At 43.5% G+C, this 128,219-nt stretch overlaps 2 protein-coding genes across 3 annotated transcripts; one reads left to right on the plus strand and one right to left on the minus strand.

The window, feature by feature from the left end:
* Positions 1–5,809: 5,809 nt before the first annotated feature.
* On the minus strand, positions 5,810–26,307 carry LOC141229249 (uncharacterized). 2 transcript variants are annotated; one of them, XM_073667437.1, is made up of 7 exons: positions 26,246–26,307; positions 11,963–12,102; positions 11,729–11,833; positions 11,522–11,645; positions 11,341–11,438; positions 11,052–11,142; positions 5,810–7,672 (listed from the first exon to the last, which is right to left on the minus strand). In XM_073667437.1, exons 2-7 carry the CDS (start codon positions 12,032–12,034, stop codon positions 5,898–5,900), a joined length of 2,265 nt encoding a protein of 754 aa, XP_073523538.1. In that variant the 5' UTR covers positions 12,035–12,102; positions 26,246–26,307; the 3' UTR covers positions 5,810–5,897. The 2 variants fall into 2 exon arrangements, with proteins under 2 accessions (XP_073523538.1, XP_073523539.1); XM_073667438.1 differs by lacking the exon at positions 26,246–26,307 and adding an exon at positions 24,990–25,207.
* Positions 26,308–38,932: 12,625 nt separating this feature from the next.
* Positions 38,933–96,542, plus strand: LOC141229255 (uncharacterized). The gene is given in 10 exon segments (XM_073667444.1): positions 38,933–39,014; positions 45,692–45,788; positions 45,884–45,954; positions 46,560–46,709; positions 46,839–46,943; positions 47,027–47,150; positions 47,234–47,331; positions 47,530–47,620; positions 51,413–52,416; positions 93,605–96,542. Coding segments are annotated over 7 exon segments (2,643 nt in total). The 5' UTR covers positions 38,933–39,014; positions 45,692–45,788; positions 45,884–45,954; positions 46,560–46,631; the 3' UTR covers positions 94,748–96,542.
* The last annotated feature ends 31,677 nt before the right edge of the window (positions 96,543–128,219 follow it).

Below are 128,219 nucleotides of genomic sequence, written 5' to 3' on the forward strand. Positions count from 1 at the left end.
TGTCTAGACTCCATTACACCCCTTAGTATTGCCTATAGTGGGTGACGTGTGTTTTATGTGGGAATTGTTATTTATTAACTATTTTGTGTGACATAAATCTCTGATTTAAGGGCCTGAAAATTCAAATTTCGCCAAATTTCTGATTTTTTCACAAAGTAATGCAAGTCACATCGAAATTTTACCACTATCATGAAGTACAATATGTCACAAAAAATAATCTCAGAATCAGGGGGATCCATTGAAGCGTTCCAAAGTTATTACATCATAAAGTGACAGTGGTCAGAATTGTAAAAATTGGCCTGGTCATTAACGAGCAAACCACGTTCGGGGGTAAAGGGGTTAACACATTAAAAACAAAAATTGAACGAAGCAAATAATATATATCAAACCAAAGGAAAGTATCTACGTATCAGACAATTGTCTAGTACCAATAAGATGGTGACCTATCTATGCTAGGATATGAATGGCAGACCATTTGGGAATAATCAGAAACCCAAAGCAGAAACACCAATCATGAGGTCAGTCAAAAACCTTTATTTCAGCAGCAATTGGTTACATGGTGGCACTGCAGAAGCGGGGGCCCACACTACGTAAAATACAGTGATTGTATAATACACAAACAGTTATACATGTACAGTAGGTGATATCCAGAAGACTATTGATCCTATTCTGAATATTATTGGAGAGTTTGGTGAATGGTCAGGCCTGTCCATTAATTGGGATAAGTCGGTTATTCTACCATTTGATGATATCCCTAATTCCAGCATATTAGAACATACACGAATACAAATGGTGGAGAAATTCTAATACCGAGTATAAGTATAACAAAAAGATCTCCGGATTACATTGCACTGAATCTATATCTTCTTCTGGAAAAGATTAAAAAGAAAATCGATGCGTGGTGGAGATTACCATTATCAGCTGTAGGAAGAGGGAACTTATTAAAAATTATATTGATGCCCCAACTCTTATACATTCTGCATAATGCCCCTATTTGGATCCATAATTCCCATTTTCAGAAAATTCATAGCAAGTTTCGTTCTCTTATATGAAAAAGAAATCGTCTAGGATAAAATGTGAATATCTACAAAGTGACAAGGAATCTGGTGTTTTGGCGATTCCTAATGCACTAATATACAGTGGGGAAAAAAAGTATTTAGTCAGCCATCAATTGTGCAAGTTCTCCCACTTAAAAAGATGAGAGAGGCCTGTAATTGACATCATAGGTAGACCTCAACTATGAGACAAAATGAGAAAACAAATCCTGAAAATCACATTGTCTGATTTGGAAAGAATTTTTTTTTTTAATTTTGGTGGAAAATAAGTATTTGGTCAATTACAAACAAGCAAGATTTCTGGCTCTCACATACCTGTAACTTCTTATGTAAGAGGCTCCTCTGTCCTCCACTCATTACCTGTAGTACTGGCACATGTTTGAACTTGCTATCAGTATAAAAGACACCTGTCCGCAACCTCAAACAGTCACATTCCAAACTCCACTATGGTGAAGACCAAAGAGCTGTCGAAGGACACCAGAAACAAAATTGTAGCCCTGCACCAGGCTGGGAAGACAGAATATGCACTAGGCAAGCAGCTTGGTGTGAAAAAAATCAACTGTGCGAGCAATAATTAGAAAATGGAAGACATACAAAACCACTGATAATCTCCCTCAATCTGGGGCTCCACACGAGATCTCACCCCGTGGGGTCAAATGATCTCAAGAACAGTGAGTAAAAATCCCAGAACAACACAGGGGGACCTAGTGAATGACCTGCAGAGAGCTGGGACCAACGTTACACAGGCTACCATCAGTAACACACTAAGCCGCCAGGGACTCAGATGCTGCAGTGCCAGACGTGTCCCCCTGCTTAAGCCATTACATGTCTGGGCCTGTCTGAAGTTTGCCAAAGAGCATTTGGATGATCCAGAAGAGTATTGGGAGAATGTCATATGGTCAGATGAAACCAAAGTAGAACTGTTTGGTAGAAACACAACTCGTCGTGTTTGGAGGAGAAAGAATGCTGAGTTGCATCCAAAGAACACCATACCTACTGTGAAGCATGGGGGTGGCAACATCATGCTTTGGGGCTGTTTCTCTGCCAAGGGACCAGGACGACTGATCCGTGTACATGAAAGAATGAATGGGCTCATGTATCGTGAGATTTTGAGAGCAAACTTCCTTACATCAGCAAGGGCATTGAAGGTGAAACGTGGCTGGGTCTTTCAGCATGACAATGATCCCAAGCACACTGCCAGGGCAACAAAGGAGTGGCTTCGTAAGAAGCATTTCAAGGTCCTGGAGTGGCCTAGCCAGTCTCCAGATCAAAACCCTTTAGAAAACCTTTGGAGGGAGTTGAAAGTCTGTGTTGCCCAGCGACAGCCCCAAAACATCACTGCTCTAGAGATCTGCATGGGGGAATGGGCCAACATACAAGCAACAGTGTGTGCCAACCTTGTGAAGACTTACAGAAAACGTTTGACCTCTGTCATCGCCAACAAAGGATATATAACAAAGTATTGAGATGAACTTTTGTAATTGACCAAATACTTATTTTCCACCAAAATTTGAAAAAAAATTCTTTCCAAATCAGACAATGTGATTTTCAGGATTTGTTTTCTCATTTTGTCTCTTATAGTTGAGGTCGACCTATGATGTCAATTACAGGCCTCTCTCATCTTTTTAAGTGGGAGAACTTGCACAATTGGTGGCTGACTAAATACTTTCTTGCCCCACTGTATTATATGGCAGCGCAATTGTAACATTTGGGTGGGTGTCATAGCGCTGCAAACCCAAATAGTATTAAGCGGTTAATTACTTCAGGAACATCTTGGAATATTCCTATTCATATAGTGGAACTGAATGACCTCGCACACAAGAAATCAATATACCCTACACTTGCTCTACTCTACGAGGTCTGGGATAGGGGTAAAGATATAATGGAAATAGGAGACAGCAATGAATCTACATCTATATGCTTTAATTATAAATATGAAGAGTTCTATAAATTAGAGGGATTCCGAAGTTGGGTGGATAAAGAAATTTATACAATATAAAACATATATAACATACAGTACAGACCAAAAGTTTGGACACACCTTCTCATTTAAAGATTTTTCTGTATTTTCAGGACTATGAAAATTATACATTCACACTGAAGGCATCAAAACTATGAATTAACACATGTGGAATTATATACTTAACAAAAAAGTGTGAAACAACTGAAAATATGTCTTATATTCTAGGTTCTTCAAAGTAGCCACCTTTTGCTTTGATGACTGCTTTGCACACTCTTGGCATTCTCTTGATGAGCTTCAAGAGGTAGTCACCGGAAATGGTTTTCACTTCACAGGTGTGCCCTGACAGGTTTAATAAGTGGGATTTCTTGCCTTATAAATGGGGTTGGGACCATCAGTTGTTTTGTGCAGAAGTCTGGTGGATACACAGCTGATAGTCCTACCGAATAGACTGTTAGAATTTGTATTATGGCAAGAAAAAAGCAGCTAAGTAAAGAAAAACGAGTGGCCATCATTACTTTAAGAAATGAAGGTCAGTCAGTCGGAAAAATTGGGCAAACTTTGAAAGTGTCCCCAAGTGCAGCTGCAAAAACCATCAAGCGCTACAAAGAAACTGGCTCACATGAGGACCGTCCCAGGAAAGGAAGACCAAGACTCACCTCTGCTTCTGAGGATAAGTTTATCTAAATCACCAGCCTCAGAAATCACAGGTTAACAGCAGCTCAGATTAGAGATCAGGTCAATGCCACACAGAGTTCTAGCAGCAGACACATCTCTACAACAACTGTTAAGAGGAGACTTTGTGCAGCAGGCATTCATGGTAAAATAGCTGCTAGGAAACCACTGCTAAGGACAGGCAACAAGCAGAAGAGACTTGTTTGGGCTAAAGAACACAAGGAATGGACATCAGACCAGTGGAAAACTGTGCTTTGGTCTGATGAGTCCAAATTTGAGATCTTTGGTTCCAACCACGGTGTCTTTGTGCGATGCAGAAAAGGTGAACGGATGGAATCTACATGCCTGGTTCCCACCGTGAAGCATGGAGGAGGAGGTGTGATGGTGCTTTGCTGGTGACACTGTTGGGGATTTATTCAAAATTGAAGGCATACTGAACCAGCATGGCTACCACAGCATCTTACAGCGGCATGCTATTCCATCCGTTTTGCGTTTAGTTGGACCATCATTAATTTTTCAACAGGACAATGACCCCAAACACACCTCCAGGCTGTGTAAGGGCTATTTGACCAAGAAGGAGAGTGATGGGGGGCTACGCCAGATGACCTGGTCTCCACAGTCACCAGACCTGAACCAAATCAAGATGGTTTGGGGTGAGCTGGACCGCAGAGTGAAGGCAAAAGGGCCAACAAGTGCTAAGCATCTCTGGGAACTCCTTCAAGATTGTTGGAAGACCATTTCCGGTGACTACCTCTTGAAGCTCATCAAGAGAATGCCAAGAGTGTGCAAAGCTGTCACCAAAGCAAAAGGTGGCTACTTTGAAGAACCTAGAATATAAGACATATTTTCAGTTGTTTCACACTCTTTTGTTAAGTATCTAATTCCACATGTGGTAATTCATAGTTTTGATGCCTTCAGTGTGAATGTACAATTGTCATAGTTATGAAAAAACAGAAAAATCTTTTAATGAGAAGGTGTGTCCAAACTTTTGGTCTGTACTGTATATACGATATAAAACATTGTCTGAAGGGATACTTAAGTCCTTTGATCAATTAAAGGGGGAGTTTGGGTTGACAAATAAACAATTGTATAAATATCTACAGTTTCGGCATTCATTTAATGCACAATCAAGATGGACTCCCTTTTGGGTAGAAAATAATACTTTTGTTAAGCTGGTATTAGAGAAGGGAAATACTAAGGGTCGTATTTCTGATATTTACTGAGTCCTTCTTGATAATTATTTAAAAATATTTCCTTCTCCAGCTAGACAAAAATGGATGGAAGATATAGGTCCAATTTCTGAGGATCAATGGAGAGCGGTATTAGAACTGGTACCCCAATTATCTTTACATGAGGGGCAGAGATTTTCCCAGATCATATTAATACACAGGAAATATAAGACGCCTAGATTCCTATGTAACATAGGATACCGGACTGATGCTGAATGTCCAAGATGTAACATGGATGCTGCGGGCCTATTACATACGCTATGGGAATGCCGGGAGATAGGTAAATACTGGAAAGGAGTTCTGTCTATTATAAAGAGGGTATATAAAATAGATATTCAACCAGACCCAAAAAATGCCTATTAGGTATATTAGAGGATGATATGGAATTTGACCCAATTTCAATAGGGATTTCACGTATTTTATTTAAAACTAGGAAACATATTGCATCCAAATGGATTAACCCCTCACCTCCAGAAATTAGTGAATGCAAAAATAAGGTAAATAATATTATCAGATTACAAAAAGGGGTATATAAAAAACAAAACTGAATGAATAAATTAGAGAAAATATGGGGCTTATGGTTGGATACACCTGGAATGCCATCAAGGGGGTTATTGTTGGAGAGACATTGACTTATGGGAGAAGGGGGGTATTGGTGAGGTCTAATGTTTCATTGTAATGTTAAGGAATTCCAATATACATGTGGTATGGGTAATATAGCACACCTATATGTGTATAGGATTATAATGTTTATTACAATATTAAGGTTATATAAAAGATATCAAGAATGTGGAATGTTAATTGTAAGAAATAGTAACTGAAAGTTATCAGACGGTAATGGGCAAGCTGAAAGGATATATAGGAGAGATGCATGTATGTGATCCCTATGGTATGTTATTTTATTATTTCTATGTACTGATTTCTTGTTTTGTAAAAAAAAAAAAACTAATGAAAAAATCTCAATAAAAATTTCTTGCATTAAAAAAAAGAAGAATAGGAAAAAGGCTTCTCCCCTGTGTGAGTTCTCTGGTGCTTAATCAAAGCTGATTTCTGGTTAAAACATTTCCCACATTCTGAACATGAAAAAGGCTTCTCCCCTGTGTGAGTTCTTTGATGTGTAACAAGAGATGATTTGTCTGTAAAATACTTTCTACATTCTGAACATGAAAAAGGCTTCTCCCCTGTGTGGGTTCTCTGGTGTTTAGTAAGATGTGATTTATGGTTAAAACATTTCCCACATTCTGAACATGAAAAAGGCTTCTCCCCTGTGTGAGTTCTCTGATGTGTAACAAGAGATGATTTGTCTGTAAAACACTTTCTACATTCTGAACATGAAAAAGGCTTCTCCCCTGTGTGGGTTCTCTGGTGTTTATTAAGATGTGATTTATGATTAAAACATTTCCCACATTCTGAACATAAAAAAGGCTTCTCCCCTGTGTGGGTTCTCTGGTGCGCAACCAAAACTGATTTTTGGTTAAAACATTTCCCACATTCTGAACAGGAAAAGGGCTTCTCCCCTGTGTGGGTTCTCTTGTGACTATCAAGAATCATTTTACGATTAAAACATTTCCCACATTCTGAACAGGAAAAGGGCTTCTCCCCTGTGTGGGTTCTCTGGTGCTTAATCAAACCTGATTTCCTTGTAAAACATTTCCCACATTTTGAACAGGAAAAGGGCTTCTCCCCTGTGTGGGTTCTCTTGTGACTTTCAAGAATCATTCTATGATTAAAACATTTCCCACATTCTGAACAAGAAAAAGGCCTCTCCCCTGTGTGAGTTCTCTTGTGTCTATCAAGAATCATTTTACGATTAAAACATTTCCCACATTCTGAACAGGAAAAGGGCTTTTCCCCTGTGTGGGTTCTCTGGTGGCTATCAAGATGCGCTTTCCGGTTAAAACATTTCCCACATTCTGAACATGAAAAAGGCTTCTCCCCTATGTGGGTTCTCTGGTGGTTTTTAAGATACGCTTTCTGGTTAAAACATTTCTCACATTCTGAACATGAAAAAGGCTTCTTCCCTGTGTGGGTTCTGTGGTGCTTAACTAAAGCTGATTTCTGGTAAAAACATTTCCCACATTCTGAACAGGAAAAGGGCTTCTCCCCTGTGTGGGTTCTCTGGTGGCTATCAAGATGCGCTTTCTGGTTAAAACATTTCTCACATTCTGAACATGAAAAAGGCTTCTTCCCTATGTGGGTTCTCTGGTGGTTAACCAAAGCTGATTTCTGGTTAAAACATTTCCCACATTCTGAACAGGAAAAGGGCTTTTCCCCTGTGTGAATTCTCTGGTGGTTATCAAGATGCGCTTTCCGTTTAAAACATTTCCCACATTCTGAACATGAAAAAGGCTTCCCTCCTGTGTGGGTTCTCTGGTGATCAACAAAAACTGATTTCTGGTTAAAACATTTTCCACATTTGGAACAAAACAATCTATTGTCCGCTGTGTGTATTTTTTGATGTTTAAGAATAGACTTTTCAAGGGTAAAACTATTTCCATTTTCTGAACGTGAAAAAGATTTCTTTGCTTTAGGAGCAGTTCGTTTATTAATGCTTATTTTATTTTGATTTTCCTTAGTAGTCGGTAATGAATCAGAAGATAGGACCTGTTTCATAGGATCAGATGATTGATGTTTGCTGTGAAGGGATGATGGTATATCTGGAGTAATGGCATTCACTTCAATTGTATCTTGTGGGATCTCAAGATCGTCAGATTTAAAAATCTCCTGTTCATCTGATCTCCTGGTACAGTCATCTACCAAGAAAAAAAACACAATTATTAATTTTGAATAAAATGTCCCTGAAATTTATATTTTTGAAGATTTCTACTTAAAATGTCTAAACAAACACATCCCTGGGCTACATGCTAATCCAGGGAAATGAAGAGATATATGCTCAAGTTTAAAAATCTATTTTATTAGACACAAATCTAAAAAATAGAGGAATATTTAAAATATTTTCAATATTCCTCTATTTTTTCGATTTGTGTCTAATAAAATTGATTTTTAAACTTGAGCATATATATCTTCATTTTCCTGGAATAGCATGTAGCCCAGAGATGTGTTTGTTTAGATTGATTTAGAAGTGGTATGCAATCTTTATTTATTTTTCTATGGGATTCTTGTGATAATTGTACTTAAAATGCCTGTAGGAATGGCAAGTTATTGACAGAATGACAGTTCACAGTCTAATAGAAAACCTCATAGGATGAACCAGTAGAGCGTGGTGTCCAACTGTTTGTTCATTCTGCCTCCAAAATATGGAATAAGAGGCCATCAAAAAATGTTATGTAGGCAAAAATGACACCAATAAAAACTTCTACTCATCTCACAAAAAACAAGTCCCCACTCAAGTCCATCATCTGTCAATGGATAAACAGAGGTTTCCACATTATTAGTGGCTCAAAGGCTCTTGAGAATCAACATGGCTTCCATAAACCAATCCAGCAATATCCGCTCTCCCAAAGTCAGATCTCCCCCTCGCTTCTGAGCCTTGCAGTGCGCCCAAACCACATTTAGCATCCATGTATTTGGCATTACTATAGTGAGAAGAACCCACTTAATTGATGGTGTGTGTCTCCTGGAGCACAATCTGGACACTATGTGTTGGGTAATAAAATGGCATATTTGCAATTTTCACTCTCCATCCTCCACCGTGTGCTAATTTTTGGAAAGTGACTGTGAAGTCATAATAGTCACTTCTCCTATAGATTAATTCACTGAGGGTTATAATTTCCAAAATGGAGTCACTTTATGGGGATTTCTACTGCTCTGGTTTTCTGCCATTTTGTTATATTAGGGCTTCTGCAAAAGGTGTGTACCATCTCCTCTGGGACATCTACTTCTCCTCCTGCTTCGACTTGTGTGACGTCTCCTTCTGTCACCAGGAGAAGCCTTATTCATTCCGCAGGCGGCACTTGTGATGGAAGAGACGTTAGAACCAGAAGCTCTGGGTGGTGCAGGCTCTGCACTGCCACTAAGATTAGGGAGCCTGGGACCAGTAGTACCATCCAGTCTGGCAGTATGGGTGTGTGTGCTGTCCAGCTGAAGTAATCTGCTCCCTGCTTCAGCCATTTGGAAAGCACCGCACCCTACTAAAGCTCGGAGCATATTGCCGGGAGCTGCCAGATACAGCCTTGTTCTCCTCTGGTTCAGTCCTCTGTGCACAGCTCCCGGCTTGTGTATTTGTTTCCTGTTGTGACCTCGGCCCGTTTACTGACTACTCTTGTGTCTTCTGATTTAGTATTTTCTCTGTCCTCCTGGTTCTGACCCGGCTATCTGACTATTCTTCTTCCTATCTCTCTCCACAGAACAGCAGGTAACACCGTGGCCCAAGCCTAGGGATCTCTGTGTTAGTCCAGATCCATGTAGAGGGGTTAAAGGGTGATGAGCAAAGTAATTTTTGAAATCTATAAATGGGTTAGATAAGGCAAGCCTGTTCGTGGTGGCCATCTTTCGAGCTTCCAGGTGACCATAAACAGTGCCCCCAATACATTGTGTCTGGGAACTATTCCAGCAAAATCTGCATTTCTAATAGCTAAATGTCGCTCCTTCCCTTCTTAACCTGCCATGTGCCCAGACAGTAGTGTACAACCATATATAGGGTATTGTCACATTCAAAAGAAGTTGAAAAATAATTTGTAAGGTCCATTTGTTTCCTATTATCCTTTGTGAAGAATTTCAAAGTTATCACCACGTAAAGTGACAAACGTCAGATTTGAAAAATGGCCCTGATTAGGAACAGAAAACTGGGTGCCTGAAGAGGTTAAATCAGAGGATTACTGAAGTCAAAAACTGTGACTATACACAATAAAACATCGACTGAAATGATCAAACTCAACAGTCTTCATCAGTAATAAATGAGTAACTAGTGGTGAAACCTCTCTGGGGTAATTAGAGTATGGGGCTCTGTGGCTCTTGGCAATCTAAACTATCGTAAGGGACAATATTTTCTGTCAGATGAGTGTCAAGAAGAAATATTAGACGTTCAAAGAGAACTTTTTATAATACTGCAGAGCTGAGGTGTCTTAAATTTAGATCTCGAGCATTTGGAAGAGGCAATGGAGACCTTCTTTTTGAAAGACTACCAGGGAGTTACAGCGTCACATAAGTGAGGAAGGCCGATCCAACCACAATGAAACTGTCATACAGAATGAACTTGTAAAAAAAGAAAGAATATAAAAACATGTAACATCCCCAACTACTACATATGCATGAAGGGAGAAATCCAACACTAAACTGGAGTCACACTCATTTATGTTGGACCTTTGGAGCTACTATGAGTCCTGAGCAGAAGAGTAGAGAAAGTATTATCGCCCCCATTTCAGGAGAGATTGTGCAGTAATCTGAATTTCTTAGGATCGAAAACATAATGGAATTTATGACGTGGAGTGACTCCATGAAACCAGGGCTGGAGCCAACACATCTCCTGCAGGCGTGAATAAATGTATATTACAGCCATCAGCCACCCACAGCTTAGAGATATATCATGGCACAGGTGTAATGTTTTTTATGTAGTTTATCACAATCCTGTTTGAAGTTAGTTGGTTTTAAAAGATATTGAAAAATCAGGATAAAGGGAAACTCTGTTGTTATTGTACAGAAATTCACACTTGGCCTCACTGCACATTTAATGTTGTCGATCAAAAAAGTCTGGAAAGACTGGACCTGGTCTTGTAGGGACCATATGAGAACATTCAGCAGCACAGAAGGGAGAGAAGGTAGATTCATCCAATAAGATATCAGGGATCTAGGAAGCCAACACCATCATTACCCTCCGCTTTCTCTTACAGGCCAATCAAAATATTTTTCTTCAAGTGATTTTCTCACTTGTCAGCACATTCTACGTACACTGTCATTTGGCTTTGTAGTTTACAGACCTGGGCAGGTAACGGTCAGCGTCTCCTAATCCCAGGGGGTAGGTGGATCCTCCAGGTTGTAAGTTCTATAGAAAAGGGCTTTCACAATTTCCCAAAGTAAATTGAACATTTTCGGACGGAGGAGAATGTTGTGGTCTAGTGGCAAAATGGTGATCGCACGATTGCTATACGGCCAGACTACACCACCGATAAAGCAGCCACAGCCGGTGACAGAGAAGAATCTGTGACTTCTCTGCATTTAGTGGTTACTACTCACCTGGGTAGTCATATGTAGGAATCTCCTCCTTACACCACTCATCACCCCTCACATATGTCTCTGTAGTATTAATATGGGTCAGATCTTCACCCTGAAACAAATTTTGTAAAAGTCACAGACAGATGGAGAAGTCCCATCTATGATCAGCTCTAATCCTGCCATCTCCACCGTTCTCATTACACAAGTATAAAACATATAATACTGGTGGATAAAACAAGACTGAGCACAAGACCTTCACAGCCGTCTACACATCATAGGGGAGATCTCATGACACCTTCTCTCCATCTACCTGATGATCCTGAGGAACATTGGGATCTTCTTGTTTACAGTCCTGTGGAAGAAGAGGATGGGGACATCTCTCTGGTGTTGTCCTCTTACTGGATATATCTGGAGGAAACACATACAGGGGCTGAATTCATTCTTTACATACAGATAATTATAGGTTGTGTGTATTTAGTCCTGTCTATTACCTGGTGATGTGAGGGGCTTGGGAACCTCCATCATGAAGTCCCTGTACAGATCTTTGTGTCCTTCTAAATACTCCCACTCCTCCATGGAGAAATAGACGGCAACATCCTGACATCTTATAGGAACCTGACACATACAATGATACCGTCATCCCCCCGATCCCTCCATAGCGTTACTGTATAATGTCCCAGAATTCCCAGCAGTGTCACCTCTCCAGTCAGAAGCTCAATCATCTTGTAGGCAAGTTCTAGGATCTTCTGGTCATTGATGTCCTCATGTATCAGGAGGTAAGGTGGAGGCCCCGTGATTAATCGCTGGTTATGGAGAGAAACATTAATAAATCTCACTACAGACATTTCCAGAGTCCTCACCTCTCCAGTTCTGTCCGTCTGTTATTCCTATAGATAAGATTGATGTAATGTGACGTCATCAGAATCTCTCACCTCTCCAGTAATCCGGAAGAGGATCTCTAGGGTGAGGTGGAATATCCTCTCCGCCATCTTTTCCCTGTCCATATCAGGTAAATCAGGAAAATTTTGTTATATAGAAGATCTGAACTGAGAGGATCCGGTATTGTAGAGACCTGAATGAGAAGATAAGCCGATGGAACATCATAAAAATCCTGTGCTATTGGAGATAACGAGGGGAAACATATAAGGAGATTTATTATTTGACAGTATTTCGTTTTTTCTTTACATCTAGTAATAAAACCTATATATTTAAGGCCACAGACAACAAGCAGTTTCTTCCTCGGAGTCTGCAGCTGAATACGTTTCTCATAGACTCACCGTCAGGGAAATATTGAGAAAATATTAACAATTTCTCCCAAACCCCTCTTCTCTCTCACCTCTTCCTTATCCACCATTTGGACCAAACCAACTGTTTCCATGCAATTTAACACACACAGCAGAAGTCACTTGTAGACAAATGCAGCACAAAAGGTGCTACTGACCCACTTAACATAGGAATGCATCTCCCCATAGCACAGACCTGGGATAGGTTGACACCTTCCAGCAGGGGCAGAGATTGAAGGAAAACTAATTTAGGCTTCAAAGGGGTTTAACACAAACTTCAGGATGTCCGGAGCTGATACGAAATATGAAATACTGTAAGTTCTATAACTCCGCTAATAATGGGACCCATGTTTTTAGTGGCAGGGTCAGCCAAGGAACAATATGCTTATTTTATCGTAGCTGTGAGTCCCTCCAGGTAGCTGGGGTGCAAAAGTAACAAAATAACAGACAACTATGTCATGTGTGGTCTCTAAAGGAAGGTAAATTCATAACGGAAAAAATGGTAGAGCCAGCCCCCTTAATGTCATCCCAGGTGCTGTGTGGGCAGGTCTCCCCTTAGACATAAAAGAATCCAAGGAGGATGGATGAGTATTCATTGCCAGGGGGGTATAGAGACTATAATAAACGGATCTTGTTCGATAACAGTCAAATCAATAAGTGGGGCGCCCCCCTCCAGCTAAACGGAATTGTCTCTGCGATCTATTACGTAAGTCTTCTTTAATCCTGTTTATATTGTGTAACTGTATATTCTGTACTGTATTGTCCCCTTTGTAAAATCCTTGTATATTTTTCATAACACTGCCTTCCTTTTGGATTAAATATAAAATGTAATAGTCCTGTTTCTTTTGCTCTGTAATCGTTCCCTCCCCCGAAGCCATATACCCTACCAGAACGCAGGCGTCCGACCAGGCCTGTATTATATTTCAAATCTGGACGGTGGTGGCAGCGAACAATAATAATTGGGTTATCGTGAAGCTGACAGTGACCGTACGGGGGCATATACACATATCCCCACAGAGTGACGACAACGGTGAGAGATTATGTAATCTCCCCGGTGTCATCTCTTTGTGAGTTCATGACACCTTCCATAACGCTAATTCTCGTCCCATTTTCCGACAATGGAATTGGAATTAGCAATACTGCAGGAGATATTCATTACAAGTGACATGAGAAATAACTACGTCATGATGAGGCAACATCTTCTACTACGGATCTAAAACCATATTTGGCCAGAGTCCGTCACTGACTACTGCACCACTGGCCATCTATATGAATGTTTCCCGTCTTCCCCGGACTGTAATCTTCTATCAAGTTAGATCTCATGTCTGATTCACACACAGAAGTGTGAGGCTTTTATAAAAGCTGTTTTGTTTGCACAAACACCGTGGACAGAAATGATTTGATACTAAAGTCTACATGTACAGTGTATTATGGGGTTTACTTCTGGCCTTAGGCTTTCCTATATTACAAGAAAAAAAAAACAGAAAAAAGCAGATATTAAAAAGTTTCAAAAGAAAACTGTCACCAACAATTCTTGTAGAAAAAAAAACATGCAAAAAGCAGAAGACACATTGTCATTTTTTAACATGTTAAACATTTGTGTTTGTTCTTATATGAATTCTTTTGAGCACCAGAACATAGATGTACACCACAGGGATGGCATGGGTGCGGCTGCAATAAAATCCCTGGCAGTTTAACCACTTGCTCCTGCAAAAAGCAAACATGGCATCTAAGAAGGTTTGACAGAGTTCGGCTGAATGACCTTCCTCCCCCAAGTACTCAATAGTATGGGGCTGCCTAGTTACTATGATACTTAAATGCCTAATAATGGTGTTTGGGCCTGCAATGTACGAAAGTCTATTAGGCCGGGCCAGAGGCAGCATTCAATAAGTTACCTTTTAACGCCCCCAGACACATTAGACTAAAGCTGCATGAAAGCACTGATTTCGGGGGGTTTGGTTGACTATATAATGTATTTGGGGGCCTCCCAACAGATAATGTCAGGGCAGAGAAGGATCTGTGATCCTGAATTTCAGAGGCTAAAATGTTTGTTCTTCCTGTAGATAATCCTCCGCTAGAGGAGTCTGGAGGCGACTCTCTCATACAGACCACAGAAAAGCTGGAATATTTGTGTGTATGGGGGAGTCGGGAGAGATAACCGTCTGCCAAATGACCGATCAGCCAACACTTATCTCATGTGTATGGGGACGTTACTATTGCACAGGTAGTGATAATACACGGCACTACAGTAGTACAGTGCATCACCGGAGCGATCAGAGGCTTCTGTGTTGTATGATCGCACTAAGGAGAGCTGTTTAAAAAAAGTTTATAAAAAAGGTTTAAAAAAAGTTTTAAAGTGAAAATATCACAGTTTTAGCAAAAATAAATATTCATCACTATAGGGAAAACATGCATATAATGGTAAAATGGAGAGGGAGGTCAGCTCACTGTTTATTCAATGCACTTTGTCTGAAGATCACCGCATGGAGCCGCCCTGGTCAGGGACATTTCAAGGTTCAAGTAGAGCAAGGAGGAGAGATGGATTCTCCAGCATTGTCTATATTGTTAAAACCTCACATTAAGGCTGTGTGCCCACGATGCGTTTTTCAAGCGTTTATGCTGCGGAATTTCCGCAGCGTAAACGCTTGGGAAACACTTGGTAAACCTTCCCCCATGGTCTCCAATGCAAATCCGCACTTTCAATGCCCATGCTGCGTATTTTTCCGCAGCGTTTATGCTGCGCTCAAAAATACGCAGCATGTCCATTAATTTTGCGGACACGCAGCGTAATCGCCGCCATTGACTTGCATTAGAACGCGCCAATACCGCAAGACTGCATCTGTACTTGCGTAATTGACGCGTTCTAATGTGCGGATGGTACCCAGGCCTGGAGGATAGAAGACTCTCCTCCAGACTCAGGTACCATAGAATCTGTAAATAAAAGAATTTAATACAAAAAATAAAGATTATACTCACCTTCCGATGTCATCCCGGTGTTTTGTCCACGCCGTCCGGTCTCTTGCAATGCTTGCGCTGTTGTGAAGGACCTGCCATGACGTCACTGAGTCATGTGACCCATCACATGACTCAATGATGTCACCGCAGGTCCTTCACAACAGCGCAAGCATTGCAAGAGACCGGACGCAGCAGAGATGACACCAGGAAGACATCGGAAGGTGAGTATAATCTTTTTTTTTTATTTTTTACCATTCTTATTCTTTTTTTTTAACTATTACTTGGTCACAATATATAAATCCATGTCGGTTGCAGGGATTTATATAGTGTGACCAACTTGTCAAGCACTTTCCAAGAGATGCTCAAAATCGCTTGGAAAACTGCTTGAAAAAACGCATGCGAAAACGCTGAAAAAATGCTTCTCTCTGGCAGAAAAAAAGCATGTAAATCTGCATGCGTTTTTTTCTGCCAGAGAGAGGCAAAAACGCTCTGGATCAAATCTGCTACGTGGGCACATAGCCTTATTGTGAGTTCATAAAACTGTTGTGATGGCATACCACCAAGTGCCCGCATAGGAAACCAATGCTTATTCCTGATTTGTAACATGCGAGTCTCTGTGATACTTTTATATCCTTCCCTTTCCTGGGTGTCCATTGATTACTGAGCACTTCTCAGACAATTTAACCCTGTATTGTATGGAAGTAAAAGAGAATACACAAATACAACTCACGCATGAGACATTCAATAAAATCACTGGAAATCAAAAACAAATACAATTAATTGCACTGTAATATTAATCCGGTCTGATGTCCATTCCCTGTGGGGCTCTAGTTTGTAATCTAAATATCCAATATGACTTTCTATTTAAGATTTTTCTTTTCATATCTCCACCTCTTAATGGTTTATAAACCTTTTCTATTCCTAATATCTGAAGGATCTGATATCCCCTTTATGTTTTTGTGAAAAGTGTCTTGAAACCACAGACAGGTTTAATGTTGTGGGATTGATTGCGTCAGATAAATGTCTTCTAATACATGTTTATAGCGGATCTGACGTCCATCCCACATATTGTAGTTAACTCTCTATACACTCTATTTAGTAGATGACCCCTATAGTGTTACAACTGATGAAATTGTGTATTGCAAATTGTAGTCCTGTTAGGTTTTCTTCAAATGTGTTGGTTTTATTAACCACTTCGCACCAGAGCCTGTTTTTGCCTTCGTGACCAGGCCAATTTTTTCAATTCTGACCACTGTCAATTTATGAAGTAATTACTCTGGAACGCTTCAACGGATCCCCCTGATTCTGAGATTGTTTTTTCGTGACATATTGTACTTCAGCATAGTGGTAAAATTTCTTCGATATCACTTGCGTTTATTTGTGAAAAAATCAGAAATTTGGTGAAAATTTTGAACATTTTGCAATTTTCAAACTTTGAATTTTCATGCCCTTAAATCAGAGAGATATGTCACACAAAATAGTTAATAAATAACATTTCCCACATGTTTACTTTACATCAGCACAATTTTGGAACCAAAATTTTTTTTGTTACGGAGCTATAAGGGTTAAAAGTTGACCAGCGATTTCTCATTTTTCCAACAAAATTTACAAAAACATTTTTTTAGGGACCACATCATATTTGAAGTCACTTTGAGGGGTCTTTATGACTGAAAATACCCAAAAGTGACATCATTCTAAAAACTGCACCCCTCAAGGTGCTCAAAACCACATTCAATAACTTTATTAAACCCTTCAGGTGCTTCACAGGAATTTTTGGAATGTGGAAGAAAAAAATTAACATTTAACTTTTTTCACAAAAATGTTACTTTAGACCCAATTTTTTTTATTTTCACAGGGGTAACAGGAAAAAATGGACCCCAAAATTTTTTGTGCAATTTCTCTTGAGCGGGATGATACCCCATATGTGAGGGAAAACCACTGTTTGGGCGCACGGCAGGGTTCGGAAGGGAAGGAGCGCCATTTGAATGTAAAATTTGTTTGAATAATTAGAGGACGCCATGTTGCATTTGGGGAGCCCCTGATGTTCCTAAACAGTGGAAACCCCCCACAAGTGACACCATTTTGGAAACTAGACCCCTTAGGGAACTTATCTAGATGTGTGGTGAGCACCTTGAACCCCAAGGTGCTTCACAGAAGTTTATAATATTGAGCTGTAAAAATAAAATTTTCACATTTTTCCCACAAAAACGTTTTTCATCCGTTAATTTTGCATTATCATAAGGGTAATAGTATAAATTGCACCATGAAGTTTGTTGTGCAATTTCTCCTGAACACGCTGATACCCCATATGTGGAGGCAAACCACTGTTTGGGCGCACGGCAGGGTTCGAAAGGGAAGGAGCGCCATTTGACTTTTTGAATGTAAAATTTGTTTGAATAATTAGCGGACGCCATGTTGCATTTGGGGGGCCCCTAATGTGCCTAAACAGTGGAAACCCCCCACAAGTGACATCATTTTGGAAACTAGACCCCTTAGGGAACTTATCTAGATGTGTGGTGAGCACCTTGCACCCCCAGGTGCTTCACAGAAGTTTATAATATTGAGCCATAAAAATAAAATTTTCACATTTTTCCCACAAAAAATGTTTTTCATTCCCTAATTTTGTATTATCATAAGGGTAACAGGATAAATTGCACAATGAAATTTGTTGTGCAATTTCTCCTGAGTACGCAGATACCCCATATGTGGGGGAAAACCACTGCTTTGGTGTACGGCAGGGTTCGGAAGAGAAAGGAGCGCTATGTTGGCTGGGATAGGTTGCAGACACCATGTCACATTTGGAGAGTCGCTGACATGCTGAAACTGCAGGAACCCCCACAAGTGACCCCATTTTGTAAACTACACCTCTCAAGGAATTCATCTAGGGAAGTAGTGAGTATTTTTTAATTTTTAAATTTATACCATTGGGCAGTGAAAAAAGCATAATTATATTTTTACCACAAAAAAATGTTTTACCCTCAGATTTTACATTTTCACACAGGGCAATGGGTAAAAATGGTGCCGAAATGAGTCACACAATTTCTTCTAAAAGTGGCAATACCCCATATGTGGCTGTATCGTACCGCTCAAGCATACGGCGAGATCTGGGGGGGACGGAGTGCTATTTGACATTTGGAGAACAAATTATTGTAGAATAGGCATTTGGATTTGGGAGCACAAAATTTTCTGAATTTCTTTTGGGGGGGCAAGGGCCATTTCGCTTTTCCAGAGCCTTTCTGCTACCAGTAACTTGGAAGTCCCTTATATTTTTAACAGATGACGGACCTGAGTGGGGACTAGCTTTTTTTGAGGACTGAGTTGAAGCTTTTATTGGGAACATTTTACGTAACATCCGGCGCTCTAGGCTGAGCACTTACATCGGGGTTTCCATCTAAATTTCCAAGTGATGTAATTCAGATGAAACCCCTGCAGGATCCATTCACTGTAATGAGGCAGCAGAGTTGCTCTGGACTCCGTCTGGCCTCTGTTTAGCGGTGTCCTTTTTTTCAGAAGTGCACAAAACTGTGGCCAACCGCACTTTTATGCACGCCTAAAACAAATGACACCGTGGGATCACAGGCCAGACGGCATTCACAGTGGCCTATATCTGCCTCATTACAGGGAATCTTCCGTCATGGGTTCCGTCTGAATCACGTATTTCAGAGATTTACACGGAAACTCTGGCGTAAGTGCTCAGCGCAGAGCGCAGGATAAATGTGAGCAGAGCCTTACTGCGATCTTTGGGAGACATAATAAACAAATCAGTAGCAGGTGAAGAATTGGTTTTATTTTTTTTTTTACGCCGTTCCTCGTGTGATATAACTGATTAGATTACTTTATTCTTCGGGTCGGTGCGATTACAGAGATACCAGATTTATATCGGGTTTTTATGACTGACAGCTGTCACACACTAAGAGACGCTTTTTTTTTTGCAAAATCTAGTTTTTGCATCACCATATTTTGAGAGCTATAATTTTTCCATATTTCGGCCGACAGAGTCATGTGACGACTTGTTTTTTGCGGGACGAGTTGACATTTTTATTGGTACCATTTTTGGGTACGTGACATTTTTTGATCGCTTTCTATTCCGTTTTTTGGGAGGTAAAATTAACAAAAACCAACAATTCAGGAATTGTTTTTTGAGGGTTTTTTTGTATGCCGTTCTGCATGTGGTGAAAGTGATCAGGCAGCGTTATTCTTCGGGTCGGTACGTTTACAGCGATATTACATTTACTGTATATTTTTTTTATGTTTTGGCGCTTTTACACAATAAAACAATTTTATAGATAAGCTGATAAGCCGCCATACCGCTCTTTTTTTTGCGGAACAAGATGACGTTTTCAACGGTACCATTTTTATTTCCATTTTGCTTTTTGATCGCATTTTTTTCCACTTTTTGTTTGGCGATATGAGGAAAAAGCATAGTTTTTTCCTCCATTTTTTATTTATTTTTATTACGGTGTGCACAGAAGGAGTTAATTAGTGTGACAGTTTTATAGCTCGGGTTGTTTCGGACGCGGCGATACCAAATATGTATACTTTTTTTATTTTTGCATAAATATACGGATTTATCGGTTTAATATTTTATTTATTTTAATTTATTTTGTATTTTTTTTTAACAGTTTCAAAACATTTTTTTTAAACTTTTTTTTACAGTTTTACTTAGTCCCTGTATGGGACATTAATTTTTATTTTTCTGATCGCTGATCTCATGTAATGTAATAGACATATATTACATTACATGAGATCTTCACACAGTCAGTGTGTCCTGCCAGGCTTCAGCTGCAGGCTGACACTGGCAGGACACCATATATGGTAGAGCTGGAGGCTGTCATGTGACCTCCAGCTGCCATAGCAACCCAAGGTCCTGAAAGGTATCAGGGGTCTTCGGAGAGGTAAGTATACCACCCCCTCTCCTCCTGCTGTCTTCTATATGCCGCGATCACGATAGATCGCGGCATATAGAAGGCAGCAAAGGGTTAACATCACTGGGACCTGATCCAATCAGGTCCCGATGATGTTCCCTGTCAGAGCTAACGCTCTGCACCGCTCTCGCAGCGCTTGCAGGACCCTGGGGGTCCTGAGCGCTGCGAGACCACCCACCGTTTTTAAACGTCCGCGCTGCACAGAGCCCAGGCAGCGCGGACGTTTATGTACAGTGGGCTGTCGGGAAGTGGTTAACATAGTTGCATGCTTTACAGGGTGTATGTCCACATTATATTATATATATATATATATATATATATATATTCTTTATTTTTATATAGCGCCAACATATTCCGCAGAGCTTTACATACATTATCATCGCTGTCCCCATTGGGGCTCACAATCTAAATAAAAAAAAAAACCTAACCAAGGATAACCAAGTCACATAGCGTTTGATATTTGTTTCTTGAAAATAACTAGTTGAAAGTTTTCCGCCAAGTGTAGAAGCCTTTTTGGATACAAAAATCAAACAAAATATGCAAAAGAATTTACAAAGTCTGGAGGATGGATCTCAGACATCAAAAAAACTAAGTTTGAAAGAGATATCAAAGACTACGAGTCAAATTCAATTTACACATGGAAGTGAAACAAACCAAGAGCTACTGTTCTGAAATAAAGGTCACACAATAAATTCAAAGGAAATAGAGGAGAGCGGAGGTCAGCTTCACAAATCCAAATGTGTCCATGGGTTCCTCTAATTATAATTCTCTGAGGACTTATCTGATGGATTAATTAAAGACAGATGGAACAAAAATAAATTCTCAAGTATTCCCCAAAATCCAGCACAAAACAACGGAGACAGGCGGGCAGAAAGCACAAACGTGCCGGGACATGTGCGTTCCACGCCGGAGTGCATCACGGTCTCCTATCTGCGATTGTGCATGTCCAGAAGCATGCGTTCCACACCGGAGCGCATAATGGTTTTGGATTGCATTACACCAACATAAGATTTTTCTATCTCTGAGATCAGCGTCATGGGAGACTAAAAACAAGTATTGCACATCCTCCCATCATGCAATAGGCAAGTAGATCTACTTTATCACTTCATAAGATATGGGATGATGGCCCACAGTATATTCCTAAATGGTCAAATTTGACCTCTATTGCACAATTAGAGATACACAAGGATCACCACACTTGTTAATTAATAAATAGTATATGTGGAATAATTGCTAAGTAATAATTCTGATATAGAAGCTCAGATATCTCGATGAAGTACAATAATATGTGAATCCCATTCACAGGGAACTGAGTAGCAATGGGTAGAGTATACAATCTAAAAATATAATCCAGGATGGGTCTGTATTCACACAAAACAGGCATAAGAAATTTGCTCATTGAGTCCCTTAGGGGCTTGTGAATCCAGTCTAACAACCCACTTACTTTCTTTTTTGAGGATACATCTATTGTGATCACCACCTCTCACATTGGGTTTAACCATCTCAATGATACAAAAGGAGATGTCTCCAGTTTGATCTCAATGTACACTGTTCATATGTCTCGCTAATGGGGTGTCCCAACCATGGCGTATACTGCCCAAATGCCCCCCCACAATCCTCCCAGACTCCCTCTTGATCTTGCCTACATAATCTAGGGGCAGGTGTGATCATATATACTAGTCCTGAGGATTTACAGTTGGAATAATCCCACTAGAAAAAGATTTTAAGCATGGAGGAACTCAAGAAAGATTTACATGGTCTCATCCAATTAAATGGACAATGTTCTGCAAATCTAAAGAAATCGTAGATTCCTCTATCTAGCCAAGTCCCCTTGGGTGCAGGTTTTTTATAGAAATTGTCAGGGTTCCACAGTGACGACACCGGGGAGATCACACAATATCTCACCGCTGCCGTTACTCTGTCTGGATTTCGTCAGGGAGTGGCGAGCACACGATCCCGACTACCCACTACGTAGGTATTGGCAAGCGACCAGTGAGCGTATAGCATCACACCTCCAGATTCCAACGCATGGAATGTGTGTCTACGCCCCCGTACGATCACTGTCAGCTTCACGATAGCCCAATTAACCCTGGGATTTTCCGTTTTTGCATTTTCGCTTTTAGCTTCCCTTGTTCCCAGAGCCATAGCGTTTTTATTTTTAATATGGTCATGTGAGGGCTTATTTTTTGCGGGATGAGTTGTACTTTTGAACGACATTACTGGTTTTACCATATCGTGTACGGGAAAACAGGAAAAAAATCCAAATGCAATGAAATTGCAAAAAAAGTGCAATACCACAGATGTTTTTGTTTTTTTTTTACCACGTTCACTGAATGCTAAAACTGACCTGCCCTTCTTATTCTCCAGGTCATTACAAGTTCGTAGACACCAAACATGTATAGGTTCTTTTTTTTTTAAGTGGTGAAAAAAAATCCAAAGTTTGCTAAAAAAAAAAAAAAGGCACCATTTTCCAAGACTTGTAGTGTCTCCATTTTTCGGGATCTGGTGCCGGGTGAGGGTTTATTTTTTGCGCACCGAGCTGACGTTTTTATTAGTACCATTTTGGAGTAGCTCTGATGTTTTCATCGCCCGTTATTGCATTTTATTGCAATGTTGCGGCGACCAAAAAAAGTAATTCTGGCGTTTAGAATTTTTTTCTCGTTACGCCGTTTACCGTTCGGATCAATTCTTTTTTTATATTGATAGATCGGGCGATTCTGAACACGGCAATACCAAATATGTGTATGTGGGTTGTTTTTTTTTATTATTTTATTTTGATTGGGGCGAAAGGGAGGTGATTTAAACTTTTATGTTTTTTTAATATTTTTAAAAACTTTTTTTTTACACTTTTTGCTTGCGTCTATAGTCTCCATAGGAGACTAGAAGCAGCAACTGTCCGATCGCCTTTGCTACATAGAGGTGATGAGCAGATCACCTCTATGTAGCAGAAATGCTCCTGTGCTATGAGCGCCGACCACTAGGTGGCTCTCATAGTGATAATTACATGACAACCACTGGGGTCACCGATGGGCTTTAAGAATCAGCTGACATGTGCTCGGTTGAATGCAGGCTCACAGCCGGAGCCCTAACTGGACCGGGGGTGATGGCCTGGGGCGTTCTAATACGCCTCAGGCTTTCAAGGGGTTAATATAAATTGTTGCCACCGCCGTCCAGATTTGAAATATAATACAGGCCTGGGCGGACGCCTGCGTTCTGATAGCGTATGGCTTCGGGGGAGGGAACAATTACAGCAAAAAAGAAAAAGAATTATTACATTTTATATTTAATCCAAAAGGGAGGCAGTATTATGAAAAATATACAAGATTTTACAAAAGTGGACAATACAATACATAAGTAGTTACACAAAATAAACAGGATTAAAGAAGACTTACTATAATGATCGCTGAGACAATTCAATATAGGTGAAGGGGAGACACTAAGCTTGATTTGACTGTTATCGAGCAAGATCCGTTGCTATAATAAATATATACTCCCGCAATGAATACTACTCCAACCTCAGCAGATTCTTTTATGCTGAAGTGAAAGACCGGCCCACACACCCCCTGGGATGACATTACGGGGGCTGGTCTCCAGCCTTCATATCTTTATTAGATATCTGTTTTTTGAGATAACTTATTGTGGGTTGATCGTAGAGGCCCGAAAGTGATACATTTTTTTCCGTTATGATTTTACCATTCTCAAGAGACCTCACACGGTATAGCTGCAATCTGTTAATTTGGGACTTTTGCGCCACAGCCCCCCAGAGGGACCTACAGAGACAGGAAAATATCCATATCATTCCCAAGCTGACCCTGTCACTAAAAATATGGGTCCCTTCATTTTGAGAATTATGAAACTTTAGTTATTTCGAAGATTCTGCAGTCTTTGTTAAACCCCTTTTGAGCCTAAACGAGTCATTTCCTCTTTCCTTCCATCTCTGCCCCTATGCTGGAAGGTGTCAATCTATCCCAGGTCTGTGCTAAGAGGAGATGCATTTGTATGTTAAGTAGAATAGGCTACTGAACTTCTTGTACTGTTTTTTGCATACCAACAGCTGTAGTTTCAGCTCTCCTCTGGTGACAAATGGTGGATAAGGGAGGGATGAAGAGGGGTTTCAGGGACAGAGAGAAATTGTTAATACTTTCTCAATATTTCCCTGACAGTAACTATGCACTAAATGGTCCCTAATTGTCTGACCGTTTCTGAAAGTTATTGTGGGAGTAGATCCCACAGGACCCTCAGGTCCGGATCAGCCACAAGTATATCCCAGTGTTTTCTGAGGATATGAAAGATACAGTCACTCTGATTGTCGTAAGTTTTTCTTACTCGTGTTGTCCAATCTTTTTCTTGGTCTCTAGGTTAGGGATGGAGGAGTGTCTGTCTCTCCCATTTTTCTGCAAACGATGATGTGGAATCCAAAATGTACCATGAGTACCCTTTTTCCCTGAATCTGATGTTCAGGTCTATAGCCTGTATATTAAAATCTGTGACATTAGAGCAGTACCCAACCGTAAAAACTGGCCCTTGGGTATTCTTCTTTTTATGAGGATGGGGTGGTGGCTATCCCACTTCAATAGTTTATTAGTGCTTGAAGGTTTATGATAGATGAGTGTTCCTAGGGTCCCATTGCAATCCTTCTTGATTAGTACATCCAGGAAAGGCAGCTGGTAATAATTAAACTCTGATATAAATCTAAGGCCCACTCTATGGATATTGAGCTCTCTGACAAATTCAAAAGATTGCTCACTCGTCTCTGACCAGATGATAAAAATGTAGTCAATATATCTATATCATACCCCAATATATGGATGCCACCACTTATGATCATCCCTGAATATTGTAGTTTCCTCCTACCAGCTCAGGAATACTTTAGCATGTGAGGGTGCACAGTGGCTCCCCATCGCAGTACCCCTGAGATGGTGGAAGTACTTCCTGTCAAAAAGAAAGAAGTTATGAGTAATAGCGAATTTTAGAAGATCCTCCATGAAGTCATTATGTCTGCTACACTCTATTGATCTCGATTTCAAGAAATGTCTTACTCCTCTGATACCATCCTCATGCGGTATATTACTGTACAAAGCCTCGATATCTAGTAAGGCCTGCTCCCCTAAATGCATGTATACATGCTCGAGGGTCTACATGTAGGGGAGCAGGCAAAGGGAAAACCAACTCCAGAGGGATTATTCCAACTACAGGACCTCAGGCGCTACTGGGGGAACATTATACTGTGTTGGGGCTTCATACATACTGCATAAGGAGCATAATGGGGGCATTACACTGTGTGGGGGCATCATACATCCTGCATAAGGGGCATAATGGGGGCATTACACTGTGTGGGGGCATCATACATCCTGCATAAGGAGCATAATTGGGGCATTACACTGTGTGGGGGCATCATACATCCTGCATAAGGGGCATAATGGGGGCATTACACTGTGTGGTGGGCATCATACATCCTGCATAAGGGGCATAATGGGAGCATTACACTGTGTGGGGGCATCATACATACTGCATAAGGGGCATAATGGGGCATTACACTGTGGGGGGCATCATACATCCTGCATAAGGGGCATAATGGGGTCATTACACTGTGTGGGGGCATCATACATCCTGCATAAGGGGCATAATGGGGGCATTACACTGTGTGGGGGCATCATACATCCTGCATAAGGGGCATAATGGGGGCATTACACTGTGTGGGGCATCATACATCCTGCATAAGGGGCATAATGGGGGCATTACACTGTGTGGGGGGCATCATACATCCTGCATAAGGGGCATAATGGGGGCATTACGCTGTGGGGGGCATCATACATCCTGCATAAGGGGCATAATGGGGGCATTACACTGTGGGGCCAGTAAAGGGGTCCTGTACTATGAGAACAATACGTTTCCTCCCTTCCTGTCTCCATAGTTGGGTCGTATGTATCTATTACAGGAAACAGAACAAAAACCTTATGATTCTTATAAAGGGGCAACACAAGACCCCAAAAGAGTCTCCGTGCTGAAGGGGTTAATGCCCCCTGCGCCCAGTAATGGGGTCTCCACATACCTCCACCTGCAGAGCCGCCACCACATATATGGCTGCTCTGTGCGCACAGGAGCTGTGATGAGGTCACAGGAGGGGAGGAGTCAGGGGTCACATGATCAGGGGCCTCAGTGGATGCAGGACTCTGCTGTGCTGGTTGTCATGGTGCTGGATGAGCTGAAGTTTATGTGTGGGGTCAGGAGGGGTTTACAGTGTGGATGTAGCAGAGCCGCGTGTGTACGAGGTGTACGGAGCAGAGCCGCGTGTGTACGAGGCGTACGGAGCAGAGCCGTGTGTGTACGAGGTGTACGGAGCAGAGCCGCGTGTGTACGAGGTGTACGGAGCAGAGCCGCGTGTGTACGAGGTGTACGGAGCAGAGCCGCGCGTGTACGAGGTGTACGGAGCGGAGCCGCGTGTGTACGAGGTGTACGGAGCAGAGCCGCGTGTGTACGAGGTGTACGGAGCAGAGCCGTGTGTGTACGAGGTGTACGGAGCGGAGCCGCGTATGTACGAGGTGTACGGAGCAGAGCCGCGTGTGTACAAGGTGTACGGAGCGGAGCCGTGTGTACGGAGCGGAGCCGTGTGTGTACGAGGTGTACGGAGCGGAGCCGTGTGTGTACGAGGTGTACGGAACGGAGCCGCGCGTGTACGAGGTGTACGGAGCGGAGCCGTGTGTGTATGAGGCGTACGGAGCGGAGCCGCGTGTGTACGAGGTGTACGGAGCGGAGATGAGGGGCTTATTACAATTTGATTTGCACCATGACAGGTGATAGTGGGAATCGGCGTCTTTAACGTCTGAGGTTTTATTCCATAATCTCGTCCTCCCATTTGGATTCTCCAATGCACCAACAGGATTTCACAACTCTCTGAATGATATTTCTCTGATTACTTTGGGAGATTTCTTGTGATTTATCTTGATGATATAGAATTTTCTCTCCTGATTTGGATTCTCACCAGGAACATATCCGTGTAATATTTCAAAGATTGAGGGAGAATTCTTTCTTTGTTTGATGAAATTGAGAAATGTTTTTTTTCTGTTCAGGAAGTTTCATTCCCGGGTCATTTTATCGGCTGATGGGTTTGTGATGGATCCTGGGAAGGTGAAAGCCATAATAGATTGGTTCCAACCTAGTGACCTGAACGCATTGTAAGGTTTTATAGGATTCACCAACTATTATAGGAAATTCATTAGGGGTTTTTCTCAGATTGCTGGACCTCTTACTGACCTCACATGTAAGGGGGCGGATCTCAAGGTTTGGCCACCGGATGCTTTGAGGGCTTTTGAAAAATTGAAGGAGTGTTTTATGTCTGATCCTGTTCTAATCCAACCCCATCTCCAAGAACCATTCATTGTGGAGGTGGATGTTTCATGGGTCGGGGTAGAGGCCATTTTCTCTCAGGGTTCCAAAGCTCTGACCAATTTGCAGCCATGTACATTACTCTCAAGAAAATTTTCGTCTGCTGAAATAAATTATGCTGTTAAGAATTATGAGTAACTCGTTGTTAAATCAGCCTTTAACCCCTTTACCACTGAAGATAGTTTGCACATTAATGATCAGGCCAATTTTTACAATTCTGACCACTGTCACTTTATGAGGTAATACCTCTGGAACGCTTCAACTTATCCCACTGATTCTAAGATTGTTTTTTTCGTGATATATTGTACTCCATGATAGTGGTAAACTTTATTTGATATGGCTGGTGTTTAATAAATAACATTTCCCACATGTCTACTTTACATCAGCACAAATTTGGAACCAAAATTTTTATTTATTAGGAAGTTATAAGGGTTAAAAGTTAACTAGTGATTTCTAATTTTTCCAACAAAATTTACAAAACTATTTTTTTATGGACCACATCACATTTGAAGTGACTTTGAGGGGCCTTTATGACAGAAAATACCCAAAAGTGACACCATTCTAAAAACTGCACCTCTCATGGTGGTGAAAACCACATCGCAAGGGTAACAGGAAAAAAATTGAACACAAAATTGTTGTGCAATTTCTCCTGAGCATGCCGATACCCCATATGTGGAGGAAACCACTGTTTGGGCGTACGGCAGGGTTCAGAAGGGAAGGAGCGCCATTTGACTTTTTGAATGTAAAATTTGCTTGAATAATTAGCGGACGTCATGTCTCGTTTGGGAACTCCTGATGTGCCTAAACAGTGGAAACCCCTCACAAGTGATGCCATTTTGGAAACTAGATCCCTCACGGAATAGGGGGGGCAGCATCGTGTTGTGCGGTTGTTTTCCTGCAGGAGGGACTGGTGCACTTCACAAAATAAATGGCATCATGAGAAAAGAAGATTATGTGGCAATACTGAAGCAACATCTCAAGACATCAGCCAGGGAGTTAAAGCTTGGGCAGAAATGGGTCTTCCAAATTGACAATGACTCGAAGCATACTGCCAAAATGGTAACAAAGTGGCTTAAAGATAACAAAGTCAATGTTTTGGAGTGGCCATCACAAAGCCCTGATCTCAATCCTATTGAAAATTTATGGGCAAAGCTGAAAAGGCCGGTGCGAGCAAGGTGACCTACAAACCTGGATCAGTTACATAAGTTTTGTCAGGAGGAATGGGCCAGAATTCCGACCAACTATTGTGAGAAGCTTGTGGAAGGATATCCCAAATGTTTGACCCAAGTCATTCAATTTAAGGGCAATGGTACCAAATACTAATGAAATGTACTGTATGTAAACTTTTGACTGCAGTAAGTAATAAAAATGCCTTAAAACATTCTCTCTCTCTCATTATTCTGGCATTTGGCAAATATTAAAAATTATGGTAATCCTAATTGACCTAAAACGGGAAAGGTTTATTCTGATTTCATGTCAGATATTGAGAAAAACATGCATATGTGTCTTTTTATATAGTGTATGTAAACTTCTGGTTTCAACAAACTGTGTGTATGATATACATATATATATATATATATATATATATATATATTTAATATAGATAATTATATATTTTGTAATATTTTTATAACCTTTTTTTTTTACTTAGTCCCACTATGGATGGGACTTCCACTTTCTGCAGTCTGATCACAGTTATAATGTATAGCTGTTATGTACTGCAACTTAGAACTAAGGAATAGGAGGGAATAGCATTCCCTGCACTGAGACTCAGCTTTACCTTACACTGGAGTGGGTGCCCTATTCCTTATGAATAGCCCCACCGAAACTCCTGCACTGAACTTAAACGAAGACCTGTAGGAAAGGGAAAGGGGTCCCTAAAAGATCTAAGGACTGGGAGCAAAAGCAGGAGACCTCCTAACAGAAAAGTTAGTTGCAGAAACAAAAATTAAAGGAAACAAAACTGGTGGAACAAGAAGTCCCAGGATAACAATAGTCCAAAGCAAGAAGAACTAAACCAGGCTACTTAGCCAGAGCACGAGCGTTACAACACTGATGTCCAGCAGGGAATGGGTGCCAGGTGCTGGGTAATAAAGAGTGCAGAGATCACGTGACCAAGAAACCCAGCACCAGAGGAAAAGACTAGAAGCCAGCAAACCAAAACAAGATGGCAGATAGTAAAACAACATAAATTGTAACAATAGCAGTGCAGGATCACTGCTATACAACAGACACAAGTTATTTTGAACATGTACTGCGCATGATCAAAGTAACTTGCTGGGGCCTGGTGACCCAGATGTCGTCATGACTAGTGTTGAGCGAATTTGTTCGGCATTTCAAATTCGGGTTCGTGTTTGGGGTTCTGGCTTGATTGCGCAAAAAAAAATCGGCTCCGCCCACGAACATCCCTGATTTGCAATGCTGTCACACAGATGTTTCTGCGTGACAGCGTTGCAAATCAAGGATGTTCGTGGGAGGAGACGATTTTTTGGCGCGAACTCCGAACCCGAATTTGAAATGTCGAACAAATTCGCTCAATGCTAGTCATGACAACATCGGGTCACCATGGCAATGATCGGGACCCTGCACTGACAGCACAGGATCTGTGATACAAGAATAGCGGGGCATCTGTCCCCCTGCTCACTTGCTAAATGCTGCAGCAATTGCAGCATTTAGGGGGTTAAAGTGCGGGGAGCGGTGCGGTCAACACTCCTGACACTGCGTGGCGGGTGTCAGCGGCAGCCTCTGTGTGGACACGATCACACAGTCGTAATAGTACGTACCTGGTCCATAGGGCACAGGGACGTACCATTACTGACAATGTCAGAATGGGGTTAAGGAATGTAGACATTTTCTGGAGGGGGCAGTTCATCAAGTCACTTACCATAAGAATTTAGTGTGTATTGAACCACCTAAATGGCTAACTCCTAGATAGGCCTGAGGGTCCTTATTTTTCTCTAGATTTAATTTCTCTATCACGTTCAGGCCGGGGTTCAAGAATATGAAGGCTGACGCGCTATTACAGAGTTTAACTTCAGTTTCTGTTCCAGAACCTCCATTCTCCCTAAGGCCATTGTGGTTTCTTTGGTATCCTCAGAGTTGAAAGCTGAGATCCGTAAAAAGGTATATTGTTGGCTCTTTCCGCCACTCCTAGGTTCAAATTATTAGTAGTTGTGTACCTAAGATTGCGTTTGTTGCAGGAGTTTCATGATTCCACCTTGAGTGGTCATCCTGGGGTCAAAGATTTGTGGAAACTAATTACTAGGCTTTTTTAGCGGCCGCCTATGAATAACGATACTAAAGATTTTGTATCCTCTTGTGAAGTTTGTGCACGAGATAAAGCCTGTGATAATCTCCCAGCCGGAGTATTTGCTCCATTGCCAATTGCAGAAAATTAGTGGACTCATCTGTCCATGGATTTCATCACGGATTTGCCTCTGTCTGGTAGTAAGACTATTATTTGGGTGGTTGTTGACAATTTAGTAAGCAGGCTCATTTTGTTCCTTTGTCAGGGTTACCTAATGCTGAGACACATTGTTTATTTGTCATTGAGATTGCATGGAATTCCTCTTAACATTTTGTCTGCTAAGGGAGTAAAATTTGTCTCCAAATTCTGGAGAGCTTTTTGTAAAAAACTGGGGATTAACTTGACATTTTCCTGTGCCTACCACCCTGAAACCAAAGGTCAGAAAGTAAAAGCCAGTCAATCTTTAGAACACATTTTAAGGTGTCTTTTTGCGGCTCAGAAGGAGGACTGGTCTTCATTCTTACTTCCTGCTGAGTTCACCTTTAACATTCGGATCAATCAGTCCACTGGACTCTTGCCGTTTTTTTTTTTAAATTATGGTTTTCATCCTCATTTTGGTGAATTTTCTCACATAGGTCCTAAATATCCTGGTGTGGAGGTCGCCATACAGAAACATGGGGATGTTTCAAACTTACATAGGATGAAAATAGACCTAGGTCCATCAGGTTCAACCTTTCTCCTTCAATTCTACATTTGTTGTCACTAAATTATCTATAACACACAATGTTATGTGTACTGAGGAAATCATCCAGTCCTTTTTTAAAAGTTGTTATAGTGTCTGCCATTACTACCGTTTGTGGTAGGGCAATCCACAGTCTGACTGACTAAAGAACCCTTTCCTGTTTGCTGGAATGGCCATTCTTCCACCTTTATTGAGTGCCCCCTAGTGCTTAGTATGGTCTTTAGAAGGAATAAATCAACTAGAAATATTTGCCTTTGTGCTCTCCATAGACTCCCGAGCATCCCCTAGGAATAAAAATAAATTATCTGTATACAATGCCACTTTCTCTTCCTTGGTCCCATATTTAAATCCATTTATCTCAGACGTTTTATTAATTACTGCCGCAAAAGGTTCAATTGCTATTGCAAATAATAAGGTAGACAGGGGGAACCCTTGTCTTCTACCTCTGTGCAAGAAAAATTGATTAGACATAGAGTCATTCGCTCTTATTTTTGCAAATGTGGCCGAATAAAGCAATTGCACCCATTTTATAAATTAGTCACCAAAGCCCATCTGCCGCAACGTAGTCCACAAATATTATCATTCTGGTAGTGGACATGGGATTTCTAGAGATCCCATCCACTATACTGTAACATCTGGACGCTGTGGGTTTGATGCTATATAAACACGCAGCGCCAAACCTGCAGCGGCTCCTGACAGTAGCCACATACCCAAACTCAGCGCAGCATGCCAATTTCTGTAGTTGGACACGCCAGTCTCCGCTGCAGATTTTAACCGATTGAAGTGTCATTATATGCGGTGGATTCACATGCACCGACAACAAAAGTGCGGCATTAGAACACCGCATTTTGGACGCAACAACAACATGTTGCATCCAAAGCACTGCTGAGTGCTGATCGGAGGGACATAGCGGCTAACGAACCAGCTGTGAGATGTTAATTATGGCCAAGGACCATGTCTGCCTAATGGCACCTTCCCAGGCTAAAATTAGCAGCTCACAGCAACCTCATAAATTACATGAATAGAAATGCTAATGAAGATTGGGTGAATGGGACTAGCTGACACCTAGCTCTTTAGTTTGGTCGTGTCAAGGTGTCAATCAGACCTTTTCATGACCAAACTTAATTAAATTAAAGTAAAGAGTTAAAAAAACACACAGACACAGTATAAAACTTTATTTGAAATACAACAGACCCATTCTTTAATAATTTAAATGAACCAATATACTCACCCCAGTTCTTATGGTAATCCAAGGGTTTAAGCAATGTCCCACCAAATAACTTTATTTAGCTCCAAAAAGCATTCATTGATGTACAAAAACGCTTCAAAAAACGCATGTAAAAACGCATCAAAAACGCATGTAAAATCTGCATGCGTTTTTTCTGCCAGGGAGAGGCAAAAACGCTCAGGAAATTTCTGCTTCAAATCCGCATCATGCGCACATAGCCTATTTGAGGCCCCTGAGACACTGATGAGAGTAATGGAATGATTGCTGATTGCTTACACTGATGAGAGTAATGGAATGATTTATCTTTACCTATCTCCTGTCTGGCCTTATATACCCATAAGATCCAGCCCGCACGTGTTCCTCTGCTTACTGTAACTGAAAGGAAAAATAAATTCTTGAGGTTGAACACATTACAGGAGAGATTTGTGCACCTTTAACTGATGAGTAGTGATGAGCGATACCGTGGATGTTCGGGTTCGGCGGGTCCTGCTGAACATCTAAAAAAACCTTTGGTTTGGTGGTTTGGGTACCTGAACGGTATCTGAACCTGAACCTCATTCATATAAATGGGGAGGCCCGAACATCTGTGGTTTCCCACGCTGTCATCTGCCTGACTGTGTGGGAAACATGGGCTCTGATCGGAGGTAAAATCATTACCACGGGTCAGAGAACTGCGGGCTCTGATAGCTTAGGCCCACAGCTGTGACCGTCGATAAAAAGCTCACCGCTGGTCACAGGCGTCGGCTGATTAGAGTTTACTACTCCCATCAGCCTATGCCTGTTGTAGGCAAGGTGTCTCGCTACAGCGAGAGCAGGGGCCGCTGATGGGAATAGACTTCAGCCGGCACCTGTGCTCCAAGTACAGAAAGAAAAAATTTAAATAAATATTGAAAGAAAAAACACAGTTAGGGTATGTGCACACGATGCAGAAATGAAGCAGAAAATTTCTGCATCATTTCTGCATCTCCCTGGCAGAAAAAACGCATGCAGATTGTGCATGCGTTTTTCCTGCGGAATACATGCGGATTCACATGCGTTTCCGCATGTGGATTGACAAGCGCTTTCCAGGTGATTTTAGCATCACCTGGAAAGTGCTTGACAACTAGGTCACACTATATAAATCCATGCAAACAGCATGGATTTATATAGTGTGACCCGAGAGAATGGTAAAAATAAAAAATACATGTATACTTTACCCTCTGATGGCCCGCGCTGTCCTGCTCAAACCGTTCTCCCGGCTGCCGGCAACTTTGAATTGAAAGACCTGCCGACGTCAGCGTCACGTGACCCGTCACATGACTCTGACGTCAGCGCAGGTCCTTCAACTCACTGCAAGTGCCGGGAACCAAGCAGGAGCGCTGCGCGGGCCGACAGATGGTAAGTATATATATATATATATTATTTTATTCTTTTTTTACAGCTTTTTTAATGGTACCTGGGTGTGGATGAGACTCTCCTCTCCTCTACACCCGGGTACCATCCGCACATTAGAACGCGCCAATAATGCAAGTACAGATGCCGTCTTGCGGAATTGGCGCGTTCTAATGCAAGTCAATGGTGGCGAAAACGCCGCGTTTACGCAAAATTAATTGACATGCTGCGGATTTTTGAGCGCAGCGTTTACGCTGCGGAAAAATCCGCATCATGGGCACAGCACATGCGGATTTCAATTGGGGAACATTGCTTCCCTTCTACCATGCGTTTTTCATGCGTTTCCGCGGCATTTACGCAACTGCAAAAACGCCGCGGAAACACATTAAATACGCATCGTGTGAACTCAGCCTTATACTCACCTAATACTTAATCCCCGATGTCCTTGTCCCCTGGAAAAGAGAAAAAAAAGACCATTCATCTGTCTCCTCCCTACCATTCATCTGTTTCCACACCCTCCATGCACACGATAACTGCACTCGATACTTGATTATTGCACTTAAACATACAGGCTGATGACCGGATCATGCAGTTTTATACGAAAATCCCTATTTATTATAATTGCCAGACCTGAAATAACAAGCACTTTCCACCTATTGTGTCCCTCCTATTCCCTTGTAGAATGTAAGCTTGCGAGCAGGGACCTCACTCCTGATGTAACTGTTTAAACTGTCTTAGCTTGGATTGAATTTATTGTCTGTACATGTCCCCGCTTAATTGTAAAGTGCTGCGGAATATGTTGGTGCTATATAAATAAAAATGATTATTATTACTAGTATTCTAAAAAAAAAAGCATTATAATATTCACCTTTAACGCCTAATCTTCGATGCACTGTCCCCTGTAAAAGAGAAAAAATGACAAACTGCCATAATACTCACATGTCTGGCGTAATCCACATCAGCAGTCACATCGGTGACTGCTCTACAAGACAGCTGGTTACACCGCAGTGGCGGTGTCATAACTGAGATCACCGGGGTTCATCAGCTGATCAACTCCGGTGAACTTTCTCAGGGCACTTCTATTTCCATTTCAATTAGAAGCCTTCATTAGTAACCCAATAGAAAAAGTTTGGAAATAAACACACAGCCTGAATACATTCCTTTATTTGAAATAAAAGTCCACACCATTTTACACATTTATTTAAAAATAAAAAACAGAGTTAGGCAAGTATAACACCTAATCATGCCCTTGTCCCCTGTAAACAAGAACAAATAAAAAAAATATAATAATCACCTGTCGGGCGTACATGACAGCCGGCTACACAGACACACGCAGTCTCAGTGTGTAAATAAATAAATGACAGGTAGTGTGAAGCCGGCTGTTGTGTAGAGCAGTCACATCAGTGAATGGTGGATTACGCCCGACAGGCGAGTATTATGGTGGTTTATAATTTTTTCTCCTTTACAGGTGACATGAGCATCGGAGAATAGGCAATAAGGTATTATACAACTTGTACACACGCGGCTCCGCTCCGTACACCTCGTACACACACAGCTCCGCTCCATACGCCTCGTACACACACGACTCCGCTCCGTATGCCTCGTACGCGCGTGGCTCCGCTCCGTACACCTCGCACACACGCGGCTCCGCTCCGTACACCTCGCACATGCGCGGCTCCGCTCCGTACACCTCGCAGACGCGCGGCTCCGCTCCGTACGCGCGCGGCTCCGCTCCGTACGCGCGTGGCTCCGCTCCTTACGCCTCGTACACACACGGCTCCGCTCCGTACACCTCGTAAACACGCGGCTCCGCTCTGTACACCTCGTACACATGCGGCTCTGCTCCGTACGCCTCGTACACACGCGGCTCCGCTCCGTACACTTCGTACACACGCGGCTCTGCTCCGTGCAACTCGTACACGCGTGGCTCCGCTCCGTACACCTCGTACACACGCGGCTCCGCTCCGTACACCTCGTACACACGCGGCTCCGCTCCGTACACTTCGTACACACGCGGCTCTGCTCCGTGCAACTCGTACACGCGTGGCTCCGCTCCGTACACCTCGTACACACGACTCTGCTCCGTGCACACGACTGCTCCGTACACCTCGTACATGCACGGCTCTGCTCCGTACACCTCGTACACGCGCGGCTCCGCTCCATACACCTCGTGCACACGCGGCTCCGCTCCGTACACCTCGTACACGCGCGGCTCCGCTCCGTACACCTCGTACATGCGCGGCTCCGCTCCGTACACCTCGTACACGCGCGGCTCCGCTCCGTACACCTCGTACACGCGCTGCTCCACTCCGTACACCTCGTACACGCGTGGCTCCGCTCCGTACACCTCGTACACGCGCGTCTCCGCTCCGTACACCTCGTACACGCGCGGCTCCGCTCCGTACACCTCGTACACGCGCGGCTCCGTTGCGTACACCTCGTACACACGCGGCTCCGCTCTGTACACCTCGTACACACGGCTCCACTCCGTACGCCTCGTACACATGCGGCTCTGCTCCGTACTTCTCGTACACACGTGGCTCCGCTCCGTACACTTTGTACACACGCGGCTCTGCTCCGTACACCTCGTACACACGCGGCTCTGCTCTGTACACCTCGTGCACACGCAGCTCTGCTCTGTACACCTCGTACACACGCGGCTCCGCTCCGTACATCTCGTACACACGTGGCTCTGCTCCGTACACCTCGTACACACGCGGCTCTGCTCCGTACACCACGTACACACGCGGCTCTGCTCCGTACACCTCGTACACACGCAGCTCCGCTCCGTACACACGCGGCTCCGCTCCGTACACCTCGTACACGCGCGGCTCCGCTCCGTACACCTCGTACACACTCGGCTCCGCTCCGTACACCTCGTACACACGCGGCTCCGCTCCGTACACCTCGCACACACGACTCTGCTCCGTACACCTCATACACGCACGGCTCTGCTCCGTACACCTCGTACACGCGCGGCTCCGCTCCATACACCTCGTACACACACGGCTCCGCTCCGTACACCTCGTACACGCTCGGCTCTGCTCCATACACCTCGTACACGCGCTGCTCCGCACACCTCGTACACGCACGGCTCCGCAACGTACACCTCGTACAAGCGCGGCTCCGCTCCGTACACCTCGTACACACGCGGATCCGCTCCGTACGCCTCGCACGCGCGCGGCTCCGCTCCGTACGCCTCGCACGCGCGCGGCTCCGCTCCGTACGCCTCGCACGCGCGCGGCTCCGCTCCGTACGCCTCGCACGCGCGCGGCTCCGCTCCGTACGCCTCGTACGCGCGCGGCTCCGCTCCGTACGCCTCGAACGCGCGCGGCTCCGCTCCGTACGCCTCGCACGCGCGCGGCTCCACTCCGTATGCCTCGTACGCACGCGGCTCCGCTCCGTACGCCTCGTACGCACGCGGCTCCGCTCCGTACGCCTCGTACGCACGCGGCTCCACTCCGTACGCACGCGGCTCCGCTCCGTACGCCTCGTACGCACGCGGCTCCGCTCCGTACGCCTCGTAGGCACGCGGCTCCACTCCGTACGCCTCGTATGCACGCGACTCTGCTCCGTACAACTCATACACGCACGGCTCTGCTCCGTACACCTCGTACACGCGCGGCTCCGCTCCATACACCTCGTACACGCGCGGCTCCGCTCCGTACACCTCGTACACGCTCGGCTCCGCTCTGTACACCTCGTACACGCGCGGCTCCGCTCCGTACACCTCGTACACGCGCTGCTCCGCTCCGTACACCTCGTACACGCACGGCTCCGCAACGTACACCTCGTACAAGCGCGGCTCCGCTCCGTACACCTCGTACACACGCGGCTCCGCTCCGTACGCCTCGTACACACGGCTCCGCTCCGAACACCTCGTACACACGCGGCTCCGCTCCATACACCTCGTACACACGACTCTGCTCCGTACACATCATACACGCACGGCTCTGCTCCGTACACCTCGTACACGCGCGGCTCTGCTCCGTACGCCTCGTACGCACGCGGCTCCGCTCCGTACACCTCGTACACACAATGCTCTGCTCCGTACGCCTCGTACACGCGCGGCTCCCCTCCGTACACCTCGTACACACACGGCTCTGCTCCGTACACCTCGTACACACACGGCTCTGCTCCGTACACCTCGTACACACGCGGCTCTGCTCCGTACACCTCGTACACACAATGCTCTGCTCCGTACGCCTCGTACACGCGCGGCTCTGCTCCGTACACCTCGTACACACAATGCTCTGCTCCGTACGCCTCGTACACACGCAGCTCTGCTCCGTACACCTCGTACACACGCGGGCTCTGCTCCGTACACCTCGTACACACGCGGCTCTGCTCCGTACACCTCGTACACACACGGCTCTGCTCCGTACACCTCGTACACACGCGGCTCTGCTCCGTACACCTCGTACACACACGGCTCTGCTCCGTACACCTCGTACACACGCGGCTCTGCTCCGTACACCTCGTACACACACGGCTCTGCTCCGTACACCTCGTACACACGCGGCTCTGCTCCGTACACCTCGTACACACACGGCTCTGCTCCGTACGCCTCGTACACACGCGGCTCTGCTCCGTACACCTCGTACACACACGGCTCTGCTCCGTACACCTCGTACACACACGGCTCTGCTACATCCACACTGTAAACCCCTCCTGACCCCACACATAAACTTCAGCTCATCCAGCACCATGACAACCAGCACAGCAGAGTCCTGCATCCACTGAGGCCCCTGATCATGTGACCCCTGACTCCTCCCCTCCTGTGACCTCATCACAGCTCCTGTGCGCACAGAGCAGCCATATATGTGGTGGCGGCTCTGCAGGTGGAGGTATGTGGAGCCCCATTACTGGGCACAGGGGGCATTAACCCCTTCAGCACGGAGACTCTTTTGGGGTCTTGTGTTGCCCCTTTATAAGAATCATAAGGTTTTTGTTCTGTTTCCTGTAATAGATACATACGACCCAACTATGGAGACAGGAAGGGAGGAAACGTATTGTTCTCATAGTACAGGACCCCTTTACTGGCCCCACAGTGTAATGCCCCCATTATGCCCCTTATGCAGGATGTATGATCCCCCCACACAGTGTAATGCCCCCATTATGCCCCTTATGCAGGATGTATGATCCCCCCACACAGTGTAATGCCCCCATTATGCCCCTTATGCAGGATGTATGATGCCCCCCACACAGTGTAATGCCCCCATTATGCCCCTTATGCAGGATGTATGATGCCCCCCCACAGTGTAATGCCCCCATTATGCCCCTTATGCAGGATGTATGATGCCCCCACACAGTGTAATGCCCCCATTATGCCCCTTATGCAGGATGTATGATGCCCCACACAGTGTAATGCCCCCATTATGCCCCTTATGCAGTATGTATGATGCCCCCACACAGTGTAATGCCCCCATTATGCCCCTTATGCAGGATGTATGATGCCCCCACACAGTGTAATGCCCCTTATGCAGGATATATGATGCCCCCACACAGTGTAATGCCCCCATTATACCCCTAATGCAGGATGTATGATGCCCCCACACAGTATAATGCCCCCATTATGCCCCTTATGCAGGATGTATGATGCCCCCCACACAGTGTAATGCCCCCATTATACCCCTTATGCAGTATGTATGATGCCCCCACACAGTGTAATGCCCCCATTATGCCCCTTATGCAGGATGTATGATGCCCCACACAGTGTAATGCCCCCATTATGCCCCTTATGCAGCATGTATGATGCCCCCCCCTCAGTGTAATGCCCACATTATGCCCCTTATGCAGGATGTATGATGACCCCCACAATATAATGTTCCCCCAGTAGCGCCTGAGGTCCTGTAGTTGGAATAATCCCTCTGGAGTTGGTTTTCCCTTTGGCTGCTCCCCTACATGTAGACCCTCGAGCATGTATACATGCATGTAGGGGAGCAGGCCTTACTAGATATTGAGGCTTTGTACAGTAATATACCGCATGAGGATGGTATCAGAGGAGTAAGACATTTTTTTAAATTGAGGCCAATAGAGTGTAGCAGACATAATGACTTCATGGAGGATCTTCTACAATTCACTCTTGTCTTTTTCATAACTTCTTTCTTTTTGACAGGAAGTACTTCCACCAGCTCAGGGGTACTACGATGGGGAGCCCCTGGGCTCTCTCATATGCTAACCTATTCCTGGGCTGGTGGGAGGAAACCACAATATTCAGGGATGATCATAAGTGGTGGCATCCATATATTGAGGTGTGGTATAGATATATTGACTACATTTTAATCATCTGGTCAGGAACGAATGAACAATCTTTTGAATTTGTCAGGGAACTCATCAATAGAGTGGGCCTGAGATTTACATCTGAGTTTAATTATCACCAGTTGCCTTTCCTGGATGTACTAATCAAGAAAGATCAGGCTGGGATCCTAGGGACACTCATCTACCATAAACCTTCAAGCACTAATAAACTATTGAAGTGGGATAGCCAACACCTCATCCCCATAAAAAGAGGAATACCCAAGAGCTAATTTTTATGGTTGAAAAGGTACTGCCATAATGTCACAGATTTTAATATACAGGCAATAGACCTGAACACCAGATTCAGGCAAAAAGGGTACTCCTGGTACATTTTGGATTCCGCATCATTGTTTGCAGAAAAATGGGAGAGACAGACACTCCTCCATACCTAACCAAGAGACCAAGAAAAAAGATGGGATAACACAAGTAAGAAAAACTTACGACAATCAGAGTGACCGTATCTTTAATATCCTCAGAAAACACTGGGATATACTTGTGGCTGACGCGGACCTGAGGGTGCTGTGTGATCTACTCCCACAATAACTTTCAGAAAGGTTCGGTCAATTAGGGACCATTTAGTGCATAGTTTCTACAAAAAACCTGCACCCAAGGGGACTTGGCTAGATAGAAGAGTCTGTGGTTTCTTTAGATCTGGAGAAAGTTGTACATGTAATTGGATGAGACCATGTAAATCTTTCTCAAGTTCCTCCATGAGTGAAAACTTTTTTCCGAGGGATTATTCCAACTGTAAAACCTCAGAACTTGTATATATGGCCACATGCATCTGCCCCCTAGTTTTTGTAGGCAAGACCAAGAGGGAGTTTGTGAGGAGGGAGGGGGAGCATTTGGGTGATATATGTCATGGTCGGGACACCCCATTAGTGAGACACATGAACACTCGTACATCGAGGTGAAACCAGAGACATCTTTTGTATCATTGAGGTGGTTAAACCCAATGTGAGAGGAGGTGATCGCAATAGATGTTTCCTCAAAAAGGAGAGTGAGTGGATTTCCAGATTGGATCCACAAGCCCCTAAGGGACTGAATGAGCAAATTTCCTATGCCTGTTTTGTATGAATGCAGCCCCATTCTGGATTACATTTTTGGATTTTATACTCTACCCATTGCTACTCAGTTCCCTGTGAATGAGGTTCACATATTGTTGTACTTCATCAAGAGATCTGAGCTTCTATATCAGAATTATTTCTTATCAGTTATATCCCACATCTACTATTTAGTAACTAACAAGTGTGGTGATCCTTGTGTATCTCTATGCAATAAGGGTCAAATTTGACCATTTAGGAATATACTGTGGGCCATCATCCCATATTTTATGTAGTGATAAAGTAGATCTACACGCCTATTGTGTGATGGGAGGATGTGCAATACTTGTTTTTAGTCTCCCATGACGCTGATCTCAGAGATAGGATTTTTCTATGTTGGTGGTATGCAATCCAATATCATATGCGTGGAACGCATGCTTCCGGACATGCGCATTCACAGATAGGAGACCGTGATGCACTCCGGCATGGAACGCACATGTCCGGGCACGTTTGAGCTTTCTGCCCGCCCGTTGTTTTGTGCTGAATTGTGGGGAATACTTGAGAATTTATTTTTGCTTCATCTGTCTTTAGTTGATCCCACTGATACATCAGATTAGTCCTCGGAGAATTATAATTAGAGGAACCCATGGACACATTAGGATTTGTGAAGCTGACCTCCGCTCTCCTCTATTTGCTTAGAATTTATTGTGTGACCTGTATTTCAGAACAGTAGCTCTTGGTTTGTTTCATTTCCATGTGTAAATTGAATTTGACTCGTAGTCTTTGATATCTCTTTCAAACTTAGTTTTTTGATGTCTGAGATCCATCCTCCAGACTTTGTAAATTCTTTTGCATATTTTGTTTGAGTTTTGTATCCAAAAAGACTTCTACACTTGGCGGAAAACTTTCACCTAGTTTTTTTTCAATAAAAAAATATCAAACGCAATGTGACTTGATTATCCTTTTACAAATTTATCTTTATTAAGTTTTGAAAAGGAAATACAAATGCAAACACCGGGTACTAGTTGTGTAACAAGTAGTAGGTCAAACATGACCACATAACCATAACAATAACCAGTATTTCCAAAACATTTGAAAATGAAATAAGTAAACACAATCCAAAGTAGAGTCGCTGGTAGAACATTGGTTCAATGTGTTTTAGGATATATCAGCGTGGTGACTCAGACTTAAACATTAAGTCATTACATATTCATTTGGATTAACAAATAAGGGTTCTAAAAGAAAGAAAGAGTAGTTAAAACTAAAAACACAAATACACACAAAGACAAAGGGAAGTGGGGGAATGGATGTATGGGTAAGAGGGTTAGGGTAACGTCAAATAGGCTCCTGAAGTATAGACTTAGCTTTCCCCTATTAGGTCAAGGTAATCAGCGGAAGATTTAAACTCTAGTAGAACCATGTTTTATAAAATTTATTATGGGAGTTATTGATCATGGAGGGGAGTTCGTCCGTTAGCATAATCTCATTTATTTTGGAGAACCATAGTGTTACTTTTCCATAGCAAGGGAATACATGCTCTAGCACAGGGTTCCCCAACTCCAGTCCTCAAGGCCCACCAACAGGTCATGTTTTCAGGATTTCCTTAGTATTACACAGGTGATAATTGCATCACCTGCACAGGCAATAATTCCATCACCTGCACAGGCAATAATTCCATCACCTGTGCAATACTAAGGAAATCCTGAAAACATGACCTGTTGGTGGGCCTTGAGGACTGGAGTTGGGGAACCCTGCTCTAGCAGACGTGATCAAGTGTCTCAGTATCGAGTTTTTATATGTTTTTAAAGGGATGTTGCTGTGATGGAGAAGGACGAAAGCTGGGTCAAGGTCTGAAATAAGATCAGTGAATTTACTAATCACTAGTAGAACTTTTCCCCAGAAAGGAGAAAGGTGTTATGATCTGCTACAAGCACTAAGGAAAGACAGGAGATCTGTCCCTACAATAGAACTACGCTAGATCCCTACAATGTAACGGGGAACCTGATCCTGCGATCAGACCCGCTAAAGTCCTCAGCTAGTCTGAACGAAGACCTATAGATGTGAGGGAGGGATCCCTACAAGAACTAGGGACTGGGAGAAAGATGGACACCTCCTAGCAGAAATTGTAGCAGTAAAAAGACAAACAAACAACATAGAACATAGAGGTCAAAAGACCTAGCTAAACTGACTGAGAAAGGTAACAAAGCACCTGGCTAGCTTAAGAGTAGAAATCACAATGAAGTCCAGCAAGGCCAGAAGGGCGGAGCAGGATTAAATAGGCAAAAACGGTCATGTGACCAGCATAATAGAAAAAACCTAACAGGAGAGTTCTAACAAAAGGAGTTTACAGGTCCAGAAAATATGTAGTAGGTCACCCTCCTCCTCCTCCTCACATCTCCAACACATGGGACTAGCATCTGGGAATATAGAGTGTAGGCGAGTTGGGACCCTGTACCACCGAGAAAGCAGTTTATAGCTGGCCTCCTGAAATCGCGAGCTGATTGATGATGTGTGTCAAGGTGAAGATTCACTTCCACTGATCTCTCGTTAAGGTGCAACCCAGATCTCTCTCCCATTGAGATTGGAAGTGTGTTTTAGGCTAGTCCAGGGATTCAATCAGTAGGGAATACAAGAGTGACAAAGTATGTCTTAATGGGCCGGTATTTGGTGACTTGGTTATCCTATAAGGGCTTTTTTTTTACATGTGGACATACACCCTGTAAAGCGTGCAACTATGTTAATAAAACCTACACATTTGAAGAAAACCTAACGGGACAACAATTTGCAATACACAATTTCATCAGTTGTAACACTATAGGGGTCATCTATTTAATAGAGTGTATAGAGAGTAAACTACAATACGTGGGATGGACGTCAGGTCCACTAAAAACATGTATTAGAAGACATTTATCTGACGCAATCAATCCCACAGCATTAAACCTGTCTGTGGTTTCAAGACGCTTTTCACAAAAACATAAAGGGGATATCAGATCCTTCAGATATTAGGAATAGAAAAGGCTTATAAACCATTAAGAGGTGGAGATATGAAAAGAAAAATCTTAAATAGAAAGTCATATTGGATATTAAAATTACAAACTTGAGCCCCACAGGGAATGAACATCAGACCGGATTAATATTACAGTGCAATTAATTGTATTTGTCTTTGATTTCCAGTGATTTTATTGAATGTCTCATGCATGAGTTGTATTTGTGTATTCTCTTTTACTTCCATACAATACAGGGTTAAATTGTCTGAGAAGTACTCAGTAATTAATGGACACCCAGGAAAGGGAAGGATATAAAAGTATCACAGAGACTCGCATGTTGTAAATCAGGAATAAGCATTGGTTTGGTCGGCACTTGGTGGTATGCCATCACAACAGTTTTTATGAACTCACAATAAATGTGAGGTTTTAACAATATAGACAATGCTGGAGAATCCATCTCTCCTCCTTGCTCTACTTGAACCTTGAAATGTCCCTGACCAGGGCGGCTCCATGCGGTGATCTTCAGACAAGGTGCATTGAATAAACAGTGAGCTGACCTCCCTCTCCATTTTCCCATTATATCCATGTTTTCCCTATAGTGATGGATATTTATTTTTGCTAAAACTGTGATATTTTCACTTTAAAACTTTTTTTAAACCTTTTTTTATAAACTTTTTTAAACCACTCTCATTAGTGCGATCACACAACATACAAGCCTCTGATTGCTCAGTGATGCACTGTACTACTGTAGTGTCGTGTATTATCACTGCCTGTCAGTGCAATAGTAACGGCCCCATACACATGAGATAAGTGTTGACTGATCGGTCATTTGGTAGACGGCTATCTCTCCAGACTCCTCCATACACACAAATATTCCAGCTTTCCTGTGGTTTGTATGACTGACTGGTACTGTCGGGAGGCCCCCAAATACATTATATAGTCAACCAAAACCCCTAAAATCAGTGCTTCCATGCAACTTTAGTCTAATGTTTATGGGGCGTTAAAAGGTAACTTATTGGACGCTGCCTCTGGCCCGGCCTAATAGACTTTCGTACATTGCAGGCCCAGACACCATTATTAGGCATTTCAGTATTGTAGGAACTAGGCAGCCCCATACAATCGAGTACTTGGGGAGGAAGGGCATTCAGCCGAACTCTGTCACACCTTCTTAGATGCCATGTTTGCTTTTTGCAGGACAACGCGCACAGCACCAGGAACTAGCGGTGGACACCGCGATCCTCTAAGCCACTACGTGCAGCACCACCTTATAACCAGGAACTCTGGGTCACAGGTATGCTACGTCCAGCTCTAATCGGTCTATCTCTGCCTCCACAGTCCCTCTCAGCTGATAACTCTGAGTCTGCCACTCTCTGCTCTTTTCTGCAGACCCAAGCAGCCAGTGTCACCATATCTCCACACTTTTGAATCCCTACCTTTGAACACCATCCAGCAATCTAGTAGGTGTCGCCTCTCATCAATTTGTATATATACTTGCTCTATACTATGATGTATCTGCATTAATGGGGTTTGATGAAATATTATGCACTATTTGACAGCATGTTTATTGTTCAGGTTAAACAAGAGATATTATCATGTTATTGCGCTATGATCCATTTGCATATGCTTTTTTATTTTATTACTTATTATTATTCTTTTATTTATTGTTTTGTTCTTTGTGCAATTTCCAATAGTTCTTGATTAAGGTCAGATCGACCGAAACGTTTACTTTTGTTTTTGGACTGCATTAAAAAAAAATTTTTCTATAAGAACCATTGAGTGCCGAGGTTATTCTCAATGTCAATTCCAGTGTCAGAAAATTAGACGAGAATTAGCTTTATAGAAGATGAGTCTATGAGAAACGTATTCAGCTGCAGACTCCGGGGAAGAAACTGCTTGTTGTCTGTGGCCTAAAATATATAGGTTTTATTAATAGATGTAAAGAAAAAACTAAATACTGTAAAATAATAAATCTCCTTATATGTTTCCCCTCATTATCTCCAATAGCTGTATTATTACACAGGATTTTTATGATGTTACATCGGCTCATCTTCTTCTCATTCAGGTCCCTACAATATTAGATCCTCTCAGTGAAGATCTTCTACATAAGAAAATTTTCCTGATTTATCCATCAAAGATGGATATGGACAGAGACAAGATGGCGGAGAGGATATTACACCTCACCCTGGAGATCCTTTTCCGGCTTACTGGAGAGGTGAGAGATTCTGATGACGTCACATTACATCATTCTTATCTATGGGAATAACAGATGGACAGAACTGGAGAGGTGAGGACCCTGGAAATGTCTGGAGGGAGATTTATTAATGTGTCTCTCCATAACCAGAGATTAATCACGGGGCCTCCACCTCACCCCCTGATACATGAGGACATCAATGACCAGAAGATCCTAGAACTCACCTACAAGATGATTGAGTTGCTGACTGGAGAGGTGACACTGCTGGGAATGCTGGGACATTATACAGTAACGCTATGAAGGGATCGGGGGGATGACGGTATCATTGTATTTGTCAGGTTCCTATAAGGTGTCAGGATTTCGTCGTCTATTTCTCCATGGAGGAGTGGGAGTATTTAGAAGGACACAAAGATCTGTACAAGGACATCATGATGGAGCTTACCCAGCCCCTCACATCACCAGGTAATAGAGAGGACTAAATACACACGGCCTATAATTATCTGTATGGAAAGAATGAATTCAGTCCCTGTATGTGTTTCCTCCAGATCTATTCAGTAAGAGGACAACACCAGACAGATGTCCCCGTCCTCTTCTTCCACAGAACTGTAAACAAGAAGATCCCAATGTTCCTCAGGATCATCAGGTAGATGGAGAGAAGGTGTCATGAGATCTCCCCTATGATGTGTAGACTGCTGTGAAGGTCTTGTGCTCAGTTCTGTTTTATCCACCAGTATTATATGTTTTATATTTGTGTAATGAGAACGGTGGAGATGGCAGGATTAGAGCTGATCATAGATGTGACTTCTCCATCTGTCTGTGACTTTTACAATATTTGTTTCAGGGTGAAGATCTGACCCATATTAATACTACAGAGACATATGTGAGGGATGATGAGCGGTGTAAAGAGGAGATTCCTACATATGACTACCCAGGTGAGTAGTAACCACTAAATACAGAGAAGTCACAGATTCTTCTCAGTCACCGACTGTGGCTGCTTTATCGGTGATGTAGTCCGGCCGTATCACAATCGTGTGATCACCATTTTGCCACTAGACCAAAACATTCTCTTCCGTCCGAAAATGTTCAAATTACTTTGGGAAATTGTGAAAGCCCTTTTCTATAGAACTTACAACCTGGAGGATCCACCTACACCCTGTGATTTAGGAGACGTTACCTGCCCAGATCTGTAAACCACAAAGCCAGAAAATTACTTGAAGAAAAATATTATGATGGGCCTGTAAGAGAAAGTGGAGGGTAATGATGGTGTTGGCTTCCTAGATCCCTGATATCTTATTGGATGAATCTACCTTCTCTCCCTTCTGTGCGGCTGAATGTGCTCATATGGTCCCTACAAGACCAGGTCCAGTCTTTCTGGCCAAGCTTCACTTTTATGATCGACATTAAATGTGCAGTGAGGGACAAGTGTGAATTTCTGTACAATAACAGCAGAGTTTCCCTTTATCCTGACTTCAATTTCTTTTAAAACCGACTAACTTCAAACAGGATTGTGATAAACTACACAAAAAACATTACACCTGTGCCATGATATATCTCTAAGCTGTGCGTGGCTGATGGCTGTAATATACATTTATTCACGCCTGCAGGAGATGTGTTGGCTCCAGCCCTGGTTTCATGGATTCACTCCACGTCATAAATTACATTATGTTTTCATCCTAAGGAATTCAGATTACTGCACAATCTCTCCTGAAATGGGGGTGCTAATACTTTCTCTACTCTTCTGGTCAGGACTCATAGTAGCTTCAATAGTCCACCATAAATGAGTGTAACTCCAGGTTAGTGTTGGATTTCTCCCTTCATACGTACATTGTTGTTGGGGATGTTACATGTTTTCATATTCTTTCTTTTTTTTTTTACAAGTTCATTCTGTATGATACGAGGGTCAGTCAATAAGTAATGCCTCCTATTTTTTTTCTCCTTTTAATTGGCAAGAAATTCAAATGCAATTACATAGGTTGAAAACCACAACATTAACAATTAATTTGTCATTTTTCAATATAATCTCCATCCATTTCCACAGTCTTGGTCCACCGTTTAACAAGGGCATGTATTCCAGCATGGTAAAAAGCATTCTTGGGACCCACCGTGCACAAACTTTTCTGTATCCCAGTTGTCCAATAATTTTCATCACACTGCCTTTACTGAGGCAGATAATGGCACACAATTCATCTGCAGTCACCCGGCGGTCACCACGAATGATGTCATCGACTCGCTGAATGCTGCTTGGATTCACTGCGGTTACTGGCCTGCCACTCCGCATTTTGTCAGCCAACGGTGATGGCCCTTCAGCTGTGTTACAGCGACGAACCCATCGTCTACCAGTACTGACATCCACTGTTGCATCACCGTACACATTTTTCAGTCTCTCATGAATTCAAATGGGCGTTTCACCTTCTGCATGCAAGAATTCAATCACAGAACGTTGTCTAATACGAACATCGATGTCAGCCATTTTGCAAACGGATACAGTCCTGCCACCTGTTGGTGCAGGAAGTTGCAATTGCTGTGGATTGGAGAAGAAGGTTTGAGGAATTGTGCCAAATTCAAATATTTAACATAACTACCTTATTTAAGGAGAAAAAAAATAGGAGGCATTACTTATTGACTGACCCTCGTAGTTTCATTGTGGTGGGATCGGCCGGCCTCACTTATGTGAGTCTGTAACTCCCTGGTCGTCTTTCAGAAAGATCTCCATTTCCTCTTCCAAATGCCCGAGATCTAAATTTAAGACACCTCAGCTCTGCAGTATTGTAAAAAAGTTCACTTTAAATGTCTAATATTTCTTCTTGACACTCATCTGACAGAAAATATTGTTCCTTACGATAGTTTAGATTGCCAAGAGCCACCGTGCCCCATACTCCAATTACCCCAGAGAGGTTTCACCACTAGTTACTCATTTTTCTCTGATGGAGACTGTTGAGTTTGATCATTTCAGTTGATGTTTTATTGTCTATAGTCACAGTTTTTGACTTCAGTAATCCTCTGCTTTAACCCCTTCCTGCAGTCAGTTTTCTGTTCCTAATCAGGGCCATTTTTCAAATCTGACGTGTGTCACTTTATGTGGTGATAACTTTGGAATTCTTCACAAAGGATAAGAAAACAAATGGACCTTACAAATTATTTTCCAACTTCTTTTGAATCTGACAATACCCTGTATACGGTTGTACACTACTGTCTGGGCACATGGCAGGTTAAGAAGGGAAGGAGCGCCATTTAGCTATTAGGAATGCAGATTTTGCTGGAATAGTTCCCAGAGACAATGTATTGGGGGCACTGTTTATGGTCATTTGGAAGCTCAAAAGATGGCTACCACGATTAGGCTTGGCACTATCTACCCCATTTACAGATTTCACAAATTACTTTGCCCATCACCATTTATCCCTTCTACATGGATCTGGACTTACACAGAGACCCCTAGGCTTGGGCCACGGTGTTACCTGCTGTTCTGTGGAGTGAGATGGGAAGAAGAATAGTCAGGTAGCCGGGTCAGAACCAGGAGGGCAGAGAAAATACAAAATCAGGAGACACAAGAGTAGTCAGTAAACGGGCCGAGGTCACAACAGAAACAAATACACAAGCCGGGAGCTGAGCACAGAGGACTGAACCAGAGGAGAACAAGGCTGTATCTGGCAGCTTCCGGCGATATGCTTCCAGCTTTAGTAGGGTGCGGTGCTCTCCAGTTGGCTGAAGCCGGGAGCAGATTACTCCAGCTGGACAGCACACACACCCATACTGCCAGACTGGATGGTACTACAGGTACCAGCAACCCTAATCTTAGTGGCTGGACAGAGCCTGCGCCGCCCAGAGCTTCTGGTTCTGACGTCTCTTCCATCACCAGCGCCACCTGCAGAATGAATAAGGCTTCTCCTGGTGACAGAAGCAGACGTCACACAAGTCGAAGCAGGAGGAGAAGTAGACGTCCCAGACGAGATGGGACACACCTTTTGCAGAAGCCCTAATATAACAAAATGGTAGAAGACCAGATCAGTAGAAATCCCCATAAAGTGACTCCATTTTGGAAATTATAACCCTCAGTGAATTAATCTATAGGAGTAGTGACTATTTTGACTCCACAGTCACTTTCCAGAAATTAGCACGCAGTGGATGTTGGAGAGTGAAAATTGCAAATATGCTATTTTATTACCCAACACATAGTGCCCAGATTGTGCTCCAGGAGACACACACCGTAAATTAAGTGGGTTCTTCTCACTATAGTAATGCCAAATACATGGATGCTGAATGTGGTTTGGGCGCACTGCAAGGCTCAGAAGTGAGGGGGAGATCTGACTTTGGGAGAGCGGATATTGCTGGATTGGTTTATGGAAGCCATGTTGCTTTTCAAGAGCCTTTGAGCCACTAATAATGTGGAAACCTCTGTTATTCCATTGACAGATGATGGACCTGAGTGGGGGCTTGTTTTTTGTGAGATAAGTAGAAGTTTTTATTGGTATTATTTCACCTACATAACATCATTTGGTGTCTTTTTATTCCATATTTGGGAGGCAGAATGAACAAACAATTGAACACCACGCTCTACTGCTCCTTTCTATGAGGTTTTCTATCAGACAGTCATTGTCCTGGTGAATAAGTGATTTTTTTTTTATATAACTTGCCTTTTTTATGGACAGTTTAAGTAGAAATGTTCAAAAATATAAAATTCAAGGATTTTTTTATTAAAAAATAATATTCGGTTTTATTCTGGGTAGATGTCTGTACCAGGAGATCAGAGGGACAGCTGACATCTTCAATTTTCAAATCAGATAATTTTCTGATCCAACAGGATACAATTGAAATGAATGACATTTCTCCAGATTTACCATCATCCCTTCACTGCAATGATCTGTCATCTGATCCTTTGAAACAGGTCCTGTCTTCTGATTCATTACCGACTACTAAGGAAAATCAAAGTCACAAAACAAGCATTAAAAAACGAACTGCTCCTCATGCTAAGAAGCTATTTTCACATTCAGAATATAGAAATAGTTTTCCTCCCAAACAGTCTTTTCTTAAACCTCAAAAAATTCACACAGCGAAGAATAGATTTTCTTGTTCAAAGTGTGGGAGGTGTTTTAATCAGAAATCAGATCTTGTTAGGCACCAGAGAACTCACACAGGAGAGAAGCCATTTTCCTGTTCAGAATGTGGGAAACGTTTTACAGAGAAATCATATCTTATCGCACATGAGAGAACTCACACAGGAGAGAAGCCTTTTTCCTGTTCAGAATGTGGGAAATGTTTTACAGTGAAATCAACTCTTAGCAAACATCAGAGAACTCACACAGGGGAGAAGCCATTTTCCTGTTCAGAATGTGGGAAATGTTTTACAGAGAAATCAAATCTTATCAGACATCATAGAACTCACACAGGGGAGAAGCCATTTTCATGTTCAGAATGTGGGAAATCTTTTGCAAAGAAATCAAATGTTATCAAACATCAGAGAACTCACACAGGGGAGAAGCCTTTTTCATGCTCAGATTGTGGAAAATGTTTTGGACACAAATCATATCTTTATAAACATCAGAGAACTCACACAGGGGAGAAGCCTTTTTCATGCTCAGATTGTGGAAAATGTTTTGGAAACAAATCATATCTTTATAAACATCAGAGAACTCACACAGGGGAGAAGCCTTTTTCATGTCCAGAATGTGGGAAATGTTTTAACCAGAAAGCGCATCTTGATAACCACCGGAGAATCCACACAGGGGAGAATGCCGCAACTACACCCAACTAGTCTCTGTACAGACTAGAACAGCCCTAGCTGCACAACTAAAAACTCCACCACACACCCAACTAACTAATAAGCCGTTGAGGAGTTTCTCATACCTCCTGAGGAACCAGAGGGGAGGCGGCAACACACTGTCAACCAGGGGAAAGGAAAGTATGAAGGAAAATACGAAAACTCTGAGTGAGAAACAAAAACACATTCATATAGGGCAAAGAAGGCAAGCTAAGGAGAACCAAAAATAAAGGGAACAAGTATAATCTCCCAGAAACCTAACATTGTTGGAATAAAAAGGTACTGGGAGGGAAAGCAAACTGACCGGGAGGATACAAGGTCAAGGGGGCCAAGGTCGGACCCCACTTAAACAGGGTCCCCAGGCAGGACCCAGCTCACCCTGCTTCTTCCTTCTCAGGACATTGGCCATGTTCGAATCTGACACAGCGGTTGAATATGACTAATACACTGTGAAGTCTACAGGCCCCACAGACAGGATCAACGAAAAAAAAGTGGGCCAATCACATCCGGCAGAAGGTACGTGATCACGCCCCTGATCACCAAACTGTATGCACAACTCTATACTAAAAGAATCATCTTACTCCCATTATATTTTCTCTCACCCCCCCCCCCCCTCCCTAGCTAAATCCAAAAAGAAGCAAAAAACCCCACTACGCTGAGGTACGATCACCACGTCTGACCAGGTCTTCGCACCAATACCTCCATCAAGGAAAACCGGGATCATATGCCAGTACTGACCCATTTCCATTGAACTACCTACTGGCCTATTCAACTGATATTCATGTATTGAAATCTATGAACTCTATTTTATTTTATTTTATTTATTGAAAATTTACTGTACACACCCGGACCTAGTGTACTTCTTACGGACTATCTTATATCCTATTCTATTCCAATTTTAATAATTGTAACCCAATAAAGGAATTTTAACTAATTACCCCGTCTCCCTAATCCATTCCACTATCGCTGGCGCAATTTTAAAAAAACTCTAAATCTACAATACATACATCCATACGGACAGGCATCGGTTCCCTGTCTACAAATTCGCAGCCACCATAGCGCCTTCTTCCTCCCAATCTACATGACCGGGAGGATAGTTTCATCTTTGTGGTGAAACTTATAAAATTCATTCTCACCAACTGTAAATGTAAAACCCGTCCATTTATAATGACCACGGACAAGATAAAGTTTCCCAACTCACATCAGGACCACAAGATCCCAGGTACTTTCAGCTGAATCACAACTAATGTAGTGTACTTAATTATATGTACCAAATGTCCAACTGGGACATGTATGTAGGGGAGACAGGGCAAAAACTTAGAACAAGGATGAATTCTCATCACCACACAATAAAAAAATAAAGAATAGATCTACTTGTGGCCAAACCTTTTTACGGCCACAACTGCTTCTCCCTCTCCCATGATGATAGTTCTGCTTCACGTCACTTGTCTTATCTATTGCATTATTCCTGTGCCCTGTTGTGTATTAATATGTGACTATTCAGATTTTGTGTTATACTATACAAAACCTACAAAAGACAAAAAATATATCACATACCCTACCATCATTATACATAAATGTAATGCAAAGTTGCATATGAAATATAGTGTACTTAGTGAACTATTTTTGATCAAAAAAAGTATACAAGCCGTCCCACCAGCGACAAGATGACCCTAATTGGGACGGTCCTACACTGTCTATATTAAAAACCTTACTGTATATCAAAGTTGAAGTGATGCATATTAAAGGGTAGACAAATAGAACCGGGTCCCAATATCAGACCACCTAAGCCCGTGGTAAGCTACATATATACTGACCAGCTCAACAAGGCGGATGCCACACCCCTAATTTGCACAGAATGCAAACAAGACAAAAAAACAAGTAATGTTCACATTGCTTGTTTTTTTGTTTTGTGTTATACTATGTCTGATAAAGAGACCTGAGTAGTCTCGAAAGCTTGCTGACTAATGGCTAACTGAAAAGATTGTATCAACCACTGAGGACTTTCAGATTTTTATATTTTTCTCCAAACAGCAATTTTAAGATCTCTCCACAGGTGTTCAATGGGATTTAGGTCCGGATTCATTGCTGGTCAGAACTGTCCAGGACTTTGTTTCCATCCATTTTCTGGGTGCTTCTTGAAATATGTTTGGGGTCATTGTCATGCTGGAAGATCCATGACCTAGCAAGCAAACCCAGCTTTCTGACACTAGGCACTCTATTGTGCTCCAAAATCCTTTGCTAATCTTCAGATTTCATGATGCCTTGCACACAGTTAAGGTACCTGACCAGAGGCAGCAAAACAACCCCAAAACATTTTTGAAGTTCCACCATATTTGACTGTATGTGTTGTAAATTTATTGATTATGTTGCGCACCTTGGACAGAAGAACATCCGGATCTCTAAAGATGGACTTATAGCCTTGAAATTATTGATATTTTTCAACAATTTTGGTTTTCAAGTCCTCAGACTCATGCAAAGATTGAATCAACTTCTCCCTTTATCTGGTTTTAGTTGTGATTTTCATATTGCCCACACCTGTTACTTGCCACAATTGCATTTGAACAAGCTTCACTTGCTTGAAACAAAGTTGTTTACTCACAATTTTGGCATGGTGTCAACTATTTTGTCCGACCTATTTTGTGTGAAATTATGTTCAATTTGCCTTTTTTTCTCTGTTTTCTTGTGTTGTTCCAATGCATGCAAAGGAAATAAACGTGTATAACAAAACGTGTAATGGCAATAATTTTCTGGGAGAATTACTTAATTTTCTGGAACAATTTCAAGGGAGCCAACACTTTTGACCATGACTTGTTTTTGTTGCCTTTTTAATTTGTTGCAGCATATCATCCTCTTCATGTTCAGCTATATTAGGAGGCTTGTAGCAAAGTCCAATTAGCAGCTTTCCATTATTGCCATTTCCATGTACATTACCCATACAGATTGTACATCAGGGATGTAAAGCTCAAAACATGCAAAGGGCCAAAATGAAAAACCTGGACAAAGTCATGGACCAACCAGTATACAGTATAATGGGCCCCACATAGTCCTCCATACAGTATAATGGGCCCCACATAGTCCTCCATACAGTATGATTGGCCCCGCATAACTTTCCATCCAGTATAATGGGCCCCACATAGCTTTCCATCCAGTATAATGGGCCCCACATAGCTTTCCATCCAGTATAATGGGCCCCACAAAGTCCTCCATGCAGAATAATGGCCTCACATAAGTGTGGTGGTTCTGGTGTCGTGGGTCAAATATAATCAAAAGTTGGACATGTGTGCAGTACATTGTCGAACCTGCCCCCATGTCGTCATTGAGCTTGAGGTCTTAAATTGTTTTTTACGAAACTTCCCACCCCTTTACCTATTTTTCTTTCCTATCCGTTTCAATGTAGTGTAACCCTCTGTGTTTGTCACCCAGTCATGGCTTTCATCCATCCAGGTTTCTGTAATGCCCACCACATCATAATCTGTGGCTGACTTAAGAGTCTCTGATTCATTCATTTTGTTTTCAAGACTTCTTGCATTTGCCTGCAGACATTTAATACTATTAGCACATTTATTACGGCTACTCGCCTCCTTACTTTCCTTGAATGTCTCACTCTCTCTGTCTACTCTACCCTCCCTCTCCCCAGATCCTAGTTTGAAAGCTCCTCCATCCATCTGACCATTTTTTCCCCCAGCACATCTGCATTCTCCCCATTGAGGTGCAGCCTGTCCCTATCGTAAAGCCTGTAGCCGACAGAGAAGTCAGCGCAGTTCTCCATGAACCTAAACCCTTTCTTCCTGACAATTATCTCCTTAAGTTACTGCTGACTTTCTAGTGACGTAGTGGAATCAGCAGTATTTCTGAAGACACCACCTGTACTTCAGCTTCTCTCCTAATTCCCTGTAATCATTTTTAAAGACCTTTCACCTCTCTCTAACTTTGTCATTGGTACCAACGTGTACCATGACTGCTGGGTTTTCCCCAGCCGCACCCAATAATCTGTCTATCTGATCGCATGAAGATCCCCCTGTTAGGGGCACACAAAATGTGTGTGTTCTCGTCTTAGTTGTCTGCCACCAAATTGTATATAGGATCTATACGGTCAGAGAAATCACAAATTAACACTGAGTAGTGTCTCAAATAGGCTTTTTGTAGGAAAAATCAGGAACCTTTCCACACATTACCTCATTGCCTTATCTCAGAATTATGGCTGACATCTGTCGCTAATGAGTCATTATTTTAATATGTAAACAATTAAGTCAAGCTGACTCTCAGTTAAGTCCGTCTTGCACGTAAGGTTCAAAGGCCAATCAGTATAATCACTTATCTTTTATTATTCTGTAATTTCCCTAAAAGTAATAGAGATCATTAGCAAGCTCTTATTATCAGATTAATATGTTAGTCAATAATCATTAGGGAATTTCCATAATTCCATGTTATAGATTCATAGAATGGTAGAGTTGGAAGGGACCTCCTGGGTCATATGGTCCAATCCCCTGCTCAAAGCAGGATTCACTAAATCATCTCAGACAGACATCTGTCCAGCCTCTGTTTGAAGACGTCCATTGAAGGGGAACTCACCACCTCTCGTGGCAGCCTGTTCCACTCATTGATCACCCTAACTGTCAAAAAGTTTTTTCTAATATCTAATTTGTGTCTCCTCCCATTCAGTTTCATCCCATTGCTTCTAGTCTTTCCTTGTGCAAATGAGAATAAAGATGATCCTTCTACAATGTGACAGCCCTTGAGGTATTTGTAGAGAGCTATTAAGTCTCCTCTCAGTCTTCTTTTTTGCAAGCTAAACATTCCCAAATCCTGTAACCGTTCCTCATAGGACATGGTTTGCAGACCGATCACCATTCCGGTCGCTCTTCTCTGAACTTGCTCCAGTTTGTCGATGTCTTTTTTAAAATGTGGTGCCCAAAACTGGACACAGTATTCCAAATGAGGTCTGACCAAAGAGGAGTAAAGTGCGATAATGACTTCACGTGATCTAGACTGTATGCTTCTGTTAATACATCCCAGAATTGTATTTGCCTTTTTTGCTGCTGCATCACACTGTTGACTAGTCTATGATCTATTAGTATACCTAAGTCTTTTTCACATGTACTGTTGCTTAGCTCTATTCCTCCCATTTTATATATGCTTTTTTCATTTTTATTGCCCAGATGTAGTACTTTGCATTTTTCCCTGTTAAAAACCATTCTGTTAGTTGCTGCCCACTGCTCCAGTTTATTTAGGTCTTTTTGAATCCTCTCTCTCTTCTCTAGTATTAGCTATCCCTCCTAGCTTTGTGTCATCAGCAAATTTAATCAGTTTACCCTCAATTCCTTCATCTAAATCATTGATAAAGATGTTAGACAATACAGGTCCCAGGACAGAGCCCTGTGGTACCCCACTTGAGACATTCATCCAGCTGGATGTGAAGCCATTTACGACCACTCTTTGAGTCTGATCACTAAGCCAGTTATGAACCCACCTAACAGTTGCCTTGTCCATTCCATACTTGGTCATTTTTTCAATAAGGATGGTGTGAGATACTTTGTCAAATGCTTTGCTGAAGTCAAGATATACTATATCTACAGCATTTCCCTGATCCACCCAGTCAGTAATTCTGTCATACTATGTTCCACGTAGTATGTGGATCTTTGATCAATATGAGGTTATTGGTACAATGTGGTTCGGGCAGGAGGAGGGAATTTTGTATTGTCTACAATTCTTAATACATACTATTTTCATATAACTTCCATAATCATACATATGTAGGAGTCCTGAGGAGATAATTTGCATATTCCCACTGCATTTTGGGGTAAGTGAAGAGTCTCCGCGAGCTCAAAGAACACTGGATTTTGGCTGTTGGAGCTGAAAAGAGGACATCGGTAAACCGCGCGCCTACCGGCGCGCGCATTTTGAAGCTTTTTTCTTAAGCTTTTTTCACTGTTTTCAGAACATTAACAATAAGAACATGGAAGAGTCCAGGAGCCATTTGGTGAGCTGCATATCCTGCTACATGTTCACAGACTTGCCAGTGGAAAAGCCAAACTTCACATGCCAGAAATGCAAGCTTGTGTCCCTGTTGGAGGAAAAGTTGCGAAATCTAGAAGAGAGGTTAACTACCTTGAAAATCATTAAGGAAGGTGAAGAGTTCTTAGACAGAGCAGAATTATCTCTTCATGATTCAGAAAGAGAAGAAATTCGAACTGCACCTGACGAAGCAGAGGAATGGAAGCATGTGACCCACAGAAGCAGGAAGATCGAGAGGCAGTCAGCACCCATACTGCTCAGGAACCAGTACCAGGCTCTCACGCAGGAGAACCATGAAGAAATACAGCAAAATAAGACTTTGCCAGCAATGAATAACCTTGTAAGCCCTCAGAATCCTCCTGGATGGAGAAAGAAGAATGTTGTGAAGAAAAAACGGAGAGTGGTGGTCATGGGGGATTCCCTGTTAAGAGGAACAGAGGCCGCTATCTGCAGACCAGACATAACCTCAAGAGAAATGTGCTGTCTTCCAGGAGCAAAAATTAAAGATGTGTCTGACAGGATATCAAGACTCTTCAGACCTACAGATCACTACCCATTCCTGCTAATACATGTGGGGACAAATGACACCGCAAGAAAGGACCTGGAAACCATCTGCAGTGACTTTGAAGACTTAGGCAAGAAAGTGAAAGAATTGGGAGCGCAGGTGGTCTTCTCATCCATCCTCCCAGTGGATGGCCATGGAACAATGAGGTGGAATAAGATTCTACAGGTGAACAACTGGCTACGTCGATGGTGCCGTCAACAAGGATTTGGATTTCTGGATCACGGAATGAATTACCTATACGATAGACTACTTGCTAGAGATGGGGTGCACCTTACGAAGACTGGAAAACATGTATTTGGAAGTCGCCTTGCTACACTCATCAGAAGAGCTTTAAATTAGAACAATGTGGGAAGGGAAGCAAAAGGCCAGAAAAAGCCATACAGCTGACAAATACTATTGAGATCTCTGCTACTGGAAGTGGAAAGGAAGAACAAAGACAAACAATTTAAATAATAAAAATATGGGAGGAAGAGAAACCAATCACAAACTAAAATGTTTTTATACAAATGCACAAAGCATGGGCAACAAACAAGGAGAATTGGAACTACTAATGCAGGAAAAGGAATATGATGTCATTGGAATCACCGAAACTTGGTGGGACGATACACATGATTGGAATAAAAGGCTAAAAGGATACAACTTATTTGCAAGAAACAGACTTGATAAACGAGGAGGAGGTGTTGCATTGTATGTTAGAAAAGCGTATATCTGCACAGTGATTGAAGCTTCAGAGACTGGGAGTTCTGTGGAAACTGTTTGGGTAAGAATACAAGGAGAGAACAACGGAAAGGACACCATTGTAGGCATTTACTACAGGCCACCTGGGCAAGCTGAAGATATGGATGAACTCTTTATGTATCAAATGACCAAGTTCTCCAAAAAATATGACGTAGTGGTCATGGGAGATTTCAACTATCCAGACATTTGTTGGGAATCTCTCTCAAGTAAAACTGACAGGTCAAGCAAATTCTTATCCTCTCTTGCTGACAACTTTATCTTCCAAAAGGTAGGGGAGAAAACAAGGGGATCTGCTACTTTGGATCTAATCCTTATAAACAGGGAGGAAATGGTTGAGGAGGTAAAGGTGGCTGGGACCCTAGGAGGCAGCGATCATGCTATTATAGAATTTTGGATAACTAGAGGAGGAAGACATGTGAAGACTCAGACTTCAAGGTTAGATTTTAGAAAGGCAGATTTTAAGAGACTCAGAAAGAGAATAGGAGGGATCCAATGGCTGGATGTCCTTAAGGACAAAAATGTCCAGGAAGGATGGGAAATTTTTAAAAATGAGATTCTCAAAGCACAATCGTTAACAATCCCGAAAAGTAGGAAGAATGGGAAGCATTTAAGGAAACCAGGATGGATGAACACAGAACTTAAACACATGCTAAAAAGAAAGAAAGAAATGTTTATTAAATGGAAAGAGGGAGGCATATCTAAAGAAGATTATAATGCAGTCTGCAGATCCTGCAGGGCACGTATCAGGTTAGCTAAAGCTGACAATGAATTAAGGCTTGCAAGAGATGTCAAAAGCAATAAAAAAGGATTTTGGGGGTATGTCAAAAGTAAAAGAAAAGTCAAAGATGCTATAGGATTTTTACAGGATGAAAATGGAGAAATGGTAAGAGAGGATGTTGAGAAGGCCGAACTTTTTAATTCCTATTTTGCATCTGTTTTCTCTCAGAAAGAAAATGTAACATCAACTGATCTTCACTGTCCTTTTAAAGGAATAGAGGAATCCAGGTTATCTGTAAACAGAAAGATTGTGAGGGAATATTTAGCTAACATAAATGAGTTCAAGTCTCCAGGTCCAGATGAATTACACCCCAGAGTACTGAAGGAGATCGTAGAAGAAATTTTAGAACCACTCTCCATAATCTTTGAAAATTCTTGGAGAACAGGAGAAGTCCCAGAAGACTGGAGAAGAGCAAATGTTGTTCCTATCTTCAAAAAGGGGAAGAAGGTGGACCCAGGGAACTATAGGCCGGTGAGTCTGACTTCTATACCAGGAAAGATCTTTGAACAAATTATTAAACATGTATGTAAGTACATGGATAAGAATGAAGTGATTAACCAGAGTCAGCATGGGTTTGTAACTAACAAGTCATGTCAGACTAACTTAATTTCCTTCTATGACAGAATCACTGACTGGGTGGATCAGGGAAATGCTGTAGATATAGTATATCTTGACTTCAGCAAAGCATTTGACAAAGTATCTCACACCATCCTTATTGAAAAAATGACCAAGTATGCAATGGACCAGGCAACTGTTAGGTGGATTCATAACTGGCTTAGTGATCGGACTCAAAGGGTGGTTGTAAATGGCTTCACATCCAGCTGGATGAATGTCTCAAGTGGGGTACCACAGGGCTCCGTCCTGGGACCTGTATTGTTCAACATATTTATCAATGATTTAGATGAAGGAATTGAGGGTAAACTGATTAAATTTGCTGATGACACAAAGCTAGGAGGGATAGCTAATACTAGAGAAGAGAGAGAGAGGATTCAAAAAGACCTAAATAAACTGGAGCAGTGGGCAGCAACCAACAGAATGGTTTTTAACAGGGAAAAATGCAAAGTACTACATCTGGGCAATAAAAATGAAAAAAGCATATACAGAATGGGAGGAATAGAGCTAAGCAACAGTACATGTGAAAAAGACTTAGGTATACTAATAGATCATAGACTGAACATGAGTCAACAGTGTGATGCAGCAGCAAAAAAGGCAAATACAATTCTGGGATGTATTAACAGAAGCATACAGTCTAGATCACGTGAAGTCATTATCGGTCTTTACTCCTCTTTGGTCAGACCTCATCTGGAATACTGTGTACAGTTTTGGGCACCACATTTTAAAAAAGACATAGACAAACTGGAGCAAGTTCAGAGAAGAGCGACCAGAATGGTGACTGGTCTGCAAACCATGTCCTATGAGGAACGGTTGCAGGATTTGGGAATGTTTAGCTTGCAAAAAAGAAGACTGAGAGGAGACTTAATAGCTGTCTACAAATATGTCAAGGGCTGTCACATTGTAGAAGGATCATCTTTATTCTCATTTGCACAAGGAAAGACTAGAAGCAATGGGATGAAACTAAATGGGAGGAGACACAGATTAGATATTAGAAAAAACTTTTTGACAGTTAGGGTGATTAATGAGTGGAACAGGCTGCCACGAGAGGTGGTGAGTTCCCCTTCAATGGACGTCTTCAAACAGAGGCTGGACAGACATCTGTCTGAGATGATCTAGTGAATCCTGCTTTGAGCAGGGGGTTGGACCAGATGACCCAGGAGGTCCCTTCCAACTCTACCATTCTATGATTCTATATATTTATCCATAACACCCTAAACTATATTAGGAATTATCTTAAGGACCATAATCTTTCCACTTGATGAGATAATGCAAACAGTACCTGACCCACCTGGAACCAAGAATTCGCCTTACTTCATACACCCGATACCCTTCCAAATCCACCTTAATTATGTCTTGAGGTCCCCTCAAATTTTTTTAAAAGAGAAGAATGGAAATGATTATTGATTTTCCAGGCAATAGGAAGTTGCAACTAAACTGTCACAGGATTTAAAATTTTAATAATTTTATAAGGACCTACAAATTTAGGTGCAAACTTTCTAGATGTGATCTTTAAGCACAGATTTTTTTAGGACAACCACACAAAATCCCCCACCCTAAAGACAGGAGCCTTCCTAAGTCTGCGGTTAGCAACTCTTTTCGCCCAGTCATTATCTACCAAAAGATACATTTCGACCTCCCTCCAGGCCTTAAAGAGGTTGTCCACTACTATTAACAATGCCCCCATGGATTTAAATTGTGCCAACAAGTATTTTTGTAAATACCTTGCTTGTTCTTTATTGCCTGTGAGCGGCGCTATTGCTGGCCGCTCACCAGGCATCACGTGACCCCGGCTGCAGCCGACTCCGACATCCACTGATGTCACGTCAAGTTCCGGCTGCAGTCGGACGCGAGCAAGTGACGCCCTCCCGCTTGATTGATGGGCTGTGGTCGGGGTTTCATCACACATCACAGCCCAGCATCCACCACGCGCTTTCCCTCTCTGCTTTAGTTGAGGAAGAGCAATAAAAAACTGAATTTCACTCGGACCAATGTTAATGAATGAGTGACATCTCATTTGCGATTTTTTTTTTTTCTCAGCTGAAATCGGGCTGAGAAAAAATTCACAGCATGCTGCGATTTGCCACGTATCTCGGACGAGACTCGCCAGTGCAAGTCAACGGGTAGGTGAAAAAAATCGCACGCACATCACTTGGACCATGCGAGTGGCGTCCGATTTTCACTCACCCGTCTCTTTAAAAGCCAGCAATTCATCAGCCGCATACAGTTACAATACATCGGTGCCCAACAATTTAGAATAGAAAGAATAGCTATACACATAGAATAGATAGATAGAAAGGTGTCAGTCATGTATATAATTAGTACAGTGACTGTTGGTTACTGTAGTTATCATTTATTGTTAAATTAAATGATTTCTTAAAAATTGGTGTGGGGTCCCCCGTAATTTTATAGTCTAGCAGAGGTTAAGCAGACAGCTGGGGCAGATGTTTGAAGCCTGGGAAGGGGGTAATACCCACAGAGCTTCCCAGGCTACTAATATCAGCCCCCCAGCTGAATACTTAGCCTTTACAGGCTATTAAAATGGGGCACCCCCCAAATAATGACGTTCGGTCCTCCTCTTTTAACAGCTAGCAAAGGCTATGTAGACAGTTGGGGACTGATATTAATAGCCTAGAAAAGGGCCATAAATAATGGCCCCCTCCGAGGCTAGAAACAGCAGCCCTCAGCCGCCCCAGAAGTGGCACATCCATAGGATGCACCAATTCTGGCACTAAGCCTCCGCTCTGCCCACTGCCCTGTAGCGGTGGCAGTGGGGTAATAGGGTTGGGGTTGATGTCAGCTTATAAGGCCAGCTGACATCAAGCCCAGGTTAGCAATGGAGAGGCGTCTATAAGACGCCCCCATTACTAACCCCATAGTGAAAGTGAAATGTGAAATAACTACAACAACACCATGAATAAAATATTTTATTTGAAATAAACACAGAGACCTTTTATTGTTCTAAATTAAACCCTACTTACCATAATGCCCATTCCAGCTGAAGCCAATGTCCCTGCAATGAAAGTTAAATAATAAAGCAACACTAGCGATCTTAGGCCACGGTCACACTATCAGTATTTGGTCAGTATTCGGTCAGTATTTTTTCTCAGGAGTGGGAGCCAAAACCAGGTGAGGAACAATCAGAGAAAAGGTATAATAGAAACAAGTGCACCAATTCTGCATTTATCCCCCATTCCTGATAAAAAATACTGCCTGAATACTGATAGTGGGACCGGGGCCTTAGAATAAAAAACTGCATTGTATTGACATCAGGGGTATAGATTTGAGTAACTAACTCAAAACCAATGAGGAATAAAAGTGCAGATTTTTGGGGGCACATGATACAATATATACAGTTGAAATCAGAAGTTTACATACACTATATAAAAAGACACATATGCATGTTTTTCTCAATATCTGACATGAAATCAGAATAAACCTTTCCCGTTTTAGGTCAATTAGGATTATTTTTTATATTTGCCAAATGCCAGAATAATGAGAGAGAGAGAATGTTTAAGGCATTTTTATAACTTACTGCAAAGTCAAAAGTTTACATACATTTCATTAGTATTTGGTACCACAGACCTTAAACTGAATGACTTGGGTCAAAGGTTTGGGATATCCTTCCACAAGCTTCTCACAATAGTTGGTTGGAATTTGGGCCCATTCCTCCGGACAAAACTGATGTAACTGATCCAGGTTTGTATGTCGCCTTGCTCGCACCTGCCTTTTCAGCTTTGCCCATAAATTTTCAATAGGATTGATGACCACTCCAAAACATCGACTTTGTTATCCTTAAGCCACTTTGTTACCATTTTGGCAGTATGCTTCGGGTCATTGTCTATTTGGAAGACCCATTTCCACCCAAGCTTTAACTTCTTGGCTGATGTTTTGAGATGTTGCTTCAGTATTGCCACATAATCTTGTTTGCTAATGAAGCCATCTATTTTGTGAAATGCACCAGTCCCTCCTGCAGCAAAACAACCCCACAACATGATGCTGCCCCCCTATGTTTCACAGTTGGGATGGTGTTCTTAGGCTTCTAAGCTTCTCCCTTTTTCCTCCCAACGTAACAATAGTCATTATGCCCAAAAAGATGAATTTTAGTTTCATCAGACCACAGGTATTCTCCAAAAATTAAGGTCTTTGTTCCTGTGTGCATTTGCAAACCTTAATCTGGCTTTTTTATGTTTCTTTTGTAGCAATGGCCTCTTCCTGACAGAGTGGCCTTTCAGCCCATGTTGATATAGTACTCGTTTCACTGTGGATATTGACACAATCTTACCAGCTTCCGCCATCATCTTCACAAGGTCTTTGGCTTTGGTCCTTGGGTTGATATGTACATGTCGGACCAAAGCACGTTCATCTCTGGGACACAGAACCCATCTCCTTTCTGAGCGGTATGATGGCTGGACATTCCCATCTTGTTTGTACTTGCGTATAATTGTTTGTACAGATGAACGAGGCACCTTCAGGTATCTTGAAATTGTACCCAAGGATGAGCCAGACAAGTGCAAGTCCACAATTCTCTTTCTGGTATCTTGGCTGATTTCTGTAGACTTTCCCATGATGCTGAACAAAGAAGCAGTGTGTTTCAGGTGTGCATTAAAATACATCCACAGGCGTGTCTGAGAAGCTTCCAAACACATGACATTATTATGGATCCGGGTGGTGGAACCTCTGTGCTGGGATGCAAGGAGGGACCAGAGGGGCGTAACTAAGTGCCTACTCGGACCGACCCTGGTCGCACGGCGGCTTAGTCGACTCCGTGAACCAAGGAGGGACCGGGCAGGTGGACCAGGTGCCACACTGGGACCGACCTTGTGTGAGAGCAGGCGACTACCATGGGTCATAGGCTGAAGCTGACAGGTACAGCGGGAGAGCACGGCAGGTAACCTGACGGATGATCCGGGTTGGCAAGCAGGCTGGCACGGCAGGTAGCCAGATGGGTGTTCCGGGGTGGCAAGCAGGCGGACACAGCAGTTGGCCTGACAGGTGATCTGGGTAGACAGGCTGGCGGGCACTGCTGACAGACAGGCTGGCGGGCACGGCTGACAGGCTGGCAGGCACTGGAACCTGAGGGCTGAGGAGAGTGTTAGCACACAAACAACAACCTTGCACAGGCACCTCCATTTTGGAGGAGGTGCTTTATATAGGAGTGGTCCTCCGGCCAAGGGACTCTTTAGGACGGCGCGAGCGGCCTAAGCACAGTGCATGGGAAGCTGCGCGCGGTGCACGCAACAGCAGGTGCAGGGGAGCTGGAGGACGCCGGACCGGGACAGTAGCGGTGAGGGAAACGGCGTCTCCGCTCCGTACACTTTGTACACATATGGCTCCGTACACCTCGTACACACGCGGCTCCGCTCCGTACACACGCGGCTCCGCTCCGTACACCTCGTACACACGCGGCTCCGCTCCGTACACCTCGTACACACGCGGCTCCGCTCCGTACACCTCGTACACACGCGGCTCCGCTCCGTACACCTCGTACACACGCGGCTCCGCTCCGTACACCTCGTACATACGCGGCTCCGCTCCGTACACCTCGTACACACGCGGCTCCGCTCCGTACACCTCGTACACACGCGGCTCCGCTCCGTACACCTCGTACACACGCGGCTCTGCTCCGTACACCTCGTACACACGCGGCTCCGCTCCGTACACCTCGTACACACGCGGCTCTGCTCTGTACACCTCGTACACACGCGGCTCTGCTCCGTACACCTCGTACACACGCGGCTCCGCTCCGTACACCTCGTACACACGCGGCTCCGCTCCGTACACCTCGTACACACGCGGCTCCGCTCCGTACACCTCGTACACGCGCGGCTCTGCTACATCCACACTGTAAACCCCTCCTGACCCCACACATAAACTTCAGCTCATCCAGCACCATGACAACCAGCGCAGCAGAGTCCTGCATCCACTGAGGCCCCTGATCATGTGACCCCTGACTCCTCCCCTCCTGTGACCTCTTCACAGCTCCTGTGCGCACAGAGCAGCCATATATGTGGTGGCGGCTCTGCAGGTGGAGGTATGTGGAGACCCCCCATTACTGGGTGCAGGGGGCATTAACCCCTTCAGCACAGAGACTCTTTGTGTTGCCCCTTTATAAGAATCATAAGGTTTTTGTTCTGTTTCCTGTAATAGATACATACAACCCAACTATGGAGACAGGAAGGGAGGAAACGTATTGTTCTCATAGTACAGGACACCTTTACTGGCCCCACAGTGTAATGCCCCCATTATGCCCCTTATGCAGTATGTATGATGGCCCCCACAGTGTAATGCCCCCATTATGCCCCTTATGCAGGATGTATGATGCCCCGACACAGTGTAATGCCCCCATTATGCCCCTTATGCAGTATGTATAATACCCCACACAGTGTAATGCCCGCACACAGTGTAATGCCCCCATTATGCCCCTTATGCAGTATGATGCCCCCACACAGTGTAATGCTCCCATTATGCCCATTATGCAGGATGTATGATGCCCCCACAGTGTAATGCCCCCATTATGCCCCTTATGCAGTATGTATGATGCCCCCACACAGTGTAATGCCCTCATTATGCCCCTTATGTACTATGTATTATGCCCCACACAGTGTAATGCCCCCATTATGCCCCTTATGCAGCATATATGATGTTTCCACACAGTATAATGTTCCCCCAGTACTGCCTGACTTCCTGAAGTTGGAATAATCCCTCTGCCTGCTCCTCTACATGTATAACCCTCGAGCATGTATACAGGCATGTAGGGGAGCAGTCATTACCAGAAATCGAGGCTTTGTACAGTAATATACCACATGAGGATGGTATCAGAGGAGTAAGACATTTCTTGAAATCAAGATCAATAGAGTGTAGCAGACATAATGACTTCATGGAGGATCTTCTAAAATTCACTCTTACTCATAACTACTTTCTTTTGACAGGAAGTACTTCCACCAGCTCAGGGGTACGGCGATGGGGAACCCCTGTGCCCCCTCATATTCTAACCTATTCCTGGGCTGGTGGGAGGAATCCACAATATTCAGGGATGATCATAAGTGGTGGCATCCATATATTGGGGTATGGTATAGATATATTGACAACATTGTTATCATCTGGTCAGAGACGAGTGAACAATTTCTTGAATTTGTCAGAGAACTCAATATCAGTAGCGATGGCCTTCGACTTTCATCGGAGTTTGGTTATAACCAGTTGCCTTTCCTGGATGTACTAATCAAGAAAGAACTGGATGGGCAAGAAAGAACTGGATGGGACCCTAGGAACACTCATCTACCATAAACCTACAAGCACTAATAAACTATTGAAGTGGAATAGCCACCATCCCATCCCCCTAAACAAAGGAATACCCAAGGGCCAATTTTTAAGGTCGAGAAAGAACTGTTCTAATGTCACAGATTTTAATATATAGGCAATAGGCATGAACACCAGATTCAGGGAAAAAGGTACCACAGTACATTTTGGATTCCGCATGATTGTTTGCAGAAAAATGGGAGAGACAGACACTCCTCCATACCTAACCAAGAGACCAAGAAAAAGATGGGATAACACAAGTAATAGGAACTGACGACAATCAGAGTGACCTTATCTTTAATATCCTCAGAAAACACTAGGATGTACTTGTGGCTGACCCGGACCTGAGGGTGCTTTGTGATCTACGCCAACAATAACTTTCAGAAAGGGTCGGTCAATTAGGGACCGTTTAGTGCATAGTTTCTATAAAAACCTGCACTCAAGGGGACATGGCTAGATAGAAGAATCTGTGGTTTCTTTAGATGTGGAGAATGTTGTACACATAATTGGATGAAACCATGTAAATCTTCCTCGAGTTCCTCTGTAGGTAAAACCTTTTTCCAGAGGGATTATTCCAACTGTAACACCTCGGGACTTGTATATATGGCACATGCACCTGTCCCCTAGATTAGGTATGCACGACCAAGAGGCAGTCTAGGATGAAGGTGGGGGGGGCATTTGGGCGATATACACCATGGTCGGGACACCCCATTAGCGAGGCACATGAACAGTGTACATTGAAGTGAAACCGGAGACCTCTCCTTTTGTATCATTGAGGAATTTAAACCTAATGTGAGAGGAGGTGATCACAATAGATTTCCAGACTGGATTCACGAGCCCCTAGGGACTCAATGAGCAAATATGCTATCTAGTACTAAGAAGTGTGGTGATCCTTGTGTATCTCTAATTATGCAATAGGGGTCAAATTTGGCCATTTAGGAATATACTGTGGGCCATCATCCCATATTTTATGTAGTGATAAAGTAGATCTACATGCCTATTGCATGATGGGAGGATGTGCATTACTTGTTTTTAGTCTCCCATGATGATGATCTCAGAGAGAGGATTTTTCTGATGATGGAATGCACTCCAATACCATATGCGCTCCGGCGTGGAGCGCAGACATTCGAGCATGCGCAATCGCAGACAATGTTCCAGTGTGGAATGCATAACTATGGGAATGCGCAGTCACGGGTACCAGTGGGGCGGTGGCAATTAGTTTATCTGAACATGCACACTAGAGGATGGACATTATTGGATCTCTAGCGCATGAGAAGTAGCACAGGCGCAGTACATTATTGTAGAAAGACTCCATTCTTTATATCCTATGACAATTCATAAACAAAAAAAACAAAATAATAATAATAAAAAAATAAAAATATATTGTACCCATAAATAAATATATATTATGATATATTATGAAAAAAACTAACAAAAACAATAAAAGTACACATATGGAGCGAGACATGATGTCCCAGATGTGCTCAATCGGATTCAGGTCTGGGGAACGGGAGAGCCAGTCCATACCTTCAATGCCTTCATCTTGCAGGAACTGCTGATACACTCCAGCCACATGAGGTCTGGCATTGTCCTGCATTAGGAGGAACCCAGGGCCAACCGCACCAACATATGGTCTCACAAGGGGTCTGAGGATCTCATCTCGGTACCTAATGGCAGTCAGACTACCTCTGGCGAGCACATGGAGGGCTGTGCGGCCCTCCAAAGAAATGCCACCCCACACCTTTACTGACCCACTGCCAAGCCGGTCATGCTGAAGGATGTTGCAGGCAGCGTCTCCAGACTCTTTCACGTCTGTCACATGTGCTCAGTGTGAACCTGCTTTCATCTGTGAAGAGCACAGGGCGCCAGTGGTGACTTTGCCAATCCTGTTGTTCTGTGGCAAATGTCAAGCGTCCTACATGGTGTTGGACTGTGAGCACAACCCCCATCTGTGGACGTCGGGCCCTCATACCACCCTCATGGAGTCGGTTTCTAACCGTTTGTGCAGACACATGCACATTTGTGGCCTGCTGGAGGTCATTTTGTAGGGCTCTGTCAGTGCTCCTCCTGTTCCTCCTTGCACAAAGGCGGAGGTAGTGGTCCTGCTGCTGGGTTGTTGCCCTCCTACAGCCCCCTCCTCGTCTCCTGGTGTACTGGCCTGTCTCCTGGTAGAGCCTCCAGCCTTTGGACACTACGCTGACAGACACAGCAAACCTTTTGCCACAGTTCGCATTGATGTGCCATGATGGATGAGCTGCACTACCTGAGCAACTTCTGTGGGTTGTAGAGTCCGTCTCATGCTACCACGAGTGTGAAAGCACAACCAACATTCAAAAGTGACCAAAACATCAGCCAGAAAGCATTGGTACTGAGATGTGGTCTGGGGTCCCCACCTTTATTGAGGGTGTCTTGATAATTGCCAATAATTTCCATCTATTGTCTATTCCATTTGCACAACAGCATGTAAAATTGATTGTCAATCAGTGTTGCTTCCTAAGTGGACAGTTTGATTTCACAGAAGTTTGATTCACTTGGAGTTGTATTCTGTTGTTTAAGTGTTCCCTTTGTTTTTTGAGCAGTGTACTACCCATATATGTGTACATGTAATAAGTTCAATATTTTCTTTGGGTGTTTTCTTTGCTAAGTTCCCTGAGGGGTCTAGTTTCCAAAATGGTTCACTTGTGGGGGGGTTTCCTCTGTTTAGGCACATCAGAGGATCCCCAAACGCATTTAGGCTATGTTCCCACGATGCAGAAATACTCCGGATTTTTTCCTGAGCGTTTCTGCATCTCCCTGGCAGAAAAAACGCATGCGGATTGTACATGCGTTTTTCCTGCCAGGGACAAGCGGATGTGAAGCGTTCTTCACATGCATTTCCGCATGGGGGTTGTCAAGCGCTTTCCAAGCGATTTTAGCATCACTTGGAAAGTACATGACAATTTCGTCACACTATATAAATCCATGCAACCGGCATGGATTTATATATTGTGACTGAAAGAATGGTAAAAAAATAAATATTATACTTACCTTCTGATGGCTCCCGGTTTCCTTGTCTTGGCTTGCCGGCAGCTCGCGGTAGACTAAAGGACCTGCCGACGTCAGTGGTCGCGTGACCCGTGACTAAATGACGTCACCGCAGGTCCTTAGTCTACCGCGAGCTGCCGGCAAGCTGAGACAAGGTCACCGGGGGCCATCAGAAGGTAAGTATAATATTTATTTTTTATTTTATTCTTTTTTTTACAGGTACTATGGTACCCGGGTCCGGAGGAGAGTCTCCTTTTCTCCAAACCCGAGTACCATCCGCACATTGAAATGCATGGAATCCGCATCTGCAGATGCAGTGATGCGGATTTCATGCATTCCAATGCAAGTCAATGGCGACGAAAACGCCGCGCTTCCGCAAAATAATTGGTAGTGCTGCAGCACATGCGGATTATCATTGGGGAACATGGCAGACCTTCTACCAAGCGTTTTTTAAGCGTTTCTGCTGCGGAATTGCCGTTGCGGAAACGCTTAAAAAACGCATAGTGGGCACAAAGCCTAAAGCAAATTTTAAATTCAAACAGTCAAATGGTACTCTTTCCCTTCCGAACCCTGCCTTGTGCCCAAACAGTAGTTTTCCCCCACATATGGGGCATCGACATGTTCAGGAGGAATTGCACAAAAAAATTGAGGTCCATTTTTTCCTTGCGAAAAGAAAAAGATTGGGGTCTAAAGTAACATTTTTGTGCAAAAAGTTAAACGTTCATTTTTTTCTTCCACATTCCAAAAATTCCTGTGAAGTACCTGAAGGGTTAATAAACTTCTTGAATGTGGTTTTGAGCACCTTGAGGGGTGCAGTTTTTAAAATGTTATCACTTTTGGGGATTTTCTGTCATAAAGGCCCCTCAAAGTCACTTCAAATGTGATGTGGTCCCTAAAATGGATTTTGTAAATTTTGTTGGAAAAATGAGAAATCGCTGGTTAGCCCTTATAACTAAAAAAAACATTTGGTTCCAAAATTGTGCTGATGTAAAGTAGACATGTGGGAAATGTTATTTATTAACTATTTTGTGTGACATATCTCTCTGATTTAAGGGCACGAAAATTCAAATTTTGAAAATTGCAAAATTTTCAAAATTTTTGCCAAATTTCTGATTTTTTTACTAATGAACATAAATGATATCAAATAAATTTTACCACTATAGTGAAGTACAATATGTCATGAAAAAACAGTCTCAGAATCTGGGGAATCCGTTGAAGTGTTCCAGAGTTATTACCTCATAAAGTGACAGTGGTCAGAATTGTAAAAATTGGCCTGGTCATTAACGTGCAAACCACCCTCGGGGATAAAGGGGTTAATCAGCTGTGGGGTAGTCGGTGGAGTGGATTCCCTTTAATAAACACTCACTTAGCCCCATTTTTGGTGCATACACTAATGAATCTAGGATCTATGAGATTTTTACCACGATAGTTGGATAGTTAGCGGCGTATCATCCATAGTGGCAGCCCACATGGCCACTATGGTGCCCGTAAAAAACATAGTATTTGAGTTTGGTGTAAGTTGGTATCCATGCAGCACATAAACGCATGTTTACAATGGCCATAAATCAGAAAAAATCTACAAGAAGAAAAATTGATCATAAACCCTGCTGTTATCATAGGTGTGTCAGAAGTGATAGACAGTCGCCCTGCAGTTGGTTGCAGAAGATCTCTTCGTCTGGCATTACAGACACCATCTTAGCTGTCTCATTCTAGGACCCAGCGGCTACCTCCCTCCTGCTAATTGACACCCAGGCTGGGTGTTTAAATACTGGCTGTTGCTAGAGGGAGGTGGCGGTGATATTCACATGACCCCTTGTGAAGGCTTGGAGCAAGTGCAGTTTTTACTTCCTCTCTGATGCTAAGAGGACGTGTGTGCCATCTCTCTGAAGTCGACTCAAGCTAAGCTACTTCCCCCGTGTCTGTTTCCACTTGCTGTCTTTAGTTATCAGTGGGGATTAACTAGCGCTTATTCCCCTTCCCTATCTAGGGTGAAGCGATAAGGAAATACAGGGATAGGTTCCTGCGCAGCGATTTGCGAGGAACCAATATAGGGACGATAGGGGTAGACAGGGTGATTGCAGATCTGCCTAGGATTTCTCCACTTCCCAATTTCCCTAGTGTCTGGGCTCCTTTCCCCTCATCCCTTCTTGTCGCACTTTGTCTTTCCTACTCTGTGCGTGACAGCTGTAAATGAATAAATAAAAAGCAAAAGTGCATTTAAATAAAATAGGGTTCTTAGCAACACTGTTTTTGATCAAAAATAGCATGAAAGCTATTCCACCATGACAAGGTGAACCCATGCGGGATATTTCTACTCTGTCTAATATTAAAAACCTTACCATGTGTCAAAACCTGTATGTGAATCAGACATGAGATCTTAAGTGATAGAAGATTACAGTTCGGTAAAGACGGGAAACCTTCATATAGACGGCCGGTGGTGATGTAGTCAGTGAAGCACTCTAGCCAAATATGTTTCTAGAGCCGTAGTAGAAGATGAAGATGTCGTCCTATTCATGAAGTAGTTATTTCTCATGTCACATGTAATGGATATCTCCTGCAGTATTACTAATGCTGATTCCAGTGTCAGTAAATGAGACGAGAATTAACGTTATGGAAGATGAGTCTATGAGAAACGTGTTCAGCTGCAGACTCCAAGGAAGAAACTGCTTGTTGTCTGTGGTCTAAAATATATAGGTTTTATTATTAGATGTAAAGCAGAAAACTACTGTAAAATAATAAATCTCCTCATATATTTCTCCTTATTATCTCTAGCAATTGTATTTTTACACATGTTTTTATGATGCTAAATAAGCTCATCATCTTCTCATTCAAGTGCCTACAAAATCAGATCCTCTCAGTGAAGATCTTCAATTTAAGAAAATTTTCCTTATTGACCCATCAAAGATGGATATGGACAGAGACAAGATGGCAGAGAGGATATTACACCTCACCCTAGAGATCCTCTTCCGACTTACTGGAGAGATGAGAGATTCTGATGACGTCACATTACACCATTCTTATCTATGGGAATAACAGATGGACAGAACTGGAGAGGTGAGGACTCTGGAAATGTCTGGAGTGAGATTTATTAATGTGTCTCTCCATAACCAGGATTACACAGTAGTGAAGAAGACCTCTAGTGAGCGCTGTCAGGTCCCTGAGTCTGAGGGATGGGAAAGACTCCTGAGCCCAATCACAGGGCCTCCATCTCGCCCCCTGATACATGAGGACATCAATGACCAGAAGATACTAGAACTCACCTACAAGATGATTGAGCTGCTGACTGGAGAGGTGACACTGCTGGGAATGCTGGGACATTATACAGTAACGCTATGAAGGGATCGAGTGGTGATGGTATCATTGTATGTGTCAGGTTCCTATAAGGTGTCAGGATGTCGCTGTCTATTTCTCCATGGAGGAGTGGGAGTATTTAAAAGGACACAAAGATATGTACAAAGACATAATGATGGAGGTTCCCCAGCCCCTCACATCACCAGGTAATAGACAGGACTAGACACACGGCCTATAATTATCTGTATGTAAAGAATGAATTCAGTCCCTGTATGTGTTTCCTCTAGATCTATCCAGTAAGAGGACAACACCAGAGAGATGTCCCCGTCCTCTTCTTCCACAGGACTGTAAACAAGAAGACCCCAATGTTCCTCAGGATCATCAGGTAGATGGAGAGAAGGTATCATGAGATCTCCCCTATGATGTGTAGATGTCTGTGACGGTCTTGTGTTCAGTTTTGTTTTATCCACCAGTATTATATGTTTTATACTTGTGTAATGAGAACGGTGGAGATGGCAGGATTAGAGCTGATCATAGATGTGACTTCTCATCTGTTTGTGACTTTTACAATATTTGTTTCAGGGTGAAGATCTGACCCATATTAATACTACAGAGACATATGTGAGGGGTGATGAGCGGTGTAAAGAGGAGATTCCTACATATGACTACCCAGGTGAGTAGTGACCACTAAATGCAGAGAAGTCACAGATTCTTCTCAGTCACCGGCTGTGGCTGCTTTATCGGTGGTGTAGTCTGGCCGTATCACAATTGTGTGATCACCATTTTGCCGCTAGACGACAACATTCTCCTCCGTCCGAAAATGTTCAAATTACTTTGAGAAATTATGAAAGCCCTTTTCTATAGAACTTACAACCTGGAGGATCCACCTAGCCCCTGGGATTAGGAGATGCTGACCGTTACCTGCCCTGATCTGTAAACCACAAAGCCAAATGACAGCGTACGTAGAATGTGCTGACAAGTTAGAAAATCACTCACAGTAAAATATTATGATGGGCCTGCAAGAGAAAGCGGAGGGTAATGATGCTGTTGGCTTCCTAGTTCCCTGATATCTTATTGGATGAATCTACCTTCTCTCCCTTCTGTGCTGCTGAATGTCCTCATATGGTCCCTACAAGACCAGGTCCAGTCTTTCTGGCCAAACTTTACTTTTATTATCGACAGCATTAAATGTGCAGTGAGGGCCAAGTGTGAATTTCTGTACAATAACAACAGAGTTTCCCTTTATCCTGAGTTTTCAATTTCTTTTAAAACCAACTAACTTCAAACAGGATTGTGATAAACTATACAGAAAAGATTACACCTGTGCCATGAAATACAGTTGAAACCAGAAGTTTACATACTCTATATAAAAAGACACATATGCATGTTTTTCTCAATATCTGACATGAAATCAGAATAAACCTTTCCCGTTTCAGGTCAATTAGGATTGCCATCATTTTTAATATTTGCCAAATGCCAGAATAATGAGAGAGAGAGAGAGAATGTTTTAAGGCATTTTTATTATTTACTGCAAAATCAAAAGTTTAAATACACTAAGATTACTATGGCTTTAAACAAATCCAGACTGCCCATATGATGATGTCATGTGTTTGGAAGCTTTTGGCAACATCTGAGTTAATTAGAGACACACTTGTGATGTATTTTAAGGCACAAATAAAAAACACTGCTTCTTTGTGTAGCATCATGGGAAAGTGTAAAGAAATCAGCCAAGATATCAGGAAGAAAATTGTGGACTTGCACAAGTATGGCTCATCCTTGGGTACAATTTCAAGATACCTGAAGATGCCTTGTTCATCTGTACAAACAATTATATGCAAGCACAAACAAAATGGGAATGTCCAGCCATCATACCGCTCAGGAAGGAGACGGTTTCTGTGTTCCTGAGATGAACGTGCTTTGGTCCAACATGTGCTTATCAACCTAAGGACAAAAGTAAAAGACCTTGTGAAGATGATGGCGGAAGCTGGTAAGATTGTGTCAATAACCACAGTGAAACAAGTACTATATCAACATGGGCAGAAAGGCCACTCTGTCAGGAAGAAGCCATTACTCCAAAACAAACATAAAAAAGCCAGATTAATGTTTGCAAATGCACACAGGAACAAAGACCTTAATTTTTGGAGACATGTCCTGTGGTCTGATGAAACTAAAATTGAACTTTTTGGGCATAACGACCATTGCTACATGTGGAGGAAAAAGGGAGAATCTTGGAAGCCTAAAAACAACATCCCAACTGTGAAACACGGGGGTGGCAGCATCATGTTGTGGGGTTGTTTTGCTGCAGCCAGGACTGGTGCACTTCACAAAATAAATGGCATCATGAGAAAAGAAGATTATGTGGCAATACTGAAGCAACATCTGTCACGGGTGAGTCAGAGGTGACAGACAGTCGCCCTGCAATGGTTTGCAGGCGATTTCCACGTTTGACAATGCAGACAGCTGCCTAAATAGGAGGCTGTGTTTAGGACCCATCGACTACCTCCCTTTAGTCTGGGTGTATATATACCTGGTGTGTCTAGGTGGGCGTCGCCGGTTATATTCATTCCTACTTGGAACTTGGCTGAAGCAACATCACGTCCTCTCTGGAGTCTTGTGGCCGTGTGCCCTGTTGGAGTTCTTCTAAAGCTGAGTTGTTGTTCCCCTGTGTTGTCTTCCCCTTTTTGTCTTTAGAGTGCTAGCGGAGGTTGACTAGTGCTCATATCTTTCCACCCCCAGCTATAGACTTACACCAGGGATAGTAAGGCGAGGCACTTGATCGGCGACAGCTGCGGAGGCTGTATAGGGATGTTAGGGGGAGACAGGGTGACACTAGTCCAGATTAGGAGGTCACCTCTTTCCCCTTTCCCTAGTGTCTGGGCTCCCTTTCCCCTCTGTGTTGCACTCACACCTGGCGTGACTCTCTGTGTTGCACTCACACCTGGCGTGACATTATAACCGGCCGAGCACGTTTTGGAAAAAAGGAGAAAAAAAAATGACACTAGATTGACATCTTTTTTTTTTTTTTCTTTGTGTGTTTTTGGGCATGCACCTTTTTTTCCTTACTCCCTTTAGTATGGGATCAGTTGCAGAGCTCGCAGAGCTGTTCTGCTGTGTGTCTCTGGAGGTGAATGACCTCCGTTGTGAGGTTCAGCAGCAGTATCACTGGTTACAGGCCGCCAATGTAGGGGTCGCTGCTGGTAGACTTGTCCAGTCTGAACCCAAGGTTGCCCTCCCGGACAGGTTTTCAGGAGGTAGTGACACGTTTTTTGTGTTTAAGGAGGCATGCTAATTGTACTTCAAACTTCGTCCCCACTCCTCTGGTAATGAGGAGCAATGGGTTGGTATTGTGATCTCTCTACTGCAGGGCGATCCTCAGTCATGGGCGTTTTCGTTACCGCAGGACTCAGTTTGTCTTCAGTCTGTGGAGGGGTTTTTTGGAGCTCTTGCCCTCATCTATGATGACCCTGACCGAGTCACCTTCAGCAGGGGATTCGGTCAGTAGAAACGTACAGTTCGGAATTCCGTAGATGGGAAACGGATTCCAAATGGAATGACTCAGCCCTTAAAAGTTAATTTTGTGACTGGCTTACTGAAAGGTTGAATGATGCCTTGGCTGTATATGATACCCCTCAGTCCTTGGAGGCTGCCATGTCTTTGGCCATACGTCTGGATAGGTGCCTTCGGGATAGACGGGTACAACCTTCTTCTCCTGGACCTTCTTGTCGGGGTTGTGTACCTTTGCCAAGGGAGCGGTCTGGGGGTGAACCAGTACTGGGAGAGGTGGAGGAACCTATGCAGTTAAGGGGTGTCTACATCATACATCTCCCCGGAGATTCACAAGAAAAGAGGCGTATGTTTTTTTTGTGGGAAAAAAGGATACTTTGTTGGGACCTGTCCTTCAATTTCTAAACAAAAGGAGACTCGTTTAACTCTCGGTAGTCTGGAGTTGGATAAACAAGGGGTGCACTTGTGGCCAAACTACCGTTCCCACTTTGTCTTGACAGCAGAGGTGGTGCTAGAGAGCAAAACCGAAAAAATTTCTGTGTTTGTTGACAGTGGAGCCGGGGTCAGCATGGTTGATGCTGAGTTTGTGAAAACTCATGGTCTTGCTTGCTGTGCTTTAGCTGAACCTATTCCCATCTTTGCCATTGACTCGGCGCCACTTGCACAGAAAGCATTTACTCAGATTGTACATAATGTAAAACTGAGGGTGGGGTCAGTTCATTGTGAAATCATCCCTTGCTATGTTTTGGAAAATCTCTCTACTCCGATTGTTTTAGGTATCCCCTGGCTTGTTAAACATAATCCGTTGGTGGATTGGAAAGCCGGGGAGATTACTGAATGGGGAGATTACTGCCATGAGAACTGTCTAAATGTTTCTATTGCTACTATCTCTACGGGGATACTGCCTGTTTTTTTGTCTGATTTTGAGAACGTTTTTTCTGAAAAGGGGTGTCAGGGTTTGCCTCCTCATCGTGCTTATGACTGTCCTATTAACCTGACCCCCGGAGCTACTAAACTACCAAAGTCCAGACTATATAATCTTTCTGGCCCTGAGAGACAAGCCATGAAGGTTTTCATTTGCGGAAAGTCTGGAGAAGGGACATATCACACCCTCATCTTCGCCCGTGGCGGCAGGGTTCATCTTTGTGAAGAAAAAAGATGGCGTTCTACGTCCCTGTTTAGATTTCCGGGAATTAAATCAAATTACCATCCGTGATCCATACCCTCTTCTTCTGATTCATGATTTGTTCAGCCAGGTTGTGGGAGCTAAGGTATTCTCCAAGTTGGATTTAAGGGGAGCCTATAATCTGGTTAGAATCAGAGAGGGGGGCGAATGGAAGACAGCGTTCAATACCCCGGAAGGTCATTTCCAGAGTCTGGTTGTGCCTTTTCATTTGACCAATGCACCTGCGGTATTCCAGCATTTCATAAATTATATTTTTCATCATTTGGTGGGGGGGTTTGTGATGGTCTATCTGGACGATATTTTGGTTTATTCACCTGATTTTGAGACCCATCGGGGGCATGTTAAGCAGGTACTCCAGATATTAAGGGATAACAAACTTTATGCCAAACTAGAAAAATGTGTTTTTGCTGTTCAACAGGTGCAGTATTTGGGGTACTTGTTGTCATCTTCAGTTTTTTGGATGGATCTGGAGAAGATCCCTGCAGTCCTTGACTGGGAACGTCCCGAGAACCTGAAGACCCTACAACGTTTTCTAGTCTTTACTAATTTTTACAGGAAATTCATCCAAAATTACTCGGTGGTAGTGAAACCCCTTACTGACATGACTAAGAAGGGGTCTGATTTTTCCTACTGGTCGGAGGCTTACCTCCAGGCTTTTTCTTCCTTAAAGAATCATTTTGCCACTGCACCCATTCTCAGTCAACCTGATGTTTCTCAACCCTTTATTGTGGAGGTCGATGCTTCGGATGTCGGGGTTGGGGCTGTGTTGTCTCAGGGTTCGTCCCCTGGTAAATGGCGTCCATGCGCCTTCTTTTCTAAAAAATTGTCTCCGGCTGAGAGAAATTATGACGTGGGTAATAGGGAACTTTTGGCGATCAAATTGGCGTTCGAGGAATGGCGACATTGGTTGGAGGGAGCAGTCCATCCTATTACTGTTATTACTGACCATAAGAACCTGTCATAACTTCAGTCAGCTAAACGTCTCAACCCTAGGCAAGCCAGATGGTCCCTGTTTTTTACTAAGTTCAATTTTGTTGGCACTTTTCGTCCAGGGGTCAAAAACGTCAAGGCTGATGCTTTGTCCCGGAGCTTCCCTGGTGGTGGTGACCATGAGAACCCTGCCCCGATATTACAGAAAGGGTTAGTTATTTTGTCTCTTTTTCCTGAACTGGAGGGTGAGGTGCTGGAGGCTCAGGGGGGCGCCCCTGCCTCCTGCCCTTCAGGAAAGTTATTTGTACCACCTGATCTGTGCTGTAAAGTAATCAAGGAACATCATAACTCTGTGCTTGCTGGGCATTCAGGTGGTAAGACAACCGCGGACCTCCTCTCTCGTCGTTTTTGGTGGCCGGTGTTGTAATTGAACACATAGCTGCTTGTAGTATTTGCACGCATTCTAAGGTTTCACACACCCGTCTGTCTGATACTCTTCTTCCGCTACCTATCCCTAGCAGGCCATGGACACACTTGTCCATGGATTTTATTACTGACCTACCGGTTTCTGCAGGCAAAAAGGTGGTTTTGGTAGTAGTAGATAGGTTCAGTAAAATGGTTCACTTCGTCGCTTTACCTGCACTTCCCAATGCTAAGACACTTGCTCAGGTGTTCATAAATGAGATTGTGAAGCTTCACGGGGTTCCCTCCGATGTGGTGTCTGATCGAGGGACCCAGTTTGTTTCCAAGTTCTGGAAGGCATTCTGTTCTCGACTGGGGGTGCAGCTGTCCTTTTCTTTTGCCTTCCACTCTCAGTCGAACGGTCAGACCGAGGGGGTCGATCAGAACTTGCAGAGATACCTCAGGTGTTTCGTCTCCGAAAATCAGCAAGATTGGGCATCCTACTTACCGATGGCAGAATTTTCCATCAATAATAATCGTCAAATATCCACTGGCCGGTCACCGTTTTTCGGTGCATACGGTTATCATCCACAGTTTGGGGGAGGAGCTTTAGGATTTCCTGAAGAGGAACGGTTTGCTTTATCGCTGTCCTCGCTGTGGCAGGGTGTTCTGTGTAATTTGAAGACAATGGGTGACAGGTATAAACGTATGGCTGACAGAAAACGCTTGCCAGGTCCGGACCTGAATGTGAATGACTTTGTGTGGTTGTCTACCAAGAATATAAGATTGAAAGTTCCTTCTTGGAAGCTGAGACCTAGATTTATTGGTCCCTAAAAAATTACCGCCGTCTTTAGAGAGCCAGCGGAGGTTGACTAGTGCTCATCTCCTTCCACCCCAAGCTATAGCCTTACACCAGGGATAGTAGGGCGAGGCAAGTGATTGGCGACAGCTGCGGAGGCTGTATAAGGATGTTAGGGGGAGACAGGGTGACGCTAGTCCAGATTAGGAGGTCATCTCTTCCCCCTTTCCCTAGTTTCTGGGCTCCCTTTCCCCCCTGTGCTGCACTCACACCTGGCGTGACTCTCTGTGTTGCACTCATACCTGGCATGACAACATCTCAAGACATCAGCCATGAAGTTAAAGCTTGGGTGGAAATGGGTCTTCCAAATGGACAATGACCCAAAGTATACTGCCACAATGGTAACAAAGTGGCTTAAGGATAGCAAAGTCAATGTTTTGGAGTGGCCATCACAAAACTCTGATCTCAATCCTGTTGAAAATTTATGGGCAAAGCTGAAAAGGCAGGGACGAGCAAGGCGACCTACAAACCTGGATCAGTGACACCAGTTTTGTTAGGAGGAATAGGCCCAAATTCCGACCAGCTATTGTGAGAAGCTTGTGTAAGGATATTTCAATTGTTTGACCCAAGTCATTCAGTTTAAGGGCAGTGGTACCAAATTCTAAAGAAATGTATGTAAACTTTTGACTTTGCAGTAAGTAATGAAAATGCCTTAAAACATTCTCTCTCTCATTATTCTGGCATTTGGCAAATATTAAAAATTATGGCAATCCTAATTGACCTAAAACGGGAAAGGTTTATTCTGATTTCATATCAGATATTGAGAAAAACGTCATATGTGTCTTTTTATATAGTGTATGTAAACTTCTGGTTTCAACTGTATATCTAAGCTACATTTAAGAAACCTCAGCTCTGTACTATTATACAAAGTTCTCTTTGAATGTCTAATATTTCTTGAAACTTATCTAATAGGAAATATTGGCCCCTATTATGGTTTAGATTACCAAGAGCCACCGAGCCCCATACTCCAATTACCCCAGAGAGGTTTCATCACTAGTTGCTCTTTTTTTTACTGATGGAGACTGTTGAGTTTGATCATTTCAGTAGATGTGTTATTGTCTATACTCACAGCTTTTTACTACACTCTTCCTGCAGCCAGTTTTGTGTTCCTAATCAGGCCCCATTTTTTAAATCTGACGTGTGTCACTTTATGTGGTGATAACTTTGGAATTCTTCACAAAGGATAATAGGAAACAAATGGACCTTACAAATTATATTCCAACTACTCTTGAATCTGACAATACCCTATGTCAGAGTTCACAGAGACGACACCGGGGAGATCACACAATATCCCACTGCTGCCGTCGCTCTGTCAGGATTTTGTCAGCTCTTCTCCTCTGACAAATACTATAGGGGAGAGGGGATGAAGAGGGTCTGGGAGAGAGAAATTCTTAATATTTCTATGACATCTTCCCCTCTTTTGAGGTAGCGTAGGGGCGGATTTACAGATCGCCCCTTAAGCCTACCTCGCAGCCCACCCTTCCTGCTAATCCGACAAGCCGTGGACCCAACTCGCCCACCACTCTGACCAACTGGGGATCCAGCTTTCCGATCACCTTGACCGGTTCGGGATGCATTTTCCCTACACCTCTGACAGGCTATGGGTACCTTCCTTCCATACTCCTGACAGACAGGGGGACCCACATTTCTTTTACCTTGCCTGGTTGTGGGGCCTACCTTTCCATCCCTCATGGTTACCTGGGGAGCTGGGCTAACTATGGGGCAGCTACGACTGGCCATGTCACAGTACGTCGTGACACTGGTCGGCGGCACGGTACCACTTTCCTTATGATCCCCGTGTTTCTCCCCATCCTTTCTCATTACCTCTGGAGCCGTGCTAATCATGGGACAGCTACCATCGACCATGTCACCATCTGGTGTGACCCTGGTCACCTGCATGGGACGACCTGCTTCCTGGTGTCCGTGCTTGCTCCGCTTGCCCATAGCACTTATGCTGGCTCTCAGCAGCATCACCCCGCAGGGTGAGGTGGCTGAGTTCCCCTCTACCACAACACACATTTTCAATATGCATCACATTGACATTATTGACAGTGGCATTACATGACATATCAGATCTGGGAGGGTGGTCAGGGATGTATCGGGCAACCAACTACCCCAGATCAGTTCCCAATAGCACATTAGTGGGGAGATTCTTTGACACCCCCACTTCCCTTAGCCTCCTCCTCGCACCCCAGTCCAGTTAAACTCGGGCCATCGGTATGGGACGGCGAACACCCCCAAACCCGGTAACAGGAGTGAGCTCATCTGGTAACATTAACTCAGGGCGGATGAGGGTCCGTTCTGCACCAGTATCCTTAAGGCCAACAGTAACGGTGTTGCCAACAGTAACCGGTTGTAAGTTCTCACGGGTCCTTCCAATCGCCCCTCCCACAAAAAGAATGGCTGCAGTAGGCCCTGGGGCCTCAGGTGTGTGGTTCATCTTCTGCCTCTCCAGGCAGACAAGGCTGATGTGACCCGTTTGGTCAGAAGTATAACACTTACGGGAGTCAAATGCAGGCCGGGTGCTGGAAGATGAGACAGGACCCGCTGAGGGCCGGCTGGCTGGAACACTGGGGATGGCTGACAGCTTACCCCCTGTCCAGCTGGCGGCGGCTGACTTCTGCACCTCTGGTATGCAGTTGGCCTCATAGGCATCCACGATCTTGGCTACTTTGACAGCTTCTTTCGGCTCCCGGTCCAGCACAAACTGGCGCACTTCCACTGGGCAAAGATGAAGAAACTGGTCCTTCACCATCAGATCCTGCAGGTGCTCGAAGGTGGTGACTGACAGTCCTTGGACAGTCCTGCGCAAAGTGGGTCCTGAGCTCATCCACCACGTCACTGTAGCTATCATGTGGTCCACGTTGGAGGGCTCTGAACTTCTTCCGGTAAACCTCCGGAGTCAGCTGGTACTTTTTTTATCAAGGCCTGCTTAATGGCCCTATAGTCTCCATCTTGTTCTCGAGGGAGAGAAGCAAACACCTCCAGAGCTTTTCCTCTGAGCCTTGGAGTTAAATATCTGGCCCACTGATCTTCAGGCAGCTGGTACTGTCTCCAGGCTTTTTCAAACCCTTGCAGAAATATGTCCAAGTCTCCATCCTTTTCCATTACGGGAAAATGTTCCCGACGGGGTGTAAAGTAGTTGGCACTGTTGGACTCATGGATCTGCAGGGTGGATAGCTCCTTCCGAATCTGGGCCTGCTCCAGCTGGTACAGATGCTCCTCTTGCCACTCTCGCTCAGCAGCCTCTCGGTCAGCTCTGGCCTGTTGCTCTGCTCGCTCCAGGAATTTCAGTATCAGTTGCAGTCGTCCGTCACGATCATCAGCAAGCTGCTCCAATGCCATCCACAGTTGGGGGTCCATATTACCCTTGCTGTGGACATTGCTGGCAATCACAGGTGGGACCCCTGCAGCAGCGCCATCTGGGCTTTGGCTGGCTGCCCCATCATCAGGGCTCTGCTGTCGGACGGGCTCTGCAGCACCTTGCAACAGGTCAGCAATCAGTTGGGCCTTGGTTTTGCCTGTGGGGTCAATCTGTCTCAGCTCACAGAGGGCAGTGATGGTGTCCCTTGACTGCTGGTGATACCAGGGCTCTTCACGCATAGCCATCTTTGCCAAATAAAAGATAGAACTGAAAAACAAGAGAAGGGAGGGGGTGCAACTGCTACACATACAGTAATGTCCCAGATAAAAAAAATATTAAAACACAGTGTGATTTCTTAAAACTTTGCACAGAATTCTCACAAGAACCATGCAAGTTTTCAATGACAGGAATGATTGTTCAATCCAGCCACTGATGTTCTGTAATATCCCACCGCTTGCCACCAGTTTGTCAGGGTTCACAGAGACGACACCAGGGAGATCACACAATATTCCACCGCTGCCGTCACTCTGTCAAGATTTCGTCAGCTCTTGTCCTCTGACAAATACTATAGGGGAGGGGGGATGAAGAGGTGTCTGGGAGAGAGAATTTTTTAATATTTCTATGCCACCTTTATACGGCTGTACCCTACTGTCTGGGCACATGGCAGGTTAAAGGTTAAGAAGGGAAAGAGCGACATTTAGCTATTTGAATGCAGATCTTGCTGGAATAGTTTGCAGACACAATGTATTGTGGACACTGTTCATGGTCACCTGGCAGCTCAAAAGATGGCCACCACAAATAGGCGTTGCTCCATCTACTCTTTTTTCAGATCCCAGGGTTTGCCTTGCTCATCACCCTTTAACCCCCTCTACATGGATCTGGAATTATACAGAGACCTCTAGGCTTGGGACATGGTGTTACTTGCTGTTCTGTGGAGTGAGATGGGAAGAAGAATATTCAGGTAGTCGGGTCAGAACCATGAGGGCAGAGAAAATACAAAATCAGAAGACACAAAAGTAGTCGGTAAACGGGCCGGGGTCACAACAGGAAACAAATACACAAGCCGGGAGCTGAGCACAGAGGACTAAACCAAGGGAGAACAAGGCTGTATCTGACAGCTTTAGTAAGGTATGGTGCTTTCCAATTGGCTGAAGTAGGGAGCAGATTACTTCAGCTGGACAGCACACACACCCATACTGCCAGACTGGATGGTACTACAGGTCCCAGGCACCCTAATCTTAGTGGCTGGACAGAGCCTGCGCCGCCCAGAGCTTCTGGTTCCAATATCTCCATCACCAGCGCCGCCTACAGAATGAATGAGGCGGCTCCTGGTGAGAGAAGCAGACGTCGCAGGAGCAGATCTCAGAGGAGATGGGACCCACCATTTACAGAAGCCCTAATATTACAAAATGTCAGAAAACCAGAGCAGTAGAAATCCCCATAAAGTGACTTCATTTTGGAAATTATAACCCTCAGTGAATTAATCTATTAGAGTAGTGACTATTTTGACTCCACAGCTACTTTCTGGAAATTAGCATGCAGTGGATGATGGAGAGTGAAAATTACAAATAAGCCATTTTATTGCCCAACACATAGTGCCCAGATTGTGCTCCAGGAAACACACAATGTAAATTAAGTGGGTTCTTCTAACTATAGTATTTCCAAATACATGGATGCTAAATGTGGTTTGGGCACACTGCAAGGCTCAGAAGCGAGGGGAAGATTGCAGAGAGAGCGGATATTGCTGAATTGGTTTATGAAAGCCATGTGCCACGCAAGGTGTGGGAAAGACCAGTGCAACACAAAGGGAAGAGGAAAAGGGAGACAAGACTCTAGCCAAAGGGGGGAAGTGGAGACCTCCTAGTCTGGTCTAGCGTCACCCTGTCTCAACTATTGACCCTATATTGGCTCTTCACCAATCGCCGCATGCATGCCTCGCCCTGTCTTTCCCTGGTGTATGGCTAAGACTAGGGAAGGGAGGAGATGAGCACTAGTCCATCTCACTAAACACTATAGACAACAAGTGTAGACAAACGGGGAAAATGGCTTAGCTTTAGACGACTCCAAACAAATTCGCACACGTCCTCAAGCTCCAGAGAGGACGAAGTACTGCTCTTGCTAAGCAAGTAGTAATGAATATAACCAGCAACTCCCTCTGAAACACAGCAGGTATTTAAACACCCAGGCAAAGTGTTAATTAGCCAGAGGGAGGTAACCACTGGGTCCTAGAGACAGCCTCTAAGAAGATGTCTGTAATGCCAAAGGTAGGGTTCTCCTGCAGCCAACTGCAGGGCGATTGTCTGTCACCTCTGACACACCCGTGACACCATGTTCCCTATCAAAAGCCTTTGAGCCACTAATAATGTGTTTTTCCATTGACGGATGATGGACCTGAGTGGGGGTTGTTTTTTGCGAGATGAGTAGAATTTTTTATTGGTATTATTTTCATCTACATAACATTGTTTGGTGGCTTTTTATTCCATATTTGGGAGGCAACATGAACAAACAGTTGAACACCACACTCTACTGGTTTCTGCTATGAGGTTTTATATTAGACTGTGAACTACCATTGTCTTGGTAAATAATTCCATTTTTGTTATCACCCATGACAGCACCACAACGAGAGAGGTGATCCGCCCTGCCAGGACAGGAAACCTACAGAATAGGGACATAGGGACCTGGGAGCACCATGGTGAGTCCAAGGGGGCCTGTTCCGTTGGACGGGCGTGAGCAGCAGCCGCACCATTACCTTATGGTGGCCTGGCAGCTGCGCATCCCGGTTGCGCAGGCGCAGGACGCTATCCAGGAAATCGCGCCCTAAGACACACGCCGGTGAAAAAAGAAGTAGCGGAGACCCATGTGTTCTAACATGTTTCCGGCTACTGTTTTGTACCAGCCTGCGGCCCTGATGACGAGCGTACCTGTGGGTCTTTGATGGGAGAAACTTAGACAGGCTTACCTGTTGAAGATCCAGATACGACTGAGCGGCACCCCTGCCTGGGGTCGGCAGCTCCAGTTCCATGAGTGGAGAAGCTGCTGTGGAACTGCGCCCCTGTCTGGGGTTGGCAGCTCCAGATCTGCACGTCAGTGAGAGAGCAGCTGTAGAACTGCGCCCCTGTCTAGGGTCGGCAGCTCCAGCTCCGTGCATCAGTGGAGAAGCTGCTGTGGAACTGCGCCCCTGTCTGGGGTCGGCAGCTCCAGCTTTGATCAGCTCACTGTTGGAGGCGCCCCTGCCTGGGTTTGACCACCCCAGTATTGCTCAGGCACGGCCGGATGGAGAGGAACAGGTCTGTGACTTGGTCCAGCCTCCGAATCTGGTGGTGAGTAATCTTCGTGAATGTTTACCTGGTTTATGGGGCCCTTTCCTTGTTATGGTTACTAGGAAAGGCTGAAGGAAGTTAGCGCAAAACTCAAAAATGGGTGTGTGCGCTCTGTAAGACACCATCTGGGCCAAGGGCCTCGTGCTTTAGATTTGGCTTCAGGAGGGAAGCTGGACCTTAGACCTCTAGGCTAAAGTTAGCCATATGTCTGGGCCGCACAGAGCCTCATGATTGGGCTTCAGAATTTACCACAAAAATGAGCCTCAATCTGCTGAGTAAATGTTAAAGTAACACTCAGAGGTTTTTACTGTTGTCCTCCAGTCTGTTTACTCCATCCATAGGACGGCATATGGTGTTAATACAGCACATGGTCTCTGTGAAGGTCTGCTGTCCAGCTGCGTCTCATCAGTTGGCTCCTTCGGGTGGGGCTAGTCTGACAATTGAGATTTACCACCCAAAGGAAAGGTTTATCCTTCATTGAGATGGATTACTCTTTGCGCTTCACAAAGAGCACATCATAGTGCTTCATAGCATAGCGCTTTATATCACATCATAGTGCCTCACAGCGCCTCTTGGCACATCATAGTGCCTCGTAGCATAGTGCTTTATAGCACATCATAGTGCCTCACAGTGCTTCATGGCACATCATAGCGCTTCATAGCACATCATTGTGCCTCATAGCGCCTCATGGCACATCATAGCATAGTGCTTCATAGCACATCATAGTGCCTCTTAGCATATCATAGTGCCTCATGGCACATCATAACATAGCGCCTCATGACACATCATAGTGCTTCATAGCATAGTGCTTTATATCACATCATAGTGCCTCACAGCGCCTCTTGGCACATCATAGTGCCTCGTAGCATAGTGCTTTATAGCACATAATAGTGCCTCATGGCACATCATAGCGCTTCATAGCACATCATTGTGCCTCATTCGCCTCATGGCACATCATAGCAAAGTGCTTCATAGCACATCATAGTGTCTCATAGCACATCTTAGTGCCACATAGCATAGCGCTTCATAGCACATCATAGCGCCTCATAGCACATCATAGCATAGTACCTCATAACATAGCGCTTTATAGCACATCATAGTGCCTCTCAGCACCTCATGGCACATCATAGAGCCTCATGGCACATAATAGTGTGTCGTAGCATAGCACCTCATAGCATAGCGCCGCATAGCATAGCTCTTCATAGCACATCATAGTGCCTCATGGCACATCATAGCATAGTGCCTCATGGCACATCCTAGTGCGTCATAGCATAGCGCTTCATAGCACATCATAGTGCATCATAGCATAGCGCTTTATAGCACATCATAGTGCGTCATAGCATAGCACTTCATAGCACATCATAGTGCCTCATAGCATAGCTCTTCATAGCACATCATAGTACCTCATAGCATAGCGCTTCATAGCACAGCATAGTGCCTCATGGCACATCATAGCATAGTGCCTCATGGCACATCATAGTGTGTCATAGCATAGCACCTCATAGCATAGCGCCTCATAGCACATCATAGTGCCTCATGGCACATTATAGCATAGTGCCTCATGGCACATCCTAGTGCGTCATAGCATAGCGCTTCATAGCACATCATAGTGCGTCATAGCATAGCGTTTCATAGCACATCATAGTGCCTCATAGCATAGCACTTCATAGCACATCATAGTGCTTCATAGCACAGCATAGTGCCTCATGGCACATCATAGCATAGTGCCTCGTGGCACATCATAGCATAGTGCCTCATGGCACATCTTAGTGCCTCATAACACATCACAGTGCCGCATAGTGCTTCATGGCACATAATAGTGCCTCATAGCACATCATAGCATAATGCCTCATAGCACATCATAGCATAATGCCTCATAGCACATCACAGTGCTTTATAGTGCCTCATGGCATAGTGCCTCATAGCACTTCATAGCGCCTTATGGCTCTTCATAGCGCCTCATAGCATAACATATCATAGTGACTCATAGCATATCATAGTGCCTTATGGTGAATTCATAGTGCCGTATAGCGCCTGTTAGTACCTCATAGCACTACACAGTGCCTTTTAGTACCTCATGGGGCCTGATATTGTCTCTCGGTGCTTCAGGTTGCCCCTGTGCCTTGTAGTGCTTTATAGGGTGTCTGTGACTTGTAGCGCCCCTGTGCCTCATAGTCCCTCTTTGTAAAGGTACTGGTTGCACAACTAAGTTTATGTCTGATAAAACCAAGTTCAGCAACTGTAAACTGTGCATGGCAAGCTTACTGAATTCAGGGGGAAAAATATCCTAGCCTCTATTTTGAGACAGAGAGTGGCAGTATTCCTGGCTGGTGCTCAGCTGGCTCGGTGGAATGCCGATTGGAGGCAGGTGACAATAAGAGCGCTTCCTTAGTTTTGCAGGTTAATAATAAACCTTTTAGGGTTTCATTCTTAAAGGTAGGAGGCATCATGTAGTGTTCATACAGCCATTGTGTGTTTGGTCCAATCGAGTGCAGTTTTATTGCTTTTTACAGGTTGCGCAGAAGTCATAAACATTAATATTTCTGGTCTTGTCCAAGCTCTGACTAAATAGGACAGACCCTGACTACTCATAATCAGTTCAGCTAACCCAGCTTGATCAAACAAAACAATATTTATCGATACCCCTTAATACAATTGTGACTATTCATACTGTAAGATTGTTAATATGCTGTGGACAGAACTGTGGAACATTTAACTCAAAATGTTTTGTTTGAAAGAGCGATGTGTTGTGGGAGGAGGGATAGAATAGGGACTGGGTCCTTTCTTTGGTTGGGTTGTTTTATTTGTTTTACTGTTGTGTTACAAAAAAGTTTTAACAATAAAAAATATTTGATTTAAAAAAAACAACAACAATATTTATCCAGGGCAACCACTGATACTTGTGAAGTCTGGCCTGTGTCTCTGATTATCTCCAAGACACATACCGTCTGCTCTGCTTTCCAGCAGTCTTACTAAGGTGAATGCCTAGCCTGCTCTGGTGCTTAGCTCTCCAGGTGCCCTAATCAAGACCTGTAAAGCTATTATTTAACCCAGGCCTACCTGGGTTTGCTACAACCTGAATGGGCTGTACAGATTCCTGAGAGTTAGATAATTGGAAATGGACTCTATAAGACCTGCTAGTAAATCTGCAGTTCCTAATTGCTATATAGTAGTATAGGCATTTAAGGAGGTATACAATCAGGTTTCAATTCACATGAAACATCAAATTTCCTGAGAATACTTCTTGGCATAAAATGAGGATTTAGGCTTTCAGTTTGTGACCTTCCATTCAGATGTTAATGAGCCTTAAGGCTTTATGGAGAATTATAGTAGTTAGGACAACTCTCATATTGAAGGAAGAGGCATTGACAATAGTTTACCTCAAGTATTTCGGGATTATGGGCAGATCCGTCGAGCGCTACAGAACTCACTGGGCAGTGAGTAAGAGTTGTGGTCTCCCAAGGTAGAATAAGGAGTCCTGCTATATGTCAAAATTAATAAGCAGTCTGGCCGCAACTCTGAACAAGGCAATATTGCTGTTAATAACTTTAATCTCCTACATTCCTGTAGTAGCATGGTTACAGGTATATACCCATGTGTTGCCTCTAAAGACCCGGTTCCTCTAACCTAAAGAAGCTTTAGACAGTATATAAGAAAGCTCCATTCATCTATACATGGTCACCATGTAAAGGTCTTCTCATACAGCAGAGTAGCTTTAGCTTACGTAAATTATTATGGAGGAACTCTGCCAAGATCCCTAATGACACTTATGTCTAATCAGTTCAGATGGCGAAGTCTCACCTTTTATCTTTAACAGCACCTCATATAAAGAGGAAGAGAATTACCAGTGGACCTTTTTAGCCATAGACTACTGGAACAGTGTTCAACCTGCATTGAATAAGCAAGGAATGTGAAAGTGAGTTTTGGATCTAGGCCCTTTTTCAGTCCAAAGATGGCACCCTGGGATCTGAATCCAAGCCTTCGCTTGAACCCATGGATTCAGCGTCTTCACATTAAAGACTATTATCCCAGTGGCCCTGAGCACCTCAGCATGGTAAGTTAATGACATTCAAGCTTTGTCGGTTAATCCTTTGTTTATACAGATCCTAAAAGATGGGCCAGTTCCGGAGCTACCCAACTTTCGAAGATGGCTTCCAATTTCCATAGAAGTCAGGAAATTGTGCACCCTACTTTCTGTGCTAATCCGGGGAATCCATGGCAGATCAATAAGAAAGCGGATGTCCCCATAAAGCATTTTGTAAGGTTGCGATTCAGTCTTCACCTTGCACCTTCTATAGACACTATAGACTTGATCGGGGATCTTCTGCTGTCCTTTCCTTTAGGAAAACTGTTCTACAGGCTGTGGTCCCACCCTAACTTTAAAGTTTTTTCTCTGTAAATCTCTCGTTGTGGTGCTGTCATGGGTGATAGGAAAGCACTAAATTACTTATGGTAATGTGATTTTCCTGAGCCCATGACAGCACCCTTATATTCCCTCCCATCACTGGTAGAAGTTGATCACTTCATTCTCTTCGTGATGTTTGATTCACGCGGCGTGTAGAAGCAAAAATCATGGGATATATAACTATTAAGTAGTGTCCTCTCACGCTCTGTAAACAACTGAGGTGGTGGAGAGGCGCCACCATTTTATTCTGTAGGTTTCCTGTCCTGGTAGGGTGGATCGCCTCTCTCGTTGTGGTGCTGTCATGGGCTCAGGAAAATCACATTACCGGTAAGTAATTTAGTGCTTTTTATATAACTTGCCATTTTTACAGACGGTTTAAGTAGAAATATTACACAATATAAAATTCAAGGATATTTTATTCAAAAATAATAATTGTTTTTTTCTTGGCAGATGACTGTACCAGGAGATCAGAGGGACAGCCGTCATCTTCAGTTTTTCAATCAGATGAGCTTGAGATCCCACAACATACAATTGAACTGAATGCCATTACTGCAGATATACCATCATCCCTTCACAGCAAAGATCTGTCATCTGATCCTATGAAACAGGTCCAGTCTTCTGATTCATTACCGACTACTAAGGAAAATCAAACTCACAAAATAATCATTAAAAAACGAACTGCTCCTAAAGCAAATAAGCCATTTTCACGTTCAGAATATGGAAACAGTTTTCCCCTTGAAATATCTTTTCTTAAACATCAAAAAATTCATACAGTGGAGAATAGATTTTCGTGTTCTAAGTGTGGGAAATTTTTTAACCAGAAATCAAATCTTGTTAGACACCAGAGAATTCACACAGGGGAGAAGCCATTTTCCTGTTCAGATTGTGGCAAATGTTTTAACCAGAAATCAGATCTTGTTAGTCATCAGAGAACTCACACAGGGGAGAAGCCATTTTCCTGTTCAGAATGTGGCAAATGTTTTAACTTGAATTCAAATTTTGTTAAACACCAGAGAATTCACACGGGGGAGAAGCCGTTTTCATGTTCAGAATGCGGGAAATGTTTTAACTTTAATTCAAATTTTGTTAAGCATCAGAGAATTCACACGGGGGAGAAGCCTTTTTCATGTTCAGAATGCGAGAAATGTTTTACAGATAAATCAAATCTTATCACACATCAGAGAACTCACACTAGGGGGAAACTTTTTTCATGTTCAGAATGTGGGAAATGTTTTACTGATCAATCTAATCTTATCGCACATCAGAGAACTCACACTGGGGAGAAGCCTTTTTCATGTTCAGAATGTGGGAAATGTTTTAACAAGAAAGGGCATCTTGATAGCCACCAGAGAATTCACACAGGGGAAAAGCCTTTTTCCTGTTCAGAATGTGGGAAATATTTTACAAAAAAATGTAATTTTGTTAGGCATCAGAGAACCCACACAGGGGAGAAGCCATTTTACTGTTCAAAATGTGGGAAATGTTTTAGCCTTAAATCAACTTTGGTTAAGCACCAGAGAATACACAGAGGGTAGAAGCCTTTTTGATGTTCTTAATGTGGGAAATCTTTTACACGGAAATCAACTTTAAATACACATTATAGAAGTCACACACGGGACAAGCATTTTTTCATTTTCAGAATGTTGGACATCTTTTTAACCAAAAATTGTATCTTCTTAAATTGGTTGTACAATACTAGGACAAACCCTTGTTATGAAGACCCGACATCTTCCCTGGGCTTAGTACTACTCAGACAACACAGGGTGAGGGTAAAACAGTGTAGCAATATTTTATTGAACCACCAAACAGACAATAAATACATAGAACAGTCCCAGCAAATACCCAAGATGGTGCAACATTACACAGTCTCACCCTTCCGCTGGCCCGCCAAGAATAGAAAAGCTGCGACTTTGGAACTTCCAGAGCCAACGACCTCAAACAGTACCCCCCCACCCCTCCTTTTTGCGGGCCCCCACAGAGAGAATGTAGCGGCAAGCTTAGAAAGCTGACAGTCCATCGAGGAAAAAGGCCAAGAGCCCCTAGGGTGGCACACTGACCTCTCCGAGAGTATCCATGGGGCCAGATGACCGGCTGGTCCCAATCTGGTTTCTTCGAATGTCTCAATGGGTTCCAGGAGACCGGAGGGTCCCACCTGCAACCCCAAACAACATATCCATAGGGCCAGGTGACTTCATTGTCCCAACCTAGTCTCCCCAACTGTATCCATGAGCTCTCTGATGGTCAATGGAGCAGATCCGTATCCTTCCAGTCAGGGCCATGTACCCTTAGGCCGGAATCATGTAGAATCGAAATCTGTGTCTTTCTGGATGAAGCCATGCTACCAAACTGATGTTCTGAAGAGTCTGACTGATCTTTGATTCTTTCAATTCTGACTGCTACAGAGGCATATGTCTCTTAAATAGTTACAATCGTCCTTTCAAGTACACATCCACAGGTCAAGGATTAGGGAGGGTATTATTCCACAGGGCTCAGGTCTCATTGTTTGAGCATTTAATCAATTTACATAGTTGGTATAGCAGGGAGCTCTTGCAAATCAACATCTAGCTGGCTTTAGCATAATATATAATTAGCATATTAACAAACATTATTGTTTCAAAACCAAGAGAAGTCAACATTCAGGTTTATACACATAATAGTATGTCCTCCTTGACCAGCCACAGAAATACACATACATTCACAAGTCAACACAAACCCAATGGTGTATTTCTCTTGGCTTAACAAATCTAAACATCTGTCTGATTAAGGTAACAACCTGTTTCGTCACACTTCTCATTCCTCATACTTAGCCTTGTTAAAATATAAACACTCACCTCCCATGGTAGGGCCGTTCCAGCGGCATTGGCACTCACGTTCCCAAGACTGATGTAAGGTTGTTACATCATATGAGCCCTGCACCCAATTAGTGCCAGTTTTACTGTCCCCGCCTTCGGACGTGTTGAACATTAACAGGAAGCCAGGGCTGTGGTTGCTCTTTGACCTTCTCTTAATGTTGGATTTGTCAGAAGGTGGAGACAGTGACGTCAGCACTGAGCGCAGGGCTCACATGACGTAACAACCTCACATGAGCCCCGAAACACAAATGTTGACTCTGCTGGAATGGCCCTGGCACGGGAGGTGAGCATAACTGTTTTTATTATAACAGGATCAAACATCAGTGATGAGAAGGGGTTGTCCAAGTAGTGGACAACCCTTTTAAACATCAAACATCCCACACAGAGAGAAGTAATTATGATACCTAGAGTGTGAAAAATTAATTACTGGAAAATCGAATTTTGTTGACCATCAAAAATAACTATATAAGTTATTGACAAATTGTACAAAAACATATAACACAGTCGTATAATTAAATGAGAAAGGGCTATTACTTCAGAACTTACCATATTTTTTGGAGTATAAGGCACAAATTTAGCAAGAAAAAAATCTTTCTAATAAGTGAGTGCATCTTATAGCCTGGAGGCAACTTCCTGTGACAGGAGAACTCTGAGACAGTGTCCTTCCTGATTACTGAGAGAACTGTTCTCTCTCCTCCAGCCCCACATGTATCTAACTGATTGGTCAAAATCAGGGTCCTTTGGATGTTTTTTTTGGTTGTCATTAAGATTTAAAAAGAGAAAACACAGTAGTTTGACAGTAGATGGCTTCCCCCAACCAATTATCCTTGAGTGGAGAAAAAGTTTTTTGTTATCATTCATATTCTCTGAAACAAGGCCAAGAAAATTCTGCCGGGGTATGTAAACTTTTGAGCATAACTGTATACAGTACAGACCAAAAGTTTGGACATACCTTCTAATTTAAAGATTTTTCTGTATTTTCATGAGTATGAAAATTGTACATTCGCACTGAAGGCATCAAAACTATGAATTAACTCATGTGGAATTATTTACTCAACAAAAAAGTGTGAAACAACTGAAAATATGTCTTATATTCTAGGTTCTTCAAAGTAGCCACCTTTTGCTTTGATGACTGCTTTGCACACTCTTGGCATTCTCTTGATGAGCTTCAAGAGGTAGTCACCGGAAATGGTTTTCACTTCACAGGTGTGCCCTATCAGGTTTAATAAGTGGGATTTCTTGCCTTATAAATGGGGTTGGGACCATCAGTCTTGTGCAGAAGTCTGGTGGACACACAGCTGATAGTCCTACTGAATAGACTGTTAGAATTTGTATTATGGCAAGAAAAAAGCAGCTAGGTAAAGAAAAACGAGTGGCCATCATTACTTTAAGAAATGAAGGTCAGTCAGTCCGAAAAATTGGGAAAGCTTTGAAAGTGTCCCCAAGTGCAGTTGCAAAAACCATCAAGCGCTACAAAGAAACTGGCTCACATGAGGACCGCCCCAGGAAAGGAAGACCAAGAGTCACCTCTGCTTCTGAGGATAAGTTTATCCGAGTCACCAGCCTCAGAAATTGCAGGTTAACAGTAGCTCAGATTAGAGACCAGGTCAATGCCACACAGAGTTCTAGCAGCAGACACATCTCTTCAACAACTGTTAAGAGGAGACTTTGTGCAGCAGGCCTTCATGGTAAAATAGCTGCCAGAAAACCACTGCTAAGGACAGGCAACAAGCAGAAGAGACTTGTTTGGGCTAAAGAACACAAGGAATGGACATTAGACCAGTGAAAATCTGTGCTTTGGTCTGATAAGTCCAAATTTGAGATCTTTGGTTCCAACCACCGTGTCTTTGTGCGACGCAGAAAAGGAGAATGGATGGACTCTACATGCCTGGTTCCCACCGTGAAGCATGGAGGAGGAGGTGTGATAGTATGGGGTGCTTTGCTGGTGACACTGTTGGGGATTTATTCAAAATTGAAGGCATACTGAACCAGCATGGCTACCACAGCATCTTGCAGCGGCATGCTATTCCATCCGGTTTGCGTTTAGTTGGACCATCATTTATTTTTCAACAGGACAGTGACCCCAAACACACCTCCAGGCTGTGTAAGGGCTATTTGACCAAGCAGGAGAGTGATGGGGTGCTACGCCAGATGACCTGGCCTCCACAGTCACCAGACCTGAACCCAATCGAGATGGTTTGGGGTGAGCTGGACCGCAGAGTGAAGGTAAAAGGGCCAACAAATGCTAAGCATCTCTGGGAACTCCTTCAAGATTGTTGGAAGACCATTTCCGGTGACTACCTCTTGAAGCTCCTCAAGAGAATGCCAAGAGTGTGTAAAGCAGTCATCAAAGCAAAAGGTGGCTACTTTGAAGAACCTAGAATATAAGACATATTTTCAGTTGTTTCACACTTTTTTGTTAAGTATATAATTCCACATGTGTTAATTCATAGTTTTGATGCCTTCAGTGTGAATGTACAATTTTCATAGTCATGAAAATACAGAAAAATCTTTAAATGAAAAGGTGTGTCCAAACTTTTGGTCTGTACTGTATATGTGCGCTGTAGAGTGTTCATTAAAGTTTATGTTATGAAGCCATATGTGAATAAAACACATGGTGCAGAGAAACACTAACAATAGATTTATTACTTTTTCAAGGCACTAGGGTAAAATATGGAATATTCATCCCTCCACTTTACACGATCAGGGATGATTTAATTAGTAGAAAAAATGTTTTGTTTTTTTCTGCTGCATAAACCTTGGATATTGTTAGGTGTGTTTTATAGTCAGAAAAATACAATGTATTAGAATTAAAAAATATATGCAATACCTTTATCCAAACAACAATAAAAAGCAATATTCAATGTGCAATCAATATTTCACATTGTTATACAGCAGGGGAAATAAGTATTGAACACCTCACTAATTTTCTAAGTAAGTATATTTTTAAAGGTGCTTTTGACATGAAATTTTCACCAGAATGTCACACAAGAAACATCTCATGATGGGTAAAGCCAGTGAACTGTCTCAAAACCTTTACAAACTTATTGTTGCAAAACATCCTGATGGCATCTTTTACAAAAGAATTTCTAAACTACTGTAGGTCCCAGTGAGTATTGTTGTGGCAACAATCCGGTAGCTAAAAGAAAATCAATTCACCATAAACCGGCCACAACCAGGTTTCGGACAATTTCAATTTTCTTTGGATCTTGCTCTGACTGCAGCCGTAAGGTAAACTGTAGAGATTATATAAAGGGCACGCCAACCGTAGCACAAGCATTAAGCTGCGAAGGATTTTTACAGCATGGATTCTGATTGACTGCCTTTATTCCCTGCACTCTGTTACTTTAATATTGCAAAGGATTTCTACAGCATGGACTCCATGTCATTTACGACCTCTATTCCCAGTACTCTGTGTCACTATATGGTTGTCGTTGTTATCATTGATATTATTGTCATCACTCAGTACTTAAACTACTAAAAACAACTTTTTTTTTATGCCTCACCTAGTAGGATATTTTTAAAAAACAATATCTAGTATAGTTCTCCAGTACTATACATTGTATTTATTTATTTTTATTCACCATATTTAGTTAACCAGATTTTTTTTTTTTTTTCTCTACAATCGCTGCCAGGGCTGTGGAGTCGGAGTCCATTTTGGTGGAGTCGGAGTCAGTATAAAATGGACTGACTCAGACTACTAAAATATATAATAAACTAGATGGTGGCCCGATTCTAATGCATCAGGTATTCTGGAATAGGTATGCGGCCAACCGGGAGCAATCAGCAGAGCTGTGTTTAAATTTGGCGCCTATATCGCAGATTGGTCACGCCTGGCGGTCGAGACTAATCAGCAGAGCGGGGTTTAAATTTGGCGCCAATAATGCTGATTGGTCGCGGCCAGCGAACGTGACCAATCAGCAGAGCGGTATTTAAATTTGGCGCCAATAATGGTGATTGGTCACGGCCGCGACCAATCAGCAGAGCGGTGTTTAAATTTGGCACTAATAATGCTGATTATTCGTGACCGGTAACCACGACCAATCAGCAGAGCGGTGTTTAAATTTGGCGCCTATATCGCAGATTGGTCACGCCCGGCGGTCGAGACTAATCAGCAGAGCGGGGTTTAAATTTGGCGCCAATAATGCTGATTGGTCGTGGCCAGCGAACGTGACCAATCAGCAGAGCGGTATTTAAATTTGGCGCCAATAATGGTGATTGGTCACGGCCGCGACCAATCAGCAGAGCGGTGTTTAAATTTGGCACTAATAATGCTGATTATTCGTGACCGGTAACCACGACCAATCAGCAGAGCGGTGTTTAAATTTGGCACCAATATGGCTGATTGGTCACGGCCGGTGGTTGCTACTAATCAGCAGAGCGGGGTTTAAATTTGGCGCCAATACTGCTGATTGGTCACGGCCGGCGACCGCGACCAATCAGCAGGGCGGTGTTTAAATTTAGCGCCAATATTGCTGATTGGTCGCGGCCGGCGACCGTGACTAATCAGCAGAGCGGGGTTTAAATTTGGCGCCAATACTGCTGATTGGTCGCGGCCGGTGACCGCGACCAGTCAGCGGAGCGTTGTTTAAATTTGGCACCAAAATCGCTGATTGGTAGCGGCCGGCCACTGCGACCAATCAGCAGAGCGGGGTTTAAATTTTGCGCCAATACTGCTGATTGGTCGCGGCCGGCGACCGTGACCAATCAGCAGAGCGGGGTTTACATTTGGCGCCAAAATTGCTGATTGTTCGCACCCGGCGGACGCGCTAATCAGCAGAGCGGGGTTTAAATTTGGCGCCAATACTGCTGATTGGTCGCGGTTGTCGGCCGTGACCAATCAGCAGAGCGGTGTTTAAATTTTGCGCCAATACTGCTGATTGATCTCGGCCAGCGACCGCGATCAATCAGCAGAGCGGTGTTTAAATTTGGGGCCAAAATCGCTGATTGGTCGCGGCCGGCGGCCTCGACCAATCAGCAGAGCGGTATTTAACTTTAGCGCCAAGATCACTGATTGGTCGCGTGCGGAGAGCGCGACCAATCAGCGAATCATATTGGTGAGGTGCGGAGAGCGGAATCCTATTAGTGAGGACCGGGGAGCGCCGCTGCCTGTGCGGATACTTCCGCTGCGAGAAGTCGGGACATGAGCGACTGCTCGCAGCAGAAGTATCCCGACCCGCAGCGCCACTCCCCGGTCCTCCCTTGACACGCTAGCCGCTGATGTCCCCACAGTATCCGCATGGTGTTACAAAGGTCCGGACATTTGTGTTAAAAATCGCTAATTTGGGCGCCAAATTTAAATATCGGCCGCGACCAATCGCCGATTTTGGCGCCACATTTAAACACCACTGTGCTGATTGGTCGCCGACGCTGGGCGTGACCAATCACCGATTTTGGCGCACCATTTAAATAGCGTCCGCGACCAATCAGTACAGCGGTGTTTAAATGTGGAGCCAAGATCGGTGATTGGTCGAGGCCGATATTTAAATTTAGCGCCCAAATCAGTGATTGGTCGCGGGCAGCGCCCGCGACCAATCAGCGATTTTTAACACAAATGTCCGGACCTTTGTAACACCATGCGAATACTGTGGGGACATCAGCGGCTAGGGTGTCAAGGGAGGACCGGGGAGCGGCGCTGTGGGTCGGGATACTTCTGCTGCGAGCGCCCGCTCATGTCCCGGGTTCTCGCTGCGGAAGTATCCGCACAGGCAGCGGCGCTCCCCGGGCCTCACCAAGACAATTCGATGATTGGTCGCGGTCTTCGGACCCGACCAATCACTGATCTTGCCGCAAAAGTTAAACACTACTGTGCTGATTGGTCGCGGACGCCGCCTGCGACCAATCACCGATTTGGGCGCCAAATTTAAATATCGGCCGCGACCAATCACCGATCTTGGCTCCACATTTAAACACCGCGGTGCTGATTGGTCGCGGACGCTATTTAAATGTGGCGCCAAAATCGGTGATTGGTCGCGCCCAGCGTCGGCGACCAATCAGCACAGCGATGTTTAAATGTGGAGCCAAGACCAGTGATTGGTCGCGGCCGATATTTAAATTTGGCGCCCAAATCGGTGATTGGTCGCGGGCGGCATCCGCGACCAATCAGCACAGTAGTGTTTAACTTTTGCGGCAAGATCAGTGATTGGTCGGGTCCGAAGACCGCGACCAATCATCGAATCGTCTTGGTGAGGACCGGGGAGCGGTGCTGCCTGTGCGGGTACTTCCGCAGCGAAAGCCCGGGACATGAGCGGGCGCTCGCAACAGATGTATCCCGACCCGCAGCGCCGCTCCCCGGTCCTCCCTTCCGCATGGAAGTCAGCAACGCCGGCGGTCCTTCCGCTGCTACCGGCCGGGAGATGAGCGCCTCGCGCCGCTCATCTCCCGGCTGCATCTCCGTCCCGCAGATGGGTCCGGCGGTCGAGGTCCTTCTGCTGGTACCGGCCGGGAGATGAGTGCCTCGCGCCGGTCATCTCCCGGCTGTATCGCCGCTGACCTCCGTCCGCCAGATGAGCCGCTAACGGCCGCCATCTTTTTTCAGAAATCCCGCGGCGTTAATTGGCCGCTGCCGGACCAATGAGCGACGCGGGATTTCCTGGACAGACAGACAGACAGACAGATGGGATAAGACAATTATATAGTAGATTGGGTACAGTAGTTCAATGGAGTTTGTGGGGAATATTTTTTTCATAAGAATTTGGGAAAGTTATGAAATGTCCTATAAAGGTCTGTCCTATTTCTGATCTAAGGGTCTAGACTTTTAGCTGAGATGAATCTGTGCTACAGTAAATTTATTACTTAAACATGAGCCATGTATGAGGGAGTCAGAGTCATGGAAATTGAGGACTCGGAGGTTTGGTTTACCGACTCCGCAGCCCTGATTGCTGCATTTTCTATATGTGTTAGCCCAATACGGGCATTTCTAGGTTCCTAGCACAGTAGCTTTTATACAAGTAGAAATTGCTCTTTCACCACAATGTGCTTTCCAGGTCATCCACCCGGTTCCCTCACTTATGTTTCCTTCCTTCGGAGTCCACACCATTAGACTCTTTAAACCCTTCTCCCTCCCCTCCGGGTGGCGGTTGTGTATTGCCCTCCAGGCCCCTCCCATCGGTTTCTGGATCACTTTGCCACCTGGCTTCCACACTTCCTATCTTATGATATTCCCACTCTCATCATGGGGGATTTTAACATACCCATTGATAAGCTGCTTTCCCCATCTGCATCTCTTCTTCTTTCTCTAACAGCCTCATTCGGCCTCTCACAGCTTACTAACTCTCCTACGCATGAAGACGGGAATACTCTGGACCTGGTCTTCTCACGACTTTGCTCGCTGCATGACTTTACTAACTCCACTCTACCACTCTCTGACCATAACCTTCTTTCCTTCTCTGTCAAGAACGGTCTTCTTACCCGGGACACCCCCACTTATCATACACACAAAAATCTACATGCCATTAATATCCAGCAGCTTATGAACAATCTACAGTCATCTTTAGCTCCCATCCTCTCCCTCTCCTGTCCAGACTCAGCATTGTCACGCTATACCCACACATTGCAGAGTGTCCTGGATGAAGCAGCACCTTCTACACGCAAAATGACCCAGCATAGACGACAGCCCTGGCACACGATACAAACACGTTTTTTCCAGCGATGCTCAAGGTGCACTGAGCATCTGTAGAGAAAATCACTTTTGGCAGAAGGCTTCATCCACTATAAGTTCATTCTCAAAACTTATAACTCTGCTCTCCATCTGTCTAAACTGTTATGATCTGCTACAAGCACTAAGGAAAGACAGGAGATCTGTCCCTACAATATAACTAAGCTAGATCCCTACGATGTAACGGGGAACCTGATCCTGCGATCAGACCCGCTAAAGTACTCAGCTAGTCTGAACGAAGACCTATAGATGTGAGGGAGGGATCCCTACAAGAACTAGGGACTGGGAGAAAGATGGACACCTCCTAGCAGAAATTGTAGCAGTAAAAAGACAAACAAGCAACATAGAACATAGAGGTCCAAAGACCTAGCTAAACTGACTGAGAAAAGTAACAAAGCACCTGGCTAGCTTAAGAGTAGAAATTACAATGAAGTCCAGCATGGCCAGAAGGGCGGAGCAGGATTAAATAGGCAAAAAAGGTCATGTGACCAGCAAAATAGAAAAAACCTAACAGGAGAGTTCTAACATAAACAAGTCTACTTTACCACTCTCATCACAACTCTAGCCAACATTCCTAAATGACTCTTTGAAACTTTCCACTCCCTCCTGAGCCCTAAAGTACAGACCCCCGTGACCAACCTATGTGCTGATAGTCTGGCTACTTATTTCCCTCAAAAAATCAATCATATCCATCAAGACATTTTTGCACAATCCCCTCAGAATCTGGATCCCCTTCCCTCCCGCACCTCAAGTTTACTTTCCATCTTCAAACCGGTCACAGAAGAAGTGACCAGACTCTTTGCTTCATCTCGCCCTACAACCTACAACAGTGACCCTATTCCCTCACATCTCCTTCAGTCCCTTTCCCCAGCTGTCACTACCTACCTAACTAAAATATTTAACCTCTCTCTTTCTTCGGGTATCTTTCCCACTTCATTTAAACATGCAATCATAACCCTTTTACTTAAAAAGCCATCCCTAGACCAGAACTGCACTGCTAACTACAGATCGGTCTCTAATATTCACTTCATCTCTAAACTCCTGGAACGCTTGGTCCACTCCCGTCAAATCCGCTATATCTCAGGTAACTCTCTTCTTGACCCTTTACAATCCAGTTTCCGCTCCTCACACTGTACTGAAACTGCCCTCACTAAAGTCTCTGATTATGTACTAACAGCTAAATCTAATGGTCACTACTCCCTGCTGTTTCTCCTGGATCTCTCTGCCGCTTTTGACACTGTGGATCACCAGCTCCTAATCACTATGCTCCGCTCTATAGACCTCAAGGACACCGTTCTCTCTTGGTTTTCCTCCCATATCCCTGACCGCTCCTTCACGGTATCTTTTGCCGGCTCTTCTTCCTCTAATCTTTCCCTCACTATCTGTGTTCCACAAGGATCAGTCCTAGGTCCCCTCCTCTTCTCCTTGTATACTGCCCCATTGGACAAACCATCAGCAGATTTGGTTTCCAGTACCATCTCAATGCTGATGACACCTAACTATACACTCCTTCACCTGACATCACCCCCACTCTAATACAAAATACCAGTGATTGTCTGTCTGCTGTCTCTAACATCATGTCTTCCCTCTATCTGAAAATGAATGTCTCCAAAACTGAACTCCTTATTTTTCCTCCCTCTACTAACCTACCTATACCTGACTTTTCAATTTCCTTGGCATAACTCCCAAGCAGCAAGCTCGCTGTCTGGGAGTCATATTTGACACACAACTTTCCTTTATTACCCATATACAATCACTCACTCGCTAATGTCACCTGCACCTTAAAAACATCTCCAGAATTCAACTTTTTCTCACCTTTGATACTGCAAAAACTTAGTCGCTTTTATTCACTCTCGTCTGGACTACTGCAACTCTCCTCTAATTGGTCTTCCTCTAAACAAACTCTCTTCTCTCCAATCCATTCTGAATACAGCAGCCAGGGTCGTATTTCTATCAGGCCGATTCACTGACGCCTCTACCCTGTGCCAGTCATTGCACTTGTTACCTATTCACCACAGAATACAATACAAACTCATCTCTTTCACCCACAAAGCTCTCCACATTTTTGCCCCACCCTATATCTCATCCCATATTTCTGTCTATCACCCCTCCCATGCCCTCCGTTCTCCAACTGATCTAAAGGCCCCGTCACACTTAGCGACGCTGCAACGATCCCGACAACGATACGACCTGTCAGGGATCACAGCAGGGGCCTGATCGCTGCAAAGTGTCACACATAGCGACATCGCTGGTGAGGTCGCTGTTGCATCACCAAAACCGTGACACAGCAGCGATCTCGCTAGTGATCTCGCTATGTGAGACGGGGGCTTTAGACTAACATTCTCCTTAATCCGAACCTCACACCTCTGTCTCCAAGACTTCTCTCGTGCCGCACCAGTTTTCTAGAATGCACTGCCCTATACGATCCGACTAATATCTAGCCCCCGTGTCTTCAAACGTGTTTTAAAAACACTTCTGTTTAGACAAGCCTATCACCTCAACTCACCAACCTAATCCTCCCCTGTTCCCTCCTAAATGTTAATCTTAATCTGCTCCTGCCTATTCATCTGTCTCCAAATCCTCTATGCACCAAATGGCACACGGTAACTGCACTTAGACAGATACTGGCTGATGACCATGTTCTACCTATTGTGTCCCCCCATTTCCATATAGATTGTAAACTTGCGAGCAGGACCCTCACTCCTCCTGTAACTGTTGAAATGTCATACATTGTAGTTTTTATTGCCTGTACATGTCCCTACTTAATTGTAAAGTGCTGCGGAATATGTTGGTGCTATATAAATAAAAATTATTATTATTATTAAAGTGGCAGCGCTGGCGCTTAGTGTAAAAATTTGTTTTCGAAACGATCCCCTGCTGCTCATTGGTTTGGCAACCTCCACACTTTGCTAAAAAAGAGTAAATTCAATATAACCAATTAGCGCTGGAGGTAGAGGGCACATAAGGGTTACAGAAAGCAGATGTGCGGTAGATTTCTGTACCACTTTTTATCTTAGCTATCAGCATTTTTTATTTAAATGAACCAGCAGATATCACAAAGTGCCTTCTGTATCTATACTCTACGGAAGCCAGAAAGAGGGGGAAGGAACTACAACTCCTCTTAGCGCATCTGACATGTACGTCTGATACCTAAACATTCAGATAGCTGATTGATGCAGACAAATATAAATGTGTATGGGAACACACTTTGTGATATCTGCTGGTTCATTTAAATAAAAAATGCTGATAGCTAAGATAAAAAGCGGCACAGAAATCTACCGCACATCTGCTTTCTGTAACCCTTATGTGCCCTCTACCTCCAGCGCTAATTGGTCATATTGCATTTGCCTTTATACAATTAGCTGTTTCATTTCTGGCAGGCATTCGCACACAACCTGCTTTCTACCAGTGACTATTACCTTTCAATTTTCGGGAAGATCATCAGTGTTTATTTGTATTTATTATTTCGGCTTTTAGTGTTACACTGTCTGCAGCTCCCCTAAGGCCACCAACAATCTCCGGCAAGATGGATAATCGCATAAGTTTTGTCCACCAATTTTTCAAACAACCAAACCGGACTAATGCATCCATTTGTGAAATTGTCATGGCCAGGGATCTTCTCAGATCCTTATGGTTGAAATGAGGGATCTCTGGGAGGTGACATCGTTAGAGAGATACCAGCAGGCAGGCCGCATCCCTAGGGGATTTTTTTTTTTAAATCAGGTTAATTTTTATTAAACATTTTCCTCTTACATTAACACAACAACATTTATAAATGTAACTAAACAGGTGAACATCAAAAATAAAAAATGTACTAAATGTACAATTGTCTTTTACAAATATCTTGGTAATAAAAGGTTACACCTCACCATCAATCTTCATTGTATTGTATACTCTAGATTAACCCCTCTATCTCTCATCATATTGCAAGAGTTCTATCTGACTAGGAGAATATGAGAGACGAGTGAGCAGTCATCCGATTTTACAGTTCAAGAGAACCAGATCAATTTACATTAAACTAAACTATAAGGAGTAAGAATTGATCCAACGCATTATACTGGAGTATACTTGGTGAGGGAAAATCTTTAATACTAGTTGTTATTCCCATGCATTGGGAACATTGCACTCTGTTTTCTAATACAAACATGAAGAGAAATGTACATAATTTTCAACTACTTCACAAAAAATAACAAAAAATTAACATTGGGCCATTCTAAAAAATAGCAGTGTCTGCATTTGTCTTTACACACTCATAATATGTACTCTTCTTCTTCTTTTTTTTTGTAAGGATTTAGCATCCTGTGAATCACCAACCTAATGTTTAGTTGTATACCCATCTGGCAAAAAAAAAAGAAAGCAGCACACTGTAACGTTAAGTATGCGAACATGAAATATATGAAATATGAATAGCATTACTGCTGTAGAAATTAGAAATAAATGAGAAATCTTAGCACATAAATTGGCCAATTCATGTGTACCTGGTAGCCACGATAAGGCGTCTCTCATAATACCAGGACCCCATCAATGTGAACTCCTCTCTAAGTGACTATGTCTGCTTGTGTGTGCGATAATAAGATCCTGCTGCAATTAAAATCGCCTGTGGCCTAGAGACGGAGTGCTCAGTCACAGCTAATACGTAGAAACAGAAAAAACTGTCTGACACTTTCAAAACAAGAAATAGGTGTGAACAGGTGCTTACTAGGAGAAGCTACCTCCATGCCTTACCGTGGCTACCGGGTACACATGAATTGGCCAATTTATGCGCTAAGATTTCTCATTTATTTCTATTTTCTACAGCAGTAATGTTATTCATATTTCATCTATTTCATGTTGGCATACTTAGCATTACAGTGTGCTGCTTTCTTTTTTTTTGTATATGGAGGTATCTGCTCCTAGTAAGCACCTGTTCACACCTAATTCTTGTTTTGGAAGTGCCAGCCAGTTTTTTCTATTTCCATAACAGTACAATGTCACATCCCCTCCCCCACATACAGTGTAGTATTCCCCAGGCCATAACAGTACAGTGCCACATCCCCCACATACAGTATATTCCCCAGGCCATAACAGTACAGTGAAACATACCCTCCCCCACACACACACAGTGTAAAGTGTAGTAGACCCACAGCCCCCCATAATATACATAGTAACATACACCAATCACCTCATAATACATGTTAGCAGCAACCCCCATCCCCCACACATACAGTGTAGAATTCCCCAGGCCATAACATTAGAGTGTCAAATCCCCCACACATACAGTGTAGAATTCCCCAGGCCATAACATTAGAGTGTCACATTCCCCATCCCCCACATACAGTGTAGCATTCCCCAGGCCATAACATATACAGTGTAAAGTGTAGTAGACCCCCAGCACCTCATAACATACATGGTAACATGCACCAATCACCTCATAATACATGTTAGCAGACCCTTCTTATAGCCCTCCACCTAGCCCACCACAGTGCACAGTGATGCACACTCTGACACCACACAGTAACACTGCACCTGGTGAGGAGCCGGGAATCCTCCTCACCAGGCAAACACAGAGCATGGCGCAGGGGAGGAGCCGGGAATCCTCCTCACCAGGCAAACACAGAGCATGGCGCAGGGGAGGAGCCGGGAATCCTCCTCACCAGGCAAACACAGAGCATGGCGCAGGGGAGGAGCCGGGAATCCTCCTCACCAGGCAAACACAGAGCATGGCGCAGGGGAGGAGCCGGGAATCCTCCTCACCAGGCAAACACAGAGCATGGCGCAGGGGAGGAGCCGGGAATCCTCCTCACCAGGCAAACACAGAGCATGGCGCAGGGGAGGAGGCGGGAATCCTCCTCACCAGGCAAACACAGAGCATGGCACAGGGGAGGAGCTGGGAATCCTCCTCACCAGGCAAACAGAGCATGGCACAGGGGAGGAGCCGGGAATCCTCCTCGCCAGGCAAACACAGAGCATGGCGCAGGGGAGGAGCCGGGAATCCTCCTCACCAGGCAAACACAGAGCATGGCGCAGGGGAGGAGGCGGGAATCCTCCTCACCAGGCAAACACAGAGCATGGCGCAGGGGAGGAGGCGGGAATCCTCATCAGGCAAACACTGAGCATGGCGCAGGGGAGGAGCCGGGAATCCTCACCAGTCAAACACAGAGCATGGCGCAGGGGAGGAGCCGGGAATCCTCCTCACCAGGCAAACACAGAGCATGGCGCAGGGGAGGAGCCGGAAATCCTCCTCACCAGGCAAACACAGAGCAAGGCGCAGGGGAGGAGCCGGGAATCCTCCTCACCAGGCAAACACAGAGCATGGCGCAGGGGAGGATCCGGAAATCCTCCTCACCAGGCAAACACAGAGCAAGGCACAGGGGAGGAGCCGGGAATCCTCCTCACCAGGCAAACACAGAGCATGGCACAGGGGAGGAGCTGGGAATCCTCCTCACCAGGCAAACACAGAGCAAGGCACAGGGGAGGAGCTGGGAATCCTCCTCACCAGGCAAACACAGAGCATGGCACAGGGGAGGAGCCGGGAATCCTCCTCACCAGGCAAACACAGAGCATGGCACAGGGGAGGAGCCGGGAATCCTCCTCACCAGGCAAACACAGAGCAAGGCACAGGGGAGGAGCTGGGAATCCTCCTCACCAGGCAAACACAGAGCATGGCACAGGGGAGGAGCCGGGAATCCTCCTCACCAGGCAAACACAGAGCATGGCACAGGGGAGGAGCCGGGAATCCTCCTCACCAGGCCCTGCCAGACAGGACGCGACTGCGCACAGGCTGCAAAATGTAATAGCTCAGTGCATCCCAGACTAAAGCAGCAAGCGGCTGAGGGATCGGCCCGGGGGGCATATGCCCCTGGTGCTGGATGAGCTGAAGTTTATGTGTGGCGTCAGGGGCGGTTTACAGTGTGGATGTAGCAGAGCCGCCTATGTACGAGGTGTACGGAGCAGAGCCGCGTGTGTACGAGGTGTACGGAGCGGAGCCGCGTGTGTACGAGGAGTACGGAGCGGAGCCGTGTGTATGGAGCGGAGCCGCGTGTGTACGAGGTGTATGGAGCGGAGCCACGCATGTACGAGGTGTACGGAGCGGAGCCGTGTGTGTACGAGGTGTACGGAGCGGAGCCGCGCGTGTACGAGGTGTACGGAGCGGAGCCGCGCGTGTACCAGGTGTACGGAGCGGAGCCGCGTGTGTACGAGGTCTACAGAGCGGAGCCGTGCATGTGCGAGGTGTATGGAGCGGAGCCGTGTGTACGAGGTGTACAGAGCGGAGCCGTGTGTGTACGAGGTGTATGGAGCGGAGCCGCGCGTGTACCAGGTGTACGGAGCGGAGCCGCGTGTGTACGAGGTGTACGGAGCGGAGCCGCGTGTGTACGAGGTGTACAGAGCGGAGCCGCGTGTGTACGAGGTGTACAGAGCGGAGCCGTGCGTGTGCGAGGTGTACGGAGCGGAGCCGCGCGTGTGCGGAGCAGAGCTGTGTATGTACAAGGTCTATGGAGCAGAGTCATGTGTGTATAACGTTTAAGGAGCAGAGCCGTGACTATAATCAGCTTTTGGGGGGCAAAATGGTTTTCTAGCCTTGCCCTTAGAGGGGCTTATTACAATTTGATTCCCATCATGACGAGTGATGAGTGGGAATAGGCGTCTTTGTCGTCTGAGGGTTTACTCGATAATCTCGTTCTGCCATTCGGATTCTCCAATGCACCAACAGGATTTCACCACTTTCTGAATGATATGTCTCTGATTACATTGGGAGATTTCTTGTGATTTTGATGATATAGAATTTTTTCTCGTGATTTGGATTCTCACCAGGAACATGTCTGTGTTTCTCCTCCAGAACTTACATCCTCCATTCTACCTAAAGGCATTGTTGTTTCTGTGGTATCCTTGGAGTTGGAAGCTGAGATCTGTAAAGTCCAGTCATTGGCCCCTTCCACCACTTCTGGGTCCACATTACTTGTAGTTATGTACCTAAGATTGCTTCTGTTGCAGGAGTTTCATGATTCCATCTTGAGTGATCATCCTGAGGTCACAACTATGCTAGTAGCTATTACTAGGCTTTTTTTGTGGCCGTCTATGAATAATGATATTAAAGATTTTATATCCGCTTGTGAAGTTTGTGCACACGCTAAAGTCTGTCAAAACTGGCCGGTAATTGGCTCCATTGCCAATTCCAGAAAGACAGTGGACTCATCTGTCCATGGATTTTATCATGGTGGGAAGACTGTTATTTGTGTGGTGGTTGACTGATTCAGTAAGCAGGCTCATTTTGTTCCTTTGTCAGGGTTACCTAATGCTGATACATTCTCCAAGTTGTTTATTTGTCATGTGGTGAGATTGCATGGAACTCCTCTTAAGGTTAAGTTCACACGTAGCATTTTTGCGGCCGCAAAAACGCTTGTTAATCGGTCTGCCATGCATAGCAGTGCGAATTCGGATGTACTCTGCACATGATGCGTTAATTAACATGCCAAATTTGCATTGCGTTGCAAAGCATGGCCATTTATAGCGTGATCACGCCACAAATTTGTGGCCATTGCGTTACATTGAAACGCAGCAAACCCGCAGGTAAATGTGAATTTGCTGCGTTTCATTTAAATTCAATGGCTGTGAATTTGCGGTGAAAAACGTGGTGCGTGTGGTACCTGAGATGAAGTGGAGACTACAACTCCTCTCATCCTGACCGCTGCTCCTGCTGATAACAGCTGGAGCAGCCTTGGATGGGAGTAGAAGTAGCCTTCCCAGCCAAGCCAGCTACCATGTGCGGTAAAAAAAATAAATAAAAATGTTAAAAATAAAAAATAAACCTCTATAGTCACCTGTCCGGCGGCAATCTTCTCCTGCCGAGGGCCGGCGATACTTACAGGACCTGAGCTGACGTCACAGATCAGCTGATGGTCACCTGACCGCTCAGCTGAGCGGTGACGTCAGCACAGGTCCTGATGGTCACATGACGTCCGGACCTGTGCTGATGTCACAGATCAGCTGATGGTACATGACAATCAGGTGATCGTAAGCTCACCGGGGCTGATCAGCTGATCTTCAGCTGATCAACCCCAGTGACCTGCAGCATGTATACTGACGGGGTGATTTTACACCCCTGTCAGTATACATTGCTGTATTCTACAGCAGTGACATCAGTGATGTCACTGCTGTAGAAGTGACACGAATCGTCATGGGACACTCGGTGGCACGTGGACTGCGTCATTGACGGCGGACAGGTGAGGAATATGGTTGTTTTTTATTTTATGTTTTTTTCAGGAGATCAATGGCTTCGCGGACCCGTGTAATAAAAAAAATTGTAGAACCGTGTGTTTTTTATTTCATTAAAATACTTTATTCTGGCCATGTCTTTTATTGAAAAAGTGGCGACCATTTTACTACGCATTTAATAATGGGGGGGTCTTATAGACGCCCTCCATTACTAACCTGGGCTTCACGTCAGCCGCCAATACAAGGCTGACGTGAACCCCAACCCCATTACCCCACTCACCACCGCTACAGGGCAGTGGGAAGAGCGGAGGCTAAGCGCCAGATTTGGCCCATCTTGTGGATGCGCCATTTCTGGGACTGCTGAGGCGTGATATTAATAGCTGCGGAGGGGGCTAGTATTCATGGCCCCTTCCCTGGCTATTAATATCAGCCAGCAGCTGTCTAGTTTAGCCTTTGCTGGTTAGATTTTATAGGGGGACCTATGTCAATATTTTTCTGGGGTCCCCCTGTAATCTAGCCAGTAAAGGCTAAACAAACAGCAATGGGCTGATATTAGTAGCCAATGAACATTGTTGGTTAATGGCCTCTTCCCCGGCTACTAATATCAGCCCCCAGCAGTCGAGTTTCCATCTGCTGGTTATAAAAATGACGCAGGAGCCCACGCCATTTTTTTTTACATTTTCGACTCTGCCCAGAATCCGGACGTAGCAGAGCTTTGGACACATATTTTTAGCTGCATCCGAAATGTTGCATTCTATTGAATGAAGATAAATCCACATGTGTTCACTGAACCATACAGATTTACCGCATTTAATACTTTCTAGTGGTCAAATTTCAGTTGTGGAGACTAGCGACTCCCCAAGAGAATTTGACATGCTGTGGTCCTGAAAGACGCACCGCATGTCAGTGTCCACGGGTGATTCGCAGCCTCTGATGCACGCATAGTGGACATGGGATTTCTAGAGATCCCATGCACTATGCTGTAACATCTGAATGCTGCAGGTTTGACGCTGTATAAACACGCAGCGTCAGACCTGCAGCGGCTCCTGATCATGTCCACGTACCCAAACTCACCCGCAGCATGTCAATTTCTGTAGCGGACATGCCTGTCTCCGCTCCCGATTTTGACTGATTGAAGTGTCATTATATGCGGTGGATTCACATTTATCAACAACAAAAGTGCGGCAGTAGAACACAGCGTTTTGGACGGAGCAAAAATAAGCTGTGTCCAAAGCGCTGCTGAGTGCTGATCGGGGGGACGTAGCGGCTAACGAACCAGCTGTGAGGTGTTATTAATGACCATGGACCATGTTTGCCTAATGGCACCTTCCCAGGCTAAAAATAGTAGCTCACAGCAATTACGTAAATAGAAATGCTAATGAAGATTGGGTGAATGGGACTAGCTGACACCCAGCTCTTTTGTTTGGTTATGACAAGGTGTCAATCAGACCTTTTCATGACCAAACTTAATTAAAGTAAAGAGATAAACAAACACACAGACACAGAGCAAACACTTTATTTGAATTACAACAGACACATTCTTTAATAATTCTAATTAACCAATATACTCACCCCAGTTCTGATGGTAATCCAAGGTTTAAGCAATGTCCCACCAAATAACTTTATTTAGCTACAAAAATCATTCATTGATGTACAAAACGCTTAAAAAATGAATCAAAACGCGTCAAAAATGCATGTAAAAACACATGCGTTTCCCTGCCAAGGAGAAGCAGAAATGCACAGAAAATTTCTGCTACAACTACGCATCGTGCGCACATAGCCTAACATTGTGTCTGACATGGGAGTGCAATTTGTCTCCAAATTCTGGAGATGATGTCATTTCTTTGCGCCTGCCACCCTGAAACCAATGGTCAGACAGAAAGGATAAATCAATCTTTGGGACAAATTTTAAGGTATTTTTTTGCAGCTCAGTAGAAGCTCATTCTTACCTCTTGCTGGTTTTGCCTTTAGACAGATCAATCAGTCCACTGGAAACTCACTGTTTTTTGTAATTATGGTTTTCATCCCCATTTTGATGAATTTCCTAAGATAAGTTCTGAATGTCCTGGGGTGGAGGTCGCCATACAGAAACATGGGGGATGTTACAAATTTACATAGGTTGAAAAAAGACCTTAGTCCATCAGGTTCAACCTTCCTCCACCAATTATACATTTGTTGTTACTAAGTTATCTATAACCCACAATGTTATGTGTACTGAGGAAATCATCCAGCCATTTTTCAAAAGTTGTTATAGAGTCTGCCATTACTACCTCTTATAGTAAAGCGTTCCACAGTCTGACTGCTCTAACTGTAAAGAGCCCTTTCCTGTTTGCCGGAATGATCATCCTGCCACCCGTAATGAGTGCCACTGCCCACTAGTCCTTAGCATCTTTGGAAGAAATAAGTGAGCTAGAGATAGTCACCATCGCGCTGTCCAGAGACCCCCGAGCATACCCTAGGTATAAGAGTATATCATCAGCATACAATGCCTCCTTTTCTTCCTAGGTCCCATATTTAAATCTGTCTAAGACGTTTTATTAATTACTGCCACATGAGTTTCAATTGCTATTTCAAAGAATAAGAGGGACAGGGGGCCATCCTTGTCTTGTACCTCTGTGCAACAAAAATTGATTAGCCATAGAGCCACTTGCTCTTATTTTGGCCTTTGGGTCAGAATAAAGCAATTACACCCATTATATAAATTTGTCAAAGCCTATCTGCCGCAACCGTGCCCACAAATATTGTCATTCTACACTGTCAAAGGCCTTAGTGGGGTCCAAAGACAGGATCACCCTATGACCAATATTATCAGTCCTTGCTTGTATATTAATATAAAGCTTCCTGAGATTGATCGTGGTGGACATATTGGGCATAAACCCAGACTGATCGGGGTGTATTATTGAGATTACTTTTCATAGTCTGTTTTCATAGTAGTGGGCTCTGGGCAAAGGAGTCTCGGTGGGCCCCTTTAACACATACCACAATTCCTGATGCACAGATAAGAAATATATATATAGTACAATGCAATGATTTCACTTCTTACATTACATGAGTGATAGCTATTGTAAATTCTACAATAGCTCAGAAACCACTGAATCCTTACAGTGCATGCTGTGGGTGGTCAAACGTTTTCATCTTAAATCGGACAATATAGTCACCACATGCTACTCTATACAGAGTAATAGACTCCGTATAATGCTCCATATAGAATAATGGACCCCATATAATACTCCATACAGAATAATGGACTCCATTATAATGCTCCATAGGGTATCATGAGCCCCATATAATTCTCCATACAGAATAATGGACCCCATATAATGCCCCATACAGAATAATAGGCCTTATATAATGCTCCGTACCGAATAATGAGCCTGATATAATGCTCCATACAGAAAAATGGACCCCATATATTGCTCCATACGGCATTTGGAGATTAAGCTTAGGGAGACACAGAGGAGAATGATGGGATAGCGCTCTGGGCAGGAGCTGATGTCAGATATAAGACCCGGCATCCGTTCATTTACAAGAGCCAAATCCATTCTCCACAAAGAGGAGAACGTGGACGAGAAGCAGGAGTATTGGTATACATTAGGATCACGGGCTCTCCAAAGAGCAATTAAAGACTCCTTAAGTAACTGACCAAAAGGGATACAATTGCCGTCTACCCTCCTAGCGTCATGCCTCCCTCTATCCCAGTGAGAGTCCGGTATATTATTAAAGAAGAGGCAATAATAGCGAGAATTTACGTATGATTTATGTATAATTTTCCTGGAATGTGGTGGTATGTAGAGATTATTAATAGAGATTTAGTAATAACTTACAGAACAAACATCCGTACTGACCCTCTGTATCTATTATCATTGTGAGACGCTCACATTGTGCACTAGGGTGTACTAATATACCAACTCCCCGACAGTATGTAGACTGCGTGGAGTGATAGTCGGCTGTAACCACTTCTTGTTTAGTAGATGAAGTTTTTCAGAGGTAAGATGTGTTTCTTGCAGACAAATCAAGGCAGGTTTTTCCATTTGAAGATACTGAAAGATCACCTGTCTTTTAACACTAGAAGAAAGACCCCTTACATTCCAGATAACTATTGCCACTGATCCCACCATATTTAATGTATTAGATATGTCGTTTCCAATATCCTATCAGCAGAGCATTTCCGTTTTACATAGCTAGTTAAGCGCATATTACAAGGTTGTCAGCAATATAAAACATATCCAAAAAAATAAAAAAGACCTCCACCCATAACACCCCAACCATAATAGGCAGATATAAAACACCTTTCTCCGGGTGAGAGACTGGGTGAAGTATTTCCATAGCTGTCGCTTTTAAAGTAGAAAAAATGGCGGCTCAGTCACTGTTGAACATATGGGAAAATCCCCCCTAGAACTTAAGTCTCCTTGGGGGATAATTCAACCCCAATTATACATAAGGACTGTGATATAATCATAATAGAACCTGAAGAAAAAGCAACATTTGTAAAGAACTGTCCAACAAGCAGGGACACACTTCTTCCCATACACTCACGGATCACCATGTTTTTGAAGAATTAGGGTTTGGACCACAGGATCTTCAACTTGTAACATCCCGAATGTGATCCCAGTGTATTTCATATATGATCCCCTCATTCATATCGAGCCAGTGAAGGGTTTATGAATCTTGAATAAAGTGCACAGTACCTCGGGCTACCACCCTTAACTTGGCAGGGTATATCATTGAATATCAGGATCTGGAGATATTTGTGGATACTTCCCAGGCTGCTGGTTTATTGAAGACGTCAATTCAGAAAGGTTTATTAAATTGCTGTTTTTATTCGATGCATTTCAAAGTGACAAGCACTTCTTCTTCAGGAAACAACTGACTAGCCCAGAGGAAGATGGGGGGTAACTCGGTACCGGGGCCTTTAGCCTGGCCTTTAGGGATGTCGCGGTGGTCGGCTCCCGGGCCCGTACCCTGGGCCTCTCTTTAAAAAGGGGTTGATGTTTTGGGTTAAGTTTATAAAAGAAAGAGTTCGTGACGCCACCTGTGGTTTCTGGTGAGGATCACCAGCGCTGCGCGGTCCACTGAGGCTGATGATAGGGCAGCTTGATGGTATTGCTCTCCACAGGTAGAGCTGGGCCTCAGGGCAGTATAGGAACGGGGATGCAGGACAAAGAGACTACGCCGGGCCAGAGCAAGAACAGGGACGGACACGATAATCGCTTCAGTACCTTTTACTGGTGGAATTTCAGGCACTCCCCAGAGCACTGTAGGGTGAAGGGTGTATGTCCGGATCCTCCCCAATGAGCAGGTTTTGGGCCTCCTGGTTCTTGCTGCTGCGTAATAAGTTCTGACCTGCCTGGAGCTAGGCCTAACTTTGTCTCTGTCCTGCGCTGGCTGACCTTGTGGTAGGGCCTTCTCTTGGAGTGCACGCTCCCGACTTACGGGGCCTATGTGTCTCCTGGCTCTGTTACGTATCAGTACTTTAGCGATCCTGGAACCTGTAGTTCTCCAGGGATTCCGGTTTATCTTGCTGGGTCGTGGAGATCCCGGCAAGCTTCGGACCCGGTGTCCGGTAACTGATTCTCCTTCTGGGGTGAGCTAGTTAAGCTCCTCTGTCCCCTATGTACTAACTCTCTACTCCTTCGCCTTCGGCCTACTCAGACCCTCAATAGGCCACTCACACTAACGGCAGCGAGCCGCGGCTCACCGATCTTATGGTGCCGGCACACCTACAGCTCACCTCACTGAGCTACACCGAGTCTTGATCTGGATAAGCTCCACTGCAGGGTAGGATGCAGGAGCTGGAACAGGCTGTTGTCCTCTGAGGTAACACGTCTCAGACTGCACTGGACTCACTGCTAAACCAGAATAGACTGTCTGCAACTCACACAGACTGTAGTCTCAAGACTAACGGCTGCCTGGCTCCACCTTCCCTTATATATCTCCCTAAGGAGCTCCCTCTGGTGGTCTGAGGTGGAAGGTGGAGATGTGTGAATGGTAATGGGGGCCTCTTGTGGAGGAATCCTTCAGTACACCCTTCAGGGTCTGTGTTGCCAAGCACAGCTGGGCTTCACACAACCACATACAGACAAAATCGTGCAAGACAGTTTAAGGCTTGAGTTTTGAATTAAGGCTCCAAATCAACATATGACTGTCTGAGTTGTGTCAAAATTCACTGGATTGGCACACGATTACATCGGAAAATAACAAAATTGTGTGTATGTCAGTTATACAAAGAAATTCCTCCTAAAAAATGCATCACAATTCATATACTATAAACCTATTCGACATTATTTAAGAATTGTATATATATAAGTTCAAATAAAATAAATGTATTTATTCACTTATTCTAATAGCAGGAGTTGGGCTAGAACCTATGTCTCTATAGGGAAAACCACTGTGTCCTGTGTTCTTTACTCGTTAAGCCACTATGTGTATTTAGGAATTAACAGTAGATTAAAAAGAAAAGCAAATCCAAGGGTCGGAGAAAAGTTTGTAAAAAACTTGTAATTCATTGTATGTCAAAAAATTCTTGTTGTATTTATTTTATTTAATGTCTTTTTGATGAGCTAAAATGCTCTTATCCGAATTCCTCTAAATGTTATTTTAGTTTATTATATTTGTTACAGTCCATTTGTCGTGTTTCATATCTCAGAATATTATTTTGTGTCATTATACTGATATCAGTGTGTTTTATCAATTCCTGTATAATTTTTTTAGAGGGAAAATAAATATCATTATAAATTAATTCCACGCTTCCTTTTTTAATTAATTAGTTTCTCATACAATGTGATGGTGAAATATGGGGAGAGAGCGTGGTTTACCTCTGTCCATGAATATGGCCGCTGGAGTAAATATATGGCCATGTGCTTAACTTGGAAGGATTTCATCTGCTGAGGGGTCACCTAGGGCAGCGGTGACGTCACGGGGGGATCCGGTCAGGGAGATCTTTCTTTTTACTACAAGCCTTCGTTATCAGGGACTGTAGGTAATAGAGGACGGGGAACATCAGAGGAATCCCGTGCTCGCTACATGGATTCTCTCGGAAGGTAAAACAGTAGTGACTGGAATTACAATGAGTGGAGTTTTATACTCTGAGAAAAAAAGACAATCACTTCATGGAGATCTAAATGCTTGATGGTCCGGGGGTTTGATAAAATTGTGACATCTAAAAAATCTACATAGGATATTAAAAGATTATCATTGTACCATAGTTATATGTCTTAATAAATCATAGGAAATATATATAAAAGAATTAAATATTAAAATCTGAAAGGTCGAGGGTTTTATCTAAAAGAATTACTTTATATCAGTTGGTTAATAAAACCATGTCACAGATCATGGATAATATTGTTGTAAATAGATATTACAATAAAATATCTTATTAAAAGATCATCTAAATTATTACAATTAATACTAATGTTAAGGGAGCTTCCACATCAGGCTTTCTATCTCCAAAATGACCATAGATGTAGATTTCTTACCATCTAAAGGAACATTTCAGAGACTTCATTTAATCCATGGGGTTTCATACTGTTCAGTCTCTATATCCAGTAAATCTCCTTCCTGTTCAGTTTCTGAATGTGGTTCGGCCTATTAGCACTAATATATTCAATTGGACTAATTTTCATTTTTTATACTCATTATTGCGTTCTATTGTTCAGTGTCGAGATAAACCATGTTTAAGGAAACCCCTACGATATTGTCTCTATGTGAATGAATTCTGCTGTGCAGCGGCTGAGTCCTTCTACCACATATTGGTTATAGCTAGGAGTTGTTATTTTTGCTTAGCGCAGTCTGGAAGGTGAATACAGCGATATGAATAGGATGATGCTCGTAAACGCACCGAGGAATAGTCCGGCCGTCCTCCGAGACAACCGAGGCAAGTGACGTCTGACAATGGAAAAGCAGGATGACCAATAAGTGCTACAGATCATAAGTGTAAGAGATCTGATGTAGTGGTGACAGTAAAAGCCGATGCTAACTGTTGATTAAGGAAGGATATGGTGGAAGTCCTATAGGACTAACTAGGGTATAAACCATTACCAACTGTGATCTAAATAGCTTCCTACATATGGAGACTGTAGACTGCTGATTTACTATACGATCAGTGTTGGTCCATTTGAGCAGTCCCTGTTGATTATGTACTGCATAATTCCCTATATCCTAGTCCCTATATACCAGTTATGTACAGCATAATTCCCTATATCCTAGTCCCTATATCCCAGTTATGTACAGCATAATTCCCTATATCCTAGTCCCTATATCCCAGTTATGTACAGCATAATTGCCTATATCCTAGTCCCTATATCCCAGTTATGTACAGCATAATTGCCTATATCCTAGTCCCTATATCCTAGTTATGTACAGCATAATTGCCTATATCCTAGTACCTATATCCCAGTTATGTACAGCATAATTCCCTATATCCTAGTCCCTATATCCTAGTTATGTACAGCATAATTGCCTATATCCTAGTACCTATATCCCAGTTATGTACAGCATAATTCCCTATATCCTAGTCCCTATATCCCAGTTATGTACTGCATAATTCCCTACATCCTAGTCCCTATATCCCAATTATGTACAGTATAATTCCCTATATCCTAGTCCCTATATCCTAGTTATGTACAGCATAATTCCCTATATCCTAGTCCCTATATCCCCGTTATGTACAGCATAATTCCCTATATCCTAGTCTAGGACAAATAAAAATCTGAATACTGAATGATCAGAACGCACGGAATAAGATTGGACTGAGGACTGGTCCCCAAGAATTATAATAATTAATTGATATACAACCATCAATATAGAAGCACAAGCACTTTAGTAGTTATGGGTTATGTAACCCTTCACTGAAAGAATTCCAATATCCAGTACTGTGTGTTTTTAAAGTGTGTGTGTCCTTCCGTTATATCTAATAAGTGAAATAAAAGTTATGTTTTATTTTTAGGTCTATATTCGGGATCTCTATTTGCCCTTGGCAATCTGTGTGTGTATTCAGTAAACCCTAAGCTGACCTCTGAACAGATTTTTCTAGTGTATGGATAAAATCAATATCAACCCTACAATTCACAGCCACTTCACATAATGTCCGCTTTTATAATGGATATAACTGTTTGTGTCAACTTTAAAAAAAAAGGTTTTCGTACATATGGAATATTCCTTAATAAAAACACATTTATATCCCAAGAAGGAAATACCCCAATTATTAGAAATTATGTAGCTAATAAAGGATTGCATGTTATGGTTACAATTGTCCCATATAAAGAACGGGTCATCAATGAACCTTTTATATAAAGTTATATACTTTTTCCATTTATTATTTTGAATAAAAATCTCCTCAAATACCCCTATGAATAGATTTGCGTAGGTTGGTGCGACCTTTGAACCCATCGCAGTGCCTCGCGCCTGATGGTAATGTTCACCTTCAAATGTAAAATAATTATTTTTTAAAATAAAGGATAGCCCTGTGTAGATGAAGGATTTGTCTACTGGACAATCTGACATCGGTCAAATATTTTTGAAACATGTCAATCCGATATTATTTAATATATTAGAATATAAAGATGATACATCTAATGTGAGAAAACCATAATTCGGTTCCCATTGTATCTCATGTAGAAGTTGAATTAGTTGTGTAGAATCGTTTAGATCGTTAGGTAATTTTGACACATGATCCTGCATTATGTTGTCAATATATTCTGACAGATTGCTCGTCAGAGATCCAATGCCTGATATTATAGGTCTTTCAGGGGGATTGGCAAGGCTAATGGATTTTTGGAAGGTGATAACAGAAGGGAGTAGTGGGATTTTTGATTAAGAGAAACTTTTTTTCTTTTAGATTTAATATATTTTCCTCCATTGCTCTGTTGATCAAACTATTATTTATTAGCATCACTTTAGGTAAAGGGTCTGAGGGAATTGTCTGATAGTATTCCACATCTGATATTATCCTGTATGCTTCTCTGCAATAATCTGTGCAGTTTTGTATTACTATATCCCTTCTTTATCAGCAGCTCTAATGACTAAGTTGTCATTATTACATATATAATCGGCTTATCAAGTCTGTCTGTCCGTCCAGGAAATCCTGCGTCGCTGATTGGTCCGGCCACGGCCAATCAGCGACGCGGGCTTTCAGAACAAGTCGGGAGATAGCAGGGCTGACTCCGCCTATGTGGTCATGTGACTCACCAACCGCCCATGACGTACTGAACATGTTTTGTCAGTCACAGTGTGTGATGTACTTCTGTCATGTTTAATGAATACGTTCTGTCAGTCACAGTGCGACATAGTTCAGTCATGTTTACTAAACACGGTCAGTCAGAGTGTGATGTACTTCTGTCACATTCAGTGAACACGTTCTGTCAGTCACAGTGTGATGTACTTCTGTCATGTTTCATTCACCGTGGTACGCGGAACAGGAGACCCCTGGCTGTAGGCGCAAATAGTCGTGATGTAAGCGGAAGCAAGAGCCGGCGGCATCCGGGGGAATTACGTGCTGGCTATAAGTCGTCAGCGATGTTGTCACAAGCAGTACTGACAACATGACGCAATTACAAAATTCATTAGGGGCCCCGGGGGGATACATTGGGGGGTTAATTTAAAGTAGTGCACAACCCATTTAAACACTGCTACGCTGATTAGTCGCGCCCGGTCGGCCTCATACATATTCTAGAATACCCCATGCGTTAGAATCGGGCCACCATCTAGTTATTACATAAGGATTGTAGGGCTTTTTTTCTCAGATATTGAAAGATTATTTTTATTTTTTGTGGTGGGCCTCCTTTAATTGTAAGTTCTTTCAATTTATCAAGAACTATATCATGGAAGGTGCTAATGTGATGTCCCTTACTCTCGATCGGATAAAAATGGGATTTTGTTTTTATGTTCACATGAAATTGTAAATCAGTTTGTGATGAAGATAAAACAGGCTGTTCTCTCACTTTATTTATTGTAAAATGTTTTTTCAGTCGGTCGTTTTCCTTGTAAATACCTGAAGAAAAAAAGATCAAAGTCTTTGGGTTTGTTTGTGGGACAAAAGGAAAGTCATTTTGATAACATTCATTTCTCATCATTTGAAGGCTTGCAAGAGATGTCAAAAGCAATAAAAAAGGATTTTGGGGGTATGTCAAAAGTAAAAGAAAAGTCAAAGATGCTATAGGATTTTTACAGGATGAAAATGGAGAAATGGTAAGAGAGGATGTTGAGAAGGCCAAACTTTTTAATTCCTATTTTGCATCTGTTTTCTCTCAGAAAGAAAATGTAACATCAACTGATCTTCACTGTCCTTTTAGAGGAATAGAGGAATCCAAGTTATCTGTAAACAGAAAGATTGTGAGGGAATATTTAGCTAACATAAATGAGTTCAAGTCTCCAGGTCCAGATGAATTACACCCCAGAGTACTGAAGGAGATCATAGAAGAAATTTTAGAACCACTCTCCATAATCTTTGAAAATTCTTGGAGAACAGGAGAAGTCCCAGAAGACTGGAGAAGAGCAAATGTTGTTCCTATCTTCAAAAAGGGGAAGAAGGTGGACCCAGGGAACTATAGGCCGGTGAGTCTGACTTCTATACCAGGAAAGATCTTTGAACAAATTATTAAACAACATGTATGTAAGTACATGGATAAGAATGAAGTGATTAACCAGAGTCAGCATGGGTTTGTAACTAACAAGTCATGTCAGACTAACTTAATTTCCTTCTATGACAGAATCAATGACTGGGTGGATCAGGGAAATGCTGTAGATATAGTATATCTTGACTTCAGCAAAGCATTTGACAAAGTATCTCACACCATCCTTATTGAAAAAATGACCAAGTATGCAATGGACCAGGCAACTGTTAGGTGGATTCATAACTGGCTTAGTGATCGGACTCAAAGGGTGGTTGTAAATGGCTTCACATCCAGCTGGATGAATGTCTCAAGTGGGGTACCACAGGGCTCCGTCCTGGGACCTGTATTGTTCAACATCTTTATCAATGATTTAGATGAAGGAATTGAGGGTAAACTGATTAAATTTGCTGATGACACAAAGCTAGGAGGGATAGCTAATACTAGAGAAGAGAGAGAGAGGATTCAAAAAGACCTAAATAAACTGGAGCAGTGGGCAGCAACCAACAGAATGGTTTTTAACAGGGAAAAATGCAAAGTACTACATCTGGGCAATAAAAATGAAAAAAGCATATACAGAATGGGAGGAATAGAGCTAAGCAACAGTACATGTGAAAAAGACTTAGGTATACTAATAGATCATAGACTGAACATGAGTCAACAGTGTGATGCAGCAGCAAAAAAGGCAAATACAATTCTGGGATGTATTAACAGAAGCATACAGTCTAGATCACGTGAAGTCATTATCGGTCTTTACTCCTCTTTGGTCAGACCTCATCTGGAATACTGTGTACAGTTTTGGGCACCACATTTTAAAAAAGACATAGACAAACTGGAGCAAGTTCAGAGAAGAGCGACCAGAATGGTGACTGGTCTGCAAACCATGTCCTATGAGGAACGGTTGCAGGATTTGGGAATGTTTAGCTTGCAAAAAAGAAGACTGAGAGGAGACTTAATAGCTGTCTACAAATATGTCAAGGGCTGTCACATTGTAGAAGGATCATCTTTATTCTCATTTGCACAAGGAAAGACTAGAAGCAATGGGATGAAACTAAATGGGAGGAGACACAGATTAGATATTAGAAAAAACTTTTTGACAGTTAGGGTGATTAATGAGTGGAACAGGCTGCCACGAGAGGTGGTGAGTTCCCCTTCAATGGACGTCTTCAAACAGAGGCTGGACAGACATCTGTCTGAGATGATTTAGTGAATCCTGCTTTGAGCAGGGGGTTGGACCAGATGACCCAGGAGGTCCCTTCCAACTCTACCATTCTATGATTCTATGATAAAAGGTAGTCCGACAGATTAAAAATATTTGTGGGTATTATTGTTTGGGGCTTGGGGTTGGTTTATTTTCCCTCTTTTCTTTTTTTTTTCGCATTCCTCTAATAGGTTTTTTCTTTCCCCTGGTTTGGGGGAGAAGTTTTGGTTAATTGCCCTTTCTTGGGAGACTCAGCCCAGGGTAAAAAGGTACCAGACCTTTAGTACCAGTATTGTCCACTATAATAGTATTGCTTGTTTTTTTAGTAGAGGAAACAATGTCTGATGTAGTGTCATATATTGAGAGGTCCAGTAGTGGAGTGGAAATGGGATCTGAGAATTCGATTAGAGCAAGAGATTCAATTTCATTAGGTGGAATTAGACTTTTATTTAAATTTATTGCCTCTAGTTGTCTCCATTTTATTTTTACTTACACATGCTCTTTCCCTTTCTTCATTTATTCTATTTGTAGTCTAATGTTGTCTAGATGTTTTTTTGCATTAAGAACCAAAATGAAGGTAGAGGTTTTCCATTCAGAAGATGGAAGTAGTGTATTTGAATTTTGTATAGGAGGAGTGTTTGTCAAATTTGTTCTCCTGTTCACAGTACTTTTTGCAGATTCAACTGTTGCAATTGATAAAGGTTCAATTCTATTTGGTAGGACTTTCTCAATTATTTTGTTATTTGTTATCTTCGGTTCAATCTTATTATTTTCATTTTTTTCAACATTTTTTTATCTGTATCAATACATTCATTAGCCTTGTCCTTTAGTTGTATAGGAAGAGAAATTTTAGATTTTTGTTCGATCACTCAGGGAACACTTTGTGTTTCTTTCTTTTTTTATAATAGGATAATCATCCCTGTCTCGTTGCAGTTTTTTTCGATTTATTCATTATTGGCTCATGTTCCAATTGTAATATGGATGTGATAGTGTTAGAATTTTTTTTTTTATATTATGGATGAGATTCAAACCTTAATAGGTCCTTTTAAACAGCTTTTTATCTTAATCAGACATAAGTCTACATTTGTTAAGCCAAGAGAAATCCTCTATTCTGTTTGTGTTGACTTGTGAATGTATGTGTATTTCTGTGGCTGGTCAAGAAGGGCATACGATTATTTGTATAAAGCTGAATATTGACGTCTCTTGGTTTTTAAACAATGATGTTTGTTACTATGCTAATTGCATATTGTACTAACGTCATCTACATGTTGATTTACAAGAGCCCCCTGCTATACCAACTATATAAATTGATTAAATGCTCAAACAATGAGACATGAGCCCTGTGGAATAATACCCTCCCTAATCCTTGACCTGTGGATGTGTACGTGATAGGACAACTGTAACTATTTAAGGGACATATGCCTCTGTAGCAGTGAGAATTGAAAGAGAGAATCAAAAATCAGTCAGAGTCTTCAGGGCATCAGCTTGGTAGCATGGCTCAATCCAGAGAGACACAGATTTAGATTATACATGATTCTAGCCTAAGTATGTACGGCCCTGACTGGAAGGATACGGATCTGCTCCATTGGGGGAGACCAGGTTGGGACGATGAAGTCACCTGGCCCCATGGATATGTTGTTTGGGGTTGCCAGGTGGGACCCTCTGGTCGCCTGGAACTCATAGAAACTCTTGGCGAGGCAAGAGTGGGACCCTTGGGTCTTCTGGCCTTGTACCTCGATGTACTGTCAGCTTCCAAAGCTTGCTGCTACCTCCTCTCTATGGGTGCCCGCCAAAAGCGGGGGCCACTGGTTGAGGTAGTTGGCCCTGGAAGTCCCAAAATCACAGTTCTATCCCTGGTGGGTAAGCGGAAGGACAAGACTATGTAATGTTGTACCATCTTGGGTGTTTGATGGGACTGTTCTGTTTAATGTCCGTTTGGTGGTTCAATAAAATATTGCCACACTGCTTTACTCTCACACTGTGTTGTCTGAGTAGTATGCCAACGGAAGACCCAAGGTCTTCACAGTCTTTAGCTAAAGAAAGAACTATTTCAGTTGCAGTTTCACACAATTGTGTTCTCTTTTTATGTAAACATGTTAACATAATGTGCAGACAATTATTTAAATTAGAGTCCCATTCAAGTGTAAACGTATTGTCATTAGGAAATGTTTCTAGAACTGTCCCTGTCCATAATTGATCCTCCTGTTTGCCTAATAGTTTGTAACATGAGCTGTTCCCTTGATGTTAGTCGATTGTAAAAGTATTCCATGATGTAGCTATATAGATAATTCCCTCTGCAGCCAGGCTCTCCTTTGACAATTGCCAGACTGGGAGACGATTCCAAAGTACTGCTGCTGTATCCAAGAAAAAACACTAGGGGGAAAGTAGCGCAAATAGGGTCTTACCCAACAAACATTTAAGAGTATTTGTATCAGATTGTGCTAACCTGATCTGTATTCTTTTCTTTGGCGTTTTAAGTTTGATGTTCAGCTGCTGCGGATCCATGGGTTTGTCAAAACCGATTAATATCAGGATCTGGAGAAATTTGTGGATAATTCCCGTGCTGCTGGTTTATTGAAGACGTCAATTCAGAAAGGTTTATTAAATATAATAATTGAATATGGAACGTGCAGATCTCTCAGATGTTTTTGATGTCAATGAATTTGGCTCTTTGTTTCTGCACTTCTATAGAATAATCTGGAAATATCTAGATTTTGGACCCATTGATTGTTACATCTGGGTGATCCCTTGGCTGTTGCAGGATAATATCTCTGTCCCGGTAGTGTAAAACTTTAGCCAGCACAGTTCTTTGTGGAAGCCCAGGAGGAAGATGAGCACCCTATGAGCTCATTCTACAGCTTATAGGAGGGTTAAGGTTTTAAGCCTGATAATTAATTTCAGCCAGTTTTCAAAGAATTCAGTAGGAAAGGAGCCTTCTATTATTTCAGGCACACCAATAAGTGGTATATCATT

The sequence above is a fragment of the Phyllobates terribilis genome, unplaced genomic scaffold, assembly GCF_046119375.1.
Source record: "Phyllobates terribilis strain yellow unplaced genomic scaffold, ASM4611937v1 Scaffold_470__1_contigs__length_1423970, whole genome shotgun sequence".
Lineage (NCBI taxonomy): Eukaryota > Metazoa > Chordata > Amphibia > Anura > Dendrobatidae > Phyllobates > Phyllobates terribilis.

Coding starts and splice junctions, on each gene's coding strand:
- LOC141229249 (XM_073667437.1), bottom strand. CDS start 12,034: ATGGACAGGGAAAAGATGGCGGAGAGGATATTCCACCTCACCCTAGAG. Junction 11,646..11,728: donor TTGAGCTTCTGACTGGAGAG/GTGACACTGCTG, acceptor TGTATGTGTCAG/GTTCCTATAAGATGTCAGGA. Junction 11,143..11,340: donor ATGTTCCTCAGGATCATCAG/GTAGATGGAGAG, acceptor AATTTGTTTCAG/GGTGAAGATCTGACCCATAT.